The 122,152-nt window shown below is 32.8% G+C and overlaps 10 protein-coding genes across 11 annotated transcripts; 4 read left to right on the plus strand and 6 right to left on the minus strand.

Moving 5' to 3' along the window:
- Positions 1–3,460: 3,460 nt before the first annotated feature.
- Positions 3,461–10,689, minus strand: LOC132729509 (tetraspanin-3-like). Its single transcript, XM_060715283.1, has 7 exons — positions 10,529–10,689; positions 9,561–9,752; positions 8,999–9,073; positions 8,361–8,459; positions 5,643–5,792; positions 4,805–4,888; positions 3,461–3,695 (listed from the first exon to the last, which is right to left on the minus strand). The coding sequence occupies exons 1-7, from the start codon at positions 10,589–10,591 to the stop codon at positions 3,600–3,602; spliced, it is 759 nt and encodes a 252-aa protein (XP_060571266.1). The 5' UTR covers positions 10,592–10,689; the 3' UTR covers positions 3,461–3,599.
- Positions 10,690–11,669: 980 nt separating this feature from the next.
- LOC132729504 (uncharacterized) lies at positions 11,670–19,631 on the minus strand. The gene is made up of 2 exons (XM_060715277.1): positions 19,556–19,631; positions 11,670–16,314 (listed from the first exon to the last, which is right to left on the minus strand). The coding sequence occupies exons 1-2, from the start codon at positions 19,626–19,628 to the stop codon at positions 12,119–12,121; spliced, it is 4,269 nt and encodes a 1,422-aa protein (XP_060571260.1). The 5' UTR covers positions 19,629–19,631; the 3' UTR covers positions 11,670–12,118.
- A 16,433-nt stretch (positions 19,632–36,064) lies between these two features.
- On the plus strand, positions 36,065–37,636 carry LOC132729508 (lysine-rich nucleolar protein 1-like). Its single transcript, XM_060715282.1, has one exon. The coding sequence runs from the start codon at positions 36,321–36,323 to the stop codon at positions 36,948–36,950; it is 630 nt and encodes a 209-aa protein (XP_060571265.1). The 5' UTR covers positions 36,065–36,320; the 3' UTR covers positions 36,951–37,636.
- Positions 37,057–55,479, minus strand: LOC132729507 (osteoclast-stimulating factor 1-like). The gene is made up of 8 exons (XM_060715281.1): positions 55,313–55,479; positions 51,682–51,728; positions 50,726–50,840; positions 48,855–48,946; positions 45,088–45,207; positions 43,038–43,116; positions 42,082–42,171; positions 37,057–40,748 (listed from the first exon to the last, which is right to left on the minus strand). Exons 1-8 carry the CDS (start codon positions 55,362–55,364, stop codon positions 40,687–40,689), a joined length of 657 nt encoding a protein of 218 aa, XP_060571264.1. The 5' UTR covers positions 55,365–55,479; the 3' UTR covers positions 37,057–40,686.
- A 1,096-nt stretch (positions 55,480–56,575) lies between these two features.
- On the plus strand, positions 56,576–60,242 carry LOC132729497 (protein pygopus-like). The gene is made up of 3 exons (XM_060715268.1): positions 56,576–56,729; positions 57,739–57,800; positions 58,662–60,242. Exons 1-3 carry the CDS (start codon positions 56,702–56,704, stop codon positions 59,250–59,252), a joined length of 681 nt encoding a protein of 226 aa, XP_060571251.1. The 5' UTR covers positions 56,576–56,701; the 3' UTR covers positions 59,253–60,242.
- A 7,727-nt stretch (positions 60,243–67,969) lies between these two features.
- Positions 67,970–84,727, minus strand: LOC132729500 (MAM and LDL-receptor class A domain-containing protein 1-like). Of its 2 annotated transcripts, none has more exons than XM_060715274.1 (13): positions 84,586–84,727; positions 77,513–77,704; positions 76,663–76,934; positions 76,200–76,269; positions 75,406–75,753; positions 74,594–74,656; positions 73,913–74,101; positions 72,584–72,849; positions 72,125–72,194; positions 71,317–71,463; positions 69,966–70,139; positions 69,247–69,509; positions 67,970–68,185 (listed from the first exon to the last, which is right to left on the minus strand). In XM_060715274.1, the coding sequence occupies exons 3-13, from the start codon at positions 76,804–76,806 to the stop codon at positions 68,099–68,101; spliced, it is 1,821 nt and encodes a 606-aa protein (XP_060571257.1). In that variant the 5' UTR covers positions 76,807–76,934; positions 77,513–77,704; positions 84,586–84,727; the 3' UTR covers positions 67,970–68,098. The 2 variants fall into 2 exon arrangements, with proteins under 2 accessions (XP_060571257.1, XP_060571256.1); XM_060715273.1 differs by lacking the exon at positions 84,586–84,727 and adding an exon at positions 79,293–79,430.
- On the plus strand, positions 82,334–84,043 carry LOC132729506 (apelin receptor-like). Its single transcript, XM_060715280.1, has one exon. The coding sequence runs from the start codon at positions 82,342–82,344 to the stop codon at positions 83,596–83,598; it is 1,257 nt and encodes a 418-aa protein (XP_060571263.1). The 5' UTR covers positions 82,334–82,341; the 3' UTR covers positions 83,599–84,043.
- Positions 84,728–85,541: 814 nt separating the features above from the next.
- LOC132729502 (retinal homeobox protein Rx1-like) lies at positions 85,542–95,513 on the minus strand. The gene is made up of 3 exons (XM_060715275.1): positions 94,451–95,513; positions 90,660–90,895; positions 85,542–86,413 (listed from the first exon to the last, which is right to left on the minus strand). The coding sequence occupies exons 1-3, from the start codon at positions 94,674–94,676 to the stop codon at positions 86,003–86,005; spliced, it is 873 nt and encodes a 290-aa protein (XP_060571258.1). The 5' UTR covers positions 94,677–95,513; the 3' UTR covers positions 85,542–86,002.
- Positions 95,514–114,936: 19,423 nt separating this feature from the next.
- Positions 114,937–120,364, minus strand: LOC132729505 (cyclin-O protein A-like). Its single transcript, XM_060715279.1, has 5 exons — positions 120,088–120,364; positions 117,964–118,257; positions 117,127–117,312; positions 116,121–116,329; positions 114,937–115,273 (listed from the first exon to the last, which is right to left on the minus strand). Exons 1-5 carry the CDS (start codon positions 120,217–120,219, stop codon positions 114,988–114,990), a joined length of 1,107 nt encoding a protein of 368 aa, XP_060571262.1. The 5' UTR covers positions 120,220–120,364; the 3' UTR covers positions 114,937–114,987.
- Positions 120,365–121,396: 1,032 nt separating this feature from the next.
- Positions 121,397–122,093, plus strand: LOC132729503 (uncharacterized; the record flags this gene model as incomplete). Its single annotated transcript, XM_060715276.1, is given in 1 exon segment — positions 121,397–122,093. A coding segment is annotated over 1 exon segment (589 nt), but the record flags the coding sequence as incomplete, so codon positions are not given.
- Positions 122,094–122,152: the final 59 nt, after the last annotated feature.

Raw genomic sequence — 122,152 nt, forward strand, 5'->3', positions numbered from 1 at the left:
TCGAGGGGAAGAAACACTTGACTATTATTGACTTCAACAGTTTTTTGCTAAACACCACCCCCACCCCACCCTTAAACCAAAACAACAAAAAAAACTGCATTGCACAAATGAGATTCTAGAAAATGATCATAATCAAATATGTGTTAGCACTTAAAAAATTCTCCAAACAGATTAAAAAAATCTGGTGAAAAACAAAAATATATTTCCAAAATTTCTAAGCATCCATTCATATATGGGATGTTGTCTATTTAAAAATTTACATGTATTATGCAATTTAATGCAAAAAAGGCTATTTTGGAATATTCTGACCTGTTTTTGGTAAATTTTCGTAAATTTAAAATGCCGTTTGCAATTTGTAAATTACTTCCTTTGTTCACTTGAAAATATCTTACTTTTTTTCAAAACATAAAAGAAATTTTTCATGAAAATAAGCATGAATCTGGAAGCAAGTTGCTTTAATCCAGTGCAGTTCTTAAAAACTTATTTGCCATTATTGTTGAATATTTCATAAAATCTTAATCAAATTCCATTTGGATAATACTTTAATTCAATATATTTTTGGTAAACCGCTGATTAAATAATCTTTCTGACTTTTCTCAGTAATTAAAACATGATTAATCACTGGAATTTGGTACAGATTAATTAATTAATCACTGGAATTTGGTAAATATTAATCACTGATATTTGGTACAGATTAATCAATCAATCACTGGAATTTGGTACAGATTAATGAATCAATCACTGATATTTGGTACAGATTAATCAATTATCTATATAATCAATAATCTATATAACAAACTCAAAAATAATTCAGTTACTAAAATTACCAGCAATTTAAGTAGATAATATAATAGATATATAAATTAATGAATGACAACTCTGTTTCGATATCTTTCATACCTTACAGAGTGAGTTCCCTTTGAAGAATAAACCTGTAACTCACACATACACGCAAGCAGATTGGTATACAGCAATAAATAAATAATTTACATCATTATGTAGATAAGCACTTTTAACACGATACACACGCTGATTAAACGAAGACAATCTTGAATAAGGATCACAAACCCTAATTAAGCAATAAGTCAAACTTCACCTTAGTGCAGTAACAAATTGACTCCTATACAAATATAAGGAGATAACCCTTTATTGCACTAAGATGACGAAATATCGACTAACAAGATATCCCTTGTGCCTTCCTGTTCACAGTTATTACAAAATACCTACTTTGTCACATTTTATTTTCGATGTGACGGGGGGTGCATTCCACTGTGACGTCAATACCCATATTGTCCCCTTAGTGCAATAATGTGTTAACTCCTATTAAACCATATAAGGAGTTTACCAGTTACTGCACTAAGGGGACAATATGATAACTTGTATATAGGCTTACAAGTCTATACTTCTGATTAAGATTCATGACCCTTAAATGAAAACGAAATATAACGTTGACACTTCATGCCACAAAATAACAACAAAATGCGTGCTGCACTTTACAAAACAATACCTTCATTAAATTACAACCAGACTTTCAAGTTTTAAGCTCTCAATACTATAGCTTCAAAATCTAAAAAGACTAGATTTTCTCATATTTATAAGTTACTTATTAGGAAGTTATTTTAAAGATCCTGTATGTTTCGTAATATATTTATTATTGGAACATTTGACTCAGAATTTATAGAAAATAAATTTCTAATTACCTTCCTTTATTTAAATGAAACATTAAATTCAGTAATATCTTTATATATAATGCTTTTAGGAACTTACAATATTGATAAATCTTAATTTGAGCATCATATTTTTTATATAAAACCATAAAAAATATGTGTTACAGGATCTTTAACCCTGGTTCAAATCATTTTGTTTTTCGCGTGTTATTGTTAATATATTAATTATCTAACCCTGTAAAAAGTCAGTGGTTTGAGACATTTATAATCTTTTCTTAAAATATATCACATTTTACTTTAAAGACTGACCAATTCTTGAATGGGGTCTAATTATCAATTTTTCTTGTGACTTTTTTTTTAAAACGTGTCAAATCAATTTTTCTTGTGACTTTTTTTTTAAAACGTGTCAAACTATCAACCTTGACAAACGTTTCAAATCATAATTTTTATCTTGTCTTTATGAAAATTTTATAATCATGATATACTTCAAATCCTGACTGAGAAATTTACAATTCTGCATTCAGAAAAGTTATAATCACCTCAAAAGATCTTGCACAAACTTTGTGAATAGTGTCAAAAATTTTCAAAAGCACCCCTTAATATAATCATGTCATGCCACCTCTTAAAGTGGCCTTCAGCTTTTCTAAAGGTAAACTATGTAAGTTTTAGATACATTGTTTCATGTAATTAACGAATAAAAAGAATTAAGGTATATAACGAAATTTGTCGCCAGTAAAATACATAAGCAATAAAGAAACGAAACCTGTATTCTATTATACTCTCTATATGTAAATAAGTAAAACAGACGATTCCTTTCCCAATCTTCTAATTTTAGAACTGAACGTCAATGCCTTCTGTAAAAAGCTCTTGGCATGCTGTTTTAAAGAAGGCTTAACAGTGATAGGATGCACTCAATCTTTCTAGGCAATATTACTGACTAAATTTGAAACAGAAGAGAAGTGTTTTTTCAACAAACAAAAAAAAGGCTTAAGGCTGCTTTAAACATTGTCATAAAAAACCCAAACAGATTGTAAGTACATGTACAACAATAAATTCTTGTTACACTATTCAAACTCAGTGACTTAGAAAAAAAAGTTGTTAGTTCTGTCAATCTCTTAGGGAACATCTAACGTAAAATCTGAAATTTTTGTTTGTTTGTTTGGATTTTACGCCAATTTCAATCATAGAAAATAAATGGTCATGATCTTTTCAAACTGTCTAAAGATTCCTTTGCTATACATGTCATGACATCTTAAACATGGTGATGACTTAAAAATAAATTGTCATGTATCAATTAATGATAAACAATAAACTTTTGACAGACATTTCTATCGGTGGTTATATTCAATTTCTGAGACAGTTACTGTAAAATGCTATAAATTTACTTTGTCAAAATTTCCCGTTTTTTTTTTTTTGTCTGATGAGTGTATATTTCTATAGACAGATTATTTTTAAAACTGCGTCATCAACTTATTCTAAATCAAAAAGAGTTGCTGATTTAAAAAAGGATATTCTCAATTTTGGACTAACAAATTAATTCACGATACTTTTGCGAAATTACCAAAAATTAATCTAATGCGAATAAAACCATGTCTACAGTATCAAAAAATATTGCATCTTTCATAATTTCTACAACATCTAAATTATGCAATTAGTATAAAAAAAATTTCTGAACAAAAAGCGTACTTAATAGTTTAACATTTATAGGAAAAAATATTGAAAATTAACATGTTTAACAATTTTTTAGGAAAAATATTTGAAAATTTACAATGTTCAAAAAACGATAATTCCAATTTTTCCGTTTTTTTTTTTTTTTAGAATTTCAGAATTTTGAAGATGATAAAAAGTCACTATAGACAATCACACTGCATTTTCATGTTGCTACATGTATTTTTTTTGTGTCAAATACATTCACAGATGTATCTTTCCGCACTACACTCTCAAACCGGAGTTGGGCCCTCCGAGGATTTCGTAACGTACTTCTTGGGAGCGGCACAGTAGTATACAACTGCAGATCATTCCAAGAAGCTGTGAAGTTAAAAACAAACAAAAATTGTCATAATAATATCAGTAACTGTGCACGGTTGAACAATATCTGAATGTTCTAAAAAGACGTGTTTTTTTTCACTTTAACTTGGCTCTACCTCTGTAATTGACTTGTCCACTCCAGCGAAAAATGTTCAGATTTGAAATTAAAAGTTTGCCTATTTGCATTTAGATATCTGTGCATAATTCCCTCTGCATTGAACTCTCAGCCTACTGGTGGCCGCTGAATTTTCCCATGCGACCAATGCAGACCAAGATCATCCAGCATATCTGTACTGACTGATCAATCATGGTCTGCATTGTTTGCTTTTTCGGCTTGTATATACTTTCATTGGGTGTTGATTCAATACCAAATTTTATTGAACAAGTTGAATTTTTTTTATATTATTGGAGCCTCTGGCAAAAAATTTACTAAATTTAGTATTGAAACTACACGAATATAATATTCTATTTATCACATACCCCAAAATAAAGACTGTTTAAAGTGCAAAAGAATCATTTTTCATTGATGGCGCTTATAAAAAGTGTTACACTAACATTTAGCACGTCATTACGCTATGTTTACATAACGCAAATGACATCACGTCAAAATATATACACAGCCCTGCAATTCCATTAAATTGGCACGGGTATGTGATAATTTTGTTTTTGCCTAGATTGAAGGAAAGACAAGCGTTTTAAAATATATAGCACGGTAAGATTTAAATAACAACTGATCACTCTTCTCATATTTGGGCGGTACTGGGAAACTACCTTTATAACAAAAGCCTGGTAGAGAAATTGTAAAATAAAGCGGGAAAACCCCCAAAAAACAAAAAATTCAATATAAATTTAAAGACTGATTTTTTTCATACCAATTTGACAAGGTTCAGATTACAGGACATTCTATTACATAACTTTGTCCTGTTAATTTTCTGTAATGTAATCATGCAGCTCAATCAATTTTGGGGTTATCAAGAGGACCAAAAACAGTTTAAACAGCCATCAGTATAAAGCAAGTAAGACTTCATATCCGTGCTTGCTGGCCTGGCCCTATACTGTTGGCAAAAGCTAATCACTTCTAGTTCAAGGAGGGTAAAGGTCAAGCATACCTGTATCACAGCAAATGTTATTGCAACGCCTGCAATATACACCAAGTTTCTTTCAAACTTCCTTTCCAACTTGTCCAAACAACCCTACAAAGCATAACGCAATACATAAAATACCAACAAAATTTAACAACAAACGACAATGGGCCATGCATTGTAACATCCTTCCAACAAATTAATAATTAAAATGTATATCTTCATTTTATGAATCATACAACAAACTGGAAATTTTTAAAACTTATAACTAGCATGTTTTTTTTTGTTTTTGCTTTTTTAAGATTTTTTTTTGTTTGTTTTAATTCACTCGTACACTGTGAAGGTCACATATTAACTTGAAGCTTTATTTGTTTAATATTTCTGGCCAGGGATATAGAATGCAGGGATATGAAATGTGTTAAATGTATATAGCATAAGAAAATACTGATTTTCTTGACTGTAAGTAAAGGTCAGTTGATGGGTCATAATCATTACCCATTTGTAAGAGTAGATAACCTCTTTGCCTTTCATCTATTATTTCTCTTTTGTGAAAAACAAGTTACTTGAACATTTGAAAAAGAATAAAAGTTTATTTGTGTTGTTTGGTTTTACGGTACACCAACCCACATTTAGGTCATATGGTGCCGAAACAAGAAAGTTAATTTTGGTAACCCTCCGGTGTTACAAACTTTAAGCAATACCAAGAGGTCAAAATAACATCACCTGCTTGAGCTAAGAGATGGACAGACTCGAATTATTCAAACCCATTTAGTCACATCTTTCGATCAGGCGAGGTTAAACAATTTATGTAGTTTAGTCCGCATTGTGTTTTTTTCAAATGACACAATCAATGAAGTATACTTACATCTTTATATATATCCTTGTTGTCCAGCTTAATCGTACGGTCGCACGATGTTATGTTGGACACATTACAGCAGCTGGAGGGAACCATATTCATTTTCCACTGCTGAGCAGTCTTCCAGTCCGAAGCATTCATGATACCACAGCATTTCAACTGTAACAAAGCAACAAATCATCCATGATACCACAGCATTTCAACTGTAACAAAGCAACAAATAAAACATCCATTTTACCACAGCATTACAATAAGTAAATCATTCATTATACCCCAGCATTACAACAAGTAAATCATCCATGATACCACAGCATTACAACCAATAAATCATTCATTATACTACAGCATTACAACAAGTAAATCATTCATTATACTACAGCATTATAACAAGTAAATCATTTATGATGCCCCAGCATTACAACAAATAAATCATCCATGATACCACAGCATTACAACAAATAAATCATTCATCATACTACAGCATTACAACAAATAAAGTATCCATTATACCACAGCATTAAAACAAACAAGGAACATCGCAATGCGATGCAACCAGGTTTTCAGCAAAATATTTCACAGAAGCTTTGTCATGAAGGGGCATTTGTTTTTAATTGAACTTTTAGGAGGAATTATGGCTTTTTTAATATTCCTCAAACAAAAATGATTGAGAAATTTTATGTTGTCTATTCGCCTTTTTTTCCCAAATGTTTTAGAAAGGTAAACAGTACTTTATTTTTGCTTAATTTTTGCATTTTTGCGTCTCTTGTCATTTTCTTTTGTCAACAATATTGGCGTGTGGTGTTTTGTGCGATATCAAGAAAAGTATGTTCACAATTTTAAAAAAATACTTGAATGATGTCTTGGAAGAAACATGGGAATTTAGTGAGCGCCAGGGCACTTGATGACAAAGCTTCTGTGAAAGTTTGGTCAAAATCCATTGAGAAATGTAGGAGAAGTTGCGCACTGTAGAAATTGTTCACTATATATTCTGTATAAGGAAAAAATATACAAAGGGCCATAATTCGGTCAAATATTATCCAATCAGAAAACCCCGACAATATGTGCCAGGCACTTGAAAACAAAGCTTCTAAGAAAGTTTGGTCAAAATCGGTTGAGAAATGTAGGAGGAGTTGAGCACAGAAGAAATTGTTCTCTATATATTCTGTACATGTATAAGGAAAAAATATACAAAGGGCCATAATTCGGTCAAATATTATCCAATCACAAAACCCCGACAATATGTGCCAGGCACTTGATAACAAAGCTTCTAAGAAAGTTTGGTCAAAATCCGTTGAGAAATGTAGGAGGAGTTGCGCACAGAAGAAATTGTTCACTAATTATTCTATATAAGGAAAAAAAAACAAAGGGCCATAATTAGGTCAAATATATACCAATTGCAAAACCCTGGCAATATGTGTCAGGGCACTTGATGACAAAGCTTCTGAGAAAGTTTGGTCAAAATCCGTTGAGAAATGTAGGAGTTGCGCACAGAATAAATTGTTCACTATATATTTTATATAAGGAAAAAAAAACAAAGGGCCATAATTAGGTCAAATATTATCTAATCGCAAAACCCCGACAATATGCGCCAGGGCACTTGATGACAAAGCTTCTATGAAAGTTTGGTCAAAATCTGTTAGAAATGTAGGAGGAGTTGCGCACAGAAGAAATTGTTTACGCCCGCCCGTCCGCCGACATACCTCAATCTAATAACCAGTTTTTTCCTTCGGAAAACCTGGTTAATAAATCATCCATGATACCACAGCATTACAACAAATAAATCATCCATTATACCACCGCATTAAAACAAATAAATCATCCATTATACCACAGCATTACAACAAATAAATCATTCATTATACCACAGCATTACAACAAATAAATCATCCATTATACCACAGCATTACAACAAATAAATCATCCATTATACCACAGCATTACAACAAATAAATCATCCATTATACCACAGCATTACAACAAATAAATCATCCATTATACCACAGAATAACAACAAATTAATCATCCATTATACCACAGCATTACAATAAGTAAATCATCCATTATACCACAGCATTACAATAAGTAAATCATCCATTATACCACAGCATTTCAATTAGTAAATCATCCATTATACCACAGCATTACAACAAATTAATCATACATTATACCACAGCATAACAACAAATAAATCATATATTATACCACAGCATTACAACAAATAAATCATACATTTTACCACATCATTACAACAAATAAATCATTCATTATACCACAGCATTACAAAAAGTAAATCATCCATGATACCACAGCATTTCAACTTATAGATTACTTCATGTCAACAAATGAATGGAAATCTAAATACTGAGTACATTATAAAGATTTTATCAAATGAATGTAACAAAAACTTTTCTGTAATTTTAAACTTGATCATGAGTCTGAGAACAGAATTAATGCAAGTATAAACATGAATGTATTTATTTATAATTGCAACATTATATAAACTTCAATAATCTTTTCTACTTCTTCAATCCACATTTTGAGCATTTTTCAATGTATAATCTTCAACCACATTGAGGCACCAGATTCTTACCATGAAACTTGTGCACACCACAGTCAACTGGCACATCTAAGGTTCCCTACAAACAATAAATGATTTTGTCCATATTGAACAAGTTCTTGTATTTGTAATTGAAGCATTAAGGGTGGGAGGGGGTAAATAAGACATACCTCAGATTGAAGATAATCTATTTGATCTTTCTCCGTTGAAGAGTCATTTCCATATTTGTTGACTGCATTCTCCAAACCATCATTCACTGCCTTATGCAACTGAAATATATCAAGTCCATGTTGTTATATGCCAATGGCTTTTTTGGGTGGCCCTATACTGCCTATGGGCATAAGAAATTTTTTTTACTCACAACTCAGGACCAAAACACCATTTTTGGGGAAGGGGCCTCAGCCTTTTTCTTCGGGAAAATATACGCGATTTTGGCATACTTTTGGAAAAGGGGTCTCAAATTGAACACAAAATTTTAACAAGTTCTTCAAAATAGAAAAGCAAAAAGCACTGGGAAATACTTATAAGGCAGTAAAAGACCTAAATTCAACACCATCATTTAATTTTGTGTTTAATTCTATGGGAAATTTCAAAAGACTGTGAAATTTTGAGGACCAAACTGGGGGAAAAAAAGGCTAGTTTGGTTGGGAAAGCAGCCTTTATTTGCCTCTACAAAGAATGGTTTTTTGGCCCTGCAACTGTTTAATGCAAATCAAGGACCGCTGCCCAAGTCACTTGTTATTAAGACCCTGTATTATCACTTTGTAATTTATTTATCATTTATACTCGATCCCCAATTTTCACCAACCTCTTTTCTAAAGACATATCCGCACACACCGGCTGTAACTTCTGCCGTCAGTACAATCAGTAACAGAGAAAAAAACTGAAACAGAAATATCACTTTCATTGATTATCACTTATTATCACTATCATTTATTATCATCACTGTTTCATAAATTTATAGATAATTAATACAAAATAACAGAATATTAAATGTTATCACATGACCTCCCTTTTTCCCATTTAATTTTACCATTATGTAAGTGATGAATTTCTTTATACTACATGTACATGTTATGATGTATACCGTACACAGTTTTTAAAGTTCAGATTAAAAGTTGAACAACAGTAATAAAATGTAAACACTTCTCTTGAAAATTTGATGTCACTGCTTGGACCTTTCCCTTACTGACCCCAACAACTACAGGATTATTTTAAACCATAAGGGCTATCATTCTATGAAGTCTGAAGGCTTCAGATCATACAGTACCTTAGAATTTGATCTTAAGCAATCATTGACAGCGAGACATAGAATAATTTTAGTCTTTACAAAAAAAAAAACGGTACTGCTGTCATCAGTAATTACTTACCACAGCCAGTATGCATTTGTTCTCCTTGCAGGCTCCCACACATCCAACGCAACCGAGAATAAACAGAAACACGCCAACGATGATGACAATTCCAGCAGGTACTAGTGTTAGGCTTGCTGTTGTCAGCTCACTGAAGTGGTTGTAAGTGTGATACACCCAGGCACCGAGGAAAATGAGGGCTGCTGCAGCTCCCTAAAAAATACAGATTTCTTTTTTAAAATAATCACATTCTTGCTGCTTATAAAACAGGATTTTATGTTTTGAACATCCCAATTAGAAATTTAGATAAGGCAATTATCGCTGACATGCTGTTAAAATTAAATGCGATGTCCAGACGTCGCAGAGAATGTCAAGCAAGGTGTCATTTTCAAAGTGTTATATCTTTTAATGTTTGTTTGTTTGATTGGGTTTTACGTCACATCGACACAGTATAGGCCATATTGCGAAGTTCCAGCTTTACTGGTGTAGGAAGACCTCAGGTGCCCTTCCGTGCATTATTTCAGGCACAAACGGGCACCTGAGTAGACCCACCGATGTTCCGTAAGCTATCTGGATAGCTTCCTCACATGAAAGAATCCAAAGTTTGTCGGGATTCGAACCCACAGCGGTGAGGGGCATCTTTTTATGTGAAAACACATGGATGATAAAATAACATGCGCAGCATATTGCCAAGCATTTATTATTGGACTAAGTTCTACTACTAGTTCTTCAGTTAGTAGTTACCTTTCTAAATAAATATGTATTTTCAACGTTTCATCAATTTATATTTTCTAATAATAACAACATATATTTTGCAAAAATACAACCATAAATAACATGGAAGGTAAATAGATGTGTTTCAACTTTCCTGACAGATTAATTTCATTCCGGGTCGAATAGAATTAAGGGCGAAAGCCCGAGGTCTAATTGTTTACGTTCGAAACGACTGAATGAAGGGGAAATATAAGCTGGTAATTTAATAAACTTACCCAGAAAATAAATCCAATCACAGTTAAAAATATCTTCGAGGTTGTACTTCCACAAGAAGCCATAGTTCTTACTTTTTTTGACAATTGTTTCTCTTTGACTTTATTATGACGAATATATGCTAATTATCACGTGAGGTAAAAGTCTTCACCATACCATTTGACTTATGTTCGTACAAATCCGTACAATCGTATAGACTCGAGATAATTTTGGATGGGAGATGATTTGACACACAGACATATAATATATACAATCTCCATGTTTGACAGTATGAAAAAAAAAGTTTGTAATATGGGTCAAACCGTTCACGCCGAATTAATTACGCTACACTTTTCAAATATTATGATAATGGATATTCTACGATTCCGTCTGTTTTATAAATCTGGACCATGATATAAATTTACCCATGGCAATTATAAGTTATAACACGGACTTAAATTGACAAGTCCTTGTTTATAATAACGATCTAAATAGCAAAAACGCTTTGCCCATGTATGCATGTATATACAGCGATCCATTTTTTAAATTGCGTTTGTATAAATCAACAATTACTTACCATAAAAACTTATGCGTTAATATTCATTAATTTTTCTTTTTGCATAGTCATGCCTTAATGGATATTAATTACAAGCCTTATAACGTCAGCATAAGGTATTCAAATAATTATAAGCATTCACTCTTTAAAAGACTAATTCAAATTAGATGTATTCAAACTTGTAATCATATGCAACTTAAATTTATTTTACTACAATAAACTTAACGTACAGAGCTTCATGTATATCTAATAAAAATCTCTGCTTCAATACATTACGTAATCACTTTACGTAAAGCGACTTTAAACTATTAATTTGTGCAACATAAAATATTTTGAATTAATCGATCAATTTAGTAAAAATGTATATAATAGCTAGGGTATAATTAAAAATACATTAAATTGCTGCATATGTATCATATAAATTAATTTATTTCTTTTTCATTTGAATCATATCAGATAAATTTATATATTTCCTTATGATTTGTGTCATTTTAAGTTTTTATAGTGATTGAAACATTTGCATTAACTGAGTTTTTCTTGTAGCTGGGACAAAAAAAAAGCAAAAAAAACAAAACAAAACAAAAAAAACCCAACAACAAGGTGATAGTCAAGATGTATTTGCTGATTTTGTGCTACATTTCAGAAAAAAGTGGTATTAAAACCATTGTTAAGAACCATAAAAATGACTAAAAATCTAAATTTACAATGACATATTTTCCCAAAAAATCAAATCTTTCTGAAAAAAAAAACAATGCACAGATATATTTAAAATATTTGCAAATTAACAATACAATTCAAACGAGAAAAATAACTTTGTCCGGATTTGAACGCAAAGTAAACACAAATTTAACCGAGTGTAGTAGAATTTCATACATTCGACACTATGTGTTAAAATTACTACCTATATTGCTGCTAGTTTAAATGTTCGTAAATAATTCCTCAACTGTAAGTGGATGTCTTCCTTTCTTATAAATAGCATACATGTCTATAATATGCGGCATCTTAGAAACGCATCAAACAATTTAAATGACACATCTAACCAGTCACTATATCTACTTCATGCATCTACATCGACTGTGTCATCATCAGTGTTAATCGTTGATTTGGACACTACAGTTTCATAATAGTATGTTTCTTCGTTCAAAACATCACGAGGATTGTTCAATACTCTCACCCCACTGTTGTCTTTATCTTTCGCGGCTTCCGTTTTTGCAGCAACATTTGGCAAAGCTTTATCTCTTTTCTTTTTATTTCCTACTTTAACCATGTGCTCTGACTTCAGTTTTTTACAGCTTTCAAATAGCTCGTTTTGTTTTATTTTCAATGCCATTGCCCTTTCACTGAAACGTGTTGTCTGTAAATCAAATTTTGTTAAATTTGTTTCGGATCTTCTTGATAGATTATAATCTGAAGCAAACATGCTTTCTTCAATTAAGTCATCAAAAGCATGTTTCATTTCTTTCGAATAAAACATTGGTGAACTGGATCGCGGAGACATGCTTTTATCAGTTATAGAACTATACCGTTCGTCAACAAATTCAAAGTTTGTTACCTCCTTTAAAGGGTAAAGAAATCTTTCTAGCAAGCCTTGAATATCATTGTCTTCATTTCTAAATGGATTTTGTGATTTCTGTTTCTCTGGGTATATTTCACCAATAGCGATAGACATAGAATCATTTGGTACTGTCTGAATATGCGGCGGATAAGGAACAAGATATGTATACATTTTTCGTCTACTTGCAAGTTTGGTTTTGTCTCCGCTGGTGTTTTTCACAAGGTAGAAGCCCTTTTTAAGACGTTCCACGTATATTTTCTCAATAACCCCATCAATGGAAAACTTTAAACGACATGGATAACCTATGTTTGATGATAAAGAGTGATCTCTTGACGCCCCTTCTTTTCTGAATTGAACATTTATCTCCTGAACACTATAAGAGACAGTTTCATCTTCAAGTTTGTTTATTTGTATCACATTGGCCGTATTTGTAGAACTTTTACACACATTGTTTTTTCGCTCTCTAGATCTACTTCTATCAGGAGCTTGAATATCTACACATTTTTCTTCTATTTCATTGGCACTATTAATAGTTTTCTTGTTTGGTGTATTGGGCTCACTATCAGATGTCTTACCTGAAACATTTGTGTCTGAAATTTGCTTGATCAGTTCAACTGGAACAAGATCCAATGTATACATCAGTTTGTGAACTTTATTATCTGATTCTTTTAATAGTTTCTTTAAATTTGACCCAAGGCTTTTACGATGCATTTGTTTTGTGAATCTATCTATCGAGCATTTTCGTTTTCTTTTGTAATCATCAACGACCGTGCGTTTTGGTTTTGGGGCCGGGAGGGTTTTTCGTTTTTTGCTACTTTTATCTTCCCTTCTTTTTACAATGACAGTCTGGTCTCCTATTTTAATATAGACCAGTTTACTACTATCTTCCTTCTCGCTACATGTTACTAAATTGTGCTCACCGTCTGATGAACGGACTGAAAGCGATGTAGATTGGTCTGATTTCTCAATTTTACAGTTAGGCAAAGACATTGAAGGCATTGGTGCGATGAATAACTGCTGATTAGCGGAACTAGGTTTGTGTGCGTGTGGATTCACTATGCGTATTGTTCTACTTGTTTGCACAGGGGTGACATTCTGGTAGACATTTTCCTGAACACTAGATTCAGGGAGGCTGCTTGAATTACCAGTATCTGTATTGATTGCCACAATTTTCTTAGCGATGTTTAAATTAATATTTTTCACATCAGGTACACCAGTTGCGTGTTCTGTAATTAGAGGATTTCCATATATTGCCCTTCCATAAAGTTGTACCGGAAAGCTTGCTGAACGTTTTACCTTTTCATAAGAATGCCGACTCGTGACAGAATTGTTTTTACCCTCGTCTCGTTTGGCTTCAAGAAGTTCTTTCACTGTAATTTTATTACTGTATGCTGTCTGTTGAATCAAAGGTCCTGTTTTAAGTTGTTTTATATGATTAGAACTCTTATTGTCCACGACAGAGCTAGCAAATTCGAGCTGTCTATCGGAAATGTCAACGTTTGAATAAGATATTGTAGTTGCTTTTTTATTTGTGCCAGAGGACACTGGTGGACTTTTCAATACTGACTGACTAAATACTGTATTTACTGGCATATTTACACTAACAGCGGTTTCAGTCTTTGTTTGCATTATAGATGGTTGTACTTGTACGGGTTTAGTATTGTCGTTGATGCTTGCACTTCTAGCGCAGTCAGTATGCTTGTTTAATTTTGCAAGTTCATTACTGTTAACAACATAGAACACCTTCTTAGACGTTGACCCGTTATTTTTAACAACTTTAGTTGCCGAGACTTCCCCCTGATTCCCTGGTGTTTCTACTATTGATGATCTTGATTTTTCTAGAGGCAAATAATCTAAGCGTTGCAGTCGAACTACTGGCTGTTTAAGACTGATGTTCCAGTGGGACTGGTCGATAAATTTGTGGTCCTTTACAAGTTTATCTTTATTTTCCATACATAATAAATCATGTTTTTCTTTGGTGTTTGAACTATCGGTTTTAACTTTCATGTCATTATTCAATGTCGGTTCATGATCATTTGAATTCACATTAGTAGCTTTTGTCATTAACTCTTCATTAGGTTGAATTCCATGGATATTATTGACAATTTCATTAGTGCTCTTTAGAAATTCATTCTTGTTGTCAGGGCTTTGCTCAAACCTGCGTCTTACATCGTTGACTAGATTATTTTCTAAATAGCATTTACTCCTAAGGTATTTGCGTTCCTTATCAGAGAGCTTTAGCAAGTGGTGATCCTTAACCTCGGATAGTTTTTCAGATTCAACTTTATTTATTATGTCACATTTGTCATCAAAAACCTTTTCGAAGGATGTAGAACCTGCCAAATCGTGTCTCATATATCGCGATTCTATGTCTTGAAAAACTTTTGAGTTTTTTGGAAATGGTTTTGATTCTGTTTCTTCTTGTTTATCAGCTGTCTTTTTATAAGCACACTTATTTGTTATTACATAGCTTTTCTTGACCATTTCCATATTCCCAGTTTTCAGTTCAACAATATACCTTTCTGAAGTATCTGTATATGTTCTTTTTCGAGATTGAGCATTAACAGTGTGTTCAGTAATATCTTCTTTGCTTTTATGAACCATAATGTCTTCTGGATTTACATAAATACTAGATTCGGTGGTATTTGCATTTAATTCAACTTCTGCCGATTTAACACCTGTTAAATGTATATCTGTAAATGATCGGCTCGGTTGAACATCTTTTGTTGCATTAGAAGGAGATATTCCTTCAAAACATTCATTGGTTGAAGGGAAGTTCTCAGTTGTATATTGTAATACATTAGACACTGACAGTTTATTTGGAATGTCAGAGCGTTCACATACTGTACTGCAACTTTCAGTTTCAAGTAACGATACATCTACTGATCTAATCACCTCTTTCTGCTCTAATCGATCTTGCTTAACCTCACCATTAGTTTTGACTTCTGAATTAGTATTACTTTTCATGGAATCATTAGCGTTTCTTTCAAACATACTCTCTCCGGTGCTGGTGTCATTCGGTTCGGTATCTTTTTGCGTATTTCTTACCCTACTGTTATTGTTTTGGTCACTATAGCACAAATTTAAGGTCTGAACACTTTCATTTGAGTTTGATATCAATCTTAGACCATCCTGAACTATTTTAGTTGATCTTTTATCTGCAATCTGAGCGTCTGTCACACTATTGCTTGCAATAGGTACATTCTTAGGAAGTTGGAAAAATGTGTTGTTGAGAACTGGAATTCGCTGAATATGTGCTCCCGCTAAAGTTTGCTGTGGTATCGAAATTTGGGGACGCGGCAACAAAATGGCGCTATTGTAATTACATGGTATCATAGGTTGTTTATTTCTATATCCAGATCGTTTCTCTTTGAATCTTCTAGTCGCTGAAATACATTTTTTTCCTGTAAGTCTTTCATTACTGTTGCTTGTGTGTTTCTTACCTGTTATTTTTGACTGACACGATACTGTATCATTTGGCATGGGACAGGTTGATACTTTACTACAAAGATCTGTATTTTTCACCACGCTTGTTGGTCTTGTGACTCGAAAGATCCCTGATGCAAAGTCTGCATTATTCATATCTTCTGGTCTTGTAATTTGGAATACTTCTGAAGTTGGTTTAAAGATTTTTTCGTCAGGACTAGAAATTTGAAAACTGGCATCGCCTTGCGCTTTGTCTTGTTGTGCTTCAGGACCTAACGGATAAAATGAAAGATAAATGTATTACAATGTCTTCTGTTGCTAAAATTCTCAAAGGTCTCTACTTAGAAATTGGTGGTATGAATATTTTTTTCTTATATTCCTATAAAATATACATGTAAGTCAAATATTTTTAAGAATTTTTAAGTCAGCGACAACAAATTCAGGAATTTTGTCACCATCTTAAATATGAATTGCGTACTTTTAGATTAGTTTTTCTAATAGAATACACTTCTGTCCCGGTCATTTAATTTTTTCTTTGCACATGACAAAATTACACTGTTTTTAGGTGTCTGTTTTAAAAATTGTATATAACATCTTTAACACCAAGTTTGATTGTTTTACTAGCAATTTGGATCAGTTACGCATGTTTTCAAACTTTAACAGGCATTTTTGCTGTTGTACAACAACAACAACAACAAAAACATAACGACACCAACATCAAATAGCACATTTTTTCTCAGCACATTTATTATAAAAATCTTTGTACAAATATGCTCCAATGGCTACGGAATTCTAATCGGAATATCTCGGCGGTTATCAATAATTATCCGAAGACTGACGGAAAGGGCCGAAAAATTGCGATTGTACAGAATTTTATTAATTTTACCATATATTTTACCATGATTATAAGTTATTATTTCAATTTCTTGACAAAGTTTACAGCACAGCACATACAAGTGACTGCCCTAAGATAACAATTATTTTTTACCTTGAACTTTGAACCATGCAAATTTTGCTAATATACGTATTATGTGCAAAAGGGTCTTGTGTATCGAATACTTGACTTTTTAGTTCTCTGTGGTGCAATACTATAACCACCACCATCACCACTACTACCACAGCAGCAAAAATTCTACCCGTACAGCGAAACCTTTGCAGAGCGACCAACTTTAGAGCAATTACCTCTTTACAACAACCACTTGAGAACAACACATCTCAGCAAGAACCAAAATCTGTATATCTGCTGTTCTGAACATGTTGTGTTGCACTCATCTTGTTAAAGGACTATTTCTGTTTATATGATAAAATATATGTGGCTAACACGCATTCAGCATGTACAGAAGTTAGCAGTTCCTTGCGAAAGTGAAGATAAATTTAGTACTGGTAAAACTGTTTGACAGCCTGCTCAGGAATGATGCGGTGGCTGAACTGTGCTTACTGTCGTGACCCGGAAGGTAAACAGTTAACTGCCACCAACTACATACTTACAGCGTCTGATGCAAATAAAAAATATGAATGCGTGTTAGACACATATATTTTATCATATAAACAGAAATTAGGACAATTTCTGTTTATATGATAAATATAAGTGAAAAGTTATGGACATGACAAGCAATTGTCATCACATGACATCGCGATCAATTGACATGACGGGCAATTGACATGACAAGAAACTTACATGACGAGTAATTACTGTTATTGATACGACGAACAATATTAATATGAACTAATTGAGATTGTAAGAGGAGTTAAACATGAGTTAATGTTCATGTTTTGTTATCTAGAGTGTCCGATTTACTTTAAAGAAGCGATTGAATCTCAACCCTTACGATGCTCTTGAAGTTATTTTTAATTAAACTTCAATTTTAACAGTCTGTGTATAAGTAAAAATATCATTTTAGAAACTCCGGTTTGCGCCAAGAAGACACATTAATGACATATAGCTTGACAGTTGATTATTTTCCATTCATATACAAGATAAGGGAATCATTAACTTGACTGAAAGTGTGTCAGAAGGGTCCTTTGTACGAGGGGCATATTTTGATTAATGGCAACAACTCAATTAAAGGGTAAACATTGTAAATCTATATCATATGAACTATTTTTTATAAAAATTATCAACAGTTAAATTATATTGTTTCCATTATTAAATGGTTGATTCCCGAAAAAGTTGTAACATAAAATGTCTCTGTTATTTAACATACATGAATAATGTACGTAAACAGAATAAAAAGTTCCGGAACAAAAAAAATATTTTGCTATTTCAAGTAGTGTTTTATCGGTTTAGCAATGATTTTGTGCACGCGCCATTCGCTTTAAGGCAATTTATTGCCATTCCTATTTCATACAAACATTTTGGAAGTATTCTTTTTAAAAATCCAAACAATAATTTTTGCATTAGAAATACAACTTTATACACTTTAAACCGTGATTTGCACGTGAAAGTACATGCATAATATACCGTAGGAAAGATTATTGATTATTCTAACCAACAGTCTATTTGTGCACGATTTGCACGTGCAATAAAATTTTAGCAGGTCATTTAAATACATGTGGTTTTGTATAATGATTGTAAACTTGGCTGAGTTGCATTGTGATTTGAGAGAGGAGCTAAATTCGTTTTATTTCAATTTTTCGATGCGAATAAGTTTGGCCAAGAATTACTTTCTTCATTTTTACACGATGACAAGACGGGCAAATGAAAAAGAATCGTTTGGCGACAGTTTTAATATTTCTTTCGCATATTTAAGAAGGATATCTGCTATATTTTCTTAATAAAATTCGCCTTGGATTTTTTAAGTACGTCATTGTTTGTGGGAGAAAAGAGAAAGAAGTACCAGTTTACAGAGAACTTAAATACGGCGTTTATTATATACATATAAATGAAATATTGAGAAATATTGATGAAATAAAATACGTTTTTTTCAGATTCCGTATTTTCACTGTAGAAAATTTATTTTTCACTGCAGTGAAACATATTTTCCGTATTTTCACTGGTGTCTTGCCGGACTACTTTCTGCTATATACAGCCAATATACAGTGTTTAGGGGAAAGTCATTCAAATTCTGATGTCAAATAAGAGAGATAAAATCCAAGTTTTTCTACATAAACAGGATTCATTTTTATATTGTGGTATGAAAATTATCATATTTCATTCGTGGCTACCACCACTCATGAAATATTTATTTTCATACAAATCGATGAAAATAAATACTGTATTTATAGAAAAAAAACTTGAATGTCCTCCCGTAACCGCAGGAGCACATCTTGCATTACAATACTGTTATATTCTTCACAAAGACTTTAAAATATCAATAAAAAAAAAAATTCTTGATAAAAACACACGCACCTAAAACCACCTAGAAAAAAATCTGATGTCATACGTAAATTATCAGAGTTGTTTTCGGGGTCATTTCAAGTCAACAAAATCTCAGACCATATCACCTTATCAATATTTATGTAAACTGCTTGAAAAACTTAGCAAAATAAAATTTAACAATTAAGAAAACTCACTGGACATGTCCGAGCTTGCTCTTTTCACTGGAGCCCTGCTCACTTCCGGCTGATCATCGTTCAATGAGTCCATGTCTGAAATTGATATAACAACAAAGTACTACTACCTATGATCAAAATCAACAACAACCCCGTCCCCCTAAAAAACCAGCAACATCACCCCACCCTCCCCCTTAAAAAAACAAAACAGTAATAATATCAATACTGGTTGGAGAGATAACTTCGACACTAAATCACATATTTTTTTCATTTGCAATATCTTAATGGCCTTCCTGTATATATCTTAAATATTGAACCACCTAAACAAAGTTCACTTCAAAGACATTACATTACTCTACAAAAATTATGTATGAAAATGGAAACTGGTACTTCTTTAAGGTCCTGAATGAGGTATACAAAACATGGTCTTTTACCTTTCAACAGTAGATAAAGTCAACAATTTAATTTTTAAGTAAAAAACTACTGGAAAGCAGCATCAATAATTCATTTTTAAGTCTTTTATGTTTTATCTATGTTTTGTTGATATAAAAACAAGTTTTCAAAAAAATCGTTTCCTAGTCAGCGGCCTGTGGTCAATACAATTCTAACTACCTTATTGTAATTTAGTGAAAAGAGCGTTTTGAAGCAGTTTTTGCCAAAGAAAAGTTTTGGTTATTTGAAAACAGCATTTAAATAAGTACAACGATTTATATTGTTTGAAGTTTTGCCTGTTATTTAAAGTTACATAAGAGAACTTGCGTCTTTCAAAAATAAGCAACACCTGGGGAATTCTAGTTTGAATGTCCATGCGCAATAACTAAGACCCCATTTTATGGTAATTAATACTTCGGAAAATGTTTTTGCAGACAACACGGAAAAGGTTGGGAAGTTCTGTTTGTCTGATAAAACCATCTTAATATTGCTTTATTGTACTGAATTATATTCAAAATGAAAAAGGGCTGGAAAACTGCTAAAAGATGAAAAAAGGTGTTGCGTTTCAGGCCTATATTCAAATTAAAAAGTAAAATGAAAATGCAACATTAAACATATGGCAATGCTGGACAGGTACCTAACTTTGTCCTGTCAAAGTTTTGTACCCCTCGGCTCCGTAGACTGATTTTTATTGTATTTGTTAAAAAAGTGCGATTTGTGAACGGAAACTGCTAGGAAACCAGTACATTTTGATAAATTTACATTAATCTTTATTTAACCTGTGATAAATACGACATTTTCTTTAGTGCAGTAGATTGATTTACAGTACATTTTAAAAAAATATCAAAATAGATCTTATTCACAAAAAAATAAACAACATGTCTAAAGAGCACAATTTAATTCAAAGTAATTACTGCAGTATAGTGAAACTATCTAGGATTTTTTTTATCTACAGCATATACATATATAATTAAATTTAAAAAGGATAAAAAAGCGAAGAAATAAATTTACCATTCATATTTGTCTATCAATATCCTCCATTTTGCCGTTAACGTAAATGACGTCATCAAAATAGTTCTACACGCGAAATGACGTCATAATATTTAAAGCGTATGTCACATTTTCCGTCCTTTTTCTACACGTGCAAAACAATATGCAATGGCGTTTTAAAAACTTTTTCATCGATGCAGCGCAAATTTGAATATACCAACCCATTTACATGTTGCAAAATAAGTTTATGAGACGTTTAAGAAACGAAAGCAATTTTATTTATTTATTCATTTTTCATGTTTAAGTGTGTCATGGAAATAGTAGTTTTATTATAGATATTGTTTATAATAATTTGCATCATATTAACATCATTCAATTGTGCTTTTAAAACTTGTTGTTAAAGACAAGGATAGAATAAAAACTTGATTTCAGAAAAAGAATACTATAAATAATAAGTCTGCAAATTTTCTGCCGCCAAATAATAATATTAAACGAATGATAACAAAATTTAAATCGCTAAATCACCGATTTCTACAAATCAGTAAGCGCGGCCATGTTTGTGTATTGGCCGTATAAAACAGGTGCGCGTGATGTCATTTCCCCACATCTTTAGATTCATGATAAATCTAGTTGAATCGTAAGGAAATATTAATATAATAAAGTATTGACCAGACAATTTAATTTTCACAGGAGGTGTAGAGGAAATTTTTTTATGGTTCAAAATACGTAACAATATCAAAAAAAAAAAAAAATAAAAAATAAAGAAACGTACGGCTAGCCAAAAGTTCTAGCCGTACGTGAGTCACGAACGACTAGCCAGGACGCACTGTATTGTCTAGCCGTACGGCACATTTCAAAATTAATTATATGGAAGTCGAACGTTATAAAATTGTTGATTTTCATGCTTATCATTTGTTGTTTTACTTGTATGAATTATTAAATCATTTTTGTTAATTTTAAGCACTTGGATCGAATAAAAATGATTGGAGTGGAATAAATAAATAAAAAGAGCATTGAATGGAAAAAAAACGGTGAAATGCAAAAATAATTATATAATTTTCAAAACAGTAGATAAATGTCGCAATCAATTAATTAGCCTTAATTAAAACATATCCAGGGACTGACAACAGAATTTTAGAATGCCTTTCACGGAACATGCAAACTTTCCTTGATGGACAAACTTCTATACAGTACCGTCGGTAATTGTCGCAATTATCAAGAGCCTAACAACAATCATTTTCTGTGTTTGTTGTTGTTTTTTTTCATATAAAAGGTGTCGAAAATTAAACTTAATGAAACAAAAAGGATTATTATCAAAATTTTGTAAACTATTTCAATTGGTGTAAATGCAAGCAAAGGCTATTTTTTCTCGACGGTGACAAAAATCGATATATATAGCGATCAAGGCGATTAATCTCTAAAAAGTTAACATCCAAAGACAATTAATGCTGTTTCTTGGTTAAAATCCTCGCTTAAAGTCATAAAATAACATATGCATTTTCGACTTCCATAAATTTTTTTAAAAGTGCCGCATGGCTAGCCAATACAGCGTGTCCTTGCTAGTCGTACGTGACTCACGTACGGCTAAAACTTTTGGCTGACTTTCAAATTTAAAGGTGTAAACATATGTTATAATTGATGTACACATTTCAAAAATATAAGCAACACTTTTGAAAAGTAAATTGTTAACATGTCTGTCAACGTATGATGCTGCGCCAGTCAGTCAGTCAGTTTAAGTTTGTTTATACTCGGCGCCGGTTAAACCATCTGTCCGAGAATATAGCATCCGTGCCGGTCCACTAGGGTAGTCACATCGGGGACGTCTTTTTCAAGCTGAATCTTCCTGAAGTCCTATTCTTCGTTCGTTGGTGGTAGAGGAGTACGACAATACTGGCCAGGCATCAAGCTCCATACTGGACGATAACAAAAACGGCTCTCGTTAGCGCCAACCCTCCAGAGTTAGTCACGACAGGTCAACCAATCACCTCTGGTACTTAAGATGACTTGACCTTGACCTGCCGTGTGCCTTCTCCGCGACGTGCACGCCTCTGGAGGGTTTTGGAGAAGTGATGCTGCGCATCGTAATCGTAGCCTTATATTAACTGCAGGCAAATTATTTTTATTGGCTGCTCAAAAATCTAATTTGCATAATTTATTCACACAATTGCTGGTTCTTACTACTTATGTCTAATACTGCGCATTGTCCATTTTAATTGTTCCTAATTTGCACCAAATGCTCCTGTCACACTGTGTACTGGCGATTTTTATTGCTCCTTGTATGCCTCTGTGCCGACAGACCTTTTGATCATGCACAATGTTGCCCTGATTGGTTAATCACCCTTGTCAAATATTCTAATGACGAAATAGACATCTATTTTTTTACGCTTCATCAATGAACTGAATGACCTTAGGGGGAATTAGGTTCCACACCTGTTAAATTATATTGTAGTAAATTACAGCACGTCATAAAATAGCAACACATTTTTTTCAGTTAGCAATAATCATTTTAAATATTAAGTAGATTTAATGATTTTTTGTTTTATTGGATTAAATTACGGTAGTAGAAATGCGTACCTGTCGGGGAAAGGAATTTGGTAAGTAGATAACGTGGAAAAAAGCTTTAGGGAACTGGATAAACCCGAGAATATGCGTAATTATAGGGAATGGGCAACCTGTTGCTGTTGGTACAGTTTTGACTGGGTGCCTAAATAACCTAACGGAAAGTTTGTTTTCATACGATATTAGTGTGGCTGCCGATTTTCCTGCGCCTTTCTCATTTTAAGCGTCAAGCTGAAAATCGCGTCCTCAGCATATTGGATTTAGTTGATATTTTACCTGAAAAAAAAAGATACATGACCGGCGATGTACCCTATTTGGACAGCTTGTCTAGCGAAAATTAAGTACAAAATAAAAGGATATATCGTCAATTTGAAGAAGTTTCTCATAGTACCCAAATTAAATTTATGGTTTATCTTTGAAAATTAAGCAGTCATTGCTTAAATCATGTGGTGGGATCATCAGCAAGCTTGAATATCGGACAAATGATAATTAATGTCGCGGCGTCTTCAGTTAATTAATTAAAGCAATTCAGTTCCATATGATGTTTTCATAAATAATATATAATGTACGCAATAAAATTAATAAGTTCTTCATCAAGATATATTTCAGTTGTACCAGCGTGTACACCTATACCGGAAGTGGGTATTACACGTCACAATCTCGGTCTCGTCTGTCTCGCGAGAATGACAGAACGCCAAAATGGCGGCGCCCATGAACTTATTTCTCAAGTAAAAAATAGTGTCTTAAAACACGAATTACTCTCTTATAGGGTTGATGTCAATAGGAAAACTGTCATGGTTCCTCTTTTTAAATGATGAATATTTATATTAGACAGACATCAATCCATCCATTCCTATTCCTTTAAATATTTTCAAAAAATAAATAAATAAATAATAATAAAAATAAATAAATAAATAAATTTTCACATTGCAAGCGGCACTTAAATTACAAAATAAATGTCAAAATATGCACAAAAACCCTAGTCACAAGATTATGAATATAGCAAAATCAGCTGATTATTGCATGTGACATTTAATTTATTAATTGAATTGCTATCATGTTTACTTTTCTTAAAATCTTAGTAAATATTTTTTAAGGTTGAATTTCTTGAAAACTTTTGGCTTATTTGGAGACATGCAGCTTTAAGCATTTTTAGCGCGATTTTATTTTTATACGCTTATGTACATATGGGATAAGACCTAGCTATATATTGAAGTTTTTTAGTTTTACGTATACATATTTATTATGCAGTATTGATAAATATTTTAGTAAAAAGTGTTACAGTGATATGCTATTTTATGCGTCTAGTTTTTATATTAAAGGCACATTATATAAATTATGTTTCAGAAATCAATAATTTTTTTTTATTTTTTCTAAAGGTCAGATATGTGTTTAATGACATCTTAACAATGAATTTACAGCATCTCAGATGTTAAACAACTATGGAAAGTAGTGTTGAATGTGCAATAATGTGGTATAAATGTAGCAAAATGTAAACAAAGAAGTATTTTGAATTTCATACAAAATACTAACTCACTATTATAATACCAAGTACAAAAGAGCAAAAAGAAGCGAAAGATAGTTCATCTTTATGGCTAATGCTTTTTTTTAGAAAACTGTTATAAAATATAATGAAAAAAAAAGGTTTTGAAAATAAAAATGATAGCATATCGCGCGCTTAATGGGCCTTTATAGACACATTATATCTCAGAAACGAAAAAAAGGTTTACTTATTTAGAAAGAGCAAACATGAGCTTTACAGGTTGAAATAATGGTTTTAGAGCATGCTAGATGCTTGTAACCCGGAGAAAATAGCGCTAATTATAATATTAATTGTCATATATTTAAAGAGTAGAGAGTCATTTAAGATATTGTTTAATTTGCAATACAAATGAAATTGAGGACGAGTTCCATTTTGTGTTTAAGTGTCCTGCATATGAAAATTTAAGAAATATATATATTAAGAATTATTATAGAAATAGACCAAGTATGTTTAAGTTTACTCAATTATTAAAAAGTGATAAAAATAAAGAAACAATTATGCTTTGTCAATATATTAATGAAGCTTTCAAATTACGATATCAGATTATTAATGCTTAGATATGTATTCCAACCTACTTTTATGTATACCTAACAGGTCCAAACTAATGTAAAATTTTATTGTGTATACTACTGTGTATGTAATAGCCATTATGCTTTAATATTTGTGTCATCTCTATTTTGTTTCGTTCATCCAATATAATTATTTTGTTTACTTTCATGTCATTGTATTTTTCATGTCATTATATATGTATGCTTGTATATATGTTAATCACGAGAAACTTGAAGTTTAAGTGAAATAAACGTTCTTCTTCTTCTTCTTCTTCTTCTTCTTCTTCTTATTTAGAAAGAGCAAACATGAGCTTTACAGATTGAAATAATGGTTTTAGAGCATGCTAGATGCTTGTAACCCGGAGAAAATAGCGCTAATTATAAAATTAATTGTCATATATTTAAACAAAGTAGTATTTTGACTTCAAATACAAAACACATAGTCACTATAACTGTATCTATTCCCGACAAAAGAAAAAGATGATTTAGGTAATTGGCCATGAGTAATTTTCTGGTAACTATACACATAAAAATTAAAAAGCGTTTGAAAAACATGTAAATTCAAGATTGCAGCAATAATTTACATACTATGTGCGATTAATGGCTGATTTTGCAGTATTTATAAACCTATTTCTATTACGTGACTAACGCAATTAGAACTATTTACTGCATATTGTGACCTCTTTTTAGTAATTTGTCAGTCCCATTTGCAATGTGCAATTATCTTCTTTGCCCAATTCACAATATTGCAATTTTAAATATTTTTTTTTACAAAATGTTCATGAAAATTAGCATAAACTGCAAACTGCTACGTATAGATGTAATGATAATAAATACGTGTATACGAATTGTTGGGTGATATATAATACTTTCCGAGTATTTCTTGAAGAAAACACATATTACACCATACGCTAAATATTTTAATATCAGGAGCGTCTTCAATTTCTTCCAAGTCACACTTTTTTACAAATCAATTCTTTCTACATTCACGCGATATCTGGTGTAATGTTTTGAAAACATAAAACAGAATCTTATTTTAGCTTTCTCTGCTGATTTCGCCTACGCAATAATAAATAATTAAAACTCCGTGCCTATATGTAGGTTTGCGTTTAAGGTTTCATTCAAAATAAGGGATGATCAAAATGTAATAGAACGCATTATTGCCATAAAAAATAAAACGATATTTGTAGTTCTAGAACAGTATAACTTCTGTGTAAAATTTCAGATCAATCGCTCTCTACGTTTTTTTTTCACAATGATAATTGCAATTGTGAAGAATGACCGAAATTGAAAAGCGTTGCAACGCTTTTCACACAAATCGGACTTTGAATAACACAACAATACGATTTCAAATTATTTCTGAGTCTTATTCTTAATCATCTTTTGCAAGTGGCCTCGTTGATCTAATGTAAAACATTCAAATTTTATGTTGTTAGGCTTAAGGACCTCGGTGGAGTTCCTTTAATCAGACGCATATCTGTTAGCTGGGATATATAAGTCGAACTCGAGCAATTACATGAAAAGAATCTGGCCTCGAGGTTATAAAACTTTTTTTCTGAATTCTGTCTCAAATCTCAAGATTTTCATTGGTCAGTGTACATTCTGTGTCAGTTTCTGACCAATCAAATACCCAAGATCTGAGTAAGGATCTAGAGAATTTCTTTATGGCCCTGGACTATGGTAGCTGATATGGTACGCTTTTGTGCGTCTAGTTTGCGCTAGCGACAACACGACAAAACGCCAAAACGGCGCATTGTCGGACTTTCGTCTTGTCGTCCTGTCGCTAGCGAAAACACGCCAAAGCGGCAAACGGCGCATTGTCGCGCTGTCGTCTTGTCCGTAGCGCGGCACGCCAAACGGCGCGTTGTCGTGCGGTGTGATGTCGCCCTGTCGCTTGGCTTATAAGCCATTCCTTCAATTTGAACCGAGCGACAATGTGACATCGCGACAACACGCCGCACGACAACGCGCCGTTTGGCGAGCCGCGCTAGAGACAGGACGACAAAACGACAGCGCGACAACGCGCCGTTTGACGCTTTGTCGTGTTGTCGCTAGCGCCAACGCGACGCACAAAAGCATACCAAATCAGCCACTACACTGAACCCAGTTCTGAGAATCATGTAAATAGTTAAATAGTTAAAATGATAACAAAACGCTATAACCTGCCACTATTGTATGGAAAAAAATGAAAAAAAGTTAAAACGTTCATGAAAAGGAACGTCACTTTTATCATACAAAAGAGTAGGCCCTCAATTTTTTTCAAAGAAATAAAAATGGAAATCTGAGAAATGTACTCAAAGTGTGTATTTAGAGACAATCTTTTATGAACAATTTCTTGGAAACGGTTTCTGTTACATATCATTATTTTTTTTCTACCAACAATATGTTTGAAGTGATATCTTATATCACTGAAAACAAATATTTATAGAGTTCAGGTTATTAAATTAGCTAGCTTGCGCGTTATAATGTATTACCGGTCAGTCACCGATTTCAACAGTTCTTTTCCGGAGATTGACGGAAATGACCGAATTAAGAAGGAATAGGTTAAAGCAGCACGCTTCCAGATTGATTCATGTTAATTTTCATGAAAATTTTGAAAAATGTATTTGAAATTGTAATGTTGTGAAGTAATCAAAGGAAGCAATTTATACATTTTCAATGGCAGTTACAAACCACGTAAATTACCAAAAATTTTATTGAAATATTTTGACTCATCAGAAGGCATGTAGATTTAAAACTTTGTTGAGTGTTTGATATTCTCGTGTTCTATTCTAAATCAGTAATGTATGTTGTACTTGTTTTATGTGAAATGTAAAATACCAATTTAATCAATTCAGCTGGAAAATTGTAAATCAGGAACGAGAAATCTCTTTATATGTTATCAAATGAGGGTTGTCTAAAAAGATCACGAAATATTTTCCTCATACTTCAAAGAAAGTTTATAATATATCTGCCTGAATGATTTGACATATATTGCATAAATGATAAAGAAATTCACGAATTATGATTTCATTCTACTAATAAAGATAATTTCTCGGTTTCTAAATTGCATAAGGTCAAGGAAAACCATGGCGACCTAGATAATGCTTTGTACAGAAGGAATATTTGTATTTGATACGGGTTCATATGCACAGTCAATTTAACGTCGAGATGATTAACAAGGTGTTTGACGTTGACGTTGTATTCCTGTGCGACATACAATAATAATATGTACGACGTCCCGTTCGGGCCATCGCGCAACACACAACTCAATACAACGAAAGCACGGTGGTGAAAGATCAAAAGAAACGAAACCAGGATGTGGTTATAGTCGAAATAACAAAACCACGACGGTATAAACTTGCTATAATTTCGTATTTTTACAGACGAACTTTCGACCTTTGATAGACCAGCGTGGTTTCATTATTTCGAATTTACACTATCGTACTTTCGGCTTTTCATCATCTAGTTTTCGACTTTTCGCCATCGTGGTTTCGTTATTTCGTCTTTTCATTGTCGTACTTTCAACTTTGCATCATCGTGGGTTTTAATTTTCACCATCATACTCTAGACTTTTCAACATCCGGGTTTTGACTGTTCATTATGGTCGTTTTGTATGGTGAAAAGTGGAAAATACACAAAATGTACGATGAAAAAAAGTGGAAAATATATCGAGTTTTCACCATCGTGGTTTCGGTATTTCAACTTTTCGCCAAATTTTCGTGTTTTCGATGTTTCGAGTTACGTGTGTGTTGCGATGGCACTAAAGGGACACCGTAAGGCACTGTGTCTCCCAATTTCTGACTTCCCCTTATTTCCCTTATTTCTACATTTGCAGAGATCTTTCAAGCATTTTGCGTTAGCGAGATATATGACATTTCTAATGTTCTTTGCTCACAGATTTATGCCAGTTATGAAGAATTCAATGAATATAACAAATGTTTATATTGTTTCTTTTAAGATGCTCCTTTCAAACATTATAACATATCTCCTCAAACTTTTTAGTCAGACCTTGTATAGCGAATACAACATATATAACTTATGTACTGTTCTTTCATACAACTAGTATGTTGTAAGTATATTTATGTTCATCAAAAACAAATTAATTTCTTCTTTGATGAAAAAACAACAACACAAAACAATAAAACAAAGTCGTCGTTTTTCATCGAATCACGTGATCTGAAATTTTCTTGCGGTTTTCCTTTTCATATAATGTACCATTCCCATATTGAAAAGGTTTCCTATGACAATATATGTGGCAGATATTTACGTTGCTAACAAAAGCTTGCGCAGCGTCTAAGCGGGAGTTGTCAAACGCACGTGCTTAAATACGTCTCATGCCGAAAGTAATAGAGAACAGGACTATATATTGAACTGTAACTGACATTTGTTCAAGTACTCGGAAACTAAAAATCCTATGCGATTCGCCATACTGGAATTATATCAGTATACAAGAGGAGCTGAAACATGTACGGAAATGTATATACATGTATACTAGTATTTGGATTTGGAAGAAAATGATACATAAACATTGTGGGTAACACGGCAGCGCTGTAGGAATCTAAAATTACCATTATGGCAATATCTGTTATATATATATAGTGCGATGATTGATTAAATAAGATAAAAGTATTAATGAAATTGCATTTTCTGGATATTACAAGGCGGACTTGCTATGTTTTCCACGTGGTATTCCCTAAAAGTGTTGATCGCCATTTTGTGTACATCTTATCGATATATCGTCGGTGTATCGGCGATGACCTGTATCGATGTAAAACTTCTTTGTAAAGAACAAGTAGGATGTAGCCTAGCGTGGCACAATTACCATATTCATTGCTGGAATGTTATAAACGGTGACAAAGAAACCTGCTCTTTGACGTGCAAACGCTCAATATCTGTATTGTTATCGACTCAGAGCGGAATTGGCCGATTGTTCACGAGCTGTAACTCAAGTTTCCCGGATGAACGCGAAAATCAACGAAGGCTTAATTTTTGCAGTCGTTTTATTTCGGGATTATCCGGAATTTCACCGGAAGATCACTCGTCTACAATAAGTTGTAGTTCTGCAAGAATTTTGTGCGAAACAGACGCAAGATGTCACACAGCTTTTCAAGTGTTTATGAGCCAATGTAGACCGGACGAGAGGGGTTTGAACTGTACACAAGACTGCGCCTATAGCTTACACCATATGTTTATTCTTAGCAGGGCAGCACATTTACGAAAATGCACGTGCGATACAGATCCAGAATATCAAGATTGTAAAATCATACATGGACATTTTGACGAGTGTGATTATCAAAACAGAACTTATGACGTTATTAATAAGACCAGTCCAGGGGATGTAAACCGTTTCTGCTTGTTCTTTGATTTATTCTTTGTAACTTTAAATGTGTTAGTGTTGAAATATATGTAACCTGCTTATGTTCTATATTGAGTGTCAAGACAGTTAAATATAGGACCTGTCAGTCCGATTATTTACACAATCAATGGTTAGTTTAAAGGAACTCCACTGAGGTCCACAAGTATATAAACATAACATTTTAAATTCTTTCATATATCAGCTGGGGCACTTAAAACAGAAAGATATGTAAAAGAAAACCAAGAAATAAACTCAGAAATGATTTGAAAAGCATATTAAAATGCTATTCCTAGCCCGATTGAGTAAAAATCGTTTCAACGCTTATCATTTTGGGTCATATTTTAAAAGTAGAATATTTATTCTGGGAAAAAACGAAATATAACAAATGGTCTGAAACTTTGCACACACGTTATTGGTCTGGACCTTCATCAAATGGAACATTTGTTTTGGAAAATTATTTCCAGTTCCATCATGTCTAGAAACCTCATGATCAGTGGAGTCCCTTTAAACATATTTTATTTCTCAGAATATATATACATGTTACAATTTACAATATACACAAAGCAGTTCAAATATTCTTTTAAAAAACAGGAATCGAATGAAAGACTTATGAAATTCTTCACCTTCTCTAATCACTAGTTCACGATGGCGATAGGTACCACGTGACTTTTTGTAATTTGTGTGATACAAAAGACGTCTATTTGAAGACCCTGGGTATAGGCATCGTGAGTTACATAATTCTTAACGCATAACACAGTGCTTGACTTTTTTCTAGAGCAAAAAAAAATGACGTTACTAAAAAGAAATGTGCCTTTAAGTCAATTTTGTTACACTATTGTGTTGCGCGAATAAAAAGTGATTGATTTAATTATATTCTACTATCTTGAAAATCTTTAACAAACTGATTTTTGTTTTGTAATTTGAAATACACGTATCTGGTGCAGTTACACGGGAATATATCTGTGCCTTCTTTCGAGAAACCACAGTCGAATAGGTTTTTCTATTTGACTGCAATCCCATCTTGTCAGGTACGGAATGCCGTTAGGGCCATCGCCTATGAATGTGTTGATCTGAAACGCGATAGTCGATAGTACGGTGGTGAAAACGCGAAATCACGAAACTACGATGGTGAAAACGCGAAAGTACGATGATGAAAACGCGATAGTACGATGATGAAAACGCGACGGTACGATACTACAATGATGAAAACGCGATAAACTATCGTGTTTTCACCATCGTACTGTCGCGTTTTCACCATCGTAGTTTCGTGATTTCGCGTTTTCATCATCGTACTGTCGAGTATAGCGTTTCAGATCAAACCATTCATAGGCGATGACCCTTACGGCATTCCGGAATGCCGTAAGGGCCATTGCCTATGAATGTGTTAATCTGAATTAAGTGCGATAGTTGATAGTACGATGGTGAAAACACGAAATCACGCAACTACGATGGTGAAAACACGATAGTGCGATGATGAAAACGCGATAGTACGATGATGAAAACGCGATAGTACGATGATGAAAACACGACAGTACGATGGTGAAAACGCGATAGTACGATGATGAAAACACGACAGTGCGATGATGAAAACGCAATAGTACGATGGTGAAAACGCAATAGTACGATGGTGAAAACGCGATAGTACGATGATGAAAACACGACAGTCAAGGACTTGTAGCCGAGGAATTCCGATTGATATTGTATGATGGTTATGTACCAAATAGCATTCTAGATTACCTCTAGGAAATGCATATATATATTTCTTTCTCTTCATTTTGGAAGGACAAACGTCCGTTGTGCAATCTTTTTTTATATATTGTATACGTGTTTATGCATAAATATTGTATCTTTTAGAAACTACATATATAATAATTTACCCGGTCGAATGTCACTTTCCGTACACTATGTTGATCTCGATGCGTGTATAATATATTATAGTCTTATGGTCGAAAATCTCTACGAATGACAATATTTTCAAAGGTGTTGTGGTATGGAACCGTCTTCTGTTGCAAAATCCTATGTTTTTAAAATTAGTTTAACTCGATATAAGGAGTTTAAAAGCATATTCAGGGCTTTTTCTTCACTTTTAGTGAAGAGTAACAGAAGCCTAATTAGGACTTTAAAAGGTTTAATAAAAATAACGTTATAAATAATTTTTACTCATAGTTGCATGTAGGAGAAGTAAACTTAAATACAACTTTGTAACTCTTAATAAGGAGTTTTGAATTAAAACCTAAATAGCAGAAATGAAAATATTATGAGTTGACAAATGAAATCTTAATTAGTACTCTTTTAACTTCTAATTAGGATTTTTTTTTGCAATGAACAAATACAAATTTTATTTCTCCTTATAAGTTTATGAAACTTCTAATTAGGACATGCAAACATGATTAGAACCACCGACGTGCGGTTATCTTGATGGATAGCTACCTCACATGAATTTAATGAATCCTAAGTCCCTAGCGGGATTCAGATGTGCGCTAGAACACCATATGTGAAGGAGAAAATAGGTCAATCTCACTCGGGGTAAGTCGCGTTGCATGACCCAATCAGCCACCATACATTAAGATAGTTTGGTAGTGTAGAGGCAGAGAGCTTTAGAAGTCTCTGATAGAGGGACCTAGGGAACCCGGATGGGTCCCTTGGGGTAGGGTTTAATTGGTCCCACGCCGAAAACCTGTACCAAAGGTGCTAGTGGCATTGATTTGATCTAAAATGTGTTTAACCTTGTTATTTATGCAATTAAATATCCATATATTAAAAAAGAGAGAAAAAAACTGTTATATTGTGTCTATAACAATATAACAGTATTTTTTTTTCTTTTTTGGTAATATATGGATATTTAGGGCAAATCAATGCCACTAGCACCTTTGACCTATATTACCATCGTTTAGATTCGAACACATGATTTTCAGATAAGGAGTCCGATACCCATACAATATTCTTATTGTTTGAACACGAACTTTATAAATCTCTTTGCAAATTTACGTGAAATTGAAATGAGACAAAATGTGTCTCAGGACGAAAGCGATATTTTATTGCATTCGTTTAATGATTAGCGACTACGTACTTGGAAATTTATTTGATTAAAAACTAATTCTCAGGTAATTTCTCCTTGTTATTTTGTGGCAGTTTGTGAAAGAGACATTTTATGGTTAGTTACATACATTCAGTCTTAAAAGTTTCTGTTTTCAGGCCCGTTACAGTACAGTTTCTGAAGAAACGTGTACTATTGGGATGGAGTTCGGACACGCATTTTTTCGGATAATATATTACAAGCCTCAATCAAAACGGTGTTTATGCATATTATTACAGTTTTGACCAAATGAATAATAATAATAAATTACTTGCCTGATATATTAAATGTAGTTGAAGTTTTCCACTCCAAAAGAAAAGGAACGTCTGGTCAGTTCAGTGTCAAGGAGAGAAGAGAAAGTGATGTGCACAAAGTCATGAAAAGCATGCTAAACTACATGTACAAAGTTTTGTTTTTTTTGTAGCCGAAAGTTCTACAAATTGTACAAATACATTTTCAAGATCTACAAAAAGTTAATTAAGAGATATTGTACAAGGCCTATTTTACTGATTAGAAAGTGCTTTTGTATTTCCTGTAAAAATGCCCTTTTAATATACTTTAACCTCAAATTCGTTTTCAATTCAAAGTTGAAATAATTATGTTAGTTAAATCAACAGTTACATGTATATTGCCTAGTAAAAACTACTGACCCAACCGTGAGAATGACCTTTTGGGTAGTGTGCCACTGTAACAATATAACTGACTCACACTATCCCCGATCTAAACCAGGAGTATATATAAGGTTCATTCCGTTTTCTTTAGTGTATTATATACAAGTTATACTTCTGAAATATACATAGGGGTATTATCCAGGAGATAGCTCAACAAATTGTGCGCTTTAGGGATTTTTATTATATAGACTTTGGTCACCCTTCGACATCTATGAAATATCAGATTATAAAATTGGTCAGTCTTGCAGTCGAAATATTGAGACTAATCCAGGAGATTGATTAAATGTGTTAAAATTGGTGTTAAAAGCAAACAAACTCACTTATTTTTAGCAGATAAATGTCATCTGTTCTGGTCAAAACTTCTTTTGTTTGTTTGTTTTTTAACACCGATTTCAGTGTCTATTCTAGGAGGGGCGATAGGGGGATTCACCCATAATTTTGAAAATTCACCCCTATTTTTTGAGAGGAAGGGGGAAAATTTTACATAGACAAAGAAGGAAAAAGATCAACAAATGTAATAAATTCTCACTTTTCTATAAAAATCCCCCCTGTTTTTCGAATCCTAGAATAAACACTGCGATTTTAACACATTTTCGGTCATATCCCGAAAGTCAGTCCACCAAAGCAACTTTTTGGATACCTGACTTACTAGTACATGTAGTATTAGATTGTAGTTACCGTTTGGCATTTTCATCAAAGAACTAAACACCAAACTAGGAAAAAAAAACAATGCTTTTAAATAATTCAACTATTTCCTATGTTTAATATATAACATACTTATTACTTTTAATTTTCAAAAATTGAATTATTTTGTATGCGAACAAGATTTTTAAAAAGTTTCTCGTTATGCTAGGACCAGTATAACCTGATTAATTCAGCATAAACTATTTGAACCATTTTACAGACTTTTTTTCATATTGTCAAAAGACATCGCCCATCCAAAATTATCTCGATGTCTCTGACAAGTCTAATTAATTAATTGGACTGGTACCAACACTGAACAGTGCTTGCTGGACTTATAAAAAGTAGGCGATGAAGTTTGTCAAGGTTTTCTTAGCTATTTTACTGACCTTTGCCAATTTTTCTTTCAGTCATAAGCTCCAGTTGTACATAAAGATGGATGAGGAAATTTCAAAGAAAAAGAAACACAAACGTAAACATAAACAAGATAGAATAGAAGATGCGGATATTCCTCAAACATTAAGTTGCGTGTCAGATTGTATTTCTCCAAATACAGAGAAAAAGAAAAAGAAGAAAAAGAGTAAAGATAGGGCATTAGAAAATGATAGCGAGAATGAAATATCCAACAATAATACTAAAACTGAGACTATTCAAAATGATGAAAGTTCTAAAGTGAAGAAGAAAAGAAAACATATAAAGGATGCTGGTTTTGAAAACAAAGTCAGTCAGCAAATAACTGATGAAGAGACAGCTGCTTCTGAAAACAGATGTGAACTTGCAGACCACGAGGACACTTGTTCAAAAAAGAAAAAAAGTAAAAAGAGAAAATATGAGTTAGACAATCCAGTTGAAAACACTGATGAAGTTGAGCATCATAGAAAGGAAAAACACAAGAAAAAACGGAAGCACTTTGATGATACTGAAGCTGAATCCAATCTAGGAAAAGAGATGGATGAATCTGAAGCTGTAATGGATGAAGCAGTTGAGCAACAGATTAAGAAAAAGAAGAAGAAAAAGAATAAACAGAAACACAAGGATAGTGATTCTAATGACCTTGATGATACTACTAAAGGCAAGCAGGGAAGTGTTCATTGTGAAAGAGTGAAAACTGTCAATGGAATAGATCAAGAAGTAGATAAATTAGAAAGTAAGCAAAAGACCAGTAGAGAAACTGAAATTGACAAAAGCTTTATAAAATCAACTGAGAATGAATCATTTAAGAGTGGACAGTGGTCTAGTGTTGAATTAGGGGATTCAGATAGGCAAAACAAATTTTTCCGACTGTTGGGAGGTTTCAAGAAAGGCGGCGATACGTCTCAAATTCAAAATAAATTTAGTCTCGGTAAAAAACCGGCTTTTGGTTCTTCAAATAATACACCAAGAAGGACTGGTGGAAACTTTGCCATGGATAAAAAGCAGGAAGATGTGTACACCAAAGCTTTGGAGAGTGAATACGATCGGGCCATGTCTATGAACCTTAATAGAGGTATTGGTCTAGGCTTCGAAAAACCTCCAGAGGAAGGAAAGAAATTTTACATTGACACAAAATCATCCAAATCTATCAAGTTTGATGATTAAGTGAAGTGGTTGCAGGGACGTTGTTTATAATGAAATACAATATCCATTATTCACACATATTTAGGCATTAAGAAAATACGGAAAAGAAGATAATAAACTATTTAACAAATATTAAGAATTTATTTCAGTATCTTTTATTATAATTACATTATCTAAATAGACTATATAGAGAAATAATTAAATTGAAAAGCAGATCTAAGATTTAACAATAGAAAATTAGACTTTCTGTACAAAAAGATCAAGAACTATGCAACAAACTGCGGTACCTTAAATTAGGAGAAATTGCTGTTTTGTTGTTAAGTTCTTGAAATATAAACAAATGTAAGCACAATAACATGTTGTGATCTGAATGTCATAATATATAGATGATATTGAATGTAGATTCAATTCAATTCATTGAACAAGTTGAATAAAATTGTATTATGCGGGCCTCTGGCAAGTGTAATAGTATTTTGTTCAACAAGTTCAATACATTTAGTAATGAAGCTACACAAATATAATATTCTATATAAGAACTTTTTTCAGTGAAAATGAACCTCTTTTTCATTGAAGTGTTGATAGTTTAATGATGACATTTAACACATCTTTACACTATACTTGTATAAAGCAAATGACTGTCCTGTCAAAATATATACATGGCTGTGCAATACTGTTTTTACAAAGTTATAGAAGTGGCAGGGTTATAATTATGATAAATAAATGTGTGGATCGGCAAAATACGACATGTCCCTTTTATCTGAAGTACAATGTGTTTCTTTACTTGATTATATGATATTAGTAAAGTAAAATTTACTACTGTCTACATAGTCTGTTGGACAACTTGGGCAAACACAGATAAATGACTTTGCCAGCCATGGATATGTAATAAACATGATTAACGATGAAATTTCAGGAATGGAGTCAATCCATTAAGCTCATAGAAAGTTGATTGTTCTTTTTCTGTGTCCATTCAATAGTGTCCAAATAACAAAATGAAGAAGAGATACTTAACATCTCCCTAAACCGTTTAAACTAGAAAGTATCGTTGACATTTGACCTTAAAGGTACCTGTGTTACTTCAAAGTCTAAAAAAAAATATACAAAATGGTCTTGAGGAAGCCTGTTCTAGCGGCCGCTGGTGACATAAAGCAAGTGACAGCTATTCGCAGCCATTTATATAGGGATTGGTTAGTGACTATTACTCAGAAGTGACCATTAGCTCAGGTTAGAATGTATAAGGAAACTCATGGTTTCATTTTACGACTCAAAATTACGGTGAAAAACAACAAATGCCAGAAGTTTTCCCTACATCTAGACTCCTACTAGTAAAGCAGAAAAGAGGCCATGTGATAGTAATTATCAGGCATTCACCTGATTACCCTTAAAGAATTTTTATTTGTGTTTTGTTTTACGTCCCACCAAACACAGGAGAGTTCACACGGCAACTTTCCAGCTTAACTTGTGGAAGAAGAACCTAAATTGCCTCTCAGTGCATTGTTTATGCCACAAGCCTGCTCCTGAATAGAACCACAAACGTTCTGTTAGCTTAGTGAATAGTTCCCTCACATGAAATAATTCAATGTATTTTTTTTTTCAATATCCTTGTTACTATAAATAGTAATAAAATTGTACAGGGGTTAAACTGGTAATTGTGTTATGCGATCAATTATGAGTTTGCAGTTAAGAGCCGACTACAATAATTCAGACCACAAACAAGTTTAAAATCTAAATCCCTTTTAACAAACAATAGATACTTGTACTTACAAAGAAAGAGCAGCATAATTTCAGAAAAGAAGACATCAGTTTAACAAAATAACAACAATGTTGTGTTAAGACAATTTAAGAATCAATGATTATAATATATATATCAATGAATAAAACTGAAATAATCTCAAAACATTGCAAGGAGGGTATGCAAAAATAGACCAATTAGATATCAATTAACAATCATATTATCTACACATTAACAGCTAAAATAGCATAAACAGACATGTTTTACACTAAATATTTAACAATGTGAAAGTAAGTAAGTTAAAGATTGTGAGTTAACAAACTTGTCCCAATTTTGCATAATTCTGTTCACCTCTGATAAAAAAATGACTTAAGTTATAGAGGAGTATATTTGAATTAAACAGTTTCAAAAGGAGCTATACATAGAAGATTAACCTACTTAGTTGTTGACCACTTTTTAAGATCCTGTATATTGAAATTGAGGTAGATACCACACTTAGGTGAAATTTAATATATGTATCTAATAAGGCTTTTAAATCAATTTTCAAACATCGAACAATATGTAAAATATGTACTGCAAATATTTGTGCACATTATATGTAATCATTAAGATATATGCATTCATTTCTTATTGAAAAATTTGACTTAGACTTTATAGAAAATAAATTTCTAATTACCTCCCTTTATTTACATGAAATGTTAAATTCGGTAATATCTTTATAAATAATGCTTTTTGGAACTTGCAATATTGATAAATCTTAATTTGAGCATCATATTTCAGAATTAAAACCATAAAAAATTGTGCTACAGGATCTTTAAGCAAACAGTGTTTAAAATTATTTTTTGTCCATTAGGATTGCAGTATTTCAAATGAATCGTAACACATTTACTTCGGTAAATCTGCAAACTGTTAATCAGTCTAGTAAGTCGATTGTTTATAAAAATAATTCAAAATACTAACCGGTTAAAATTTATTAGTACACATTTACAAAATTAAATTGGTCGTGCGGCTGTGCTGCGCCTGACCAATTAAATTTTTTAAATAAGTACTAATAAAGTTTAACCTATACTAAATGCTTAATAATAAACACTGACCTATACATAAGTGATGTTTAAATGAATGGTTATTGAAGATCGTTTATGTAAAAGTTGAATGTAAAATCTTAACATTGTTACCGGACAGTCGGACTGGCTTGGATGGAATTTTTCCCAGTGTGAACGTAATTTTACCGGTCAGGTCCATCGTAATTTTACCGGTCAGGTCCGTCTGACCGGCACTTTTCAGAATGTCTGTTTAATTATAATGTTGAACACTGCTAAATGATACAGCCTTTAGATGGGTATAGAAATTAGATAACTCTTTGGTTACTGTGGAAAGGAATGTTTTTAAAGTAAACTATTATATGAAATTGAGCTGAAAAAAGAAACTAGTAAAGTTAAAATGATGACTTTTATGATAAAGTTAATGAATAAAACATGCATTTTTTGTTGTTGAAAATTTATATGCAAGTTTTTATCATTCATCTGCAACTTTGTACATGCTTTTTTCTCTCTACTCTGAACATGTTGTTTTTTTTAGTCTGTTGTATAAAGGGTTATGTAGGAATACATGTGAATATAATATACCTATATACATGTTTGTTCATGTATAATGTCTCTTCCTCTAAAATGGTGTTTTGTATTTCTAAATGCTAATATAATTTGAAAGCATTGCCATTTACATTATATTATTTCATAGTGGTTATATAACCAAACAAATTAAAATAAAATATTCCTGAAAAGTAGGTCATTAACCCCCATTATCAGCAAAGCTCCTGGCCTTAATCCAATACTAATTTATTACAATAATACAGTTCTAAATAACATATTAAAAACCTGTACAGTAACACTTTTCATAATGTCAATAACAATAACTCAGCCTTTAATATCACAATGATATGATTGGTCCTCCCAGAAAGTCACATGACTTTAACCAACCAATCAGCATAAAGAACTGCACTTGACAACAAGAAACCAGCCAATGAGATTAATCAGAGTCTTCCTCATCACCATAATCATAATTCCCTGACAAAGCTCTTGACATACCAGCTGGAAGACAAAAAAATGTTCATGATTAATTTAAAGACCTTAAGCACCATGTATATATCCATACATTCAGACATATTGCACAAATTTGGTGTTAGATTGCACAGATTTGGCATTACAATTGCACAAATTTAGTGTTACCATTGTACAGTTTTGGCATTACCACTGATTTGGCATTAGCATTGCACAGTTTTGGTGTTACTATTGCACAGATATGGCATTACCATTGCATACTTTTGGCATTACCATTGCATAGATTTGGCATTACCGTTGCACAGATTTGGTCTTAAAAAATTGCACAGTTTTGGGGTTACCATTGCAGATTTGGCATTACCATTGCACAGATTTGGTGTTAAAATTGCACAGATTTGGCATTACCATTGCACAGGTTTGGTGTTACCATTGCATAGATTTGGTGTTACCATTGCATAGATTTGGCATTACCATTGCATAGATTTGGCGTACCCATTGCACAGTTTTGGGGTTACCATTGCAAAGATATGGCATTGCCATTGCACAGTTTATGCATTACCATTGCACAGATTTGGTGTTACCATTGCACAGATTTGGCATTACCATTGCACAGGTCTGGTGTTACCATTGTATAGATTTGGCATTACCATTGCACAGGTTTGGTGTTACCATTGCATAGATTTGGTGTTACCATTGCATAGATTTGGCATTACCATTGCATAGATTTGGCGTACCCATTGCACAGTTTTGGGGTTACCATTGCAGATTTGGCATTACCATTGTACAGATTTGGTGTAACCATTGCACAAATATGGCGTTACCATTGCACAGATTGAGATATGGCATTACCATTGCATAGTTTTGACGTACCATTGCATAGTTTGGGCGCTGCCATTGCAGTTTTGGCATCGCCATTGCACAGTTTTGGCGTTGCCCTTGCATAGTTTTGGCATCATTATTGCACAAATAAGGCGTTACCATTGCACAGATTTGGCGTTACCACTGCAAAGTTTTGGCATTATCATTGCACAATTTTGTGTCTTTGTTTTCAACATTCCCGCATTATGGGATATACATTACATTGCATGACAGCCAGTATAATTTTATCAGTTCTTACAAAGTAATTTGTGAGAAAAAGATGATATATTTTTCAAATCTACTACCAGGGTCAAAATTATAAATATAATGAGAAACTCAAAATCGGCATTGAAAAAAATTCATCACAATACCAGATACAAAGTCGTTTATTTTGCTAATAAAGAATTGATTAAGGTTTAACGTTAATATATAATATAAACCTAATTTTTCAATGAGTTTTCCCAACAAAAAAAATCTTGCACATGCATATTATAAAATGTTTTACCTGCTTGTCTAACAAGAGCTGCGGTCTCTGGGTCCTTGGCAAGCTCGTATGCTAATTTACCTTCACTGTTCTTAATACATGCATCCGCACCTGAAACATTTTATAATAGTTTGTTTGTTTGGGTTTTACATAACACCGACACAGTATAGGTCATATGGCAACGTTCCAGCTTTACTGGTGGAGGAAGACCTCAGGTGCCCTTCCGTGCAATATTTCAGGCATGAACGGGCCCCTGAGTAGAAATACCGATGTTCCGTAAGCTAGCTGGATAGCTTCCTCACATGAAAAATCCTAAAGTCCCTGTTGGGGTTCGAACCCACAGCGGTGAGGGGCAAGAAGTTTAAAGTCAATGACCTTAACCACTCAGCCACGGAGGCCCCGTATTTATAATAGACTGTTTTTATATTTTATCTGGCAGGGGTTTAAGTCCCACTGATAAATGTAAAGGTAGTAATTATGGTAAGTTTTCAGACCAAACATAAAGGGTAAGAGATGGTGTTCAGGAAGTGGACTCAAAAGTGATTTATATACATGTATGTTGTAAGAATTTATTTCGCAATGGAGTGTAAATAAAAATCAAACCACACATTCTTTCTTAACACTTAAACAGGCACAACAAGGCACCATGGTATAACCATTGACCTTTTCTTCAACTATATTGTTAGTGTATGCACAGACAGTATAACAGTATGCACACATACAGCAGTGAGCGGCAATCATTAACATTAATAGCTTAGACCTTATAATCATGACTACAGCTTGACAGAGCACTAATATAGGCAATATGTATTCATTCATTTAGTTTATCAGCAATGGTAAAGACCTGAAAACAAAAAAATGGTCAAGTATGGTAGACACTAATCAATGAGTCACATAGCCATCTTCAAACTTGTGTAATTCGTAACACATAGTTTTTATGTCAAACATTAGATAATTATTCATGAACATGTATATACCTCTCTCTAAAAGAAGTTCTACAGCTTCCGCATGCCCTTTCCACGCTGCTGAATGCAATGGCGTATCTCCAAGCTTGTTCTGAAATATCACAAAATTTGTATGTGTACTGCAAAATCATTATTATTTGTAGGGCACTAAATTTCTCTGGATAGGTCAATCAAAGAATTAGACCCAACAAAATTTCATTTTGTGTGTTGTAAGATTATTTTGCATTATGTTATATTTGCATTTTTTTCTCTTACACAAAAAGGCAATCCACAAATTTAAGAATCCACGAAAATGTCCTCTGCAACAAGATCATGAAATTTCATGCCCAATAATGTATGTGTACTGTAAAATCATTATTATTTGTAGGGCACTAAATTTCTCTGGATAGGTCAATCAAAGAATTAGACCCAACAAAATTTCATTTTGTGTGTTGTAAGATTATTTTGCATTATGTTATATTTGCATTTTTTTCTCTTACACAAAAAGGCAATCCACAAATTTAAGAATCCACGAAAATGTCCTCTGCAACAAGATCATGAAATTTCATGCCCAAGAATTTGATAAATACTGTGACAGTATATGCATAAAGGTAATCGCAGATGTACTAAACAGATGGTTTCCATTTTTTTTTCATTTCAAATCTAACGGTTAACCCTTCACCTGATTAGCCAACCAGCATAGAGACAGGAGATTAAATTGTGCATCCATTTCTGTTGCAAATGGTAGCACAAGTTTCGTATTATGATATTGAAATCCCTCCGACTTTGAATGGGCTGTTCAAAATTCAAAGCAAGGAAAATCCATTTCACAAATTCAGCAGTTTAAAGGAACTCCACTGAGGTATAAAAGCCAAAAAAAACAAAAAATTAGAATTTTTACATAGATCAGCTTGGACACTTAAATCAGTTCAAAGATTAGCAAAAGATCTTAAGAAATATACTCAAAAATAAACTGAAAATCGTATTTTTGCCCCATTCTAAGCCCAATTTGAGTAAAAAGCTTTGCCATGCTTTTTAATTTATTTTTTTTCATAATTAGAATAATCATTCTGGAAAAAAAGGTGAGCGAATGATCTGACATTTTACATACAAGTTATTGGTGTAGACCTACATCAAATAGAAAATTAATCTCGAAATATTATTTCCTGTCCCCTTATGTACAGAAACCTCAATGGAGTCCCTTTAAGGGTTAAAAGTAATACTTGACATGATGAAACAATAGAAAGACATGTTAGAGCTCCTCTTTGATCAGTAAATGATTATTAAGTGGTTTAATTGTTTAACAAAGTTCCTTTTTTCTTCTTTGTTTGAGTTTTACACCAACACAGTATAGGTTATATGGCCTTTTTCCAGCTTAACAGTTAAGTGGCAGAGGAAAACCTTAGGTGCCCTTCTGTACATTATTTCTGGCACAAAGAGGCACCTGAGTATAACTGCCAACGTTTCGTAAGTGAGCTGATAACTTCCTCTAAGTTCCTGTCATAATATTACTCTCTTAATTATTATCTACCCATACTCCGGAGTCCCCAACCGAAAAAACTCACTGACACTTTGGGTGTGGACCTCAAAATGCCTTCAAAATCCAAATAAAATATATATTTGTCAATCACATCACATGTACTGATCATATATATAAAAAAAACTTAATATAAGCCCTTTTGAAAAAATTTCATATTTTAACGTCTATAATAATACACGACGTTGAAACATGAAATTTTTTCAAAACGGCTTATATTAAGTTTTTTTGATACATATGATCAATACTTGTGCTGGGATTGACAAATATACATTTTATTTGGATTTTAACACAGATATAACATACATTTAACTCCATGATTTTAAAGACGTATTGAGGTCCATACCCAAAGTGTCTGTGAAAAAAACTCACAAAAAAAACAACAAAAGAATACAATTCAATGAACTAAAAGGGGGAGGTAGTGACCAATCCAGGTGCCAAACACCAGTGGTTTAAAAGATTATTCATCATCAACTGTTTCATACGGCCTTATTAGATATAAAATCAGTATGCTATTTTAATTTATGAACTAAATTTGTAACTTACCTGTACAGAAACTTGTACATTAGGTTTATTTAACAAAGTACGTAAACATTCAATATGGCCACCATGAGCTGCCCAGTGTAGTGGTGTTGAACCTGCCTTATCAAGGGAGTTAACTGATACCTAGAAAATAATTAAAGATCCTGTAAAACAATTTTTTTAATGGTTTTATATCATAAATAATTATGATGCTCAAAGTAAGATTTATCAATTTTGTAAGTTCCAATAAGCATTTTTTTATAAAGATATTACCGAATTTAACATTTCATGTAAATAAAGGGTGGTAATAAAAAATTTATTTTCTATAAAGTCTTGACTCAATTTTTTTCAATAAGAAATGAATGCATATATTTTAATGATTACATATAATATGTACAAATATTTGCAGTACATAATTTAAATATTCTTCTATGTTTGAAAATTGTTTTTTTATAAGCATAACTATATACATATATATAATTTCACTTAAGTGTGGTATACAACCTCAATTACAATATACAGGATCTTTAATACATTAAAGGGAGGTAATTAATGCATTTTTTGAAATGACAATATAGCCTGTCAGAATTAATTATGAGTCATTATAATAATTTATGACATTGATGTATTGACATACAGTCATGTGAGGTCATTGACATGATATTTTACATGTACATACATGTACAAAACAGATGTATAATTTCTCCCTATTACAACAGTTGTTACAACAATAACTAATGGACGGTTTTTTGTTTTATCACTAAGCCTGGTCAATTTATTCTGCATTTTCAAAATCAAAATATCCTTACACCATTAAAAAAACAATTAAAAGCTCATACCTTTTAAAGATAATAATACAAAATATTCTTAATAACTTTAGACAACTTAAAGTAATTATTTTATAATCAATAACATGAAAACGGTAAACAAAATTCAGATGGGGGCATTTCTAACATAGAATTGTAAATACTTTCAATTGTAATTAATGAAAATTTCATTCAAATCTAAATTTTAACTTTTAAGACACAATTTTGACAGGACATTTCAAAATTCTTTGTTTCTGCAGTTATAAGGTATATAAAATTTCATTGAAATATATAAAGACAATATTTTTTTTATGATCGCATTTTAGCATTTAAACTATTAATTTTATCTGTATGTATAACAAATATAAAAAGATTATGTACAGTCAAACCTTTACAGAGCAACCCCCTTTAGGATACAATGTCTTTGGTTGCTGTACAAAGGTGTTGCTTTAAGAGAGGTTAAATTGATTGTGAAGTATTAGTTGTGCATAAAACTGTAGTCTCAATATATTGACTTTAAGACTGACCGACTTTACAAACTGATATTACATAGATGTCGGTATTTGAGAAGGGCGACCATCGTCTATATAATAAAGAGTGCTGGTGCACAATTTGTTGAGCTTGGGAAAACTGGTTATTGTGAGGAAGTGTGTATTCTATAGTGGGTCACTCTGCACAAGTTTTACTGTATTGTGAAATTTTATATAAGCTGGGACATGTATCTATCAACACAAGGTATTACAACTTCCTGAACAAATATGTTAATGATATGGTATTATAATAAGGATAATATCAACTTTAAAGTGAAAACAATCTGTCTACAAAGAAATTAATAGATTCAAATTACAATTGAATTCAACTTTCATTTATTTTTTTCTTCTATTTATGCTTTACAATATCATGCATAACATTAAATTAAAGATGCAACACAATAAACAAGTACTGAAACAGGAAAATAAATTGATTTTAGTCATTTTTTTTTCTTCACATAATACTGGAATTACCAGGACATCAAAGATGACCTTTAGAGTCTAAATCATAGTTTCAGACTATAATTGTCAAAACTTTTGACAAAAGAAAAAAATAATTTCAGTTTACTGTCAAAAGTGATTAAGTCAATAATTTTTTTCTTCTTCACAGAATTGTTTTTGTTTGTTTTTGTGTTAAGCACGCAAAAGTTATTAATTACTAAGATATAAACCAAACTTTTTAAAGTGACATTATGCCCATCCAAGTGTAAATGGTTGATGTACAAGTTAAAGTCAAAATAACTTTAGACTTTGCCATAATTGTTTTCAATTCAATAGTCAATTTCGTGTGTATTATCAATAGTGACTCGGAAAATTTTTCAATAAACATCCTTTACAAAGTATCGTTAACATTGGATTGATAAAAAGAAAGGGACAGTGTTTTAACATACTAGGCACTTGTAATATTTTATTTCTAAACATTTTTGTTATAAATTATTTGTCAAAAAAACCACAATAATAGTATTTGAGTCGAGTCAAGACAAAACCAACAAAATGTACTTCCGCGCAGTCTGATCAGGATCCATGCTGTTCACTTACAGACCCTATAACAAGTAAAGAAACTGATAGCGAACAGCATGGATCCTGATCAGACTGCGCGGATGCGCAGGCTGGTCTGGATCCATGCTGGTCACAAATCTTTTATGTTGGTTTTGTCATGACGCAGCTCATTTTGTTTACACACAGTTTGTTCAAATTGATGTGACAAAAGTATGAACTGAAAGGATTAACAAGGGCATATCTATAAACCCCACCCCCAAGCCCCTAACCAAATGATTTGGGGGTATTAAAGTATTAAAGGTAGGCCTGAGACTAGATGTGCGTACATACATGTAAATAGTTATAAATGAATAATTGTTAAATACAGTTTGAGGAAAATAAACAAATAAAGTTTTCAAATTTATGACATCTCTTAAGACAAATATGTTGGCAAAAGACAAATAAATTAAATATTAGCTATTTCTGTTTTCAGCTTTTCTACAGGTTAAATGTGTTATTTTTAGATAAACCATTTCATATCATTGTCAAATCAAAATAATTAAGATGGAAAATGAAATTTGCCGTTGATGAAATACATAAACAATATGGAAACCCCTTGATACAGATACCTCTAATCTAACAGTCCGCTCTCTATATGTACATAAGTTATGATGATGATTTGTTTCATAATCTTCTATTTTTAGAAACGATCATCACAAGAGTCTATTAATAGCTATCGGGAAGCCGTTTTTAAGAAGGCCTCACAGTGATATGATGCACTTTTCCAAGATACTGTAAATCCGGTACTTTTTCGCGATGTTTTAATTTCGCTATTATTTTTCCAATTCCTTATTCCTCATGAATACATGTATATCAAGCACAAAATGCTAACATTATTTTGCGACAATATCTACAAATTTTGCCTTTTACAGACAAATGTGAACACCTATTGATTAGATAACAATAGATTTACGGTAAAACAGTGATCAACTGACAATTTACGAATTGTAGATGAAGTATTATAAACACGTATATTACACCTTCTTACAAACTTTAACGTTTTATCAAATATGCGTTTTGCAAACAATAACCAAATTAAACGAAAGATAAGCAAACCCGTTCATAACAAGTCAATTACATGTTTGTAGGTATATTTTGTATACAAAATAAATAAATAACTGTCTCTTATTTACACTATTAACATTTACCCTGAATAAGTGCGGCACAATATGGAAATTAAAGTAAACCTACCCTGTTATATTGTAGCAATAAAATTCAAACAATCGCAAATATAAATTTCTGACCCTGCCATCGCGAATTTATGAATACGCGAAATAATCTGGGGATGGGGTTTTTGCGAAACAAAGATCATGCGAATATAAAGTGATTTACAACAACACAGAATTGTTTTTTCCAACAGAAAAATAAAAGCTGTAGGCTGCGTTTAAAAGCATGTCATAAGTGTTGCAAAACTTACACTATTATCTAAGCATTCATTCAAGAATGTGATATTTCCACGTTTAGCTGCCTCGTGTAGTGGACAATCAATGGTCTCTGTGTTTTCTTCAACTGAAAAATATCAAGACACTTCAGTGATTTTTTTCCCCTATAATTTTTTCTCCTTGTCCTAATAGGTATATTTTCCCCTAAATATGTATATTTTCCCCCTAAAAATGTAAATTTTCCCCTAAATATGTATAATTTCCCCTAAATAGGTATATTTCCCCTAAATATGTGTATTTTCCCCTAAATATGTATATTTTCACCTAAAAATGTTATAAAAATGCACATTCTTCACTAGAACCATGACTTAACAGCAACTGACTTACATCAGCTAGTTGATGAATTGAATTCACTGAAAGACAAAAAGCTGTAACTACCGTATAGATAGCCTCTGCTATGTACCATGCATGTTAAATAAAATTGAAATTGAACATTTTATAAAATGTGTGGCTAAATTCCATTCTCAGTTGTTGGAATTTGATTTCAGGTTTTCCCCCCATTTCTGATTCATCATGCTTTATTTTCCCCTTCAGAAAGCCATGGGTTGTTTTGAAAATTGAAAAAAAAACTGACAAACCACTGCACTTTGTTTCACGCTTATTAACTTTTTAACCTGTTGGCCTCAATCCAACTAATTGTACTTACATGTATATTATGATACGATGATGATATATTGTGCCATTTTTGTAACAGTATGGGTAATAATTTTATGTCCCCTCTAGAAGCAAGATTCTGGCCAAGAACAAACATATCTCAGAATCTAGCTTTGACACATCAATATATTTTGACTACTATTGGCCTGTGCTGCACTCTCGGGTAAAATTTGAAATTAGTCTGCGCTCATGAATAAAAGTTGATTTTGAGTGTTCTACTGTTTAAAGCAGCACGCCTCCAGATTAATGCTAATTTTCATGAAAATTTTGAAAATGTATTTGAATGTGTAATATTGTGAAGTAACCAAAAGGACACAAATTAAACTATATCAATGGCACTTACAAACCACGTAAATTACCAAAAAGTGGTCAAAATATACATAAATAACCTTTACTGCGTTAGTAACGTAGTAGAAATATAGTTGTAAATACCGATACTGTGAATACTAATTAATCAGTCATTAATCGCACATAATATGTAAAATATTACTTGAATCTTGAAACTTTTTACTTTTCCTTACATCTTAGTACAATTTTCTCAAGTTTGATTTTATTGAAATATTTTGACTCATCTGGAGGCATGTAACTTTAACTCTGCTTGTAAAAAGAGGCCAGGTATTGCACTCTTTACATTAGGGTTTCCTGCATCAATGTTTTTGTAATAAAAATATTAATGTTTCAGAAAGTTACGATCAATTTTATTAACTAATTATAAAAGAAACATGCTTTTCTTGTTGATAAAAAAGCGACTGATTGATCAGAAACCACTGTACAAAGAAATCAGCTAAATAAAGTACTTTTGGGGCCATCCAAGTTTGATGGTCGTCTGGTTTTGGTGGTCCCCAACCAGTATATGTCAATATAGAATTGAATAACATAAAAAAAACATACAAAAACAGATGCAATATGTACATGTATGAATTGATATAAAATAGCTATGTTACATGTACAATGTTATATAATATCAAAGATTACACAAACAAAACAAAAGACTTAAACCAATCACTTATATCCAAAGTGGTCCTTAAGATAAAGATATAGTATTGTGTGGCATTGAAAGATATTGATTAAAAATCACAATTTCAAATATACCACAGAAAACCAAATAAATTTATATCTATTTTATTGGTCTAAATATAATCGCTTTAGGGAAGATAACTTATTATTATCTTTAACAAAACCCTACACATACCATAATTACTGGGAATAAGGCCCGATCTTTTTCCACAACGAGCTCGCCACCAGTCCTTATTAGACATGTCTGTTATATAGAGTAACTCTCCTTCTTCAAATGATAACTCGTCATTCTATAACAGTTTCAAATATAGCATAATAATTTAGTAAATTTACCCAATGTTAATCTATAATATATAAAACAAGAGCTGTTTATAAGACAGCATGCTTGACTAGTGCCAGTACATGCATTGAAGTGGACATGATGGTCACTACCATGCATTTAAAGTTTAAAAGCAATACCTCAAAGTTATTGGGAAATTCAGCGGTGTTTTTTTAAAAGTTGGGGAAAATTGCATGACTGAAATTTTGCAGTGATTTAATGGATGTAAACACTTACTGTCTAAGATGGCATCTTCAAACATTTAAGCATTATTACAGTGAAGAAGCCCTTATTTGCAAAGATTTTAGAATTTTTATTCAACATTTTTATTTTGTAACTTTCAATTGGGATTTTTTCCTGTGGATTGGGAAAATAATATACTATTTTCAATTGGGAATATGACCCAATAACAGCTATAAAATAAGCCAAAAAAAATCCCTGATTATTTTGTCATTATCCTTGGAGTTATCTCCATTTACCTGGAAGTGGGGATTGTGGTCACTAACGAGTATACAAAGTTTCAAAGCAATAACTCAAAAGGTGTAGGAAATAAGTGGGGTAGTTTGAAGAAAACTTAATCAAAAGTGAGATGCTGTCAACCATATCTGGGTGAGAAGGATAGGTCTTCCTATTATATAAATTATAATACATATATACATAAATATAAAAGTTGTAATAATATTGTGAAAGTGATGTTTTCTTATTGATTAAACTACTATTAATCTGTTTATTCATGAATATATGGAAGATGAAAATAAGAATTTGATTTCATCATTATTTCTCAGTATTTAATATCAACAATGTTGATTTACCTGTTGTGCGTCATATTTGTATGAAGCTCTGACTACTTTCACATGACCTGGAAGTAAAAGAAATATAGATCTACAATAACGCACTTTGTATTTTTGGTATTCTTAATTCTAAATTAAAATTATCCCAAATATTTAGAAAGTGGCTATAACAGCATGTACATAGCTATACAGTATAGGTAATGACTAGCCCAACAAATTGTGCACTTTAAACAAGAACTGTCGAAGGACAGTAAGGCTCGACTATTCGAAAAAGTTGTCACAAGGGTGTTTTATTGAGTATAATAATGCTTACCTATAAATACATAAAATTGACAGAAAAGGTACAAAGGCTTGTTATTAAGATGTTTTATCAAGTAAATCACTGCTTTACTTCAGTAGTTATGAAGATAACAGCTTACAAGCAAAACTTTACCATGAATTTCCAAGTTGAAAAAGGGGAGAAAAATCAGCCTAAATGCAAGATAGAATTATGGATCTTGGTCAGTGACCTACAATTATGACCCTAAATGCATATGTGAAGTTTTAAATAAATATCTTTAATAGTTATTCAGATATGTAATACTTGCATTTAAACATTAACCAAGAGACTAAGTAGAAAAGGGGAGATAAATCAGCCTAAATGCAAGATAGAGTTATGGAACTTGGTCAGTGACATACAAATTATGACCCTTCATGTATATGTGAAGTTTCAATTCAAAATCTCAGATAGTTATTGAGATATGTACATGTATAACATTAACCAAGAGACTAAGTAAAAAAAGGGGAGATATATCAGCCTAAATACATGACACAGATATGAGTGCTGTTCAGTGATCATTATCTATGACCACAAATATACATATAAAGTTTCAAGTTTGTATCTTTAATAGTTTCAGAGATATGCAAAACTTGCATGTTAAACTTAACCAAGAAAAGGAGATTTTTTTAGTACAAAAGGGAGCATAATTCAGTCAAAGTACATGGCAGAGTAATGAATCTTGAGATATGACCTTCAATTATGACCCTAAGTACATGTGTAAAGTTTCAAGTAAATACCTTTGAAGACCTTTAACCAAAATTTCTAAGTTTCAAAGGGGAAAATAATTTTGCAAATATTGCAGGCAGAGTTATGCAACTTTGCAAACTGATGTACATTGTTACTATAAAAAAGTATTGTAAATTTCAATTGAATATCTCAAGCAATAATTGAGATATTTGACTTTACAAAAAACTTTAACCAAAATTTCTAAGTTAAAAAGGGGCATAATTCTGTAAATATTGTAGGCAGAGTTATCCAACTTGTCAATCTGATGTACATTGTTACTATAAATAAGTATTGTAAGTTTCAATTGAATATCTCAAGCAATAATTGAGATATTTGACTTTACAAAAAACTTTAACCAAAATTTCTAAGTTAAAAAGGGGCATAATTCTGTAAATATTGTAGGCAGAGTTATCCAACTTGTCAATCTGATGTACATTGTAACTATAAATAAGTATTGTAAGTTTCAATTGAATATCTCAAGCAATAATTGAGAGATATTTGACTTTACAAAAAACTTTAACCAACGCAGACGCAGACGCGGATGTCGACGCGACTACAATAGCTCTCCATATTCTTCGAATAGTCGAGCTAAAAAGGGCTTTTTATTATAAAGGTGATGGTCGCCCTTCGATGGTCTGTAAAGACAGACATCTATGTAATATCAGACTTTAGAATCGGTCGGTCTTGCAGTCAAAATATTGAGATTAAGGTAATGACTACAGTGGACGAGTGGGTATTCCCAGGCATATAAGCTTGTCAAACATGATTTATGTGTGGCTGGAACTTTCGTCCCACACTAAACCATACAATTCAGTACCTAACGCTAGCCATTTTTCAAAATTTATCTATCTATCTATGTATACTGCCAACCCCTCTTACGAGTGTTAAAGGCAGGAATTTAGTGCACGTCGGATTGTTAGTAAAAGGTGAAAAGAAAAGCTAAAAAAGAAAAGTCCAAACATTGACATGCTTGGAAGGTGAGACTGAAAATGTATTCTAGTCATGGTTAAAATGTTAATAGTGAAACAAGATGATAAGAGATAAAATAGTTTAAAAACACTGGGAGTAAGACTAGTACTGCAAACCCACCACTGCCTGTTTGAACTGACTCAGGTTGGGCAGGGTGGCAATGTTACTAGGAAGTTTATTCCATAGTATAATGCTATGAGGGAAGAAAGAGTACTTATGGTAGTCGGAGGATACCTGTATTTGGCGTACGGATAAGGGGTGCATTGGTCTGGTTAATCTATGTGGGGTTTGAACATATGTTGGGAGATTAATTGCAATTAGGTTATGGTATATCTTATAAAACATTATCAGTCTACAGTCCAATCTGCGATGTTCAAGGGATCGCCAGCCCAGTTCTTCCTGCATGGCTGTGACACTAGAGTGAGGGGAGTAATCCCTTTTAACACATCTTATTGCACGTCTCTGGATCATCTCAACTTTGTCAATATTGGTTTAAATATAAAATTATCGACTATTTACGCCGCAGCCAAGTTTAAAGACTGTTTTCTCAAATTACAAATGAGTGTAATTCTTAATGATTGTCTAATATTTTTCGGCATTTTCTAGGCACAATTTTGCTTTAGTTTCATTCTTGCAAAAACTTCCTATAAGAGTATTAAGAATTTAAGATATTGTGCCGAAATGCCAGGTACACATACGCTTTTCTTCTATCCGAAAATTGATCCCGAACATCGGCGATTTCACGTTCGCCAGAAACCCTAAAATTTCGCAAAAATTCTTGGTTTCAAAGCCAAACATGCGAATGAATTGTTTCTTTATTATTTAATCAACATTAAATCTTTAATTATCGATCTTCAATTTGCCCCCTTTTGAAGATATTTGCTAAAATAAATGTTGATCGGATGAATCTCTTACACACTATGTGAAGCTGTACACGATTTTCCTATTCTTTCTGCTAAACGCTGCCTATATACATAAATTTACGTTTTTTTTTACAAATACAAACTTTTTGCCTTAAGAGTGGACTTATTTAACCAGAATAAAATTTGATTTGGTATAAAAGTGAAAAAAAAAAAAAAACGGGTTCCATGTGTTGATGCATTATAATGAAATAATTTCATAATAAATATTAACAACAAAACAATAATTATACTATGTAGTTCAGAGTTTCCTTTGAATAACTATAAACTTTGGAAGTCTCTTGAAGATTCAAAATATCAGCAATGATATTGTGAGCATTGAATGATTAATCTGTAAACATATTAATTGCGACGCGCTTTTGGACTCCCAACTTTTTCAGGGTTGGGAGTCCATGGACTCCATGTTTTAAAGTCCTAGTGAGAACCCTGATATTTAGATTTAATACTAGAAATATATATCCTTATTTTCAAGATAATCTCATATTTTTGACACTGCTTAAATTGATCTACATTCATTTCTGGTGGAAAGGAGCAACGTTGTTACCATGGTATCCGCTATACCCTAAAATCCGCTACTGCCTAAACAACTGTACACGTTATTTCATATGAATGTTTCACCGCCAATTTCAATGAAAAAATGACAGGAACATGAGGTGACACTAAAAACACTGACAGGAACTGTCAAAAAAATTATCTTAATAAAGTGTCGCTAATTTACCTGGTTTTGGAACAGGTGGAGGTGGTCTGACAGGTCTTTGAGATCGCGACATTTTTACTTTAATCAATTCTCAACACAGGTTAACCCTACTCTTGATTTCCGGATATTTCAACTTGTTTTTTTTTATCTAAATGCGGAAGAGGAAGAGAAATCTGAAGACGACAAGTTTATGCTAAAGTCTGTGCATAAACTTGACGGTCAATATACCGTAAATAAAAATATTGGCCAAATACCACTAAATTTTAACAACGTAGTATCCGGACACGGTCTAGTCAAATTTCGTTCTCAATGTTCTATAGTTAATCAGTCATATTTGAGACTTGATTCTGGATTCCATTATCCTTGATGAATAATATACTTTCTTCAACTGTTAACATCAACACAATCCAACTTAAATGAAACCCCAAAATAGTATGTTATCCATCAACTTTTTTTCTCTCAGAAATTTTGATTCTGTTAGGACACGGATTTAATTCACCACTTAAAAAAGGTTCTGTCTATTGGCAGGTAATACATCTTTCATTCTTTCGCCCAGAAATGAGGTAATTACGGTGGCACAGAGGTGACATGTGTGTTTATATTTATCTCATGTGCACAAGATAACTAATGCGATGCGCACGAGTTACTAAGGGGGTCATTCAAAAGATAGAAGACATGCTTGAGAAGGTGTACCATTCCTCATATCATTGAATGTATGCATGCATATACATGTATTAAGGAAGAAAGAAAGAAAGAAAGAAAAAAAAGAAACAAACAAACAAACATTATTAATATAGAATATAATAACGAATATTACAGTATGTAATTTGTACTGGCGCAATATGATACTTCTGAATTAGTATCCTCATCATAAAAATGGTGTATATTTCTTTACTGACTCTCTTTAGAACGATTGATCTTATTTGGTCTGGCACTGATGATATGATTGAGATTACTGAGAAGCTTCCCAGCGCCTTTCTCTGAGATATTTTAATATTTTGTATAGGTTGATGGGGGCTATAATTTTGGTATTGGAGTGATATCCCTTCTGTTCACCTGTATTGGTCATATCATTGACTATCATATTAGCAAACGATTTTGTAGAGAATGGAGACTTAGATACATCACAGATCTACAATACATACATCTTTATTAACCTCCATGGATACATTTTAAAGTAAAAATGAAGTGAAGTAAATGAAATACAGACAGTCACATAATGTTTCTGGTAAAGCCGGAATTCCCCGTTGCAGATTTTAGTCATTCCTATTTGGTGGTGTACAACCTCAATAAAAAATACAATCACTAATTACCATAGATCACCGATATATTTTCTTTTTTTTTCATCAAAATATTTACAAAAATGCCCACGAATTGATAATCTAATATCTTACAGAATATATTTATACAATGCCAAGAGGAAGAGCAAAGGCGCTAAGTAAGATTCTAAATATTCATGTTCAATGTATAACTTGCAGAAAGATTTCCTCTTTTGTAACATGATTTCGCGTTTAATTTTCTTTGTCAATATTTTGTAAAATTTTATTTTATTGTAATTTTGCTGATTATCAATGATGAATTGTTGCAGATACTGAAAAGCTGTAATAGGCACAAAGTAGAAGTCAAATAACTTCTTATTGTTGCTTTAATTTCAAGTTATGGAATACCAAAAAATAATATGAAAAAGGCAAAGCCTCAAAGCGAGCTCGATTTTCTTTTACCGTAAAATAGTTTAAAATAATCATTCAATTTTATTTTACATTTTCCATTTTAAAATTGTCATTTGGTATTTTATACACTGCTTCCGTTTATTCTAGTTCCCCCTTTCTATTATGGTTCCCATATAAGGACACCAGTCTACGCTTCCGTTTTCAATCAGAGTACATCGGCTTTTATCGTTATGTAGATATGTTTAAAACTCCACACTATAGGTGGTCACAATATGAATATATAGTGTCATAAAAAAAACTGGCAGTTTTTTTAAGAAAGGACCCAAATTTACTTTATCAATACAAAGTTACTCCATTCTTTTATTCAAATTAGGCATACTCAGTAAGAATTATATAGAATTCTGTTATTCAAATATTTTACTCAAGAATAAGCATACATGCATTTAAACATAAAAGAAAATAGTTCTGTAAAGAACCTCATAGTCATAATTAAGAGCGGAAACAATCTTTGTTTTTAGGTACTTAGTAATGTTCAGGGAATGACTTTTAAATAAGGACTACAGAACGGGAAAATTAGATTTAAATATAAAACCAACTGAAATTCAAGGGCTAAGTAAAATAATCTAGTCTTATACAACTTGTTAACTATTTGAATTTCTCTAACATTGACTTTAAATTTGCGACATTTTCCTCATTCATTCAAAATATTAGAAATTTACAGAATTGATATTTGATAAAGTTCTTCACTTTTATAATATTTTATTTGAATATCTTTAGATGCGGAAGGTGATGGATTCAGCCAGCCTAGTGCTCCTACAAAACGCCGGAAAAAGTCGAGGGTAAAAGCAATATTACGCTTGATAATCATTAATTTTTTTACTTAATTGTATTAACTCAGATAGATATGTACTAGACATATAGTAGTATACAAGTGCTATGATATGACTAATAAGCATGATTGTTCAGCATAATTATGCTATAAATTAATATAATATTTCAAATTCTGTTTTGGGGCGTCTGGTCGAGTGGCTAAGGTCATTGACTTCAAACCACTTGCCTTTCACTGCTGTGGGTTCGAATCCCGACAGGGACATGCTATCCAGCTAGCTTACGGAACATCGGTGGTTCTACTCAGGTGCCTCTTTGTGCCTGAAATTATGCACAGAAGGGCACCTAAGGTCTTCCTTCACCAGTAAAGCTGGAGCATTGCCATATGTGTCTGTGTGACCGTAAAACCCAATGAAACAAACAAAACAAACAAATTATGTTTTATGACAGGCAATTTCATCTGTGTATTAACACCATGTAAATGTTTCAGGAAAGATTTGGTTTAGAAATAGAAGTATTCAATTTTAAATAGCTTTATTACAAAGTTTATAGATGTTTCCATTTTAGAACTGATCATAATATTATCAACAGATAACTTAAGTTGAATAAACAGATAAAGGAAAGTTTAAGTTTAGATGGTATGAGAATCTAAGATAGAGTATACATGTACTGGTAAAGAAAGATATAATTTCGAAATGATTGCCAGATAACAAACCTGTAACATCAATATATCGTCACTTTGGTGCAATAACGGGTTATGTCTTTAAATAATTTATAAAGAGTTAACCCATTACTGCACTAAGGTGACAATATATGCCTTATAAAAAGGCTATAGTATATGATTTTATCAAGACATATTCAATTATTTTCAGGCAAGTCCAGGAACACCGGACATGATACCTCCACCTATGGGCAATTATGGTCCTATGATGCCCGGAAATCCCATGGATGATCCACGTGGATACCCACCGAACTCCATGCCATTTTCTCCAAATTCAATGCCTGATGGCCCATACTCGAACCATATGGGACCCATGATGGGTGGCCCTGGTCAGGGTCGCGGAGGTCCGATGCCTGGCTCTCAGGGTCCTTACCCCTACCCAGGTGGACCTGGCCCAGGTCCCGGGCATCCAATGAATCACCGTATGCCTCAACCAGGGCAGATGTCAGCTATGGGTCCGCAAAGCAATGGAAAAGTTTACCCAAGTTCAGCATCAATGGTGTTCAATCCATCTAATCCAAATGCTCCCCCGATATATCCGTGTGGTATATGCCATAAAGAAGTACATGACAATGATCAGGCTATATTGTGTGAAAGTGGGTGTAATTTCTGGTACCATCGCAGCTGTACCGGTCTAACAGAGATAGCATTTATCATGTTAACTCAGGAGGTTTACGCGGAATGGGCATGTGACCATTGCCTTCAATCACGCAGCATCCCACTTGTTAAAATGAAATCCTGAAGATCTATCTGTATGGTAAAGGCTGTCTGAATACCTTACTGTATGGTAAATTAAAGTCTTAATGTCGAAGAGCTTGGTTGGTAATGGTAAACTATCAAACTTAATGCAGACATACTTTTTTGTATACATGTATGTTAATGAAAAGTAACATTTTTAGTTCCACTATTCTAAGAATAGGGAGAGCTGTTGTACATGTACTCGCCCTGTTGGGTTTGGTGTCTCTGTCACCCTTTGGTTGAGTTTTTATATGCAAGATGGTATCTTCAAATGCACTGAAGGGAAAAGGTTCACACTTCACACACTCTGTTCACTGTGATTTTCTAACAAGATAGGCATTGGTTCCATAACAGCATTGGTTGCATAACTCTGAGATACCTTTTTACAGAGTTATGGCCCTTTTCTAACTGTCAAGCTCTGAGAATAGTCAAGCGGGCTGTCATACGGACAGCTTTTGTTAAATGCTATAAAACAATGTTGGGTATCCAGTAATTTAGAGGCTTTTTGTTTTGTATCTTGATAAAGACATGTACCATGGCACTGTACTTAAATTGAAAGAATGGATTTTTTAAAATTTCCAATAAAGCATATTTGAAATTACGACTGAAGGTTTTTTTTTTTTCAAAATTGCAGAAATTTTGATATTTTGTTAGTGAGTTTTATTGGTGTCTTACATAATTTGTTTACATTAAACAAAAGTGACTCTTAATAATTTTATAACTTTGTCTAGATATTACCATAAGATGACATGATTGCACAGTTTTTGAATTTGTTATTGTACATGTTACAGTTTTTACACCCTTTAAAGCAGCATGCATCCAAATTGAGCTTATTTTTGTGAAAATCTTACAAAATGTATTTAAAAGTAAAATATTTTGAAGCGAACATGGAAATTTATACATTGCAAAGGGCACTTACAATCCACATTAATTACCAAAAATGGTCTAAAAAATGTGCAAAAATAGCCCTTATTGCGTTAGTCATGCAGTGACAACAGGGCTTCCACTAAGTTCCAAAATTTTGAAGTCAGAGACTGCCAAGTCTCTGAAATTGGAAGTCTAGGTATATAGGTAAAGAAGGAAAATCTTGAAATTTTGGAAGTCACAAGGAAAAATTGGGAGTAAATGACTTCCAAACTTCCACTAATGGAAGCCCTGGTGACAACATGGTGATGAATACATGTACTGCAAAATCTGTCATTAATTGCATATTACATGTAAATTATAACTTGAATTTTGAATCTTTTTTTACTTTTCTTTAAATATTATTACATTTTACTCAAGTTTGATTTTCTTGAAATATTTTGGCTCATCTGGAGGCATGCTGCTTTAAGAATTTTACTGTTTATATAATATAACACTTATTTACATGTATTTATTGTTACAGAATATGTATAGTCTTAATAATTTGAACTAAATTCTAGATTACAAAAAACTGCAGTTTAATTATGTAATTTATTGGGATGTATTGTTTTGTTTACATTTTGTATAATTAGATTTCTAAAGATATTAGCTTTATAGAAATATTTCATGACAGTAGCTTTGTTTAACTCAAAGCCAATTATATTTGTGAATGATGAATGTTTAATGATAATTTGTTCGATAGTGAGGTTTTGGATTCTTTCATGTGAGGAAGCTGTCCAGATAGCTTACGAAATGTCGGTTGTTCTACTCTGGTGTTGGTTTGTGCCTGAATTAATGCACAGAGGGGCCAACACTAAAGTTGGAAAGTCGCTATTAACTTTCTGAAATGAAAGAAAACTATTAAATACATAAGTTGTTTTTTTAAACTCTTTTAACACAATTACTTGTTACTTTATGACCTTACATGATACTATGTATATTGTGTTTTTGGTTAGTGAAACATTACAGTCAGCATGTCGACTATGTCACCAACATTCACAATCTGAGTGATCAATTCTTACCTGGCATCAGGCATTTCAAATGGCTATTGGGTAGGTAACATTAAGAATGCCTGATTTACGGTCAGGCTACTTTCAGAATGTTTGTTTATGGTCGGCCATGACTTAAGTTTTTGATATTTTTTAATTTGATATAAAGTTATGTACCTTAACTATTTTATGTACTTTGCAGAGTACTTAACTTAATTATTTTATTGTATTCATGATAAAGAGTACTTTTTTTACTCACTTTAAGTAAGAGAATAAGTGACATAAACTGAACATTCCCATGGGTGTAAATAATTCTATTTTTTAATTCTTATTCTAATTTTTATATATTTATTTACATTGTAAGATGACACAAACATTTGTTTAAAGATGATGTCAACTTTTTTAATTTTTATGGACATGTGGAAATAGATCTTTTTTTTAAATGAGCAGTTTATACGTTTTAGCTTTTCGTTTTTTTTGTTGTTGTTTTTTTGAAGAAAAAGTTGAGCTATTATGATCGCTTTGACATCATGGTTGTTGTTGTTGTTGTTGTTGTTGTTGTCATCATTGTTGTTGTGGTGCAATGACATAACAGTATAAAACATGTAATACTTGCTTACCATGACGTAAGGCTGATGTTAGACAAGGGGCATAATTTTGAAAGCTTTATTTTTGGAGTTGTGTCCCTTTTTAACTTAGAATTTATGATAAAAGTGATTAGTTTAACAGATGAGTATTAATACGGGATGCAGTGCCCTTGTTATTTATTATTTTAATATCAGCTCAGTTTACAAAAGGAACAAAGATGTTTTTATATTTTGAGCTATAGAATCTCTCTGTATTGTATTACTTAAGAATTATACATTCAGAATGATCTTATTTCTACTCCAGATTTGTCAGTTCTTATTAACATTTTGCACAGTGTGTAATACTTTAGATTCTATCTTAGTTCACATATATTTCTTACATATAATAATTTAGATGCAATATAAAAATTGATCAAAAATTTTAATTACATTGTTAATGATTGTGTTCCTATATATATTAATAAAAATACATGTATATATATCTTTTACTTCATAATAAATAAAACGTTTGTACACTTTATTTTCAACATTTTAAGACATTTTTTATGTTTTAAGAAAAATTGGTTCAAAACATTTTTTGTCCTACTCTGATTGTTTAAGGCCCATTATGTTCTCCAATTGTTAAAGCGCCATTATGAGATTTACTGTTTTTGGAAAAAAATATTTCAGTATCAATAGCTTATCTCATTCACAGTCATACAAAAGTGTCATTTTAATAAATTTATTAATACATGTGCCATAGATAAAATTCTACTCAAATTGTATTTTTGAATCAATTTTTTTTTTATTATTTTAAGGCAGCAAAAAGCATATGGCCATATTTAGTATATTTGAATATGTTTAACAGTACAGTCTGACCTGGACCCATACTGTTGGCTAACTAACTTTATATTATCTGATAATAGACCATTCCAAAAAAGGAATTTGGGCAAGTTCATTTAAGAAATTCAGGAGGTTTAAGGGTTTAATCATAAATGATAATATATTTGTATAGATAATAGATTTGTAATTGTAAAAAAATCCATTTTGAATTATAATGTCACTGTATGTATATATATATGTGTATGAATTATGTAATAAACTGTGTTAGACATTTGTAATTATTATTTAAATACACATTAAAGACACATTATGCCTTAGAAACAAAGTTTACTTCTTAAAAAAGGGAAAACATGATTTTTATAATGTTTAAATAATAGTTTTAGTGAATTTAAGATGCTTATTACCTGAATTAAGCAGGATAAATGTGACAAAATTTGTTATAAAAGTAGCAAAATATAATCAGTATATAAGTAGTAATTTGACCTACATACAAAATACTAATTCACTATAACTATAGGTATTGCCAAAAAGCAACAGATGAAAAAAAAAAGATATGTCATGCCCCTAGTAACTTTTTGGATACTACAAGAGTACACCAAAATTAAAAAGCTTTTGTGAAATAAAAATAAATGTATTTCTGAGGCATAATGGACCTTTAAGGTAATTTGTATAGCTCAATATGATTAGATTCACATATCATAGTTTTAAGATTGTGTTTTTTTTTATTATTTAAAAATCTGTGTGATCTTAGATTTTTTTAGTGGTTTTTATATTTTTGTTTATTTTTTGTTTACATCGAAATCCCATTGTAATTGTATGGATCACTTGATATTTTCATTTTATGTTTGTTTGTTGTTTTTTTTTGTCTTCATTTACTGACATACTTACATAAGCTTTTCTTGTTGTTGATATTTGTACATGTATATATCAAGAGGGCTTTGTTTGTTTATTTTGAATACTGATGACTTTTTAATAGCTTTTTTGAAGCATAGGCCACAAGTTAAATACCAATTTATTTCATATTCACTTCGAAGCTATTTGCATGTATTTATTTAAAAAAATTTAAAAACAGATTTTTATTCTTTTCTATACTAGGCTACTTATCAATAAAAGAACCAAGGTATAAGCGATCAACCTTGCTTGAACCCCTAACTTGCGGGAATATTTGCCTTCATAGTTAGGTCAGCCTGCACGTCCATGCACTTTGGCCATTTTCTACACTGTCATCAGGGTGTGATGATTGGGGCAATTTCCGCAGGTGTAAGATTAAATGTAACATTTTGATAAAAAATATCAGGGTAAAAAAATGATATCTTTACATGTTGAATTCTGAATATTATATAAAATGTTTATGTATTTTTTCTAGGTCAAAAGCTATTTGTATTGTATTACCGTAAAAATCCTAATAAACACCCCTCCTCTAATAAAAGCCCCCCCCCCCACAGGCTTTTTGATATAGAGAAAAATCTGCTCATGAGTGGTGAACTCTTTAATAAATCTGTAATTTTATTCAAATCCTTCAGAATCCATTTTATTTCATAGTAAACACAAAAATGTATCACATGAACTTTAAAATCTTAACACATTTTAATGTTATTACCAACCCATGTTACACTAAATGTATTTTCAATGATTTTTGGATTTAGGAAAAACGTGTTGTAATAATAGCCCCCCTTTTGGAAAATGTTTAGCCCCCGGGGGCGTTTAATAGGAATTTTACGGTATGTATTTACCATCTTCGCTATTTTTGAACAAATGAAATCATCAGCTTGTCTGTCTTGTAACTCCATTCATTTTACATTCTGGTCTATAGTTATAAGGCATTTCTTGAAATGTTGGCTTTACTTGATGGCAATAACAATATAATTGCACGTAATATGTAAACTCTTACTTGAATCTTTTTACCTTTCTTAAAAATTTCGTACATTTTTTCTCTCAAGTTTGATTTCCTTGAAATATTTGGGCTCATCTGGAGACATGCAGCTTTAAATTTAATCTCAATATCCCTAAATTAATAATAGATAGTTCCAAAACTGGCATCATTAGAAAATGGACAAGAACATCTAAGAAATTGTGCAGGTTAAGTGTCAGAAAAATTTAATATTTTATATCAAATTTGTGTTCAGAAGATTGCTTCTTATGTTGTCACTGATTAATGTTTTCTGAATTATTTTATCTTTCATGAAATGTTAAATTTTTCCAGTTTTTTTTTCTTACAACGATGTATTAAAATTAAAGTAAATACCATTTTTTCTGAAAAGAATAAACTGTCATATGATTAATGTGAATGTGGAGAGACACAGGGTAATATTTAATATAGATATCTACAAATATAAAGTTTATAGATATACAATATATGTTTGAACTTAGATGATTTTTCATTGTTGATTAAAGGAACTCCACTGAGGTTTTTGACATGACAAGACTGGAAATATTTTTTCAAGATTTGTGTACCAATCGATATAGGTCTAGACCAATAATTTGTGTGTAAATTTTCAGATCATTCGCTCATTCAGTTTTTACAGAATGATAATTTTCATTGTGCGAAATGACTCAAAAATGAAAACCTTAGCACCGCTTTTCATACATATTGGACTGAGAATTGCACAAAATCGATATTCAGTTTGATTCTGAGTATAGCACTTTATTATCCTTTGCACATTTGTCCATTTTAGGTGTTTCCCTTAATCTATGAAAGAATTTCAAATTTTATGTTTTTGGCTTTTGGACTTCAGTGGAGTTCCTTTAATGAATGTTGGAGATATGCATAACTACTAGTTCATGTATAGGATACCACCAATGTGGAAATAACTTAAAATTACATGTGTTTTTATTGTAAAGAATGAAATATCATGTAAACACATTGCTATATGATTTGTAACCAATTTAAGGTAATATGCATATTGACCTTTATTTGTTAATTGATTAAAGGTTAATATTATTCGTGTTGAACTTTGTCTTTTAATCAGGTAAAGGTCATATGCATATTGACCTACTTAATATAAAGGTATTTATCAAAGGTCATTATTAAGCATATTAGCCTTTAATTTGTTAATCAAATGGATTTTTATTTAAAATCAATTAATGGTTACATGCATATCAACATATACTTATTTATTTATAATAAAAATCGTTGCAGATTGAAATATGATTATAAATCAGTACTCGGTCTATTTGTCCTTGACCTTTGCAGTAAACTGTCAAGGTCATTAGCTGGGATAGACAGTGTTTATTTCATCACACGTTGGTTTTATAATACTTTTAATGATTTTTTTAGCATCTTTATTCTTCATTCAATTTTTATATAAGACTGATCTATTTTTAGACGTTGGTTTTTGTTGTTGATATACTTTAAATGGCAATGTTCATGCTTGTGTGAAAAAGTTTTTTCTTCACATTTTCACTCTCAATTTTATTCTATGACTTCTTTACTGTCGTTTTTTTCATTAAACATGTTTCATCATAAATTTTGTATTGCAATGAAATGTCAATAGATATCAGTAGCAGATGCTTGTTGTGTTGTTATTTCAAAAAAATTTCTTGAAACAAGTTATGACAGCGCAATTGCCTTGACCATAATTTGACACGGTCAAAGGTCAAGGTAACAAGTGAGGGAAATTATATTGACCTTATTTTGATTGTGCTTATAAGGTTAAAGGTCAAGGCAACAAGCAAATGATATTACATTGACATTGTTTTGACATTGTGCTAAAAAGGTCAAAGGTCAAGGTAACAAGCAAGTGAAGGAAGTGAAATTGCATTGACTTCATTTTGACAATTTGCCGAAAAGGTCAAAGGTCAATATAAAAATGCAAATAATGGAAGGTTACCTTGTTTTGACATTGTACTGAAAAGGTTAAAGGTCAAGGTAAAGAGCAACTAAGTGAAGGTAAACTGCATTGACATTTTCCTGGAAAGGTCAAATGCAAAGGTAGCAGTTGTCAAATACAGAAGTAAATAATCGAAATCATAATGATGAAAGGCAGTTAATTCTCGGAGATGAATACATTTTCCTCCAGTTTGTAAAAATGACAAACATGCGTTTTGCAATGTTGTTATAATGTATTAAGAGCATTTTAAATAGAGAATATCGCTGAACGTAAAATAATGTTTCACAGGTGGAGCAAAATGTAAACAAAGTGGTATTTGTCTTCCAATGGTACCGTTATATTGTCAATGAGTAACATTTTAGAAACTTTAACAGAACACCAAAATCAAAACCCTTTGATAAAAAAATGTGAGACTTAATGTGTCTTTAATGTTCATTTATAGACCTAATGTAAATAAATGACACTTGTTTCAGACTGGGTCATTTAATCAATTGTTACCTTGGATAGCCAAATACATGAACACAATATGCTAAATATATTGGTATAACAGAAATTGAGATTGAACCGTTGACCTCTACAATAACTTGCTAAAGAGTTAGCGCTCAACACGTGCCAGCTCTCATCATTTGCATAGTCACGGAGTCTCAAATATCTGGATTTTGATTGGTCAGTTTGCATTCTGTGCTGATTTTGGATCAATGAAATAGAGCAAAGAACCATCTTTTAAACGTCAAAACCAAAAATGAATACATAACCTTGACTTTAAAGCGCTCAAGGTAACTTTAATGACCGCTCAAGTCCTTGACAAGTTTTAGGTGTACTGTCATCATACTTAGAAGGGAGGATTTACATAACCAGTAAATGACCCTTTGTGATTTTAAAGCAAACAGGTCAAATGTCAAGTTCACAGTGACATTAAGTGTAAATTCCTGTAAGTTTAATTGTTTGAGAGGAAATTTCTAGGTTAGATTTGTGAGACATTGCCAAAGGTTAGTGGATGAGTCGATCGATTTTAGGTCAGTGGCACTAAGTAGATAACATCTATTGATTTTAAGTACACTAAGTCAAAGGTCAAGGTCACAGTGACGCTTGTGAAAAAAACGCCCGTCCGATCAATAGTTTGGCCTGGTTGTTTTCTTTCATTTTTCAATAGAGTCCTATCACATTCAAACATCTTACGACAGTACATACTTCGGCCGACAGGCGATGCTCTTATTAAGAAATTGTTTGAGGTTATGCTATGACCTAAACTGCGTTGATACGCCGTAAAACTAAACAAAACAAATACATCTTATGCTGATCAAAACTTAAATAAAAATCAATCATGGTCTTTTTGGTTGGATTTTACGTAGCATGAACACAGTAGAAGTAATTTGGCGACTTTCAAACTTTACTGATGTAGGCAGGCCTCGGGTGTCCCTCCGTACATTATTTCAGGCACGAGCGGGTACCCAAGTAGAACCACCGACATTCCGTTAGCTGGTTGGATAGCTTCAACACATGAGAGAGAATCTAGTCCCTATTGAGATTCGTACCAACAGTGGTGAGTGACAAGTGGTTTGAAGACAAGATAGTTTCTTTATAGATTTTATTTTTTGTTGCACTAGGCGATGAACAGTGAATCCATTGTCACAGCGTCCTTATATAATATTGTGTTAATACATTATATACACGTGATTATATATATTTGAAATACATGATACCAATAAAGTAAACATTTCAGAGAGTTTTCACATTGCTATACAACTGGATGTCATCAATAGCAAAGTATCCAGCCATACTTGTCTTTTTGGAAGAAAACACTATCTGCAAAGATACAAACGGAAATAAATATATAGTAAAATAATGACGAAATATGAAAGAAAAGAAAAAAATCATTGACTATTAACTACTAGGAAAAAAAGCAAGCTTTGACTATGAACTCGTAGAAAAAAAGATTATAAATTCTTATGAAAAAATGACTATGAACTCTTAGGAAAATATGCAATGGCTATGAACTCACCGAAAAAATCATTGGCTATGAACTCTAGGAAAAAATAAATGCAATGACTGAAATCTTATAAAAAATATAAATGCAATGACTATAAACTTACAGAAAAATTGAATGACTAAGACCCCATAGAAACAATGGTATGACTATGAACACTTTATTGACTATGAACTTTTAGGAAAAAGGCATTGACTATGAACTCTTAGAAAAAAGCAATGATAAGTCCCCGCACATCCGTGATACAAACATAATTGAAACGGTAAAAATATAATGTTTGTCACATAATGAACGTACTGTTTCTATATTAGGGAGATCGTTGTTGGACTAACCTTTGTCGTGTTAATAAAACGTTTTATTTTTATTATGGAAACTCGTGTAAAATTACCGAAATATGTGTGACTTATATACACTTCTTTTATTCTGACCAGATAGGCTAATTTACGGTTTATGTTGCAATAATAATAGGTGTTCGCATATGAAATTGAACTTTTATGTACGTATTTAGTATATTAGCAGATTTAGTATAGCTCTTTATTGGACCCTTTGTCAGTTTGTCATAATAGAGTAAAATAAGCGCGAGATTGGCATATCAACTATCGATGAGACTGTAAATAACCATTTAACGTTTGCAAATAAAAAATAACTTTTTGTGAAAGTTATTTTATCTATCTTCACTTATTAATTTTGTGTCATAAAAATGCTCTTTCTATCTGAAAAGAATATTTTTCGATATCATTGAACAAATATTTTTTCAGACAAATCCCTTTTATTACATTACGAGTAAATATATTAAATCACGATATTTCTGGCAATGACAGTCACATGAACTACAATTCGAGTGACTGCACTATAACCTTGTTTAACTTAATTAACTTACTCGAAAGGTTTCATTTCCGTTCAGTAAAACAGTTGCTTGTTGCCATCCTTTCAAAATCTCGTGAGATTTTGACCATATCACAGTTCTGTTACTTCCGGTATCCCGGAATACCGTAATGGAGGAAGTATCAGTCGGCATATTGTACCAAAAGCTGAGGCAGAGTTTCCCAGGGTGCAATACGGGAATAGACGTCATGTCACCGCCCTCTCCGAGTGGCACGCGGTAATCATTTGTTGTAAACGCTGCATACATCCCCGCACTTTCTGTTTTGAAAGAAATGTTAAAGGTGAATTTATTTATTTTTCAGTTTTAACTCTATAATGCAACGTGGAAAAATGTGTTGAACGTTTTGTAATGTCGTTTGGTAAGCATCAATTACGTCACTTTTACGTCACTTTGCTGCTAGTCAGAGCATTTTTAGATTTAATAGTTATTTTGGCATCGATAACATTATCGTTTTGGTTTGGTTCTCAGAAATAATTAAACTACTTGCTTTAGTTACCGCCTGACATTTAGATATTTTGAGGCTTCATTCTTTTAAGGCCCATAAAAATAATTTCAGTTGAAGGTTACAATTATTAAGAAAAAGTTATGTTCAAAACTCACATTTGCATGAAATGAGCAACATTAACTCTATACAAATAAAATAAGATGTGATTAACCAAATAATATAAGATACGATTAACAAAAATATTTAGCCAGTTTCCTTTAGTAAAAACCTTTTGTTACATCTCCGCTTATAATTCCGAGTGTGCTGTTTCCATAATGATATTCAAGGATGTCCCAGAGATGTGGATATACCGGAAGTGTAAACTTGCAGGAATTCCCACCGTCGAAATCACAACTTGCATCTTTCACCAAATTTGCACCGGTAAAATCTTTGCAGGACCGACCTGAAACAATTAAGGAAAAAAAAAGTTACAAATTTATACGAATTGAGTTGTACAGAAAATTATCCCCCCCCCCCCCTTTGGGATCAATAACAATTCCCATAATATACTATATATTCAAAATAAATACATTTTGAAGGTCAAAAAATATGGGTAACCTGGGACAGAAAGATAATTATCAGTCCAAGGGATAACGAATCATTATGGGCATGTGCACGAGCGGCCATGTTGGTATTTTCTTTGACAATGACGTTATAGTGGAACACACTATCACGTGACAAAAAATAATTGCAAAACCCGCCGAAAGAAGACAGGAAAGACTTTTCAGGTTTATTGCGGCAATGATATTAACTGATTTATTCGGATTCACAAATACTCCTTTATGTCAATCGCAGGGTAAGTTTTCATCTTTTTAAACAGTTATATAAAAAATTCAAACCTTTTTTTTTAAAAAATCGAAATGTGATTTTACCCTCCTGATTCTCCTCGATACTACCCATTTTTGTATTGGATTTCTATGCAGTCTTCATCGAGATATTCTTTCCGTCGTGGGTTCTGGTGTGTCCAAAACAGGCAATGTATTTGGAGAAAATGTCACTAACCGGACTCAAAATACAGCAATTTTACGAAATCTCACCACAGACCGATGCTTAATATTCGACCAAATCCTGACTTAAACATTTATTGAGGTTTTTCTACAAAAGTAGGAATCGCTGCTCAAAATTACATTTGAGCTCCATTTGTGCTGAAGAGATCCATAAGTGATATAGAAAACCCTCTACAAAACTACGAATCACTTCCATATGAACATTAAATAGCCAATCTAAAGGAACAATTAAGGTTTCGTAGCTTTGGCTGAAAGTTCAATAGGAACATTAGTTTGTTTGTACACCACAATAACAGGGCTTACTAGCTTATGCTAGCATTAGAAATACTAAAAATAAAAAGGCCCAGTACATAAAGATGTTGACGCAGACCGGATACTACTTGTTGAAAACTTACCCTGCGATTGACCTAATTACACATTCACATCTGGTGTTATACTTCACATCTGGATAAGCGGATGTTTACATATACTAGTACTTTTTACCGATGCTCAATTTTGAGATCCATATGGGGTTCCATCCCCGTGTATATATAAGAATAAGAAAGTCTTTTAATTCTATCCAAAATGTCATACCATATGGCGGTGACAGAGTAGATTTATCACAGTCGATAACGTGATAAGCAGGACATGTGCATGTACAACCGGAAGTGTCATCTGCCAAGATACCATTCAAATTTGCAAGTTGTCTCATTCTAATTTCTCGTGGAAAACGTGATTTCGCTACAACAAAACGTGTATTATAATGAGAAATGGTATCATTTTACAATAAGGTAATTAACCAGCACAGGAATACATATTTTGTAAGGCAAATATAACTACACAATTAGTCATGTTTGGTCAAGGTTCTTTTGGCTCTAGTCGATGCACTGCGCATGTTCAGTTTCGGTGATTTTGAAGCGCATTATGGTGATGATTAAATTCGTGACGTTTCACTTGTCTAACCATTGGTCTGGTCGAACTTCTGTGACCATAGTTAGCGCTCGAAAACTGCCCGGATCTTAATAAAGCAAGGCAGCCATGTACATGTACTTAAATTCAGGGAAAGCAACAGTGCAACTCTTACTTGGCCTGTAACATAGGCTTCATAGTTTACCAACAACTCAACTACATAATTATTTTAAATGAAATACACACAAAGTTCTCCGCAGACATGATATTTCAAAGAGAGGCTTATTTTATGAAATACCTCAATACTAAAGTAACTTTTAGAAAAAAACTAAATTTGAATGTTATGCCAATCTAGAACTTGGACACCTTCTGTAAATTAGTCACTGTTTTGCTTTAACAACAAAATCGTACAAAAATTTCCAATCGTACACGTGAAGAATAATCAATTTTAATTAAAAGCTTATGATATTACAGGAATTTATAGAAAACTTACCGGCGGAGACTTGAATGTCATCAACCGCAAGAAAACCTTCTCTATCGTCCTTCCTGGATCCAAACTGAAGCTGAGTATAATATTTATAAAATGACAGTTAAATCAGTTAGTAAAGATAGTAGAATAATTGACATACTGAAAAAGTTAATGATTGTTTGCTCACAAGAAAACTCCAAATACTTTCTTCATCTTAAATGAATAAGTTTAGATCTTAACAAACGGTTTGTTTATTTTCTATAAAGAATAGAACAAAAGGTAAACGTTTTGTTTATCAGAATATCAAAGATCAAACCCCTTTTTTTAACTAAAAAGAATATGAACTGAAAAAAATACGTTTTTTTTTCAGAGTAGAGTAGAATAGAACAGGATGTTAACGCTTTTTTCCAAACACTTATTGGTCTAAAAAGAATAGCAGAGAAGAAACGTTTTGTCGTTTTTGATCGAATATCAAAAACATACTCTGAAATTCGAGTTCTCCTTGAATGCTATTTTCACTTTTGTCCAGCCGTTCGTCTTTTGGTTTTCCTGTTTCCATAGCAACTGTCTGGTTCCGTTATCGAACGCAGCTGTCAGTTGCAGACGAGACTCATTGTTCGGCATGTTGTACCAGAAAGTCACACAATATTGTGTAAACGGGAGCAGAACTGGAGAGAGAAACACGTGCTCCATGCCGCTTTGCACGTGGTTATTGTACGTATTGAAAAGAAGGTAACCACCTAACGCCTCTGCAGCAAAGAAAAAATGTGATGAGGCATGACAGAAATTTTGTAAAAAGAGCAGATAATTTGTATTTCTTTGACAGACCAAACGTGAATTACGTGATTGAATGCTTTAACGACAACGACGAGTTCTTTTCATCAGAAACAATAATTCCGCAGATTAACATTTATGAGTAAGCAATAATAACTGGCCAATCAACAGCAGTTTTGATCACATATTTTGTACCGCCATTAGCCTGTCATTCCCGCATTACAGTCGCAACTGTTTGGTCCTTTCCGTTTAACTTCGGATGACTATGAATAACTGCCGCGGTGTTCCGAATACATGTTACTGCCGAAAATAGGGAGCATGTCACGGAAAAAACGTGCTGACTTCACAAAATAAGCGCATTTTAAGTTGAGCTGACCACATGGTCTAACTGAAGTTTTCAAAAGTTGCCATAACTTAAGTATAGTTACTGCTTTTTCAAGACGTTTATAGTAAACTCTATTTTTCTATCTATCTGATGAAAATGTTAATCACTGGGCAAATGAAGTATCAGAAATTATAACGCAGGAATCCAAATAAAAAGCATTAAAGTGAATATGTCTCAAATAGTTAAGTATTCATAAGAACATAGGAAATGTTTCTTTTTGCATTTTTGTTCATGAAATATTTATGAAAAATTTGTAAAATTTGAACACATAATTATATTGGGGTTAATGAATCATGTATTTTGTTCCAGAAACTTTATTATCTGCTATATATTCAAATGCAATATCGGATCATGTATATTATTTAGTAATTATTACATATTTTCCATTATGGGCCAACTCACTTAAAAGTTGAAATATGATATACATAAGAGATGCCCAGAAGAAACTTCTTATAAATTATTAAGTGTAAAATTACATTATACCGAATTTAAAACGTATTTTAACCGCAAACCTATGGTCTAAGAGAACATTCAGAATAATTACTATACTGAAAGTCAATCGGAATATCTCGGCTATTATTCACAATTCTAAATCCGAAGTTTAACGGAAAGGACCGAGAAGATGCGATTGTATTAAAAGTAAGAAGATTTACCAAGCGAGTGGTCTCCCACTATTTCCCCGACAGTCGGGTCCCCATATCGTTGTGAGGCTAGTTCCCACAAGTGAGGGTAGGTTGATATGTTGAACCCACACGTTCCATGGTCAAAATTACAACTGTATTGGTCAAGAACTGACCGCTGGTCTGCCGGAACATCACAAAAGGTTGGTGACGAAACCGGCTCTGAAATAAAGAAATAAATGTCAAATCATATAGATTTTAAATTTTTCAAAAGAAATTTAATGGTTATTTTTAATAGTTTAAAATAAATAAAAGTTGCCATAGAAATTATTTTTATGTTATTATAACATGAACAATGGCATTAGTAGATTGCTAAGAGTTTTAATATCAATGGCTAAAATGTTGTTTCATAATCTATATGCTTATACAACGATGATGCATATTCAAATCTTAAATTTGATAAACTCGCAATTGTAATGGTGTTTTACATTTGATTTTGAAGTTAACATATTAAGGTTGGTAAGCAGCACTTGATTATAAGTTAAGGCGACATTTGAAATGGCATATTATTACGGCGGTTAGGTGACTCGATCGCCGTGATGTGACTAAAACATGCGTAAAATTCGGCGTAACAACATAAAATCAACCAAACAATTAAACAATGTTGATTATTTCAGTACATAAACGTAAAAGTATATTATCAAATTTTGATACTTGTGGTAGGCGGCCCATCGCCAGCACATACAGTTGGTACAGTGGGACACTTGCAAGAACACCCTACAATAGAATATAATAGCATCCGAATAACACATAGAATATACATTTAGTTCATGGCCAGTTTTATTGCGTCAGTAGCCGAGTGTTTTAGGTCGTTTCATAGCAATAACCTTGCCCCTCATCGCCGTAGGTTCTAATAAGGCTGGGGACTTTGGATTCTTTCAAGTGAGCTATCCAGCAAGCTTACGGAATGTCGTAGGTTCCATGCAGGTGCCCGTTTGTGTCTGAAAAAAATGCACGGTTGGTCACCTGAGTTCTTCCCCAATCAATAAAGCTGAACTGTCGACATATGACGTAAAATGAAACAGAAAAATTGTAACCAACATACTGGTAATTTGTGACCACTAATGGTTTGCTTATCACTAAAATATAATCTATAGTCATAAAACATTAATACAAGTTCAAGGTAAATAGGTCATTTAACTTTTCTCAAACTAGAACAGAGGTAATTTAGGTATTTAGGGTTATGTGCCATGTACCTGATGTAGCTCCAGGAAAATGTCACTGCGTACATAATTCTTTCCTGTTAATTAGTTAAAAGAACAGAATCATTTTGACAATCTTAAAACTTATTACATTTAAAATCGTCCGGTTTTCAGAGGATTCCGGTTTTCAGAGGGTCCGGTTTTCAGAGTTTTTACTGTATTTCATTTAATTGTTTACTTACTCCTATGTACATAACTACGGACTTTTTTTTCAAAATGGCTGAACTTGCATGTAAAATATAACCATTTTCACGCATAATTTACCTGTTGTTTGTAAATTCTCTGTTGTTGGATGAAATTCTGTTGTTATTTCTGGTGTTGTTGACGGTAACCTTACTATGCCCTTAGTCGTTAGCACTTTTTTAACAGTGGTTAATAATTCTGTTGTTGTTACTAATGTCGTCTGTTCGGTAGTTGTTTGTTCGCGTGTAGTCGGAGCGTCTGTTGTTGTTGTTGTTACTTGTTCCGTCGTGGTTTGTTTTGTTGTTGTTTCTTCTGTTGTTTCAATAGGTCTTTGTGTTGTTGTCGTAACTGTCATTAATGTTGTAGGCGTTGTTGTTGTCGTCGTTGCAATTGTTGTTGTTGTCGTTGACTCAGTAGTTATGACCTTTTCTAAAAAGATGAAAGTATGTTAACGTGTAATCACAATTGTTTTCTTTTGCATTGCCTCAATATCACGTTTTACAATGATCAACGGTAGTACAACGGTAGTACAATCACAATGAACATTTGCCTTCGAGACTATTTCAATTATAATTGGTGTTAGTCTCATATAATATTTTCTGTTCGAGGTTACTTCCATTATAATCTAATATTTTGCCTCCGAGACTATATATGTTCAATATAACTCGACAAAAGTACCGGGGTATAAAAGAATCAAGAATCAACGAAATAAACTGCAAACACCATAACTTTCATTTACAAATCATATACATGAAATAAAGCATTTCTTTTCTATTAGAAAAAAATAGTAGAAGTTGTAACTTCATTTATCAATACTCAAATATGAATATCTAAGAAAAAAATATATAGCAAAACTTTAGAAATGGTACGCTTACCTGTTAAGATTTGAATATGGTCAATACCGACGTATCCGTAACTATTTTCCTTGGTTGATCTAAACTCGAACTTAAGAACAAATATGTAAAATTTGATTAGATCTATTCAATATTCAAATTGCATGAAAGAAGACGAATCCGAAAGCATTTACTCTGACCAACAACAGTTTGAACTTAAAAAGATAAAAGTAATTAAGTCTACTTACCTATAATTAAGTTAACTAACATTATAGTTTACTTTTTTACCAAGCTATATGTCTCTTAGCCTGGTACACCCACTCCCCTAAGAAAAACATGTATACAAAGGGGGGCTACTCTTAGCAACTCCGACAAACAAAATGTCGTCTGCAATGAATATCTCCGGCTTAATGTGCAATAAGCATACACTGATATCAAACTGGGACAAAACATTTTTTGTCCCAGGTTTAAAGTACATTTGTATTACATTGTGTTGTAAATTTACCTTATAAGGAGCATTCGCATTTACAAGAACTTTCACTTCCGCCCACTGTGAAGCCGGGCTATAAACATGCGTATACACCGAGTCGGTCTTGTTATCACGTGACTGTACCGTATAAACCTCGAGTCTCGAGTTCTGATTGGGCATAAGGAACCAGAACTTGAGACAAACCGGACTGGTATAGATATTTGGTGTAACGATACTGCTATTAACAATCAGGGAATCGTTCAGTGCCGGGTCGTTGGACTGGAACAAGGCAAACGTCTGGCTCGTACCTGAAGTTTTATGTAAAAAATAATTATTATATTTTTCGCAAAAGCAACATTCAAATGTATCCATAGTCCTTTCACTTCTTCTTTTCTTTATTAGTTATAGAACATATGGATAATGGTTATTACCTAAAGAATGTTGACCTGAATGTGAATTTATTAGTCTTAAAAGTAGCAAAATGTAAACAAAATAGTATTTCGACTTCCATACAAAATACGAAATCAATTTAACTTTACATATGGCCAAAAAGCAACAGAAGCAAAAGATGGTCCAGGTAATTGGCAAATGAGTAACGTTTTAGACACTTTAACAGGACACCAAACATATGAAAGTCTTTGATTAATAACATTAAATCATTTCAAAGGCATAATGTCCTTAAAGTTTACGTATGTGAGATGATGCATCCTGTTAAAGCAACAGTCTTGTGTCGGCTTTCAAATACCAGTACATTTTGGAGCATGGTCTTTCAGTTAACATTTTGAAGCAGTTGTTGATAAATATATACTAATTGAACATGTGTGTATGTAGCCAGCATACAATTCTTAGACGCTCAAACAATTTAACAGGAGAAAGACCTTCTTACCTTCATCGCCGCGTATTTTACCATAGATCAAGCCACCAAAGCTTTCTGTGTGGACATTCCAAAGCGAAGCCGGGAACAAGTATCCACATCCGCCATTGTTGAAATTACAGCTTCCACCTAACTCCACGGTGTCATTGCTCGGCAGATCACAAATACCTTGACCTGAACACTCCACCAAAATCTCGGCGAACACTAGTGTACATATAAAATATATATTTATAAGAAAGCATGTGTTCCTCGTTTGAACTTTTAAGTAAGCTTTTTAAATCACATCGAAATATTACAAGCTCATGAAGTCCAGTTAAAAGAACCTGATTAGAAAGGCGTGAGTATGTATATCCCGCCAAAACAAAAAGGTAAGAGAGCCATTAAAGATATACTATGCTCAAAATTAATATGATAATATTAGAAAATATTGATGATCTTTGTAAATATAAAATAAACATGGTTTGACTTCACACGAAGTAGATATGTTCAAATTCTACACACTATATAGGTGGACATAATATGAATATATAAAGTCATTAAAAAATGGTAGTTTTTAAAGACAGTAGCAACTTTACTTGATCTGTAATAACGCATATTCATTCAAATTAGACATATTCAGTAAGAATTTTGAAGATTACAATAAATTTCCATGATTAAAATATTTTTACTCAAGGATGAGCATAGTATATCTTTAAAGCATGAAAGACATATGAAAATCATGTAATACAATACAAAATTACGTTCCCATCAAATGTCACACGGTTCCGTTGTTGTTAGTGATGCAATCAATCAATCAATCAATCAATCAAACAAACAAACAAACGTATGTCCTGGTCAGGATAAATGAAAATTGATTGACCGACCGATAAAGTAATCAATTTTTCAATCATATTTTCAATCAATCAATCAATCAATCAATCAATCAATCAATCAATCAATCAATCAATCAACCTTTATCATTATATATCATTTTCTCATTTACTTAGCCATCATTGAATTGACATTAATTATATGTTTGAAACTCAGAAACAAAATTAAAGTACATGTATAAACATTGGCAATTCAAATTTCAGACTTTTAAATAATATAAAAATGTCTAATACATCGTCAAAAAATTACAGTAACTATACCGTGCATACAGTTCAAGGAGCCTGCTATCGTACAAATAAATGTATGAATAAACATAATGTACATAAGTGGTGCAGCCATTTTTAGTAATAATCAACCATTATCGTGCTGAATTTTCCTACATGGACTTGTCCAGATTTCAGTTTTGGAACTGTACATTATCATTTTTAGGGATATCAAGTTAGGAATTAATTCGAGTCAGTCAACAATACAGAGCCTCGCTAGCCTGACTCTTTAAAGGGACTCTACGGAGGTTTAAAAGCCTTAAAACCTAACATTTGAATTGCTCACATAAATAAGCTGGGGCATTTTAAACAAAAATATATGCAAAGATAGTTAAGAAATAAACTTCGAAATAAATTGAAAATCGTATGTTTATGCTTTTCTTATCCCGATTTGAGTGACAAGCGTTTAAACGCTTTTCATTTTGGGTTATTTTTTTACAATTTGAATAATTATTCTGGAAAAACGAAGTGCGCGAATGATCTGAAATTTTGCACAAAGATTAATTGTTTAAACCTACATCAACATGATCAAATGGTACTTTTATTTGGAAAAAATATTTTCATTCCCGTCATGTCAAAAAACCTCAGTGGCAATTGCTATTCATGTTCTCTTAAAATTACAACAGACAACAGCTCATATGTTAATGAAATCAACTTACGTGAAACGATTAAAAAGTACTTCCAAGACATGTTTAACAAGAGTATCTAAACAGAAAGAAGTTTATGTTAAAATCGTAACGTTACGATTAAATACATTCAATCCCATTAAATGTTACTGTTATATTTCACTGAACCAAAAATTCAGTTTATCAGCAACATTAAGATAATTTTATTTAATTTGATATCATCTTAAGATAGTAAGAATTTAGTTCACATTACGAACATAGAAATAGATAAATATATTTATCGGGACCGCGGAGGCTGGATGACCACTTACCTATCATTTTCACCTGGTATGAATAAGGTACATTATGTTGGAAACCATCAAGCTAGCTTCATCTGTTTTATCCATGAAACAACTAATATGTGATAAAAGTTACATTATCAAAATGTATTTAAAGGTAACAAGTATCACACTTTTCTGATATTCAGCATATGTTTTTATTAACTTGAACATGATAATATTTTGTGATTGCATGTATTGTTGCCAGAATCTATGTAATATATAATTTACACAATAATTCTATATAAATATATTGTATATAAATATTGTGAATCCAGCTTATTATTAAACTGTTACATTCGATTTACTATATAAATGATTCTATTATTGTAGTATTAATAGCTGACACGGATCATTTAGGGAAAAATTGATTCAGTTTTGTCCTACAGAATTGTGTTGACCACACTTCGGCGTCCATCTGTAATATAAAACCCGTCCGTGATGGCCGTACCCGTCACATTACGGCGTTTTCCTTATTCGAGCCCGGGAAGAAAGAAGACAGTCCCAAAAAGGTAAAAAATGTTTTGTTTTTTTAGTCTTTTTCAATCTTTTGATAAGATTTCAATAATGTAAAGAAAACACAAATACATTTAAAAATTCATACAGCATTTTTTGATAATGGAATGTAATTTGAGGTATAAAATATTTCCAAGAAATATTGAAAGAGTAAAACAAAAACTAAATACGAATTTATGTAGAAACATTCTTAGAAATGTAAAATGTTTAAAATATGTAGAGACTACAATGCGCCTAGTATATGGTTACTTTATTCTTCCTTCGCATTTTTATTTTACATTAAACTTTTATTATAAATAAATTGAATCTACCATTATGTTGATGATTCTTGACCGCCCAAAATACTATAAATATTAATTAACTTTTCATACATATACATTTTTCTATATCCAGTTTTTATAAAAAAAAAATCTCAAATTTTAAAAAATCGTCGCAAAAATGAGGTGCAAACTTAACATAATTTCGTCAAAAGTAGTGAAACATTTAAGAATGTATATAAATATATACATATGATAAGTAATTAGTAAGTAAAGAAAGAATTTTGTTAAATGATATCGTAAACTATGCTCATTTAATCAAATAGTATAAATTGATGAAATAACAAGTAATAAATACATGTACAATAATAATCGGATCGAAATAAGGATCAATTTTAAGGTGAACTGTTAAAGCAGCATGCCTCCAGAAGAGCCAAAATATTTCAAGAAAATTAAACTAAATTAATGTACTAAGATTCTAAGAAAAATAAAAGATTTAAGCTTCAAGTAATAATTCATATAATATTTTATGTGCAATTAAGGACTGATTTTGCAATATTTACCACCTCATTTTAGTAATATACGTGGATTGTAAGTTCTGTTTTTCATAATGTAAATTATTTTCTTTGATCACCTTTTAAATACATTTTTGAAATGTTCATGAAAATTAGTATGAATCGGTCTTGTAAAGTAATAATTTGTATTTCTAAAATTTGTACATACCTACTAATTCAAGTCCACTTTTATGGAGTGAATGGTAAAAACAATCTATGAAAATAAATGAATTTTGATCCTGATCAAAACGTGACCTGGATTTTTCAATGATTTAAATGAACAAGTGTTTTATGCCTGTAACTTTTAAACAATATTTGTGAATATAGTTTGATAGCTTTACAATAGAAGGTTAATGTAACTGTCATCGTGCATTATCATCTTTTGAAGCACGTGGATTCATTTAAAACAGGTCGAGAGATCAAATAAGTCCGAGGGCTTCCGCATATGTTACTGCGCGAAAAAAGGTTCATCGGTAGTTTAAGTCTAAATCGGTTCCATGATCTATTTTAAGTATTTTCGTCATGCTTTCCACGTGCTAGTGACATTGCACGTGGCGCCCTGAGTCACACATATCTAAAACAACGTGCAAAAACGATGATTTTATCCGTCAATGCACCATTTCCTCCCTTGCGCTCGCCGTTTTTATGCAAGAATAACTTCCTATGTGTAGTCTCTTATAGCACATATTCGAATGACATTATGTGCAATATTTCAATGTTATTAGATTGTGTTACTAAAAATACATGATAATGAGACTTTTATAAAATATCTTAATATGTTATATACATTATTCATATTGATAATTATTTTAACATAATTTTGTAATCATTTAACTTAACAAACAAAAAATATGCTATTATATATCTATCTATGTTTTAAAATGGCCCAAGGGTAAAAATTAGAATTGACTTTGTTTTTAATAAACCTACACACACGTGATGTTGAATTTTGATTTTAAATTGGACGAAAATATTGAAACACATGTTTTCAAAGGTAGAACTGAGGCATAAATCTTAATACATAATCTTCAGAATACAATGTATTGAGGAAGGGGAGCGAAGCGAGCGAACGTGGTAAAGCTATCTGAAATTAAATTTTCGGTTAAACTGTTAGAATTAATGAACAAAACGTCCGTGTACCATGATACGCTGTAGTTTTTTTTGTATTTTGGTATTAAAATACCCAAAAACTTTAAATGGTATAGTCCAAACTCAAGTCTGGGTGGATTTTTTCAATAAATTACAAAATAAGATTTAAGAAATTTTTTTTTTTGCTTTTATACTGATTTTTTTAAAGGTTGCTATTTAAGAAACCTAGGCTGCAAGTTATAAATTTCGTTTTTAGATTTTTAGTATGCATACTTATACAGCAATTAAACCTACCATGAATGAAATATATATGATATATACATAGGTGTTTTTTCAGTTTCTTGCCAATATGGCGTCGCTTACCGAAAACCTGACGTCAGCTGATGTCAACCTAACTGACACGTTCTTTCAGAACGGAAGTGATGCTTTCAACGCCAGCACAGGTAACGTGTTGCCACCGAAACCTGGTTTTGCTGAACTGCAGAATAATTTCTACGTTGCTAGTTATATCCTTACACCAATATTCCTCGGGATAGGCCTGTTTGGAAATGCAGTTACCATCGTAACTATGACGTCGAAATCATTTTCAAATATGACGTCACGATACATCCTCATCGCACTTGCGCTGTCTGATACGACCCTTCTGCTTACACAGCCCTTCAACAAGCTGTTTCTCCGCAAACTGATTGGTTATGACGTAAGGGCTATTTCAGATATCGGTTGTAAAGCGTTCTTTCACATCTTCAAAACAGGGAAAATGACGTCATCATGGCTCATCGTTATCCTATGTTTCGAACGTTTTATAGCTGTGGTATTCCCATTTAAAACAAAAACCATCATAACAAAGACCAGTATCCTGACAATGATCGCACTTGATTACATATTCATGATCACGTACAATGGCGTCTGGACATTCTCGTCTATCATAGTCGATGGAACTTGTAAACCGGATGTGACGTACCCGGAAACGAAGGAAAAATACAGAGACTTCCTGCTTGCTGGTTCCTCTTTTTATTCTTTGATCCCAATGGTGATAATGGCACTTCTGACTCCGGTCATTGTGGTGAAACTTTTGATGCAGAGGAATAAAAGGAAGCAGTTAGCAGGCGGTGCTTCAGGGGATAAAGCTGATAAAGAGACGCTACGAATATCCTTCATGCTGATCGGCATTGTCGTTGCCTACGTTGCGTTGGTGCTGCCTATCACCATTGTTCACAATCTAGCTTTCTGGAGAAATGTCAGCGCATTCGATGTAAACACGAAAAGTTTCTTCATTCTGCGAGAGATGGCCCAGATCCTAGAACAGCTCAATTATTCTATTAACTTCTTTCTTTACGTACTATGCTCGTCAAAATTCAGAGAGCGCGTGTTACAGATTTTGGGTCTTAACAAGTGTATTGAGAAAATTACTTCGGGTTCATCATCTTCTAAAACCAAGTCTACATCCGTGAACAAGCCAACGTCTGTGTTGCAAAATTCGGCCTCCGGTTCTGCCCAAACGCCACAGAATACTGATGGAAGCAATAACGGCAGTTCAAAACTAGCTTCGCCAGAGCAGGTCGTGATAGAGCAAGAGAAAGAAAAACCTGACGAAATCACTAACTGATTGTTTAAATGATCACGGTAGGAAAGAACGGGTATATTATAACCCAACATTTCACTGGACGAGTTATTTCTTTCATTTAGCTTATCAACGCCCGGGAAGGTAACTGGCGTCACATATTGTTTTTAAGTTAACTCGACCTCGATTTGAGGTTTGCCGGAGAGGACCAAAAACTGGAATTGATCGTAAACATTGTCGAACCCAACCATGATGTGTAATTCTTTGTTATTTCTTTGTACACCTGCGTCCCGTTTAATTGTAACATAACATTTGTATATTATTTTGTATTGTGATATCTTATTTATTAAACTTGTTGTTTGTTTGTTTGCATTTTTTTGGTATTTGATAATAAAACCAGGCAAATATTCATTGCATAAGCATGCGCGGGACCAGTGGGTGATTTGGCTAGACAGTGTGTGAAACCACTCAGATATTTGGGTAAGTTACGTTTTTCAGGGGAAACACGCGAAAAATGTGTTGAAAATCAGCCAAATTCACGCACGACCCCCTCTGGAAAACTAGTAAAGTCTCATACCCAACTTGAAATATGTTTACCCTTTTGTTTCCGCGTCCTATATGTACTCTTGATCAGGGTCTTTCAAATTTGAAAGACGCTGTCTTGATGTATAACGCAATGTTTTACGTCAACCAAAACCTGAACAGCATATTTACTGTTGCACATTTAATGTGTTTTAATTATAATATGCTTTAAGTACTCTTATCATGTTATATATACAATTTGTAAGTCGTGCTATACTAAATAACCGCCACACGTTTCCCCTTTCCTGAATATAAAACAGTCCTCCAGAATAGTCCGATGACAATCTCAATTTATACTGCATAACCCTATCTCTCGTTATACAGCACAGTCATTTAAGAAGGTCCATTTGATACGTTGTTTAATGAAATTTCAAATACGATCCGACTTGATTCATTCTATCTCTCGCACGTCAATTATGTTTTGTATGTGGTATAATTTAGAATCAGTACCTTTAAAGACATCCCCAATTTGTTAAAAATGTCTCTCTGTTAAAAACGATGGGTGTTCGGTTGGATCATTATAGCCGGCTCATGTTTAGCATTCGTAAAGATTGCATCAACCCCATTGAATAGGAGTCACGTGGAGAGTTGGCCTGTTTGATTAAATTATCTTTTTATAATCATCCTTTTGAAGAACATGTTCTTAAATTCTATACTCTCCACATAACATCATAATTAACGATACAAGAACGTTTCAATAACAAAAAATTGTGTGTCAAGAAATCCAAATAACTTGGGCGTATTAAGTACCTGTACTGTATTGTCGATGATTGTTCGGCGCTGCGACTGTAAAGCTAATGAATATCAATTTGTCTTTTAAGGCGCCCTTTCGTCTGTTGGTTTAAACAGTAGCGAACCACGGGCCCTCCCACTTCAAACTCAACTTGTGAATACACCTTAAACACTAGAGGTTGCTTATCCTTTGGGTACCAATTTACTGGAGACGCTCATAGACAAATTAAGAGGGCAAACAGTCGGAAATTTGTGTTATCTTATTAAAACTGTCTCTGAATAAAATGGTAGCTTTATATATGAATGGGCCCCTTTCAGAATATGATACAGAAGAATAATCCCTACCGGAAATTAATAATTCATACAGGAAAATGACATTTACTCATATACAATGTATAAAAAATGAGAAAAATTTAAAAAGACTTTTAATTGATTTTTTTTTTATGAAATATGAATATTTTATTGAATATGGCACATCTGACAGCCGTTCTAATCAACTGCGTGATTTATTTGTAAATTGTAATTCGATTAATTAAAATCTTCTATTTCTAAAAATATCCTTCATATTGTCATGACTATGATAAAAAAGATGTTTAAAGAATGTATTTGAAATAATAACTTTAAAACAACATTTCATAAAAAATATCATTATTAAATTCTTTATATCCAATTGAAAAGCTATAAATACGTTTTTATTTACAGAAATTATCAAGACAAAAACATTATAAATGATCAATAAGTAAAAATATAAACATAAAAAACATATAAACTGAAATATTAAATTATCTCTCAGCATTCTTTTCCAACATAGAACGTTGATGAATTTACAGCACCTCTTTACGCACTCTAAACACTCTTGTCAAAAGCCACCTTCGTAATAATGGCCAAACAAATGAAACCTGTCAACATAAGTCTTTATTTATTCACCATCTTATGATGCTGGAGAATCAGCTATTTTATGAGAATTCGTTTAGGCAAAGATAAATTTTCAAATCCCCAAGACTGGTCTATATTGTCAGGTTTGACGGTATTTGCCAATAAATTCTTTCGTTACGGACAATATATACGAATACAGTATCTGCTGAAATGAATTTCTAATGTATAAATTGTAAATGAAATAGGAAAAAGGTCACATTCAAAGAAGGTACTTCCTTTCCAAATGTTCCATATGCTCTCGCGCTCGTAGCCGCAGAGAAGCTATGCTTGAATTTCGCGGATCTCCGTCGTCCATTCGGGAGATTCCGCCAAACAGATTTTGTATTGCCGTACTGACGTTCGATGACGAAGTTCCTGAAAATGTCTGAGATGTTAGAAACTGAGCATAAGCTGCATTTTGATTGGCTGGCGGAGGAGTGATCTGTAGCTGCGTATTAGGACTTAAATTATTGGTTGTTAGTTGTGACGTCATCCACGGATCCAATGGTAGGACGGAATTAGACGGTCTGCTTGTAACGGAAGTTAAAGGAAAACTCTCGGATAGTTTGAAACTTGCATTCTCGAGTTTTTCTTGTCGGCGCCATTTTGCTCTTCTATTTTGAAACCATACCTGAAATGAATGCGAGCCTATGTGTAATTAATATAGACGACATCTTAAACACACACTCACAACCAACAACAACAACAACAACAAACGTTTATATGCCATTTGCTATGCTTAAACTATGTTTAAACGAAGAGTAACAGAACAACCCTAATCTGATTTACTTAATTAATCATAAAGATCGTTTTACTTCACTCAGTTTAAGAAGATAACTTTAAAAAATGTCATTCATGTAATATAATGTTATTTTATTAGAATAGCTACTAGTATATGAAACAAGTGTCTCTTCTGTTGGTCGTTTTTACCACAAGAAAGAAATTATGATTGGATAGAATTAAATTATGAATCGTTAATCTGATATTTGTTGATTCTTTGTTCCAACCATTGTCTTTTCATATTAAGATCGATAAAGCTAATTTCTTACCACTTTGAAAAAAAAATGAAGAAGAAGAAGAAAAAAGGTTTTATTTATATTTTATTTATATACATATTTATTTTGTGTTAACTTTGTTACTGTGGTTCAAAATGAATCGTTAAAACCACAGACTTATAATACAGATATAGCTCTTTGTTAAAACGTACTTTAGAGAATATTCAAAGTTCTAGTTCATTAATTATTCATATAAAGATGAGATTAGGAAAAAGGACATAATCATGAAAGGTAAGAAAAGATTGTTTTTGCTTATTAAACATCATAAAATTCTATATCAAGTAAAAATTAGAGTACTAATTATTTGTCATTATTTCTGCAGTTGCTTTTCTTCAGAATAAAATAAAAAGTCCAGCCTTTGTCCAGACTAAAAATAAAGTTCAGATGTCCTAATAGTCATATATAAACGCCCCGCCCCCTTTTAAAAAATGTTATCTCAGGTCAACATATAATACAGAAGGCTTGTAAACTAGGTTTTATCTTTTTTATTTGTACTATTAATATCGAATTATCAAATGTTGAGAGACTCGTATTTATGGACAAGACTATGAGTACTTGTTCATTAACTTCATTCAAATATAGTTGATAATATCATAATGGCTGACTTGTTTGAACTAGTGGGCTAGTAAACGACGTGGTAAGGCTTAATTAACTGTCTTTTAAAAGCCTCTTCAGTCTTATTTTAGCTTTTCAATGACCCGGAATCATTTTCCGACTGTTAAGCGTTCAAATGTATAATTGCTATTCTCTAAATACGATACAGCGTTAGAGCTGTATCCCCGCCCACCATTGTTACGCGGCGATAAGCGCCCCGGGCGCAACACAACGGGTACCACTCCAGCTGTATTGGACACTTGCGCGTAAAAAAATCACAGGGACTTGTGATATGATAAAAAAAGTTATGCTTTTGGATCGAAAAGCATTATAGTGACTGATCAATTAGTCCGTACTGATGTAACGGCCCGAGACCGAAGCTGAAGGCTGAGGTCTGTTTAATGTTTGAGACTTGACTGTGACGCCACTATTGTGCCATTAAGCCCGAAGTTCTGTATGCTATTTCTTATATTATACCGCGCTTTACTAAAAATGAGAGTTCGTTGTAAAAATAAATCATAATTAGTATCTATATAACAACATGTCTGGTAATATGAACTGAAAACTTTTGGAAGTCAGCCTGTATGATGCCGGCTTTGTAAAATCTTCTTTGCGGTATCTACACTACTTAATTTTAGCGATCCTGTAAAAATATAATTGTGCCCGCTCAGGCAGTCACTATGCGTTTTGTCGGACCCCTGACGTCACCGAAAATATCATATTATCTAAAGGCCCGCTGGTACTTATTTAAGTAAACAAAGAAGGAACCCATTTTTAGGGTATATCAATTCATGATAAACAGATGTATATTTTTAAGTGTTGTTTAAAACCGTTTCTCTTCATTAAAAAAATGATACAAACACCATTATATAACACGCCTTTACCGATATTTTTATTCATTTCTTAGCAATGAAAAGAGAAGGAAAAAACTTCCCAAAAACTAAATATGCCCATTTGATTTAGTCGTGATTAATAATATCAAACAATGAACTAGGGAGTGTCAAACCCCTGTGAAAATTCCAGAGACTCGCCAATAAAGCATCAATAAAGATGTTTGACTCGCGAGGTAAAGTCTAAATTGTTGACAGAGACCAGACAAATTAGGAAGGATTTTGCAAATTTATATTATTACAACCAACAGTATTAATTTGGAATTTGAGATGCATAAAGCAAATTTCATTATCCGTGCCTTTTAGTAAATTACCGTATAAGAATCAATTAAGACTTCTTGAAACCGGGCTTGTCTAGCCGTGGAGATGGGATGATAGGGAATCTAAAAGGGGGCTTTCTTTATCTCATTACAAGCCCATTAGCTCATTAGTGAAACCATAATCTGTTGAAGTATTTGATTTACAAATTTGACATCTTCAGCGCGAAAACGAAAATTAAATCATTGTGAAAAAAGGGCGGAGGGGAAATTCTTGGTTTGTAGTTAGCTTTCATAAACAATGGAGGATATTTCTTCTGTTATTGTGGGATTATTTGGGATGAATTGAAGTCATAATTTCACTTAAAACATTTCATGTATAAAGTATGACATCATGTAATGAATTATCAATGCATTTTTTATAATATTATCGTGTAACTTATTCGAAAATAAATGACATATTTTTTTTTTGATATTCAACCATAGAAATAGAACAAACCGCTATACTGTTAATTTTGTCTTTGTTTATGTTCCGCAGACATAACTTTTTGTGGTATACCGGCCTACATATTATGTGTTGACAAAAACAAAATATCTAAACTTAAATGACCAGAGAAAAATTGAAAAAGGTAACAAAACAAACTAAAAAATAGGACATTGTAATGTATTCAATTTAAGAGTTTGAAAGAATCGTCTTTTGAAGGTTTTTGTAACAAATACTGAGTTAAATTATGACCACTTCTATCTAATACATAATAATCTGGAAACAAAGTGATCCCTCGGAAGCATTAATCACAACAAAATTACATGAAAATTGCAGATTCGGTTTGATTGAGTCTGTACATCATGTACATAAGGAATAATGAATGAGTGCGACATCCCTCAAGCACCCTAGCACCGGCTTGAGGTTAATTTAGCCAAAAAATGCTAAATTTTCGCAAACGAGACTTATTACGTCATAGACATCTTTTGTATTTGCAATGTTGAAAACATCGGATCTTCCCGTATGCTTCCGATAAAAGGCCTCGTACGTAGGGCACTAGAACCCAAAGAGGCAATGTTCGTTCGCGAGAAAGTAAAAAATGATAAATCCCTCCGTATTTATAATATTCCTTTTTTTATGATGTCTTCTGTCATTTTTTCAATTGACCCGATTGATATTAAAGGAAAACATTAAATAGTGCTTTGTAATTGACATCATAACATAAACAAACACACAAACTGGCGGAATCATATTACTGAAATAGTTCCAATATGTTGCCTTATTATGTCAGAAGTCTATTGCAAAGCATAACAGCCGAGGAGATCAGATTGTTGCGTTTTGCCCATTAATAAAGTTAAAGTGATTTAAAATATTGTATGAAGAAAAAAATTACTACTTTGTTTACATTTTGCTATTTCTCTGACAACAAATTAGGTCATATTTAACAGTGCTTACTATACGTGGTAAATATGTAACATGCTCTAAATCCATTATTTAGGTGTTATTACAAACATGATTGCCTTTTCTTCACAAGAAAAAATGGTAATCATTTTTAAGGCTTAATGTGCCTTCAACACATTTCCATCTTTATTGCAAAGCCTCAGAAATTAAGGTGAACGAGTTTATACAAAATCGTAATTAAGAAGTACGAAAAACCAAAAATAATACAAACAAAATAAACGTTATTAATTAATTAAATTAATATAAATTTTAAAAGGTTGATCACCACATTGCCATTGAGTTCATACATATTTGAATCAGTAAACGTGAAAGTCTAGCACGAGAATGAAAGAAAGGCGCGTAATGTCTATGTTGCGCTATCGAAAGAACATATTTGAGGTTTTCATGATATTTTGATGTGCACATTTGATGTGCTAAAAATAACACAATTGCTACTCAGAAACCGATAACGATTTTTTTTTACTTTTCCATAATTTTTATATACTTTCATGCTAATTGAGAAGTTGATATAGGGTTTGATTTAATTCATGCTTACTGTAATCAGTTTTGATCGAATATGTATGACTTGCTTGCAACTTGGGGTACCAAATCATTCGTGCTTTCAGCGCTTTGATTAGCATATATGTTTCTAACCTACCTGAACTCGGACCTCTGGGAGATTTATTTTTAGTGCAAGTTCTTCACGGCTGTATACATCCGGGTAATGTGATTTCTCAAACGCTCGTTCAAGCTCGTGCAGTTGATATGTCGTAAAAGTAGTTCGATTGCGTCTGGTCTTCTTGCGGGCCTCAGATTCTTCCGCTTCGGTCACGTGTTTTTCTCTCTTTCGTTGCATCTGGTCTTTGGACGAAGGTGAATACAGTTTTGGTTGCTCTAGAAATAAATTTTAAAACTTAATTCAAACACATCAGCATATGCAGCTTTTTTTTTTATTTGAATACTTTTTGTGAGTGATTGTACCAAAACATATCATATTGATTTATGCCACTTGACCTTTTTGATATACTTTTGTAACTGTTTTTATTAAATCAACACATTTGTGTGTTCTGTATTTTAGAAAAACTGATTTTGCTAATCTTTAAAACCCAAAAGTCCGAGTCCTTTAGAAGTTACAGACAACACGTAAATAATATTTGCATTTCAGAAAAAGCAACGAGGAAATCTTTTGTTTTGAAACATATTATAGAAACCATTTTACCTCTATTTACATTCTAAAAATAGAAATATTCTTTCATTAAATAATTGAAAATTTTTACCACTATAATTTTAATGAAGTATTGTTACATATATTTGTTTGAAAAAAAACTGAAATAATTTGCAGTTTTGAAAAGTTGAAATAAAATTAAATGAAAACGAAAAATATGTAATATCATATTCAGGAGTACAGTCTGGGATATGAATACTACCCTTTTCTTTTGGTATTTTTATTTTAAAACATTTTATGAACATAATTTCTAATAATATAAAATTTATCCTTTTTTCTAGAAAACAGTTACAAATATGTGGCTTTACTTTTACGCGATAAAAAATCAGATCTATTAAAAAATCAAATCTGCTCAATACAACGCCTCTTGATATTTACATTTAAAAGAAATAATCATATATCCACTTTAGACAAGGTTATATCCATCCTTGAAATTCTTTGTTAAACATGTTTTGAGTAACACCCAATTTTACCCAGCAAGTTTAACACCCGAAAAGGCATTATATTATTAAACTCCTCAAAACTATATCATTACTTGATGTTTGCTTAGAAACATTTAAAGCTGCATACCCCCAGGTTCGTGCTCATTCTCATGACAATTCCGAGTGAACAAAGAAGTTAATCTATACATTACAAACGGCGCAAACAATCCACGTAAATTTCCAAGAAGAGGTCAAAATATGCCGAAATAGCCCCTAACTGCATTAGCCATGCAGTAGGATCATGGTTATAAATACTGCAAAATCAAATCAGTCATTAATTGCACATAACATGTAAATTATTACTTGAACCTTTAATCTTTTTACTTTTTTAAATATCAGTACAATTATCTCAAATTTGATTTTCTTGAAAATATCTTGGCTCATCTGGAGGTATGCAGCTTTAAAGATACCGAGGTGATGATAGGTTGATTAGCAGCTTTTAAATCGTAGCATCGATATTTGTATCAAAATAATGGCCTGTATAACTACATGTATTATACGATAATTGTATCCTAAAATCATCGTAGATTTAGAACTAGCTATCTCTTTAATTTGTACTTATATGCTCCTTGAGGAAAACTTCCAATTCACCATTGGTCATTGTTCTATGAATGCGCGAGTTTAAAATTGAATGAAAAAATACCTAAGGTTACACCCGCTATTTATTTATTTATTTACATATATTTACATGAATACACAAATATAAACATGTATAATTTCTTTCAGTAAACAGTCATAATAATAATACTTAAACATTTGAACAACTGAATCATTTTGGGAAAGAAATTTTAGATGCATCGAGGTCAGTACTTATAAATGATATAAGGGTATGCATCATACATAGGTTAAAATACTTTAACAAAATAGCAAATTAAATTAATTTGTACCTTAAGTTTGTTAAAAAAAAGTTACGTTTAATGTTTCATGAATTTTAAAGACGAAGTTATTGTCACCTGATACTTAGGGCGGAGAAAGAACACAAACTGTAATATCAAAATATTGAATAGTCATTTCAATTATTTACGTGGAAAATAATTTCTATTATTGATGAAACCGAAAAGAAAATCTTATTAATAAAAATGTTTGCTCTCTTTAAAATATGTACTTGATGTGGGATTCATTTAGAGCACACGCCGAAAAAAAAGTGTATTTATTTTACGACCACAAAATGGCATTTCTATTTCAACCGTTGTACAACAAATATGAGAGAGAGAGAGAAAGAAAATGCAGTTGTGTAAATTATACATGTATATCATGTATTATATAAAGAATTAATGAATGCGCTTACTTACGTTTGAAATATTTACATTTGCTTAAGACCATGATATATTTAATACTATAATGTGTATATATGTGTAAATATGTTTTTTTTTGTATATTTGGGTTACCTGGTTTCTATATGAATCCAAATTGAAATTAGTTCAATACAAAATAATACAATATAAACCGGAAATATATCAACATTTACACCCGTACAGACGGACATTCATGCATTCTAGGCTGGCAGGTCAGTTTGCATTTCGATAGTGAAATTCCTTGAAGTTCCAATTCAAAATAAAGCTGTCAACCACACTTTTACAGCAGATTAAAAGATACAATAAGTTGTACAGCAGCAAACGAAAAAGAAGAAAAAAAGAAAAAATAAAACAAGGTAATTTAAGTTATTAAGAATTTGACGATGATTGTTTATATTTTTTCTTCGTGTAATCTGTACCTCGTTCCTTGAATCACTATCGTTGCTATTAAAAAATAAGCTGGACTACTTTATGTATGTATACTCCTTATATAGTATTATCTTAAATAAAGTAACTACAACATAATCACGAGTTTAAAAATATATAACAATAAAAAGAAATCTACACAAAAGTATTAATTATTATAATAATTATAATAAAACATGAAAATGATTTTTTTTTTCAATGTAAACATTATGTTTTCAACACCATCATTTGCATCAGACATTGCCTTGAGAAAATAGGACGCAAACCCATCACAATTAAACGAAAAACGCATTTTTAAAATTATTTTCAGTTTTGTTTTAAACATGCTTTAAACGTATCCATGACGTATTAATTAGTTGTGTGGTACCCTTTTTCTAGAAAAAAAAACAATACATTCTTGCCAAACTAAATTATCACACTTCCATGACGATATAGTTTTAGATTAAGGGTTAAAGTTTGTCCTCACCCTAAAACTTCAGCTGTATACGAAGGAGAAGTTGCAAAAAAAATACAGCGCTCCTCTAAAGCGATGATAAGTTAAACAAATAAACAAACAAAACAATTGTATATTTTTCACTTGGACACTAGTCGTAAATGTTTAAGCTTGTACATTCTCAAATTGTATGGACCTTTGCCTACATTTAATCTGGGAAGGGTCAACTCTCTTAGTTAAAATTTGTTGTTCCACCCTTTTGCTTTTTATGAACAACTAAAAACATCCATGTAAATATTGTAAATTTACTTGTAAATGTTTTGTCTTATGTAAGCATGTGACATTGTATCTGTTTTGTATAGAAATAAAGAAATGCAATAAAATATGATTAAACTAAATATAACCTGTTCCAAAGAAATAAACCGCCCGACTTCATCTTGTCTTTTATACTTAAGAAAGAACTGGTTCTGAAAGATTAAAAACGCCTTCATGTTTTAATAATGGTATTTACTTGGACGCCAATTTAATGCAAATCATATTTGTTGTGTTGTGGAGTTGTTTTGTAACATTTAATATGTAATTAATTACCTGATTCTTTTTTGTGTTTCTGTAGTGAGTCACCATGGCCATTCAGAGGTATGCCGTGTCCAAAACCCTTCTGCGGTTTTAAATCCAAGGTTTTTTCCATATAGCCTTTAGGATCAAGAGGAAATCTTCGGACATACTGTTGCCCATACATGGCCGTTTCTGTGCCACCTAGCAATGCGTCGATACTGTGAAATGCCGGAAATTGGTTCCCAGCACTAGTAGCCATCCGTAAATTAATGCGCCAAAAGCAGTAAAATAGCGAAACAATTCTTTTAACACTAAAATATACCTAATAAAAATTTGCTTGTAATGAAATAAAGAAACCCAAAATGTAGCTTTCCACAAAGATTGTTACTACATACATGTACTCCAAACTTGTTCTGAAATTAGTTTTTAACAACTATTGGGATAGAAAATAACTAACACATTGTCTTATCAAATTTGTTGCTTTATACTCACAAGTAAATAATTTTCGTGACTTATACTTTATATGAAGTTATTTCCTCCCGTATGAATTGAAATTTGTCTATAATAAATCAATGAATTAATTTTCTTTTTCAAGATATAAATTCCCAGTCACACGATTTTAAAAGAACAGAAAATATATCACAATATACTCTTTTATGACAATATAACAAGGAAAGATTGATAAATTTGACAAAATGTGTCCGGAGGAACATAAAAGCGAATTAATTAACGCCAAGAAAATCGCGCCAAATCTCTCCATCCATATATCCCTTAGAACATAAATCAAGCAGAAGGAACAATATTCTAAATTATGTTCTAATCAAGCTAACACAATTCCTGCCTAATCTTTCTCAATGGTCCCTGTCTATAATCATTTTCCGTGCCGGTCCGGATTAAATTTGACGTCTATTCCCCGTTCATTTACGTGACTGATAAAACAATATGTCGAAAATGGGATCTCGTAATCAGCTAAATAATCCCACCGATTCCCAGGACATACACAATCCGATTATTTTGCTGTACAAATGTCATAAAATCAAATTTTGTTGACTTCCACCACGTGAAGAAGCTCCTAAATATATTGTTGTATGTCATTAAAATATGACAAACTTCGGTCTGTCAATGATTTGACGAACTGCTGTATTCACGACAATAGAGGGCGGGGCTTCGGGGAGCTAAACGCTGTTGTCCAATGAGAAATGATTGGTCGTTTGGTTTTGTAATATTTACCAATTAGATGCGATACTGAATGAAATTAAATCAATTAAGGTCTTCAATGAATTAATGAAAACAGACAACCTTTAACATCTTCCTTCAAAAAGAGCCTTACATTTGGACAAGATCATGGACAAAATAATGTTTGTAAACTGACTGGTATAAGCCAGAAATCCAAATAAAATAAATCAAAAATGTTAACCAACTGAGTACAGTATACTTACATCTAGTTATATACATTGTATTTTACCCCTTTTTTAAAAAGAAAAAAAACTTCAAGTACAGTAAGCCCTATGTTTCAGAAAGTTGCCACGTACTTTAACTTTAGAGTTTCTATGTTTTTCTGGTCCTTTGGATCATTGGTTCAAATACGCTTAACGTCGAGGATTCAACACCGCTTAAGCCGGTGCTAGGGTGCTTGCGGGATGTTGCCTTTTCCATTATATCTCATGACCACACTCAATTACGTCTAGTCTGGTATTTTCAGCTACAATGTATCTGTTTACTTTTGCATTGTGTTTCAAGGACATAACCTTTCACAATTACTTGAGAGCAAGAGCATTGCTAAGTTACATAAACCGACAAGTTAGCCCATCTTTCTACTTTTATTATAAAAAGTAAGTTTGAATATGGAAATCATCTCCAGTTTAAATTTACAAATGTATTGTTTTATTTAAAAAAAACAATGTTTCGACTCGAGAGTCTTTGTCGGGTACACATTTTAGGTATGGACCTTAAGGCTGATTGATTACTTAAAAGGAATCGAATCAAATATAAATCATACTTTTTTCAGTTATTACATCAATATTTTTTTGTACCAAGGACTTATGTATAATACATGCGCCTTATCATAAAAGTTTTGTCTAGTGAATAATTATGATGAATTAATGAATTATTTGTTAATATGCTACGTCCTCACCTCTAAAAAACATGTTTCTAATATTTCGACCCGCCATTGACTTGTTTAAGGAAACGAAACCCTTAAAATGCTGTTATTTTTTTATTTCTTAAAACCTTTTAAAATTTGGTATCTTTTTACCATACAGATTAGCTACATTTTGCTTCGTTTGTCCTTTGTCAAATGGTATAATTATAGTAAGTTGTATGGAAGTCAAAATACTACTTTGTTTATATTTTGCTATCTTCTTTTACAACTCATTCCTTTCTGCTGTTGTTTAACATCTAAAATGCTTTAAATTCATTATCAAAATATAAAAAAACACCCACAAAGAAGACCTTTCTAAAGAATTAAAAAATATTGATTTTCTTAGCATAGTGTGCTTATAAAGAACACGCAAAACGGTAAACTTTGAAATGTTGCATGTTCAGATTGATTTAGCCTATTCGTGGACGGTAGTGATAAGTGTAAGCTACCGTCTACGCCCCTAGCACCGTCTTTTTAATAATGTATAAACAGTTTTATGTGTTTCTTGTGTTTTTTAATTACAAGGAATGATGATTTTTGAGAAGGCACTAGATACAAACTATCATGTTGGCCATTTTGGGTTTATAGTTTATAGTTTATTCAAATTTATTTTACTTCGATTGTGTTGAAAGCTAAAAACTTAGTGAAACACTCTTGAATCCGTTCCTGGAACCAACCAGTACTAAGCAATGAATGTAAAGTTTCTTGCTCAAGGAAACAACGGCTTGCCCTTGACAGGGGTTGAACCCATTTTTGTGAACTGTTGTGAAAAATAAAGATTTTTCGACTTTGGCTTTGCCTTTGACGTTTGCCTTACGTTTCTACAAAGTTATAAGATTTCATCTTGCAGTTTCACCAAGGACTATTAGTTGAAACTGATATGCTTATTAATTATGACAAGTTAAAGAACATGTGTACATAAACTACTCTTAGCTTTTTCTCTTGTAAAGAATGAGATGGAAAAAAACGTAAAATAGGAAAGAGCACCCTTCAAAATCGCGTTTAAATAAATTTGATTTAATCGAATTAATTAAAACATGTCAAAAGATAACTGTTTAACTAGGCTTTGATGTCTCGCTGCGGTCACAATTCAGCAGTAACCACTTTTTATATTGACATAAAGCTTTCTAACACAAGGTATTTTCAATTTTTTCAAAATATTCATTGAAACAGGCCTTTCATGCCTTTACAATTTCAATGTTTACTTTAAGAATTTTTTCCTTGTGCTCATTGAATTGTTCGATTACCAGTATTTTGATTATTTTCAAATTTGATATATTGACATGAATGCTCTTTTCTGATTTAGATAATTTACACCGGGCGCCATCGTGTTACTCATCTAAAGTTGATGTCACTATAGTATTAAAGAAGATCTGTCTGTGAAAAAAAGCCGAAATTTTAATATCAACTTTAAAGGAACTCTACCGAGGTCCAAAAACCTAAAAACGTAATATTTGAATTTCTTACATAGATCAGCTGTGGCAAATAAAACAACAATAACTACACAAGATAATCAAGAAATATACTCAGAAATATATTAGAAATCATATTTTTTGTGTTTTTGATAGCCCGTTTGAGTGAAAAGCGTTGCAAAGATATTCCATTTTTTGTCATTTTCTACAATAAGAATAATTATTCCGGGAAACTCGGTGGAGTCCCTTTAAAATATTCAGTCAAAAATTCATTTAATTTATCCCATCTGCATGCATCCGGAAAGATGCATATGCTATATATAGACACGGCTGTATGAATTGTGGTTAACTAACCGGCAAACAATGGCATGTCATTACGCTGTTAAAGCAGGTTTGCACACTAGACAGAAACGATGCTGAAGGGAACATAAAGCATTTCCTCGAATTTGCGAGAACAAGTGATCTTTACTCTTTTGATATACTGTACTTCTTATAACAGGTTTTTATTTCTTTGTGAATATTATTGGGCACGATTAATAATAATAATAATAATAATAATAATAATAATAATAATAATAATAATAATAATTCTTTTTAACCAAACCAATCAAAATTGCATTACAAATTCCATTTTTCTATCTATATTTTGAAATCTGATTACCCATAACTTTGGAGTCACGGACACGTGAAACATTCTCCGAAAATAATTAAGTAAAGACAAATAGTTGAATATTGCCGTCTTGAATTAATTAAGTGTAGCCATGAGAGATTATGAAAAGTGCAAAATCTCATAGGCTCCCTAGCACCGGCTTCATCGTTTTTCTTTTCTCAACACTGAAATATCCGAGTCTATGGTTGCAAAGGACAAGAAAACACTGGGATGAAGAACTGGACAAATTCTCACAGACCTTTCAATCTTTGTCGCAACAGACAATCAGAGAAATTGATTAGAGCTTCGGATATGCACCTTAATATAGAACAATTGTAAAAAATATGATAAACAAGATCAACAAGGAAAGGCGGCGTTCAATGAACGCAACCCCCATATGACCCAGCAACAAGAACCAATGGCAAGGAGCCCAGGCGGACCCCAAACAAAAACAGGACAGGGCAAAGACAGAGCACGGACAGGTTAATCATTAAATTATAAATAATTTGTAACTGATTAGGAATTCAAAGAAAATAATAATAGGCCCACAAAGGGGAATGGGACATGAGACCGGGGGAAGGGGGGGGGGGTTAATCAAAGAAATAAAACTACAGGCAATGGGGAAGATACTTACCGTAGACGAGAAAACAACAAGGGACACAAGCTAAAGTGTCACCAAAACAGTATGAAACAACATAGACATACATCTGAGGAACACAGTGGGGCGCCGCCTTGGAACGGTCAGCAGCATAATAATGACTGCTGGGGAGTTTAAACCGGTTAATGGTGCACCAAACCTCGCTCTTAGACTTATTTTGTAAATAACCTGTGACTGTTCACATCATTTGGCGGCGTCTTTGATGTGCAGCATCAACATTTAAAAAACTTTATTTATATGTTCATCATTTTCTATTTAATGATCAAAACTACACTGAATAAAGCGTGAATGTTTCTCTATTTCAGAGAATGAAGCCTGTGTTAGCATCTCTTAACCTTTATTCTTCTGGAATCCAAAGTGATTAGCTTAGAGCCAATCAGCACATCTGTGCAGTCTAACAAGTTTCTTTCGGTCGCTCACTTTTCTGTATTTTGATGTTAAAATTCGTTTGTAACAATAACATTTCCAAATTAAAAGCAAGGCACAACTATTACAAACATTTAAAAAGTAAGAATTAGATTTGGTAGTACTTGGTCATACTTGTCAATAAACATGTATAAAGCCCTGGTACTCAAGTATACATGTACATTGGAATTCAAATTTTATCTAAAAAACTGGCTTAGACTTTATAGAAAATAAATTACTAAGTACCCATTTATGTACATGTACATGAAATGTTAATTTCGGTAATAACTCTAGAAATAATGCTTTTTAAAACATACAATATTGATAAATCTTCATTTGAGCATCAGATTTATGATAAAAATAAAATAACATAAAAAATAGCGTTACTGGATCTTTAAGCAGAATTTTATATTTAAACATGGAACTTTTTTTTTTTAGGTCTGTGACAAAAATTTAAATATTCGAATAGGTATATAGGCGTTCTATAATATTAAATACAGAACCAAAACGTTAACCCTTGTTACTGGTTTATCATCCCTAATGACGATAGTACCTTGAATAAAATAAAATACATGTTAAACAAAGCTTGCAGTTGCAAATGTGTGTATAAAAGTGCTTTCAGCACTTTGATCAAATTAATATCATTTTCTTTCGAATAAATTCCTGGACAAGTTTCTCATAGCACTTTAATCACCCGCGTTTTGACCCGAAATACTCGTTTATTTGCTTCCTTGAAATGTCTGAAAGTGATAGCATTTTGGTACGTATGTTTAAATGTAATAGCTGCTCTTGAAATTTCCAAAATAAAAGCTCCCTTTTTATGAAAATTCTACAAAACCATTTAAGAAGATTTTAAAAATATCTGTTAAAGCTTATAAATTTGGGTAACATGAGATATATGTCCAGAATATTCATCATTAGTAACAGCAAAGTTATGAAATAAAAATCTGGCTTGAATCCAGTGGTAATCTCTATGCGATACCGAATATGTCACGTGGGTTGGCCACTTGTGATTTAGGTGTGAAAATAAACTGTATAACCCCTTTGTTGACCATTGATAATGTATAACAGACAACATGAGACTAACCAGGACATAACAGACAACATAAGACTAACTAGGACGGAACAGACAACATAAGAATAACTAGGACATAACAGACAACATAAGAATAACTAGGACATAACAGACAACATAAGAATAACTAGGACATAACAGACAACATAAGACTAACTAGGACAAAGCAGACAACATAAGACTAATCAGGACGGAACAGACAACATAAGACTAACTATGAAATAATAGACAACATAAGACTAACTAGGAAATAACATACAACATGACACTAACCAGAAAATAGCATACAACATGAGACTTACCAGAACAGAACATACAACATGACACTACCCAGGACATAACAGACAACATCAAACTAACCAGGACATAACAGACAACATTTGACTAATCAGGACATAACAGACATCATAAGACTTACCAGAAAATAGCATACAACATGAGACTTACCAGAAAATAGCATACAACATGAGACTTACCAGGACATAACATACAACATGAAACTAACCAGGACATAACATACAACATGAAACTAACCAGATCATAACATACAATAACATACAGCATAAAACAAACCAGATCATAACATACAACATCAAACTATCTAGGACATAACATACAACATGAAACTGACTAGATCACTACATACCATAACATACAACATGAAACTATTTCAGGTGTTTGGACAATGAGAAACATTTTGGAAACTGTAACAGGACACCAACAGTTAACAGCTTTGTGAAATAAACTTTAAAGCATCTCTGGGGCATAATGGGCCTTTTATGAAATTTTCTAATCTCAGTTAGGGCAATAAAATTTATCATTTCAAAATGTTTAACTGAATAGCGTTCAGTTTGGATGATGATCATATAGCATGGATGTTCTGGCTGATCTTGGTCGGCACTGGTCGCAATTGGTAGAATCTGTTGCCATTAGCTGGATAAGCGTAAATTATACTTGTTTAAAGAGACTCAGCTGAGGTTTGTTGACAAGAAGGGACCGAAAATATGTTCTCAAGTTTTTCGTATAACTAGATGCATGTCTAGATTAATAACTCGTGTACAAAACAGATCATTCGCTCACTGTTTCCCAGAAATAATAAATTTTATTGTGCAAATTGACCCAAAAATGAAACCCGTTGCAACGCTTTTCACTCAAATCGGCCAAAAATCGCATAAAAATCGATTATCAAGTTAATAAGGTGCATATCTTTATATCATCTTTACTTGGTTTCAAATTAAAGTGTACCAGTTGATTGAAAAAAGCATTTCAAAATTTATTATTTTAGGCTATTGGACCTCAGTGGAGTTTCTTTAAAGCCAATTCAGTGACATAGTGTTGCATCCTTGATAATATTTTTAACGAAAACAGTCAAATGCCCAACAAGCAGTATGTGCAGAGTTACTTTGTTATTATTGTACCTGAGGGACTCCTTTTTTGCAAATATCATTTTCAAAATATGTAGGTAAAAGTTTTGTCCTCTTTTATCTCTATCATTCTACATAATGAAATACTACATTTTCTAGATGATTCTGGGAAAGAAAGATCTATCTAGAACAATATTAAAACGGCTTAATTGGTATTCAACCCTCAATGTTAAAAGTATTAGAATCAAAGACCCCGAAAGACCAGAAAAATGTATGAAAAACGAAAACAATGTAGCATTAATATGTATTTACTAGTATACAATGCACGCGTTTATTCCAATAAAACATTGCGAAACAGGTATGTCAGTTTTAATGTAATTCTTGTTGCACTTTTCTTCATCTCTCATAGACTGTTTCAGTCAAACAAAATTGACAATTCCATATGTTTAGTTTTAGTGTTATCTACGAGTTTAAGATTTGTTTTACTCAAAACAGCAGGTGTCAAATGCGAATAGGCAGCTGTTTGATTTATATTACCCTGTTTGTATTTTTCTGGTCCGAAAACATTGTTATACTTGTATACCCCTTGAACCGGTGCTAAGGGGCGTGACACTTCAACGTTGTCAAGGAGCATTGCATTATATTGGTGTTAAAAGCGTGATGTTGCAACGGTGCTAAAGAGTATGGTATTGCATTGGTGCTAGAAAGCATTATATCGCACCGAAGGTGCTTGGAGCTTAATATAGAATCGGTGCTTGGATGTGTGATATTGCACCGATGCTAGAGAGCGTAATATTGTACCTGTGCTGGGGAGAGTGATATTACTCTATCAAACCGAGTCTACAATTATCTTGCACACGTATTTATATTTGGTATTTATTACTTTCAAATTTTCTTCGAATTCTCCTAGACTTAAAACAAAAGGTATCAAATGGGAAAATACTGCCTCGTACATCGTTTATAGTATCATTGATTCAAATTTAAGACTGGAGGTTGCTTAAACCGATAGAAATAGGGGAATACTAAAAGTTACAACTTTGAAAGATTTTAATTATGTTTCATTAACTCAAGCCGACTTACTAGTACATGTATCTCTTAAATATTAATGTACATGTATATTCCTTGTTCTCAAAGGGTGAATTTTACAAACGTTTTTTCTTAAACATTATAACATGTAAAATCAAAGCACAGAAGGCGCTGAATTTGTTTGGGTCTCAGAATGTAAGAAAGGTGCAGGTTGTGAGATTATATGTATAGTGCCACCAATGCTTTCCAGCGTTTTAATTGTAGTAAATTGGCTATAAGACTTATTGCAACACTGATATGCAATCCAATGTTTATTTGACTTAAACAATTTGAAAAAAAAAATGAGTTGCCTTTACTGGGATTTGAACTCCAGGCCTCTCGCTTCATAGGCGAGCGCGAAAACCCTTCAGCCACGGTGAATTTATATGTGAACGACCTGAAGAAAACCATATTATTCTAAATTAGGGCTTTTAACGACTTTAACTGTTGTTTAACACAGATGTAAATAATCCTGGAGCTTACTATAAGCATGTATATTTATAAAGAATCAAAGGGATGCAAGTTCTGTGGTATTTTCTGATCTTTGCAATCTTAATCGTACTGTATATCTGTATGCATTTTCCTGTATAAGTTTATTTTTATGTATTATAATTCATTTTGCAAGGCACCAGAGTTTGATACATACGGAATTCTGCATAACTAGAGATGCATCAAAAAATCATTTATGTTCATTTTTTTACGACTGTCACACTTTATCCTTGCATATCATGGCTACTTCCTTAACAAAGACACTTAAAAAAGATTTTAAAAAAAATGTTTCCTCGACTTGGATTTGAACTCCAGACCTCTCACTCCTGAAGCGAGCGCGTTACCCCTGCACCACGGAGAAGTTATACAACAAATGTCTGAATAACATCAAGTCATTCTAGATTTAGAACTTCCATTGCATTTCGGGTTTGTTATCCTTATTAATTTCAAGGTATTTTGTTCAGGATAAACCAGTTGTTTAAAATTGAAGTAAATAATTTAGCGAAAATCTTCTCGCCCAAACAGTCCGACATGTAGAATCTATATATTCCACTACTCGGTTTGTGTAGTATCCGGTAATCGATATCGCTAAAAATAGTATTTTCATTGATAAAATCATATTCATCCGCGTAATTTGTGATTGTGCATTTATTGACAATTTTTTTAGCCAACGCTATTTTTAAACTTTGAATGCGTTGTTATTTGTTGGATACTTGTAACAAAATAAAAATATTTCTTTCTTTTAAATCGCTAGTTTTAAGCTGTTTTGAGAACTACTTGTTGTTAGGTTTGTTGTGAACTTCTGTGTCAGAGATTGAATGTCCGCTTTGTATTTACTTAATTTCGATCAGAAAATACAATAAAACAATATTAGAAATCTTCGACCATTCGGGAATTATTTTGCTTGAAAATTAATTCGCCTGTCTTTGACCATCTTTACGCAGTGATCTCCCCTGAATTTTTCGGCGTTAGTGTACATATAAAGGGAAGTAACCGCTTCAAAAAAGTGGACTACTTTCGGCGTTTGCAATTAACAACATTAGACTCTGAAATTTCGCAACCATTATTTGTTTGGTCTGACGACCCAAACAAATAAAAAACGATTTATTTTCGGTCTAAGATTCATCTTCTAATTTTAAAGCGTCACTTGTTTCTTTCACTATACACAGTTTTTTTGTTAATGTTAATTCCATTTTCGTCGCACAAAGATGGGCATTTCAGTTCATTTAACATATTCCTTATTGCAGATTGTTAACGGACCAAAGTTGAAACTTTATAATTGGATTGAAGTGGGCGAAAACACCCATTATACACTATATTACCAGTCATTGTAATGAGAAAAAGGGGGAAACTACATTTGCTAAATGGATCTCTTTGTGCGCTATTCAAAACGAATGGAATGAACTTTCAAAAATAGTTCTTAGTCTATTAGCGTATGTAAAAAAGGCTAATAAATAACATACTTTGTGTAATATGAAAATATTGCTCATTTAGTAAACGTTTCATACATCAATGTATTATTGTATTATAGATAATTAGTAGGTGATGTGCTTTTTGTCACCCAGAATAGGCGGGAATTGTCGCGTGCTATGGGAGTCCTCCTGGCGCTTTAAAAAGCTTCTTTTTTGTGCTGCAGTGTTGTACAAATATTTGATTATCGCCACTTGTGAATTGATATATTTTTCTTTGCTTTTTTGTGGTCTTCATTGGACACATTAATCTATAGTCATTTAGTCGCCTGAATGCAATGTGGTATTTTAATAACATTTCATTTTTGTCTAATAATTTATAAAAATGCATTTTCGGCAACGTGAAAACATTGAACAGTCGTTCTGGCTGTTTACCTAAAAAGAACAGAATTTCAAAAGGTTATAATGTAATATTGTACCAGTTAATTGGAAATATTTATTACAACAATTTAATTTTTGGAGCAATTTAAATTCCCTCACGGGTGTGTACACACTTCTATACCATTCCATTTTGTTTTCCAATGTCCAAGCTCATTTTCTTTTCACAAAGCGTGAATATGCGTTGTTCCAAAGTTAACAAAAGAAGGGAATTATAGATGAACATGTCATAACTAAAAACGCATGCTTTAAATAGTATTCCAAACGCAGTGATTGGTTGCAAATCCAATACACATTGTTTGGTACTAAGTTTGAATCCAATATACAGTGTTCGGTTCTAAATGAAATAGTTTGTTTGTTTGTGTTTTACATCACACCGACACAGTATATGTCATAGGGCGACGTTCCAGCTTTACTGGTGATGGAAGATCTCAGGTGCCCTTCCGTGCATTATTTCAGGCAAACAGGCACCTGAGTAGAACCACCGACGTTTCATAAGCTAGCTGGATAGCTTCCTCACATGAAAGAATCCAAAGTCCCTGTTTGAAGTCAACGGCCTTAACCACTCGGTTCTAAATCTTAGTGTTTAATATTAAATCCTTGATCATATACATAGTATTTAGTAAAACATGTAAATAGTGTTGTAAAAATGTGAAATTGCTTTGAGAATGCAACAATTCATTTTATAAACATTTTATGTATTTTTTGTGAAACCAATTTTAAATCAAAATTTTCATTTTTTATCATTTTTTTTAAAGCTAAAACTTGACGGGATTGCAAAAAAATTTAATGGATTCTGAAACGATAATTATATGATATGTGGTTATAGGGATAAAGATATTACAAATCTATCCACGACAGTGACGGTTTAAAAATTTTCAAGATATTTTTGGTTGTTTATCGGTCTGAATAAAATTAGCACGGTGGTGAGCATCCCTGACTCAGTCGTTTAATATAACATTTGAGCCGCGTCATGACAAAACCAACATAATGGGTTTGCGACGAGCATGGATCCAGACCAGCCTGCGCATTCGCGCAGTCTGATCAGGATCCATGCTGTTCGCTATCAGTTTCTCTACTTGTTATACAGTTTGTAAGCGAACAGCATGGATCCTGACCAGACTGCGCGGATGCGCAGGCAGGCCTGGATCCATGCTGGTCGCAAACCCATTATGTTGGTTTTGTCGTGACGCGGCTAATTTAATGCCCATTTTGTCTTAGAAATGCTTTTATTTTATTTCTCAAAAGCTTTTTGTATTTGATGTACTTCAATTGTTTTCAAAAAAATACTCATTCCCCAATTATATTAACCATCTGTTTTCTCTGATGCATTTTGGCAATTAGTCCAGTCATAGTATTTTGTATGGAAGACAAAATGTTACATTATTTACATTTGTTTACATTTTCTACTTTTATGACAAATATTTTCAAAATAAGCGCTACTTTTTCAGGTAAAAAGCTTCTGTCATGCTTTAAAACTCTTATCTAGTTTGCCCTTTCTAAGGCATAATGTGCCTTTAAATGACTTTTATAAAGCCGTACATGTTTTACTGTTTCCGATAAAAGTTTTAAAAATAATGGCGGCATATTAAGTTAACAAGTATGTGTTTTTTCTCTCTTTTTTTTCTCTTTTAAAGTGCAATGACATTTTATACATATTACGTATTAATATACTTACCCGATTTCATGATCAATTTATTAACACAAGTTTGGTTTATAAGAGGTCAATTTATTCGCGTAATCCTAACAGAACGAACGAGTTTCATTTTACATAAGCGTTATTCAGTTTTTTTTGTCTATGAGGTATATGATTAATTGCAATTTCAATTTGTATGTTTCTTTAGCTAGACCAAACACGTGGAACTGCTCTGTAGACAAGTATAGCTAAATAGCCCGCTAACATTTTATTGCACGTGCAAATCGTGCGAAAATAGACTGTTGTGTTAAAAAAATCAATAATCTTTCTTACGGTATATTATACATGTACTTTCACGTGCAAATCATGGTTAAATTGTTATGTTGCCACTACTGTGCCAGGATGATAACTTGAGCCTTTGCTTACATAACAAAGATTAATAACAATGCGACAAATAGGTAAGGCAGATTGAAGTCTTCTGAATAAAACACAAAGTTAAACGAGGCATTTCCATGTGTCTTGATAGCGCAGTGTGTTTATATTGATCCATGTATATTAAAATTATTATCATTATTTCGTTATCGCAGTGTGTTAAAATAATTCGATTTTTAAAATGATATAAAAAAGAAACAAAAAGGAAGATATCAAATAGAAATTAAAAAGAACAAAATATATTCAAACAAAAGACAAAGTAAATAAAAAAGGGAGAAATACAATATCTACTTTATCATAGTAACATGTCAGAGCGTAAGGTTCGAACCTATGAGTTCAAATCATTAAAAGTTACAGTGATGTTGACTAACCACCTGAGCCATCACGATGGTACACAGTCTTCTTAGAATTAAATTATATATAGTTGTTGACACTATCAATATCGGATAATATACAAACTTACCCTTTAAATGGACTTTCCCATGTACCGTTAAGACCAAATTATCATCCTAGGACAATACTCGTATATCTGCCGTGATACCTCTTGTTTGTTCGTATTTAGTTTATTTATACTCGGCTCAGGAATTAACCATATGTCCGAGAATGTAGCATCCTTGCCGGTCCACTATGGTAGTCACATTTTTTCATGCCAAATCTTTTGGTAGCCCGTTCTTCGTTCAGTGGTGGTGAAGGAGTCGACAATACTGCCAAGTCATCAGCTTCCTGACCGACGATAACAAAAACGGCCTTCGGTAGCGCCAACCCTCAAGAGTTAGTCACGACAGGTCAACCAATCATCTCTGGTATTTAAGGTGACTTGACCTTGACCTGCCGTGTGCCTTCTCCGCGACGTGCACGCCTCAGAAGGAACCTGTCTCCATTTATAGAACAGTCCATCATCATTTCTGGGGCTATCACTATCAGGATGTAAATTTAAAGGTTTATCAGCCAACAGTATAGAGTTTGTTCAGGCTGGCCAGGGTATTTCAAATAGTAATTTTCAAACCAACTAGTTATTTATAACTAGTGTTTGCATTAAACAAACCAGCTGATCATTCAATGATTCTCTATGCTCAATTTTGATATTTGAGAATATTGGCAATTGCTGCACATTCTCTTTGTAAATATAAAAAAATTAAACATGTTTTGACTTCACACAAAGTAAACATGTTATGTTTCAAACTCTACGCACTTAGTATTGGTCTATATTTTTATTAAAGAAAAATCTTTACTGGATCCGTAATAGGGAATGCAGCTTCCCATACTTAATTTGTATATTCTTTAATTCAAATTAATCATATTAAGTGAGAATTTCATATATTTCATTAAATTTCCGTGGTGAAAATATTTAATATATTTTACTCAAAGCTGAGCGTAGTAGGCCTATATCTACATTCTTTAATTCTAGGTAATTATGAGACTTCAACAGATCTCCGTGATGAAAATATTTAATATTTTACTCTAAGATGAGTATAGTATATCTTTAATCAATCACCACCCCCACCCCTCCTCCAAAAAAGAAGAAAAAATGTGTCAAAGACAGAAGACCGGGTTGCATTTGTATACCAAATATCATGATGCTGTGATGTTTAAAGAAAAAAAAATTACCACTGGCCATTAATGTTGAAAATTTAACTAAGTCGGTAAACAGAAAGTGGATGAGCAATAAACCTGAAATAAAAACCCAAGGTATGGAACTACGTGTCAATGCTGTATGCCAAATATCAAGAGGCTGTGATTAGTAGTTGCTGAGAAAACTGTTACGAAAATTTCCTACCATTGACCATTAATGTCGAAAATTTAACTAAGTCGATAAACAGGAAGTGGATGAGCGACAGACCTGAAATCGAATCCCACGGTATGGGACCTCATGTAAATGCTGTATGCCAAATATCAAGAGGCTGTGATAAGTAGTTGCTGAGAAAACTGTTACGGAAAGTTTTTCCCCTGTCGCCCACCGCCCGACATTCATCATACTATAACCCGGGTTTGCACTAGAGCAAGCTAGCCGGCCAAAAAAGAGAAACATAAAAAAGAACAAAACCCAAAGTACACCAAAGTTTCTAATTGCGTGTGACAAATCACATTAAAGTCTCGTAATAAGGACTGAATACGTGAATTAATACAAAGTTTGCAAATTGTTTAACATTCAATTAATATCGCACCAGAAAACGCTTGACATTTCAAGCTGGCACTTAACAAAACAAGGCTGGTCTCGCATCCTGCCCTCAGGCTTATATAATACCTTTCCGAAAAGTGTAGACTTAAAAAGGAAATTAATTTTTCACAATAAAATTCATTAAAAATGGCGACGAAAAATATCATCGTCGCTGGATTTGTAAACTTTAAATCAACACCGTATTTCAAACGGGTTCGTATGACACAATTTTAGTGTAGTATTACATATTAAATGTTGAAAATGCCTAAATTGAAAGGTAAACAGGAGGTTAACTCAATTAAAACATTTATATGAATCGTTCTCTATTTGTTCAAATTGTATCGCGCTAAGTGGAAATTCTAGTGCCGTGAATAAAAAGTTTTCAATACAGAAGTACGTATGTAATTAAGCATCTACCTCACTTGTATGTCGGTTTTTACAAATATTTTTTTCTCTCTCGAAATAAAGTACTGCTTTTAACCGAATAATCATTGTATTGTTAATGTATACAATTATTATTAATGAAATTAGTTGATTAAAAAGTCAATAAAAATACCGAAGTCTTGTGGTTGTTCATTACATTGTAAAATCGGCCAAAGACAAATAATCTATTTTGTAAAACAAAGTGGGAGTCAACGGTTACGCCCAGAAAGAGGCGTGTCAGAGAATAGCTATTCTTTTTTAACCTTAATGGATTTAAAGTGACAACATCGCTATGTACGTACATCTGAAATATAATAATATATAAATAGTACAATGCTTCACCGGCCGCGGAAATCCCAGTTTTGTGCAGTTCTTGACCGGGCGCAAGTTATAATCTTGGTGGTGAATCAGACATTTTGCCGACTGCTAAACATATTGGTAGTCAGTTACCTACACCATTCAGGCATGTAGGCTGTACGATCCCTTGTCATTCGGAACACATAGCCGATGCTAAATCCGAAGTTTGACGGAAATGGTCGAACTATTACGATCAGATATCAAGCAATGTGGGTTGTTGGTTAAGCATCAGTCATACATTTATTAAGGCGGACAATTTACAAATAAAAATTCATAGATTTTGCTCTGTAGAATTAGTCTACAGTTTTTTAGGACAATGCAAACATGTCTCTTCTTGGTAATTCGGGAGTGAAGAAAATTGCCTTTGTACGAAAAACCGGTGGCTTGAATTCTCGGGTTCATCTTCACGAATTCATAATTTCAACATCATGAATTCACGATTGATTTCAACATAAAGAATTCACGATTTCATTTTTATGCATTCCAAGATTTCAACTTCATGAATTCATATTTAAACTACGTTGAAAACGTAAATTGACTTCACGATTTCAACTATGTGAAAACGTAAATTCAAAACGTTAAAATTGTGAATTAACGAAGATGAAATCGAAAATTCACGAGATTGAAATGGTCCAATCGGCCTTTCGTACCCTTACCAGGCTCTTCTGTTGTTGTATATATTTCAATACTAAATTTCTTTTCGTATAAAAAAGACAGCCCTTAAGGTCACAGCTTGGGCTGAACACTCGAACAGCGTTAGGATGTAATAGAAAAATAAACAACACACATTCTTTTACGCATATTTTTTTTTGTCAACGATTTAAATACTACAAGAAAATTATCAAATGAAGCTGGCACAGTTAGGTCTATCGTAAACAAAGTACATAAAAATGTAACTTAATTTAACTTAATTTTCAAAACGAAGATTTTTTAGACTTGAAGAAAAAAGGAGAAATAGCCATACTAAAATACATGTAGTTTAAACTTTAGTTACATGAACTATCAAAATGTTTTAATGGTGAAATCAAAATTGTTGGAAATGTTTTATGATATTCCAAAATTTATGCCTACAACAGACAAGTAACATATTTGTTCAAAAATACACTGCCCTAAGACATTAAATTATCTCGTTTCTGTCGCAATTTCATAGAGTCGGGTTTTCCTGAACTTTGTCTTAAATCTCAGTATTTTCATTGGTCAGTGAACATTCAGTATCGATTTCTAACCAATCAAATACCTGCTACCATTTTGAGTATTACCTGATAATGCTCTTTTATATACCCTCATACCCTGGTAAATGTATTAAACTTAAAAGTTAAAAAACTTTAAGTTAATATAACCCAAGATATAACACCATTTCATCAATCGTAACCTTTAAAGTATTGAATCTTATGTTCCCTTCCGTCACGTGATTAAAGACTAGTCACTTGGACGAAACTTGTAAATCTTCATTTTATTTTTGAACGCAGGTTAATTAAGAAAAAAACAAGACTAATGGAAAAACACCTACAAATAAAGACAGAGTATAACTTGATAACGAACTTAACGTATGTACAAAATATCAACAGTTTAAATGTGTATACATCACAGAATATTATATGCCACTACAGAGTTATGTTAACATAACAAGAAAGCTGGAATGTTGAATAAACATAGCACTATACGATTACTTCACAGCTCCAATGTAACATGTTTTTAAACTATAACACTTTACATTTGCTGGACTGTTAAAAAAGAACATGTTTGAAAAAACAAAGCACTACGACGGCACTTTACAGTTGTCAAGTGGTTCAAAAATTAACAGGTTTTAAAATCAAAGTAGTATCAAGTTCAGTTGATTAACAGTTCAGTGTAAAATCTTTGAAAACAGTTGCCACACAATAAACAAGAGCTGTCGCAGGAGACAGCGAAGCTCGACTAATAAAATACTGGACGCAGGCAGGAAGACAAAATTATGACAGAATGAAACGTTACTGCAGTGGGCGTTAGCCTGTATGGTGGGAAATTTCGGGTTTGTAAATACACTAGTCGGGACTATGTCCCAACTAAAAATCAATTATGTATAATTATGTATTAAGTTAAAGTAAAAAAATAACATTGTTAACATAAATTCGAAAATCAAGGGGAATATTTCTAGAAATAGTCACGCTACAGTTATGAACCTTGTCACACAACATGTGTGTAATGATAAGAAATATATATTTGAAGTTTGAAGTAGATACCTTAACAAGAGCTGTCGGTAGGACAGCAACGCTCGACTATTCTTAGTGCTTGATAGTAAAAATAATGCTTGATAGAGTTACCTCCTCCTGTTTACAGGTTGGGGTCATGATGGTGAACAAGTGTGTAAAGTTTCAAAGCCATATGTCAATGGACTTTGAAAATATTTGAACTATTACAAAAACTTTAACGTAAATTTTAAGTCGAAAAAGGGGCATAATTCTGTCAAAATGCTTCATAGAGTTACCTCCTCCTGTTTCCAGGATGGGGTCATGATGGTGAACAAGTGTGTAAAGTTTCAAAGCCATATGTCAATGGACTTTGAAAATATTTGAACTATTACAAAAACTTTAACGTAAATTCTAAGTCGAAAAAGGGGCATAATTCTGTCAAAATGCTTGATAGAGTTACCTCCTCCTGATTACAGGTTGGGGTCATGATGTTGAACAAGTGTGCAAAGTTTCAAAGCCATATGTCAATGGACTTTGAAAATATTTGAACTATTACAAAAACTTTAACGTAAATTTTAAGTCGAAAAAGGGGCATAATTCTGTCAAAATGCTTGATAGAGTTACCTCCTCCTGTCTACAGGTTAGGGTCATGATGGTGAACAAGTGTGCAAAGTTTCAAAGCCATATGTCAATGGACTTTGAAAATATTTGAACTATTACAAAAACTTTAACGTAAATTCTAAGTCGAAAAAGGGGCATAATTCTGTCAAAATGCTTGATAGAGTTACCTCCTCCTGTCTACAGGTTGGGGTCATGATGGTGAACAAGTGTGCAAAGTTTCAAAGCCATATGTCTATGGACTTTGAAAATATTTGAACTATTACAAAAACTTTAACATAAGTGGTTACGCCGACGCCGACGCCGACGCTCGGGTGACTGCAATAGCTCTACTTATTCTTATCGAATAGTCGAGCTAAAAAGTAAAGAAGTTATAATATTTCTTAAAGAAAATCCTAAGTTCAAAGAGAGATAAATCTATAAATATTGCTTCAAGAGTTATGAACATTATCACATAAAATGTAATTGATGATAAGGAATAAGTATTTGAAGTTTGAGGTAGATACCTTTAAAACTAAAAAGTTATAGTAAAAAATAACATTTTTCTAGTAAAAATATTTAAGTTTATGGGGAGATAATTCTTGAAATAATGGTGCTTGAGTTATGAACCTTGTCACATAACATGTGGTTAATGATAAGGTACATATATTTGAAGTATGAAGTTGAAGCCACAGTAAAAAATAGTATTTTTTAAGGAAAATTCTAAGTTCAAGGGGAAAGTTTGAAGTTGATACCTTAAGAAATGACAAAGTTATAATGAAAAATATTTTACTGCACCAAAATTTTAATCTGAAATCTGGACGCCGACGCCACCGCCGGGGCGAGTAGGACAGCTCTCCATATACTTCGTATAGTCGAGCTAAAAATGAAACGTTTGAAAACATAGCACTACAGTTGTCACACGGTTCAAAATGAACATGCTTGAATACAGTCAATCACACCGTTCAAAATGAACATGTTTGAATACAGTAATTACGCAATTCAAAATAAACACGTTTCACATTTCAAAATGAACAAATGAAAACATTTGAGAATAAATATAACTTCCGGTTCTAATGTAGAAACATTCGTTTGCCCGCCATTTTTTTAGAGTTTCCCGAAAGAAAAAATAATCATTACCAGAGAACTTTGAATAAGAATCAAATGTTTGTATAAATGCTAGTTGGTTTTTTTTAAGAAAAATGAAAAGAATTCTTATTGACGAAAGATAGCTTTGTACGAAGCCTAAAAACGCACACCGTTCTAATATTAAAGAAAAGTAATATGCTGTAAAAAATGGCAAAACTTCCCATCAGAGTTGTCCCCCTTGTATCTCGCAAATTTATTTTAAGCATTCTGGTCACATCTGTCACAGTCTAATTATTGGTTTCTTTAAACTTTTCTAACTTTATCTTTAACAAAACTTTATTATTATAAATATGACTATATTTTTTTCACAGACCCGTTAAACATGTACATTTACAATTTTTGAGGTCACTTCATTTATAGGTGTTTCGATCTGGTAGAGTTTATTAACAAATGCCTGGGTATAATTATATACTTTTACTGATGCTTGATTACTCAGTCACTCTACCTACCTCGTTCAAATCTTTATGGATTTCCCGGTTCAAATCTTTATGGATCTTTATACACGTGTTTTTGTACTGTTTTTTTTCTACGGACTTGTCAGTTTTACATCTTCTGTCCGTAGAGATCAGCGTATTTTTCGCAGACGGATGTTATATCCGGGCACTGTTGTCGGAAATTATCAATAAACAAGTTTACTTCGGCGAGACATAAATCGTAGTGTTGTTTTACTATGGTCATTCCAGGGGGTACAAAATTGCCATCGTACGTTTTCAGGAGTTCCACACTACCTTTCCATACGCACAGAGCGAGGAGGGAGGGTCGAAACTGACAGAATTCGTAATCTTGCAGCGTTAGCTCTAATAAACACCGGCCCACAGCACGTGCCATTCTAAAAATAGAAACAATTCTACAATATTTTGAATGAAACTTTAAAGGTTTATCATTTCTGGTCGTCCACGCTTTGGTGCATTTAATGTGTTTGGTTGGAATATTTATGAAAAAGAAAAAAAAAAGACTTTGGTTGGAATTACGTCGCACCAACACAGTAAAGGTCATATGGCGGCTCTTTAGCATCCGAGGAAGACCTTAGGTGCTCCTCCGTGCATTATTTCAGGCGCAAACTGGCACCAGAGTAGAACCACGGACACTGCAAGCTGGCTAGATATTCATTACATGAAATAATCAGTACTAGGCGGGATTCGAACCCTCAATGGTGAGGGTTCAATGGTTTGAAGTCATCGGCCTTTACCACTTTACCAGGATGCCCCTTTAACTTAATGTGTATACCTTGTTCCATTTTCAGAATACAACTGTTTGTCTAAATAACAATTTTAATTTAAAACATACAGTATAACAGAAATTTTAGGCATGGTGCAGATTAGAGAGGTGTCGTGCTTGGACTTCCACACGAACCGGATGTTTAGAGATCTTGTGCTCCATATTTCCTTGCAAGCAGCATAACAACAAGTACAAGCTTATGTCATCAAAACCTTACCAAAATGGATAGACATACATTTTTTATGTACAGAGAATTTAAGAAAATGGATACCTAAGGAACGCCTAAAACGCCCAAATTGTAACAGCTGCAGGCTTAAGTTTTATTGAGTCTGTTCATTGACGGTAAACGCAAGATACCGTCGACGTCCCCTTGCATCAGCTTAAGCAATATTCAGCACTTAAACATTTAGATGGGGGAAATTTTCAATACAGAAACAATTTAGAATTCAAAAACTTACTTTAACCTATAAGTCTGTTCTTCGTCGCCGGCATAAATGGCGAGGCAGAATGACGCGAAGTACTCAAGGAACTGTTGAACTGTCGGTGCTAACAGGTCAAAACTGGTTGCCATGAGAACTATCATCTCGAGCTGTTTCACCTGTTCTCGCGTGAAAGTGTCCTCACATTTCTCTAGCAACTCGTGGATTTCCGGTGGACAAATCTCATTCTGGAAAAAAATAATTGTGAATTTATCATTTTTTACCTTGCTTATTTCAAAAGGAGCCATCGCTTCAAATAATGTTGTCTTTATATTACTTATGCTACATGTATGTCCATTTGTTTGTACATGTATTACAACGGTAGTTTTATTTGTTTAGTTTGGCTTTAAGGCGCTCCAACACAATTTAGGTAATATGGCGCCGAAACAGGAAATATGATTTTGGCTAACCTCGGGTGTTACAAACTTTAAATATCACCAGGTGTCAAAACCACCCACCTGCTGGAGCTAAGAGATTTATATACTCCAATAATTCAATTTCCATTAAGTCACCTCTTACGATCACGAAGGGATAAACGGTGGCTCTGTAATTCTGATGCCGCAACCTTTAAAGGCAGCCCCTCGGTCACTATGGGATAACACACGACCATTAAATAAATGTAAAGGCTATCACTTGCTATGGAAACCGTGGCACAGAGAGAAAAGCAGTCATTTAGTAATTGTTTCTTTATACATAATATGTATATACATAAGAAGTCTATTGGGATAAAGGCATTTTTCAGGGCCTTTAAATTTCAGTTGGGTTGGAGGTTGGGTTTTCAGTTGAAACACTGCAATGGCCAAATGGTGACGCTACATCGTTTTATACCATTACTGATGTAAGTACACAAGATGTGTCCCTAATAAATTATTTCAAGTAGGAATAATTCAAAGATAAGTGAATGCGGTCATAGAAACAAAAACAAAAAACACACAAAAAACACACAGAGAATTGGAATTATTACCTAAAAGAAACTATAGGTTACCTGTTTACTAGCAACAAGTAAGCACGTGATACCAAGTAACTCGAGGCAGTCACGTGACACCTGCATCACATCCAGCACGCGGTCTATGATGTTTACAGCAAGGTAGAGTGTGTCCTGACATAGCTTCAAACAATGATGAACAGACGTGAGCCACTGAATTAAAACCCTTCGTACCCCCGTGGACACCTGTGTAAAAAATTAAAGCATAATAAAATTGAACTCACAATACATACAAAATTTGAAAAGAAGAAATATCTTTTTGAAAACATTTTCGATTTTTTTTATAATAAATATAACATTAACGCTAAATTCTAAATTTAGATCTGCATAATACTTTGCTATTTCAAATTTTCATTTCGAAGTTTTCAATCCTTCTTCAAAATATTTCAGGCATGTGCAGTGTGAAGTTCTAAATAGCAACGCCGAATCTGTTTTAATGGTCGAAACGAGTAACACAGAAGTAACTGATCAAACTTTTTGACAGTAAATGAAATTAGAATTAAATTCTGCGTTAATTTTGCATAATTCCTACCGTTCTGAATTACATATACCAACAAGAGCTCTCAGGGGAGACAGCGAAGCACGAGTAGTTTAATACTGGACACAGTAAACAATTATGATATAAATATATGTTTGTATCAGTATTAAGAAAGCACTTAAATGTTTAATATTGTTGCACCACATAATATGCATATGACCATCTCAATAAACGTTTAACTGACATTTCAATGCTCTAATGGAAAACCATTTGAAACCTGGAGTCAATCCCTTCAGTAACAAAAATGATATTGAATTACATAAATTATATCAAAACGAGGCTACTCATTAAGCTACTACCTCTGGTTGATTATCAAGACATGCCGGCACGTGATACTTTTCCTCCAGACCTAATCTGTGTAAATATATTTCGCTGACATAATCTTCGAATCCATCATGCTCTTGGTTCGAGCACGTGCACTGGATGGTTCCCCCTGTGTGGGTTTTTTTCGTCGGTACCTCTAGGACGCATTCGAGGCAATGTAGGTTTAATTTTTCGTTGATAGATTCTGTGAAGCCGGAGTCGCATAGCGAGGAGCTTACACAGACGACTTCCGGTGTGGTTTGAACTTTGTCTTCGTCAATTTCAAAAATCTGAAAATATCCAGAACTTAATCAGCGCAGTCAAAACACACGCTCATTATATTTCGTTTAAAAAACGATACCACATTATCAAAATTATTGCGCACAGACAATACTTTTACCAAGGTTTACCCCGATAAAAAATTCTTATAGTAAGAGTATGGTTGCCTAATTTTATAAGAAATTTTTACCTACCATGAATAAGAAATCTTTTAGTCAATTTATAACTTCTACAGCCAAGTTAGTAAAACTTTAGAAATTACTAGAATTGATACCGACAGATAGAGCCCTGCTTAGCCGACTCGTGTTGTTTTTTTTTGTTTACAGAAGAACATGTAAAGTTACAACAAAACTTGTCTTCAGTGTGTTGCAGACGAACTTGTACTTGGCTTTAAGCGCTTGGAGCACCAGAAAACACTCACTGTAATATCTTCTTTTATAATTTATATACAACTCTCAACAGAAATGATGATAACAAATATGACAGTAAATAAGACCGGATCACACCGACACAGTAATGATAATATGGAGACTTCCCAGCTATACTAGTGAAGGAAAAACCTCAGATGTCACCTCATATTTCCATATGTCCTGAACCTGGCACCTAAATAAAATTAACGACTCTTCCGGAGCTAGAGTGCAAGTCTCCTCACATGAAAAAAATCAAAGTCCCTTGCAGGATTCGAACGTATAAAAAGTGAGAGCAAATGATTTGAATTGTAAAGCAAAACTCCTTTGGAACCCCGGTCAATAGAATAATGTGCTATACCCCCTCCTATTTTGATGTATAACAACAAAACCATTCATTCCCTTGACCCAATAATGCCACGAAACCGCCCCCCCCCCCACACGCACAAAAAGAACATTTTTATCTCCTCTCCTCTGCTTCTCAAGCACCTTCCCGCTCCCCACTATCCGCAGCTTTGCTTTAAGGTTAGTTTCAAAAATCATCTAAAATCAAGTGTAAGAATTTCGAGAAATGAGTCACCTGTCACACTGACTACGTTTCATGAAAAAAAGTAAACATATCACTTCTAATTTCAACTACTGCCCCCCCCCACCCCCATCCCACGCGCAATCCCCCCCCCATTCCCTGCTATGCTGGGGGATAGTCCAACAAATTAGACTTGTCAAAGACACATCGAGATAATGTTGGACGGGCGATGACTTTCTAAACGGTTTGACAGTATGAAAAAATATTCGAGTGACTCAGTCTGTAAAATGGGTCAAACCGTTCACGCCTAATTAATGTGAGAAATTTTACAAATCATTTCCAAGGTGTAGGACTTCTGATTACGTTTCATGAATAAACTGAAATTAGGGGACATGTGCATATTCTGTCAAAGTTTGTTTGTTTGATTTGGGTTTACGTCACAACGACACAATATAGGTCATATGGCGATGTTTCAACTTTTACTTGTGGAGGAAGACCTCAAGTGCCCTTACGTGCATTATTTCAGGCACGAACGGGCACCTTAGTAGAACCACAGACGTTCCGTAATTATGCCAAAGAGAAATAAAAATTCTCAAACTACATCTATACTGTATATAGAATCATTTCAGGTATAAACTAAAAAAAGAACATAAATAGACATTTCATGTTGAACATAAAAAAGGTTGACATGTGTAACGGAAAAATCGTAACCGTTGTAAGGCATAATATGCCCGTGGAAATCGTGCAATGATGTCACATTATATGAAAATGTCCAACAAAACCGTTTCATAAACTTTTAACTAGGGAAATGCAAATTTGATTCCGTTCAACTGCTTTTTGAATTTCAATATTTTTTAAAAAAAAGAACGGAAATAAAAGACTGAGTAAAACTCAAGAAAAACTCTCACCTGGGAGTAACTACATTCTATGCCTTCGTCCATGTCACAGTTGGACAAGGTTTTCTTCAAAGTTATGTCATTTTCTAAATTATTTTCTTGTTTCTGATCCAGCAAACTGTCGGCATACAATAACGCGCTCATTTAAATATTATATAACCTGTATCAAGAGCGATGAAAAAAAAGAAAATACGCAAAACCTATATGCGTTAATCTGTTAATTACACAGGGAAATCCAATGTGTCAAATTTTGTTTACATGGAAATCGACGGGTCCTCGCGCGGTAGAAACGGTGTATAACTCACTTTTTTCATGCATTGTCTTTTTCAATTCAAAGAATAACTTAATCGTTTTAAATATCATGTTGAACCAAATGTATAAGGTTTTGGCTTTATTACGGGAAACAAATACTGTGTGTATACAAAACGGTAATATCAATGAGTAGTCATTCCCTTTCAAATAAATGGATTGGTCCATTCCCCGGACTTTTCACGCTGGGTAGTCTAGAATCACGGTCATCATCTGAAAACGCATTGGTAGTGCTCGATTGAAAATTCTAAGAATGGTTCTCATAACGATCGAAATGCAATCTAGTATTTTACTCAGTCGAGATAGGGTTATGTGTACTAATGTTGTTTACGATTTAAATAGTTTGAGTGACCATACGATCAATTATAAATAGATGAACATGAATTTAGCTTTTGAAGTAAATTTTGTCATTTTGGTGATTTTGTCAGTTGTCGCCGGCAACGAAATCATTCACTTCATTTCGCAACTTTTCCCTTTTTTTCAGCTCCGATGAGGCAAAAATCCCATGTTAACATTAAAAATTAAAATTTGAATTCTTGCATAGATGAAGTGACGCACTTTAATTCGAAAAATCTATAAAAGATACTAAAGAAATTGAGTAAGAGTGAAAATCCATTTTTTGCACGATTTTTAGCCCGGTTTTGAGTAAAAAACGTTTTCATTTTTTACTTGGCAATTTTAGCAATATATATTCATTATATATATTTTATTTTTTTTTAACCAAGTGAGGGAATGATCTGAAATTTTCCACTGAAATTGTTAGTTCAGACCTACACCAAATGATACATAAATCTCGTGAAAATATTCAAGTCTCTTCATGTCAAAAAACCTCATTTGAGTCCCTTTGAATATATCAATGTACGTATTGCAAATAAAACGCTATATCGCAGTCATAAAACGCATTGTTATATCCGTGCAAAGTCCACGCATAAATAATTAAAACTGCAAAACAATCGTTAAAAATTGGTCACGGGATATAAAAATACGTGACGGCTGCACAATAAAACCCGCGAAAGTTCATTCGGAAAAGACGTCATGACGTCATAAAAAACAATGGTGCCTAAAACTGCATAGTTGACGAAAAAATATGAGTTAATTTGTGATCAGATTATTTCTGCAAATGCCTAGAGTGGTCCAAGTACCCTCAGAAGATACGGGGGTTAATGTGTGCAATGCTGACTCGAGTGAAAACGAAGATACAGTAAACAGAAACTTCAATCAGACTATTAATTTTTCACAAGAATCTGTCACAACTTACATAAGGTTTCCGATCAACTATTCTCTATACAATGTTACGTATTTTGAATCAGAAAATGACCCGTATTGTTTAAGATGCGTCATAGGTGGTCGGGTGAAAAAGTTTAAAAAAGATGCAAGGACATGGCTCCATAAATCGAGCGACAGAAAAAGGAAAATGGGCGAGGAGACGAGTCCAAGATATGGAATAAATGCTAGTAATGCAACAGCAAATAAAAATCTAAAATTAGTATCGGAGGCACAACAGATAATTTCGTGTGGCGGGACGTATAGGTTCACTACCTATAAAACAGATGCTGGCAACGATGTACTTAGCGATATATCCTCCCTTGGAGACTCTGAAGCTGACCTTACATACTCGGAAGAGTCCTCTCCATCTTTGACAAGTGAAACACGAGAAAAATACCAGAAATCTGTTCGGTTCGATCACAATATTAATGAAAGATACCGCATGGATGCCCTATCAAGTGCATTCCGATGAAAGCGTCAATGCTGTAGGAAAGACAACAAC

Source organism: Ruditapes philippinarum, unplaced genomic scaffold, assembly GCF_026571515.1.
Source record: "Ruditapes philippinarum isolate M1 unplaced genomic scaffold, ASM2657151v2 ctg3486_1_1_1_1, whole genome shotgun sequence".
NCBI lineage: Eukaryota > Metazoa > Mollusca > Bivalvia > Venerida > Veneridae > Ruditapes > Ruditapes philippinarum.

Excerpts from the sequence above, each read along its gene's own strand:
- LOC132729507 (XM_060715281.1), bottom strand. The coding sequence starts at position 55,364 with ATGTCGCGATCTCAAAGACCTGTCAGACCACCTCCACCTGTTCCAAAA. Across the intron at positions 42,172-43,037 it reads AGAACTTCTTTTAGAGAGAG|GTGCGGATGCATGTATTAAG; the intron begins GTATATACATGT and ends AAAATGTTTCAG. Across the intron at positions 40,749-42,081 it reads AGCTCTTGTTAGACAAGCAG|CTGGTATGTCAAGAGCTTTG; the intron begins GTAAAACATTTT and ends TTTGTCTTCCAG.
- LOC132729506 (XM_060715280.1), top strand. The coding sequence starts at position 82,342 with ATGGCGTCGCTTACCGAAAACCTGACGTCAGCTGATGTCAACCTAACT.
- LOC132729508 (XM_060715282.1), top strand. The coding sequence starts at position 36,321 with ATGGATGAATCTGAAGCTGTAATGGATGAAGCAGTTGAGCAACAGATT.
- LOC132729497 (XM_060715268.1), top strand. The coding sequence starts at position 56,702 with ATGCCAAGAGGAAGAGCAAAGGCGCTAA. Across the intron at positions 56,730-57,738 it reads AGGAAGAGCAAAGGCGCTAA|ATGCGGAAGGTGATGGATTC; the intron begins GTAAGATTCTAA and ends GAATATCTTTAG. Across the intron at positions 57,801-58,661 it reads AACGCCGGAAAAAGTCGAGG|GCAAGTCCAGGAACACCGGA; the intron begins GTAAAAGCAATA and ends AATTATTTTCAG.
- LOC132729509 (XM_060715283.1), bottom strand. The coding sequence starts at position 10,591 with ATGGCTTCTTGTGGAAGTACAACCTCGAAGATATTTTTAACTGTGATT. Across the intron at positions 9,753-10,528 it reads TGATTGGATTTATTTTCTGG|GGAGCTGCAGCAGCCCTCAT; the intron begins GTAAGTTTATTA and ends TGTATTTTTTAG. Across the intron at positions 3,696-4,804 it reads TAACATTTGCTGTGATACAG|CTTCTTGGAATGATCTGCAG; the intron begins GTATGCTTGACC and ends TTAACTTCACAG.
- LOC132729502 (XM_060715275.1), bottom strand. The coding sequence starts at position 94,676 with ATGGCTACTAGTGCTGGGAACCAATTTCCGGCATTTCACAGTATCGAC. Across the intron at positions 90,896-94,450 it reads GAAACACAAAAAAGAATCAG|AGCAACCAAAACTGTATTCA; the intron begins GTAATTAATTAC and ends ATTTATTTCTAG. Across the intron at positions 86,414-90,659 it reads TCCCAGAGGTCCGAGTTCAG|GTATGGTTTCAAAATAGAAG; the intron begins GTAGGTTAGAAA and ends CATTCATTTCAG.
- LOC132729504 (XM_060715277.1), bottom strand. The coding sequence starts at position 19,628 with ATGGACTCATTGAACGATGATCAGCCGGAAGTGAGCAGGGCTCCAGTG. Across the intron at positions 16,315-19,555 it reads AGCAAGCTCGGACATGTCCA|GTCCTGAAGCACAACAAGAC; the intron begins GTGAGTTTTCTT and ends TTTATCCGTTAG.
- LOC132729505 (XM_060715279.1), bottom strand. The coding sequence starts at position 120,219 with ATGAGCGCGTTATTGTATGCCGACAGTTTGCTGGATCAGAAACAAGAA. Across the intron at positions 116,330-117,126 it reads TACTTGTTGCTAGTAAACAG|AATGAGATTTGTCCACCGGA; the intron begins GTAACCTATAGT and ends ATTTTTTTCCAG. Across the intron at positions 115,274-116,120 it reads GAACAGACTTATAGGTTAAA|AATGGCACGTGCTGTGGGCC; the intron begins GTAAGTTTTTGA and ends TTCTATTTTTAG.
- LOC132729500 (XM_060715273.1), bottom strand. The coding sequence starts at position 79,323 with ATGTCTTGGAAGTACTTTTTAATCGTTTCAC. Across the intron at positions 71,464-72,124 it reads TGACATTCAAGTCTCCGCCG|CGAAATCACGTTTTCCACGA; the intron begins GTAAGTTTTCTA and ends GTTTTGTTGTAG. Across the intron at positions 68,186-69,246 it reads ACGGAAATGAAACCTTTCGA|ATAGTGTTTTCTTCCAAAAA; the intron begins GTAAGTTAATTA and ends GTATCTTTGCAG.